Below are 144,179 nucleotides of genomic sequence, written 5' to 3'. Positions count from 1 at the left end.
AGTCACTGGTACTACCAGTAAACCTGATGAGTCACTGATACTACCAGCAAACCTGATGAGTCACTGGTACTACCAGTAAACCTGGTGAGTCACTGGTACTACCAGTAAACCTGATGAGTCACTGATACTACCAGCAAACCTGATGAGTCACTGGTACTACCAGTAAACCTGGTGAGTCACTGGTACTACCAGTAAACCTGGTGAGTCACTGGTACTACCAGTAAACCTGGTGAGTCACTGGTACTACCAGTAAACCTGGTGAGTCACTGGTACTACCAGTAAACCTGATGAGTCACTGGTACTACCAGTAAACCTGATGAGTCACTGGTACTACCAGTAAACCTGATGAGTCACTGGTACTACCAGTAAACCTGGTGAGTCACTGGTACTACCAGTAAACCTGGTGAGTCACTGGTACTACCAGTAAACCTGGTGAGTCACTGGGACTACCAGAAAACCTGGTGAGTCACTGGTACTACCAGTAAACCTGATGAGTCACTGGTACCAGTAAACCTGGTGAGTCACTGGTACTACCAGTAAACCTGGTGAGTCACTGGTACTACCAGTAAACCTGGTGAGTCACTGGTACTACCAGTAAACCTGGTGAGTCACTGGTACTACCAGTAAACCTGGTGAGTCACTGGTACTACCAGTAAACCTGGTGAGTCACTGGTACTACCAGTAAACCTGGTGAGTCACTGGTACTACCAGTAAACCTGATTAGTCACTGATACTACCAGCAAACCTGATGAGTCACTGGTACTACCAGTAAACCTGGTGAGTCACTGGTACTACCAGTAAACCTGATGAGTCACTGGTACTACCAGTAAACCTGATGAGTCACTGGAACTACCAGTAAACCTGATGAGTCACTGCTACTACCAGTAAACCTGATGAGTCACTGGTAGTACCAGTAAACCTGGTGAGTCACTGGTACTACCATTAAACCTGATGAGTCACTGGTACTACCAGTAAACCTGATGAGTCACTGGTACTACCAGTAAACCTGATGAGTCACTGGTACTACCAGTAAACCTGATGAGTCACTGGTACTACCAGTAAACCTGGTGAGTCACTGGTAGTACCAGTAAACCTGATGAGTCACTGGTAGTACCAGTAAACCTGGTGAGTCACTGGTACTACCATTAAACCTGGTGAGTCACTGATACTACCAGTAAACCTGATGAGTCACTGGTACTACCAGTAAACCTGGTGAGTCACTGGTACTACCAGTAAACCTGATGAGTCACTGGTACTACCAGTGAGCCAGGTGAGTCACTGGTACTACCAATGAACCAGGTGAGTCACTGGTTCTACCAATGTACCAGGTGAGTCACTGGTACTACCAGTACACCTGGTGAGTCACTGGTACTACCAATGTACCAGGTGAGTCACTGGTACAAGTAAACCTGGTGAGTTACTGGTACTACCAGTGAGCCAGGTGAGTCACTGGTACTACCAGTGAACCAGGTGAGTCACTGGTACTACCAGTAAACCTGGTGAGTCACTGGTGCTACCAGTGAGCCAGGTGAGTCACTGGTACTGCCAGCGAACCAGGTGAGTCACTGGTACTACCAGTAAACCTGGTGAATCACTGGTACTACCAGTGAGCCAGGTGAGTCACTGGTGCTACCAGTGAACCAGGTGAGTCACTGGTACTACCAGTAAACCTGGTTAGTCACTGGTACTACCACTGAGCCAGGTGAGTCACTGGTACTACCAGTGAACGAGGTGAGTCACTGGTACTACCAGTGAACAAGGTGAGTCACTGGTACTACCAGTAAACCAGGTGAGTCACTGGTACTACCAGTAAACCTGGTTAGTCACTGGTACTACCAGTGAGCCAGGTGAGTCACTGGTACTACCAGTGAGCCAGGTGAGTCACTGGTACTACCAGTGAACTAGGTGAGCCACTTGTACTACCAGTAAACCAGGTGAGTCACTGGTACTACAAGTAAACCTGGTGAGTCACTGGTACTACCAATGAACCAGGCGAATCACTGGTACTATCAGTGTGCCAGGTGAGTCACTGGTACTACCAATGAACCAGGTGAGTCACTGGTACTACCAGTAAACCTGGTGAGTCACTGGTACTACCAGTAAAAATGGTGAGTCACTGGTGCTACCAGTAAACCTGGTAAGTCACTGGTACTACCAGTAAACCTGGTGAGTCACTGGTACTACCAATGAACCAGGTGAGTCACTGGTACTACCAATGAACCAGGTGAGTCACTGGTACTACCAATGTACCAGGTGAGTCACTGGCACTACCAGTAAACCTGGTGAGTCACTGGTACTACCAACGAACCAGGTGAGCCACTGGCACTACCAGTGAGCCAGGTGAGTCACTGGTACTACCAGTGAGCCAAGTGAGTCACTGGTACTACCAGTAAACCTGGTGAGTCACTGGTACTACCAGTGAGCCAGGTGAGTCACTGGTGCTACCAGTGAACCAGGTGAGTCGCTGGTACTACCAGCGAACCAGGTGAGTCACTGGTACTACCAGTAAACCTGGTGAGTAAATGGTACTACCAGTGAGCCAGGTGAGTCACTGGTACTAGCAATGAACCAGGTGACTCACTGATACTACCAATGAACCAGGTGAGTCACTGGTACTATCAGTAAACCTGGAGAGTCACTGGTACTACCAGTGAGCCAGGTGAGTCACTGGTACTACCAATGAACCAGGAAGTCACTGGTACTACAAGTGAACCAGGTGAGTCACTGGTACTACCAATGAACCAGGTGAGTCACTGGTACTACCAGTGAACCAGGTGAGTCACTGGTACTACCAATGAACCAGGTGAGTCACTGGTACTACCAGTGAGACAGGTGAGTCACTGGTACTACCAGTGAACCAGGTGAGTCACTGGTACTACCAGTGAACCAGGTGAGTCACTGGTACTACCAATGAACCAGGTGAGTCACTGATACTACCAATGAACCAGGTGAGTCACTGGTACTACCAGTGGTCCAGATGAGTCACTGGTACTACTAGTGGTCCAGATGAGTCACTGGTACTACCAGTGGTCCAGATGAGTCACTGGTACTACCAGTGGTCCAGATGAGTCACTGGTACTACCAGTGGTCCACATGAGTCACTGGTACTACCAGTGGTCCAGATGAGTCACTGGTACTACCAGTGGTCCAGATGAGTCACTGGTACTACCAGTGGTCCAGATGAGTGCAAAATATGTGGATTCTGGAGTCATTTTTCTGAGGACGGTAGTACCAGGTGTACACACGGTAGTACCAGGTGTACACACGGTAGTACCAGGTGTACACACGGTAGTACCAGGTGTACACACGGTAGCACCAGGTGTACACACGGTAGTACCAGGTGTACACACGGTAGCACCAGGTGTACACACGGTAGTCCCTGGTGTACACACGGGAGTGCCAGGTGTACACACGGTAGCACCAGGTGTACACACGGTAGTACCAGGTGTACACACGGTAGTACCAGGTGTACACACGGTAGTACCAGGTGTACACACGGTAGTACCAGGTGTACACACGGTAGCACCAGGTGTACACACGGTAGTACCAGGTGTACACACGGTAGCACCAGGTGTACACACGGTAGTACCAGGTGTACACACGGTAGCACCAGGTGTACACACGGTAGTACCAGGTGTACACACGGTAGCACCAGGTGTACACACGGTAGTACCAGGTGTACACACGGTAGTACCAGGTGTACACACGGTAGTACCAGGTGTACACACGGTAGTACCAGGTGTACACACGGTAGTACCAGGTGTACACACGGTAGTACCAGGTGTACACACGGTAGTACCAGGTGTACACACGGTAGTACCAGGTGTACACACGGTAGTACCAGGTGTACACACGGCAGTACCAGGTCTACACACGGTAGTACCAGATTTACACACGGTAGTACCAGGTGTGCACACGGTAGTACCAGGTGTACACACGATAGCACCAGGTGTACACACGGTAGAACCAGGTGTACACACGGTAGTACCAGGTGTACACACGGTAGCACCACGTGTACACACGGTAGTACCAGGTGTACACACGGTAGCACCACGTGTACACACGGTAGCACCAGGTGTACACACGGTAGTACCAGGTGTACACACGGTAGTACCATGTGTACACACGGTAGTACCAGGTGTACACACGGTAGTACCAGGTGTACAGACGGTAGTACCAGGTGTACACACGGTAGTACCAGGTGTACACACGGTAGCACCAGGTGTACACACGGTAGCACCAGGTGTACACACGGTAGTACCAGGTGTACACACGGTAGTACCAGGTGTACACACGGTAGTACCAGGTGTACACACGGTAGTACCAGGTGTACACACGGTAGTACCAGGTGTACACACGGTAGCACCAGGTGTACAGACGGTAGTACCAGGTGTACACACGGTAGTACCAGGTGTACACACGGTAGCACCAGGTGTACACACGGTAGTACCAGGTGTACACACGGTAGAACCAGGTGTACACACGGTAGTACCAGGTGTACACACGGTAGCACCAGGTGTACACACGGTAGCACCAGGTGTACACACGGTAGCACCAGGTGTACACACGGTAGTACCAGGTGTACACACGGTAGCACCAGGTGTACACACGGTAGTACCAGGTGTACAGACGGTAGTACCAGGTGTACACACGGTAGTACCAGGTGTACACACGGTAGTACCAGGTGTACACACGGTAGTACCAGGTGTACACACAATAGTACCAGGTGTACACACGGTAGCACCAGGTGTACACACGGTAGCACCAGGTGTACACACGGTAGTACCAGGTGTACACACAATAGTACCAGGTGTACACACGGTAGCACCAGGTGTACACACGGTAGCACCAGGTGTACACACGGTAGTACCAGGTGTACACACGGTAGCACCAGGTGTACAGACGGTAGTACCAGGTGTACACACGGTAGTACCAGGTGTACACACGGTAGTACCAGGTGTACACACAGTAGTACCAGGTGTACACACGGTAGTACCAGGTGTACACACGGTAGTACCAGGTGTACACGGTAGTACCAGGTGTACACACGGTAGTACCAGGTGTACACACGGTAGTACCAGGTGTACACACGGTAGTACCAGGTGTACACACGGTAGTACCAGGTGTACACACGGCAGTACCAGGTCTACACACGGTAGTACCAGATTTACACACGGTAGTACCAGGTGTGCACACGGTAGTACCAGGTGTACACACGATAGTACCAGGTGTACACACGGTAGTACCAGGTGTACACACGGTAGTACCAGTGTGTACAGGTGTACACACGGTAGTACCAGGTGTACACACAGTAGTACCAGGTGTACACACGGTAGTACCATTTGTACACACGGTAGTACCAGGTGTACACACGGTAGTAGCAAGTGTACACACGGTAGTACCAGGTGTACACACGATAGTACCAGGTGTACACACGGTAGTACCAGGTGTACACACGGTAGTACCAGGTGTACACACGGTAGTACCATTTGTACACACGGTAGTACCAGGTGTACACACGATAGTACCAGGTGTACACACGGTAGTACCAGGTGTACACACGGTAGTACCAGGTGTACACACGGTAGTACCAGGTGTGCACACGGTAGTACCACGTGTACACACGGTAGTACCAGGTGTACACACGATAGTACCAGGTGTACACACGGTAGTACCAGGTGTACACACGGTAGTACCAGGTGTACACACGGTAGTACCAGGTGTGCACACGGTAGTACCACGTGTACACACGGTAGTACCAGGTGTACACACGGTAGTACCAGGTGTACACACAATAGTACCAGGTGTACACACGGTAGTACCAGGTGTACACACGGTAGTACCAGGTGTACACACGGTAGTACTAGGTGTGCACACGGTAGTACCAGGTGCACACACGGTAGCACCACGTGTACACACGGTAGTACCAGGTGCACACACGGTAGCACCACGTGTACACACGGTAGTACCAGGTGTACACACGGTAGTACCAGGTGTACACACGGTAGCACCAGGTGTACACACGGTAGTACCAGGTGTACACACGGTAGCACCAGGTGTACACACGGTAGTACCAGGTGTGCACACGGTAGTACCAGGTGCACACACGGTAGCACCACGTGTACACACGGTAGTACCAGGTGTACACACGGTAGTACCAGGTGCACACACGGTAGCACCACGTGTACACACGGTAGTACCAGGTGTACACACGGTAGTACCAGGTGTACACACGGTAGTACCAGGTGTACACACGGTAGTACCAGGTGCACACACGGTAGCACCACGTGTACACACGGTAGTACCAGGTGTACACACGGTAGTACCAGGTGTGTACACGGTAGCACCAGGTGTGTACACGGTAGCACCAGGTGTACACAGTCACACCACGTATACACACACAGTCACACCACGTATACACACACGGTCACACCACGTATACACACACAGTCACACCACGTATACACACACGGTCACACCACGTGTGTAAGCGACCTAGATATTACCACATGTAGTTGTGACATTTATTGCGTGTGCCGTGGTAGCGGTGACACAGTCTTCAGCCAGCTTGCAAGAAGTCAACACCACAGCTTGCATGGCACCTGTTACATACAAGTCTTACCAACATCAAATCTACATTTCCTTCTTGATCTCCTGACAGATAAACCACAGTAGCTTTCACCTTATCTACCATATCAATTATACTATCAGTTTTGAGGTTTCCAGCCTTGACCGCAAGGTGCAGACCACCGTATTAACGGTCACTACACAAGATAACGAGTGGACAGCATTCCTACTAGCTCAGCCAGGAACCCGTCCAGGAAAACCTCGTCCAGGAAATCAATAGAGATGTTTTAAAAGTGCGTTGGTGGTGAGGACGCTGCATCAGTGGTACAAGTAACATATTACTAATGATCAAGGTCCCAGCATGACGCTGCATCAGTGGTACAAGTAACATATCACTAATGATCAAGGTCCCAGCATGACGCTGCATCAGTGGTACAAGTAACATATTACTAATGATCAAGGTCCCAGCATGACGCTGCATCAGTGGTACAAGTAACATATTACTAATGATCAAGGTCCCAGCATGACGCTGCATCAGTGGTACAAGTAACATATTACTAATGATCAAGGTCCCAGCATGACGCTGCATCAGTGGTACAAGTAACATATTACTAATGATCAAGGTCCCAGCATGACGCTGCATCAGTGGTACAAGTAACATATCACTAATGATCAAGGTCCCAGCATGACGCTGCATCAGTGGTACAAGTAACATATTACTAATGATCAAGGTCCCAGCATGACGCTGCATCAGTGGTACAAGTAACATATTACTAATGATCAAGGTCCCAGCATGACGCTACATCAGTGGTACAAGTAGTGGTACAATATTACTAATGATCAAGGTCCCAGCATGACGCTTCATCAGTGGTTCAAGTAACATATCACTAATGATCAAGGTCCCAGCATGACGCTGCATCAGTGGTACAAGTAACATATCACTAATGATCAAGGTCCCAGCATGACGCTACATCAGTGGTACAAGTAACATATTACTAATGATCAAGGTCCCAGCATGACGCTGCATCAGTGGTACAAGTAACATATTACTAATGATCAAGGTCCCAGCATGACGCTGCATCAGTGGTACAAGTAACATATTACTAATGATCAAGGTCCCAGCATGACGCTGCATCAGTGGTACAAGTAACATATTACTAATGATCAAGGTCCCAGCATGACGCTGCATCAGTGGTACAAGTAACATATCACTAATGATCAAGGTCCCAGCATGACGCTACATCAGTGGTACAAGTAACATATTACTAATGATCAAGGTCCCAGCATGACGCTACATCAGTGGTACAAGTAACATATCACTAATGATCAAGGTCCCAGCATGACGCTGCATCAGTGGTACAAGTAACATATTACTAATGATCAAGGTCCCAGCATGACGCTTTATCAGTGGTACAAGTAACATATCACTAATGATCAAGGTCCCAGCATGACGCTGCATCAGTGGTACAAGTAACATATCACTAATGATCAAGGTCCCAGCATGACGCTGCATCAGTGGTACAAGTAACATATTACTAATGATCAAGGTCCCAGCATGACGCTGCATCAGTGGTACAAGTAACATATTACTAATGATCAAGGTCCCAGCATGACGCTGCATCAGTGGTACAAGTAACATATTACTAATGATCAAGGTCCCAGCATGACGCTACATCAGTGGTACAAGTAACATATTACTAATGATCAAGGTCCCAGCATGACGCTGCATCAGTGGTACAAGTAACATATTACTAATGATCAAGGTCCCAGCATGACGCTGCATCAGTGGTACAAGTAACATATCACGCTGTACAAGGTCAAGGTCCCAGCATGACGCTGCATCAGTGGTACAAGTAACATATCACTAATGATCAAGGTCCCAGCATGACGCTGCATCAGTGGTACAAGTAACATATTACTAATGATCAAGGTCCCAGCATGACGCTGCATCAGTGGTACAAGTAACATATTACTAATGATCAAGGTCCCAGCATGACGCTGCATCAGTGGTACAAGTAACATATCACTAATGATCAAGGTCCCAGCATGACGCTGCATCAGTGGTACAAGTAACATATTACTAATGATCAAGGTCCCAGCATGACGCTGCATCAGTGGTACAAGTAACATATTACTAATGATCAAGGTCCCAGCATGACGCTACATCAGTGGTACAAGTAACATATTACTAATGATCAAGGTCCCAGCATGACGCTGCATCAGTGGTACAAGTAACATATTACTAATGATCAAGGTCCCAGCATGACGCTACATCAGTGGTACAAGTAACATATTACTAATGATCAAGGTCCCAGCATGACGCTGCATCAGTGGTACAAGTAACATATTACTAATGATCAAGGTCTCAGCATGACGCTACATCAGTGGTACAAGTAACATATCACTAATGATCAAGGTCCCAGCATGACGCTACATCAGTGGTACAAGTAACATATTACTAATGATCAAGGTCCCAGCATGACGCTGCATCAGTGGTACAAGTAACATATTACTAATGATCAAGGTCCCAGCATGACGCTGCATCAGTGGTACAAGTAACATATTACTAATGATCAAGGTCCCAGCATGACGCTACATCAGTGGTACAAGTAAAATATTACTAATGATCAAGGTCCCAGCATGACGCTACATCAGTGGCACAAAACATCATTAATGATCAAGGTCCCAGTATATATCAGTCCTGGGACCTTGATCACTGCTGATATCAGGTTCCAGGAACAATATGTGTTCAATAAATTATAAAATACAATATAATCTTCCACTGTATTTTCTCCATGTTTCAGTGTCACATTTATGGGAAATTTATTTCTCACTGAGTTTAAGGTAGTAATTGAGAGTGTCTTTCCTGAGTGTATACATGCGGGTTTATTGGTCTCTATTATACTGTTATATTGGTCTGGGACCTGCCCGCGGGGACAGTCATCCCTGATAGATCATTCAAGTCTCCCTATTACCACTTAGTGCCCCCCGCCCGCACACACAGGCTAAGGAAGGAAGGAAGAGAGATCACAAGAAACGACCGAGAAGTATGCGAGGAACTCAACATGAGATTCAAAAAAGTGTTCACAGAGGAGACAGAAGGGACTCCAACAAGACAGACAGGTGGAGTGCACCATCAAGTGTTGGACACAATACATACAACTGAGGAAGAAGTGAAGACGCTGCTGAGTGAGCTAGATATTCAAAGGCGATGGGGCCAGATAACATCTCTCCATGGGTCCTGAGAGAGGGAGTAGAGGCACTATGTGTACCACTAACAACAATATTCAATACATCCATCGAAACAGGGCGACTCCCTGAGGTATAGGAGACGGCAAATGTAGTCCCAATTTTTAAAAACATGAGACAGACATGAAGCACTAAACTACAGACCAGTGTCACTGACTTGTATAGTATGCAGAGTCATGGAGAAGATTATCAGAAGAGTGGTGGAACATCTAGAAAGGAATGAGTTTATCAATGACAGCCAGCACGGTTTCAGGGACGGGAAATCCTGTGTCACAAACCTACTGGAGTTCTATGACATGGTGACAGCAGTAAGACAAGAGAGAGAGAGAGGGGTGGGTAGATGGCATTTTCTTGGACTGTAAGAAGGCGTTTGACACAGTTACACACAAGAGATTAGTGCAAAAGCTGGAGGACCAAGCAGGGATAACAGGGAAGGCACTACAATGAATCAGGAAATACTTGTCAGGAAGACAGCAGAGAGTCGTGGTACGTGGCGAGGTGTCAGAGTGGGCACCTGTGACAAGTGGGGTTCCACAGGGGTCAGTTCTAGGACCAGTGCTGTTTCTGGTATTTGTGAACGACATAACGGAAGGAATAGAATCCGAAGTGTCCCTGTTTGCAGATAATGTGAAGTTGAGGAGAAGAATTCAATCGGACGAGGACCAGGCAGAACTACATAGAAATTTGGAAAGGTTGCAGGCCTGGTCCAGCAAATGGCTCCTGGAGTTCAACCCCACTAAGTGCAAAGTCATGAAGATTGGAGAAGGGCAAAGAAGACCGCAGACGGAGTACAGTCTAGGGGCCAGGGACTACAAACCTCACTCGAGGAAAAAGATCTTGGGGTGAGTATAACACCAGGCACATCTCCTGAGGCACACATCAACCAAATAAGTGCTGCAGCATATGGGCGCCAGGCAAACCTCAGAACAGCATTCCGACATCTTAATAATGAATCGTTCAGGATCCTGTACACCGTGTACGTTAGGCCCATATTGGAGTATGCGGCACCAGTTTGGAGCCCCACACCTAGCCAAGCACGTAAAGAAACTAGAGAAAGTGCAAAGGTTTGCAACAAGACTAGTCCCAGAGCTAAGAGGTATGTCCTACGAGGAGAGGTTAAGGGAAATCAACCTGACGACACTGGAAAACAGAAGAGATAGGGGGGACATGATAACGACATATAAAATGCTGAGAGGAATCGACAAGGTGGACAGACAGAATATTCCAGAGATGGGACACAGCAACAAGGGGTCACAGTTGGGAGTTGAAGACTCAGATGAATCAGGGATATTCGGAAGTATTTCTTCAGTCACAGGGTAGTCAGGAAGTGGAATAGTTTGGGAAGCGATGTAATGGAGGCAGGATCCATACATAGCTTTAAGAAGAGGTATGATTAAGCTCATGGAGCAGGAAGAGTGACTGAGTAGCGGCCAGTGAAGAGGCAGGGCCAGGAGATGTGACTCAACCCAAAAATCACAACTAGGTGAGCACACACATAGATAAGGAGGGAGGCCCAGCGACAGTACGAAAACAACACAGCATCGAAAGTCAAGTCTGACCCGAAACTACTCTACAGCCACACTAGGAGGAAGACAACAGTCAAGGACCAGGTAATCAGGCTGAGGAAAGAAGGTGGGGCGTTCACAAGAAAGGATCAAGAAGTATGTGAGGAGCTCAACATGAGATTTAAGGACGTATTTACAGTGGAGACAGGATGGACTCTGGGAAGACAGAATAGATGGGGGCATCAACAAGGAATATACTGTACCAACATGTGTTGGATGAAATACACGTAACTGTGGAGGTAAAAAAGCTGCTAAGTGACCTTGATGCCTCAAAGGTGGTGTGACTGGACATCTCTCCGTGGGTCCTTAGAGAGGGAGCAGAGACGCTATGTGTGCCACTGACCACAATTTTCAACACATCCCTAGAAACTGGACAACTACCTGAGGTATGGAAGATGGCATATGTGGTCCCCATTTTTAAGAAAGGAGACAGAAAAGAGGCACTAAACTATAGACCAGTGTCTCTGACGTGTATAGTATCCAAAGTCATGGAGAAGATTATCAGGAGGAGAGTGGTGGAGCACCTGGTACAGAGCAAGATTATAAACGACAACCAGCATGGATTCATGGAAGGCAAACCCTGTGTCACAAACCTTCTGGAGTTCTATGACAAGGTAACAGAAGTAAGACACGAGAGGGAGGGGTGGGTTGATTGAATTTTCTTGGACTGCAAGAAGGCCTTCGACAAAGTTCCTCACAAAGAGATTAGTGCAGAAGCTAGAGAATCAGGCGTGTATAATAGGAAGGGCACTGCAATGGATCAGAGAATACCTGACAGGGAGGCAACAACGAGTCATGGTACGTGATGAGGTATGACAGTGGGCGCCTGTGACGAGCGGGGTCCCACAGGGGTCAGTCCTAGGACCAGTGCTATTTTTGGTAAATTTGAATGACATGATGGAAGGGATAGACTCAGAAGTGTCTCTGTTTGCAGATGATGTGAAGTTAATGAGGAGAATTAAATCAGAAGAGGATCAGGCAGGACTACAAAGAGACCTGGACAGGTTGGACACCTGGTCCAGCAACTGGCTTCTCGAATTTAACCCTGCCAAATTCAAAGTCATGAAGATCGGGGAAGGACAAAGAAGACCGCAGACAGAGTATAGGCTAGGTGGCCAAAGACTGCAAACCTCGCTCAAGGAGAAAGATCTTGGCATGAGTATAACACCGAGCATGTCTCCGGAAGCACACATCAAGCAGATAACTGCTGCAACATATGGGCGCCTGGCAAACCTGAGAATAGTGTTCCGATACCTCAGTAAGGAATCGTTCAAGACACTGTACACCGTGTACGTCAGGCCCATACTGGAGTATGCAGCACCGGTTTGGAACCCACACATGGTCAAACACGTCAAGAAATTACAGAAAGTGCAAAGGTTTGCAACAAGGATAATTCTAGAGCTAAGGGGAATGTCATATGAAGAAAGGTTAATGGAAATCGGCCTGGCGACACTGGAGGACAGGAGGTTTAGAGGAGACATGATAACGACATACAAAATACTGCGTGGAATAGATAAAGTGGACAGAAACAGGATGTTCCAGAGATGGGACACAGAAACAAGGGGTCACAATTGGAAGTTGAAGACTCAGATGAGTCACAGGGATGTTAGAAAGTATTTCTTCAGTCATAGAGTTGATAAAGCTCATGGAGCAGGGAGAGAGAGGACCTAGTAGCGATCAGTGAAGAGGCGGGGCCAGGAGCTGAGTATCGACCCCTGCATCCACAAATAGGTGAGTACACACACACACACACACACACACATACACACACACACACACACACACACACACACACACACACACACACACACACACACACACACATTCACACACACATTCACACACGCACAATAGTGAAATAGAGTGATGTAGTGGAGGCAGGAATCATACATAGCTTTAAGAAGAGGTACGACAAAGCTCATGGAGCAGGGAGAGAGTGGACCTATTAGAGACGAGCAAAGAGGAGGGGCCAGCAGCTATGACTCAACCCCTGCAACTACAATTAGAAGAGTATAATTAGGTGAGTACACACACGCGAAATGATGGAATACGTGACCACAAAATGCAAGGAGGCAAAGGTTGGTATCCAAGGGCAAGAGAAACAAGTCCTTGGTTTACCCAAAGGTGTAAAGAGGCCAAAACTAAGTGCGCTAGAGGATGGAAAAAATACAGAAGACAAATAACTCAGGAAAACAGAAGAGCCAGCAATGAATATAAATGGATAAGGAGAGAGAGGCCCAACAGTAATACAAGAATGACATAACATCGAAAGCCAGATGTGATCCAACGCTGTTATACAGCCACATCAGGAGGAAAACAACAGTCAAGGGCCAGGTAATCAGGCTAAGGAAGGAAGGAGGGGAGATCACAAGAAATGACAAAGAAGTGTGTGAAGAGCTAAGCACGAGATTTAAAGAAAAGTTTTCAGTAGAGAGAGTAAGGACTCCAGCAAACCTGGAGGGAAGGGTATACCAGCAAGTGCTGGACACACTACACACAACGAAGGTAAAGAGGCTGCTAAGTGGGCTAGATACCTTAAAGGCGGTTGGACAAGGCAACATCCCTCCGTGAGTCCTGAGAGAACAACACAGCTTTGTGTGCCACTAACAACAATCTTCACACATCTGTCGAAACATGGCAACTACCTGAGGTGTGGAAGATAGCAACTGTAGTACCAGTCTTTAAGAAAGGAGACAGGCAGGTAGCATTAAACTACAGATCAGTGTCACTGACATGTATAGTATGCAAAGTCGTGGAGAAGATTATCAGGAGAAGAGCGGTGAAGCACCTAGAAAGGAATAAGATTATACACGTTAACCAGCACGGTTTCAGGGAGGAGGGAATCCTGTGTCACAAACCTACTGGCGTTACTTGACTCAAGAAATCGTAATGACACGATTGCAAATAAACCATACCCCCGGCCGGGATTGAACCCGCGGTCATAGAGTCTCAAAACTCCAGCCCGTCGTCGTTAGCTGGTCCAGTGGCTAACGCGACGGGCTGGAGTTTTGAGACTCTATGACCGCGGGTTCAATCCCGGCCGGGGGTATGGTTTTTCTACTGGCGTTTTACGACAAGACGACAGAAGTAAGGTAAGGGAAAGAGAGGGGTGGGTAAACTGCATTTTCTTGGACAATAAGCAGGTTATCGACAGATTACCGCACAATAGATTTATGCAAGAGCTAGAGGAGCAGGCAGGGATAACAGGAAAGGCATTACAGTGGATCAGAGAATACCTGACAGGAAGGAAACAGTGAGTGATGACACGTGACGAGGTGTCAGAGTGGGCGCCTGTGACGAGCGGGGTTCCACAAGGGTCAGTCCTAGGGCCGGTGCTGTTTTTGGTAAATGTGAACATGACGGAAGGAAAAGACTCAGAGGTGTCCCTGTTTTCAGATGATATGAAGCTAATCAGGAGAATTCAAGTGATGAGAATCAGGTAGGACTAGAAAAGGATCTGGATAGGCTGTAAGCCTGGTCCAACAACTGGCTCCTGGAGTTTAATCTCACCAAGTGTAAAGTCATAAAGATTGGGGAAGGTTAAATTAGATTGCAGACAGAGTATAGACTGCAAACCTCACTCAAGGAAAAAGATATTGGGGTGAGTATCGTACCGAGCACATCTCATGAGGCGCACATCAATCAAATAACTCTTACAGAATGTGGACGCCTGTGGCTCGTACGTTGGTTTGCGTGCAGCCAGCAGTAACAGCCTGGTTGATCAGGCTCTGATCCACCAGGAGGCCTGGTCACAGACCGGGCCGCTGGGGCGTTGACCCCCGGAACTCTCTCCAGGTAAACTCCAGGTAAGGAATCATTCATGACTGTACACTGTGTACGTCAGGCCCGGTGGCCTGGTGGCTAAAGCTCCCGCTTCACACACGGAGGGCCCGGGTTCGATTCCCAGCGGGTGGAAACATTTCGACACGTTTCCTTACACCTGTTGTCCTGTTCACCTAGCAGCAAATAGGTACCTGGGTGTTAGTCGACTGGTGTGGGTCGCATCCTGGGGGACAAGATTAAGGACCCCAATGGAAATAAGTTAGACAGTCCTCGATGACGCACTGACTTTCTTGGGTTATCCTGGGTGGCTAACCCTCCGGGGTTAAAAATCTGAACGAAATCTTATCTTATCTTACTGGAGTATGCAGCACCAGTATGGAACTCACACCTGATCAAGTCAAGAAATTTGAGAAAGTGCAAATGTTTGCAACAAGATTAGTCCAGGAGCTATGGGGAAAGTCCTACGAGGAAAGGTTAAGGGAAATCAACCTGACAACACTGGAGGACAAGAGAGATAAGGACGACATGATAACGACATACATATAAAATACTGAGAGGAACTGACAAGGTGGACAGAGACAGGATGTTCCAGAGATGGGACACAACAACAAGGGGACACAACTGGAAGTTGAAGACACAGATGAATCAAAGGGATGTTAGGAAGTATTTCTTCAGTCACAGAGTAGTCAGGAAGTGGAACAATCTGGGGAGTGATGTAGTGGAGGCAGGATCCATACATAGCTGTAAGAATAGGAACGATAAGGCTCTTGGAGAAGGAAGAGAGTGGACCTAGTAGCGACCAGTGAAGAGGCGGGGCCAGGAGCTGTGACTTAGCCCCTGCAACCACAAATAGGTGAGCACACACACACACACACACACACACACACACAGCATATGGGCGCCTGGCAAACCTCAGAACAGCATTCCGACATCTTAAGAAGGAATCGTTCAGGACCCTGTACACCGTGTACGTTAGGCCCATATTGGAGTATGCGGCACCAGTTTGGAACCCACACCTAGCCAAGCACGTGAAGAAACTAGAGAAAGTGCAAAGGTTTGCAACAAGACTAGTCCCAGAGCTAAGAGGTATGTCCTATGAGGAGAGGTTAAGGGAAATCAACCTGACGACACTGGAGGACAGGAGAGATAGGGGGGACATGATAACGACTTACAAAATACTGAGAGGAATTGACAAGGAGGACAAAGACAGGATGTTCCAGAGATGGGACACAGTAACAAGGGGACACAGTTGGAAGTTGAAGACACAGATGAATCAAAGGGATGTTAGGAAGTATTTCTTCAGCCACAGAGTAGTCAGGGAGTGGAATAGTTTGGGAAGCGATGTAGTGGAGTCAGGATCCATACATAGCTTTAAGCAGAGGTATGATAAAGCTCACGGCTCAGGGAGAGTGACCTAGTAGCGACCAGTGAAGAGGCGGGGCCAGGAGCTCGGACTCGACCCCCGCAACCTCAACTAGGTGAGTACAACTAGGTGAGTACACACACACACACACACACACACACACACACACATACACATACACACACACACACACACACACACACACACACACACACACAGTCTGCTCATCCCTCACTCACAATAACCGGTTTGACTGATCTCTGCAATACCAGTACAAATTAGTCTCAGAATTTTATAAAACCGGTTTCATCTCAGGACTGGTACTGAAAAATTACTAGTTGAAGAATTGAGACACTTATGCAACACATGGGAATCTTTATTGAGGAAACGTTTCGCCACACAGTGGCTTCATCAGTCCAATACAAAGTAGAAATTGGTAAGTATAGTAGAAGTTCGAGGTAATCAGTCCCTCAACCTGGAATCGATGTGTTCAGTCCATCACTCTTGTAGTAAGTGCAGCATAGGGCCAGAGAGGTGGCTTATATACTGCGGTGAGATGAGGCGAAGCAGGAGGAGGCGGGATCACAGTGGGACCTGCCACTAGTGTAAGTAGGTCGTCGTCCAAAGGTTGGGCAAGCATTGAAGTCTTTGTACCAAGATCCCATGATGTTGCCCAACCTTTGGACGACGACCTACTTACACTAGTGGCAGGTCCCACTGTGATCCCGCCTCCTCCTGCTTCGCCTCATCTCACTGCAGTATATAAGCCACCTCTCTGGCCCTATGCTGCACTTCCTACAAGAGTGATGGACTGAACACATCGATTCCAGGTTGAGGGACTGATTACCTCAAACTTTTCCTCTCCTTACCCATTTCTACTTTGTATTGGACTGATGAAGCCACTGTGTGGCGAAACGTTTCTTCAATAAAGATTCCCATGTGTTGCATAAGTGTCTCAATTCTTCAACTTGTCGGTTTTCAAAACCATTCACCACAAAAATTACCAGCCTTACGTACACACCAAATTTATTTAACGACTGCTAGAGCCTCGTCCGTGAAAATGGACATGACTCACGAAACCGTAAAAACACGATTGTAAACAAACCAGGGAACATGTGGGGTTAGAACCCATGGCGAGTGAGTGGTAAAACTCCAGGCCAGTGAGTAAACCACTGGACCAGCTGGCTACAATAAAATTCATCCAAATAGATATATTTTAAAAATGAACCATCCCCTCACCCCAGTATGTAAAAGCCTCCCGCCTTTGGGTTTCCCTTTTCTTTGTGACGGGGGTGATACTGCTGATATAAGACACATCCCTGCCTTTTAACAGGAGCCTGTTGGTAAATGGAAATCCCAAACAGGCCATCTCTAGATGGGGGCCCGACACAACAGAAAATGAGGGGTTTCCAAAACCTGGTGGTTTTTGTCCCGGGACCAACGAGGGTTTTTCACCTATTTAAAAATTCCCCCTTCAAATGAACAGGATGGGGGCCTCCTGCTGGTTTAACATTTTGCTGTCAAGGGAAAAGTTTTTTAATCAACGGGGGAAACCCTTTTTAAAAAAGAACTTTTAAAAATTCAGTGACATTTAAAACACATAGTATAAATGAAAGGCAGATGAAGTGTTTAAAACCCCGGGCCCAAAAGAACCACATAAATCCCCGGGCCAAGAAGAATGTATAAATCCCGGACCAAGACGAAGTGTATAATCCCGACCAAGACAGAAGTTATAAATCCTTGGGCCAAGAAAAACATAAATCCTGGAAAGACAAGTGTATAAATCCCCGGGCCAAAGCAAATTATAAATCCCCGGACCAAGCAAGTGTAAAATCCGACCAAAACAATGTATAAATCCCGGGCCCAAAACGAATTTAAAAACCCCGGACCCAAAACAAATGAAATCCTGGACCAAGAAGGAATAAATCCCCGGACCAAGACGAAGTTATTCCTGGACCAAGACAAATTATAAATCCCCGGGCCAAAACAAATTATAAATCCCCTTTGGGCCAAGAAGGGAAAAATAAAACCCCGGGCCAAGACAAGTGTAAAATCCCTGGAAAGAACAAGTTTAAATCCGCCCAGCAAGTTATAAACCCCCTGGAAAAACCAAGTGTATAAATCCTGGCCCAAGACAGTGTATAAATCCGGCCCAAAGGGAAAAAGTGTATAAATCCCGGACCAAGACAATTAATAAATCCCGGGCCCAAGACAAATGTATAAATCCCTGAACCAAGCAGTGTTTCCCCTGGCCCAAGGCAAAAAAGTAAAATCCCTGGACAAGGGCCAATAAATCCCTGGGGGGACAAAAGTGTAAAATCCCGGACCAAGACAGGTATAAACCCCTGGCCCGGGAAGTAAATCCCGGACCGGGGGCAAGTGTATAAACCCCGGCCCAAGCGGGTGTATAAATCCCTGGACCAAGACAGGTGTATAAATCCCTGGCCCAAGAAAGGATAAATCCTTGGCCCAAAGGGCTTTAAACCCGGGCCCAAGGGAAATAAACCCCTGGAAAAAGGAAAAATAAATCCCTGGCCCAAGGGAAGCACAAAATCCTGGCCCAAGAAAAGGCTGACCCCAAAGTGAGCACAAGATTGCTAAATAGCTGCACGGGGAGCAGCCCCCTTTTTCCCGGGTTCAACTCCCCTGCACCTTTAAAATGGTCTGTTGTTTTGTTTTTTTACAATAATTTGGTAAAATTCCGACAATTTGTAAATAAAAGGACCAAATCAATAATGGACATTTTTTTGGAAACTTTGCTCTCGGGCTTTTAAAACCGATCTTATCGGCGACAAAACTTCTCCAAATAAAATGTAAACCTACGTTATTACAGTCCACAAGCACTACCTTCTTTTGGTTATTATTATTTTTTATTATTTTTTATTATTATTCAATCACAAATAGGTAAATGTTCCATTTTTGGAAAAAAAAACAATAGCCAAAAATTCCGAACTACAGACCAGTGTCCTCATGTCTACTGGCATGCCCAAATTCCCCTCATGTCATCACTGGCATGACCAGTGTCCCCATGTCAGTCCTGGCATGCCAGTGTCCTCATGTCAGTCCTGGCATGACCAGTGTCCTCATGTCAGTCACTGGCATACCGTTAAAAATAAAACACACACACACACACACACACACACACACCAACACAACACACAAAGGCAGGCCTTCAAAGTGACCCTGGGGCGGCGGGAAAACGTGGTCCAGCAATTTTTTTCTCGTTTTGCCCGCCTCAAAGTTATGAAGATCGGAGAAGGGCAAAAGACCGCAGCGAGTATAGACTGGTCCCCAAGGGGGCCCCTCTGCTCAGGGAAAGATCTTGGGTGACCAAACACCGGCATGCCCCGGGGCCCCATCCGTAACTGCGGCTAGGGGCCCCTGGCAAACCTAAAAAAGCGTTCATCCTTAGTAAGAATCTTAAAGAACTTACAATGTGTACATCAGGCCCATCTGGGTATCGCCCTGGTCAAAACGTCAAATTGAAAGTGAAAAAGGTTCACGGAAAGGTTAGTCCCAGAGCTAGAAATGTCCTTGAAAAAAGGTTAAGGAAATCGGCCTGAACACTGGGGGAAGGAGGGTAGGGAAAAATATAACGCATACAAAATGCTGTGTAAAATAGAAAAGGTGGACAGAGAAGATTTTTAGGATGGGACACGAAAAAAGGGCCTTTTGGGGAATTGAATCTCAGACAGTAAATGGAGTTGAAGTATTTCTTGTCAAGTGGTCAGGAAATGGAACAGTGTGGCAGTGATGTAGTGGGGCAGGCCTAATAACTTTAAGATGAGGTTGTAAGCTCATGGAGCGGGGAGGGCCCTTGCGTTCGTGAAGAGGGGGCCAGGGCTGAGTCTCGACTACAATTATTTAGTACAAAATTTGGGGAGTCCACACCGGATGTGGCTGTGGTTTTTTTGTGTTTTTCCTTTTTTATACCCAATCTGCGTTTAACATTCCCGTTTTTGTATTCTTTCCCCCGGCCCCAGATCCCGTAAGGTGTCCGAAAAAGGGATCCTGTATCCCCCCAAAAATCCTGTACCAGTGATCCCCAAAGGGATCCCCCTTTTCCCACAACCCCCCCGATCCCGTACCCGGATCCTGGGGATCCCCTTTCCCCAACCCCCGATCCTGCCAGTGTCCCCGAAAAAAATATCCCCCGTCCCCAACCCCCGATCCCGTAAAAGATCCTGAAAGGGATCCTTATCCTACCCCGATCCCGTACCCAGTGATCCGAAAAATATCCCATCCACAACCCCAGTCCCGTACCACATGTCCCCGAAATTCCCTGTATCCTAAAAAATCCCGTACCGTGATCCCCGAAGGTACCCCGTATCCTCAACCCCAATCCTTCCCCGTGATCCTGAAAAATATCCCTGTATCCTCAACCCCAGATCCTGTAAGTCCCGAAATATCCTGATCCAAACCCCGATCCCGAAAAGTGATCCCCGAAAGGCCCTGTATCCCACAACCCCAGATCCTGTACCACAGGATCCCCGAAAATATCCCCCAACCCCAACCCCGGGGGCCCGTAAAATATCCCCGAAAGATTCTTTCCTAAAAATCCTGTACCACATGATCCTTGAAATTTTTCTGTTCACAACCCCAGATCCCCCAGTGATCCTGAAAATATCTGTTTCCCACAACCCCAGATCTGCCATGATCCCCGAAAATATCCCAAAACCCACAACCCCCGATCCTGTACACAGTATCCCCGAAAAGTATCCTGTCCACAACCCAGATCCCGTACGTGATCCTGAAAAAATTTTGTATCCACCCCAAAAACCAGATCCTTCCACAGTGATCCTGAAAAAAATATCCCTTTTCCACAACCCCAGATCTGTACACAATGCCCCCGAAGGTATCCTGTAACCACAACCCCAGATCATTACAAACCCAGAAAGGATCCCCGTATCCTACAACCCCAGATCCTTACCACAAGTCTGAAAGGGATCCCTTTTTTCCCCCCCTGTCTGTAAAAAGTGTCTGAAATATCTGATCCCACAACCCCCAAAAATTTTACCTATCCCGAAAATTCCTGTTCCTCCCGGGTCTGACCCCAGATCCCGAAAGGTATCCCTGTTCCTAAAAGATCTTACCACAATATCCCCAAATTCCCCGTTCCCACAACCCCAGATCCTGTACACGTGATCCCCAAAGTATCTGTATCCACAACCCAGATCCTGTACCAGTGATCCCCGAAAGGTATCCCCGTTCCACATCCTACAACCCCAGATCATGTACCACCGTGATCCCTGAAAGGTATCCCTGTATCCTACAACCCCAGATCATGTACCACAGTGATCCCTGAAAGGTATCCCTGTATCCTACAACCCCAGATCCTGTACCACAGTGATCCCTGAAAGGTATCCCTGTATCCTACAATCCCAGATCCTGTACCACAGTGATCCCTGAAAGGTATCCCTGTATCCTACAACCCCAGATCCTGTACCACAGTGATCCCTGAAAGGTATCAATGTATCCTACAACCCCAGATCCTGTACCACAGTGATCCCTGAAAGGTATCCCTGTATCCTACAACCCCAGATCCTGTACCACAATGATCCCTGAAAGGTATCCCTGTATCCTACAACCCCAGATCCTGTACCACAGTGATCCCTGAAAGGTATCCCTGTATCCTACAATCCCAGATCCTGTACCACAGCCCTGCAACCACAAATAGGTGAGTACACACACACACCAATAACAGGGAATAACACAGACCTTCATTTTCCCACTCCTGCAGATAATAATTACTAGATATAACTTTAGTCATGTCATTGTTATACTGGTATAATCTAAAGTGATATTTTTTGTATATGCCAGTCCATCCTTTCTTACGGTTGAACGACTGGAAGCAAGTGAAAAAACTACCATGGTGGGCAGTTATCCTTGTTGGCAGCGGTACTGAAGGTTGTCGACCACCCCACCACACCTGACTGCCCTGCCCTTCCTCCCGATACCTGTTGTGCTGTCTCACTGCCTCTCCCCCACACCTGTTGTGTTAAGTCATCCCCACACCTATACCTGGAGTATACCTGGAGAGGGTTTCGGGGATCAACGCCCCCGCGGCCAGGTCTGTGATCAAGCCTCGTCGTGGATCAGGGTCTGATCAACCAGGCTGTTACTGCTGGGTGCATGTAAACCGACGTACGAACCACAGCCTGGCTGGTCAGGTACTGACTTTAGGTGCCTGTCCAGTGCCTTATTGAAGACAGTCAGGGGTCTACTGGTAATCCCCCTTATGTATGCTGGGAGGCAGTTGAACAGTCTTGGGCCCGTGGCACTTGTTGTGTCTCTTAGTGTACTCGTGGCACCCCTGCTTTTCATTGGGGGGATGTTGCATCTCCTGCCGTGTCCTTTGCTTTTATAGGAAGTGATTTTCGTGTGCAAGTTTGGTACTAATCCACCTAGGACTTTCCAAGTGTATATTATCATGTATCTTTCTCGCCTGCGTTCCAGGAAATACAAATCAAGAGACTTCAACCGTTCCCAGTAATTTAGGTGCTTTATCGTACTTACATGTGCTGTGGAAGTTCTCTGTACATTCTTCAGGTCAGCAATTTTGCCTGCTTTGAAAGGGGCTGTTGGTATACAGCAGTATTTCAGCCTACAGAGAACAAGCTACTTGAAGAGAATCATGGGCTTGGCATCCCTAGTGCTGAAGGTTCTCATCCATCTTATTTTCCTAACGGATGTGGTATATACATTGTTGTCATCTTTGAAAGTGAGATCCTCTGACATTATCACTCCCAAGTCCTTCACAATACTTTTTTGGCTCTGTGTGATTGGAATTTGTTTCATACTCAGATACACTTTTAATTTCCTCTGGTTTTCCATATCGGAGTTATTGAAATTTCTCTTTATTAAACTTCACATTGTTTTCTGCAGCCCATGTGAAGATTTGGTTGATGTCTGCGTGGAGTGTTTCCGTGTCATCGATGGAGGACACTGTCAAGCAAATTCGGGTGTCATCCACAAAGGAAGACACGGTGCTGTGGCTTACATCCCTGTCTGTGTGAGATATGAAGACAAGGAACAAGATGGGAGCGAGTACTGTGCCTTTAGGAACAAAACTTTTCACTGTGGCTGCCTCAGACTTTACTGTTTACTATTACGTTTTGTGTTCTGTTTGTTAGGAAGTTATAAACCCATCTACCAACTTTTCCTGTTATTCCTTTATCACAGATTTTGTGCGCTATTACGCCATGGTCGAACTTATCGAAAGCTTTTGCAAAGTCTGTGTATACTACATTTCCATTTTGTTTGTCCTTCAGTGCATCTAAGACCTTGTCATTGTGGCCCGGTGGCCTGGTGGCTAAAGCTCCCGCTTCACACACGGAGGGCCCGGGTTCGATTCCCGGCGGGTGGAAACATTTCGACACGTTTCCTTACACCTGTTGTCCTGTTCACCTAGCAGCAAATAGGTACCTGGGTGTTAGCCGACTGGTGTGGGTCGCATCCTGGGGGACAAGATTAAGGACCCCAATGGAAATAAGTTACAGTCCTTGACGCACTGACTTTCTTGGGTTATCCTGGGTGGCTAACCCTCCGGGGTTAAAAATCCGAACGAAATCTTATCTTATCTTATCTGTCCAGTAGCTGGGACAGGCAGGAGCGACCTGCTCTAAACCCGTGTTGCCCTGGGTTGTGTAACTGATGGGTATCTTGCTTCTTGGAATGCTTCCAAAGATTTTGATATGCGATGTTAGTGCTATCTAGGCTGGAATATTGCTGCACACTAACAGCACCTTTCAAGGCAGGTGAAATTGCTGACCTAGAAAATGTACATTATTATTATAATCAAGGGGGAAGCGCTAAACCCGGAGGATTATACAGCGCCTGGGGGGGGGATGTGGAAGGCATTCAGGCTTAATTCGGGGAACTGGAGCACAGATCCAATTCCCTAAATCAAGAGCCCCTCACCAACATCAAGGAACCTTCCTTGAGGGGTCCTAGAAAATGTACAGAGAACCTTCACGGCACGCATAACGGAGATAAAACACCTCAATTACTGGGAGCGCTTGAGGTTCCTGAACCTGTATTCCCTGGAATGCAGGCGGGAGAGATACATGATTATATACACCTGGAAAATCCTAGAGGGACTAGTACCGAACTTGCACACGAAAATCACTCACTACGAAAGCAAAAGACTTGGCAGACGATGCAACATCCCCCCAATGAAAAGCAGGGGTGTCACTAGCACGTTAAGAGACAATACAATAAGTGTCAGGGGCCCGAGACTGTTCAACTGCCTCCTAGCATACATAAGGGGGATTACCAACAGACCCCTGGCAGTCTTCAAGCAGGCACTGGACAAGCACCTAAAGTCGGTTCCTGACCAGCCGGGCTGTGGCTCGTACGTTGGTTTGCGTGCAGCCAGCAGTAACAGCCTGGCTGATCAGGCTCTGATCCACCAGGAGGCCTGGTCACAGACCGGGCCGCGGGGGCGTTGACCCCCGGAACTCTCTCCAGGTAAACTCCAGGTCTCCAGGTATCGGTCGGTAATTCTTTGCAATTGTTTTACTGCCACCTCTGTTGTTTTTAGTGAGTCTGGGATGACCCCTGTGTCCATGCTCCCTCTCCATATTATTTTTATTATTATAATCAAGGGGGAAGCGCTAAACCCGTAGGATTATACAGCTCCTTCTCCATAGAATGCTGAAAGCACGCGAGAGGTTTCTTGCAGTTTTTGATGAACACGAAATTCCATGAATCTGGGCCTGGGGCCGTGTGAATGGGCATGTCAGACCCTGCATGTTTGCGAAGATGTCATCATATTGATGGTATGTAGGAGGCTTTGTTCACTGACATTAATATCTGTTTTTCTGAAGTGTAGGCTAGTGACTGCGCCTCCTCTCCAGAAGTGTTTTGAGTTTGTGTATTATTATTATTACAATCAAGGGGGAAGCGCTAAACCCGGAGGATTATACAGTGCCTGGGGGGAAGGGATGTGGAAGGCATTCAGGCTTAATTTGGGGAACTGGAGCACAGATCCAATTCCCTAAATCAAGAGCCCCTCACCAACATCAAGGAACCTTCCTTGAGGGGTGAGTTTGTGTAGTATTTGTCATTTCTTGCCAATTTTTTTTTTCCTGGCGCTAAAAAACCTCCATCTCTGGAGTGGATATGGCTTCCCTGGTTTGTTTCCCATAGTCAGGGTGATCTGTATCTTCTTGTTCCCTTTAGTGGTGAGCCTGACAATATAGGATGTAGTATTGTCTTTCCTGGACTGAAGAGCGATACATTTCGAGGTGAAAAAAATTACAGGAAGAGGAGTTGCATTCTCCTGTTGTCATGCGGATGTGCCATTTTTGGGGACGTTCAAAATTACATGTCCCACCTATTTTTCCAGATATTCCATGCCTGCAGATATCCAAGGCATAGAATTTACATAGATTTGATTTCTGTTTGTTGGTTTTTTGTGGCTGCATTCCCTACAGGTGCATTGTTTTCTGTCTCCCCAGTACCTACAGCCACTGTACTAACATCAGTGCTTCCACCAGTTTTTTTCTGGCAATGTATCAACACTGCTCCTCGAAGCACCATCCCTTTTATTCAATCTTTATTCAATCTTTTTATTCAATTTGTGTAGCATTGTCTTTACTTGTTTTATCACCAGGGCCACTATCACCATCTGGTACACTGTCCTCCAGGACAGCACCAGCACCATCTGATGCACTGACTTTCATGTCTGTATTCTTACAAGTACTATCCTCCAAGACAGCACCTGCCCCAGGGTGACAGCCCCATCTTCACTCCTTTTATTTTCCCACTGGTGATGACATCGGAGGCCAATTTTGCAATCTGCATGTTCATTGATAGACCAGACAGTCCATCAGAATATGGCTAACCGAAACTGGAACCTGACAATTCTCATAGTGGAACAGGGCACCTCTCCACGAGATACCCTTGAGTAAGACGAGTGTGCCCAATGCAAAGGCACAGTCTCCTAACCTCAGCATCGATGACAAGACGACCAGAAACCTAAACTTGGCTTGACAGAATGTAATTTATGTATCATATCAGACCAATGTTGTTGCCAACTATTATGAAGGTGGTTAGAAATTACAGAAAAATAGTCTGTCAATGGAACACCTTTATATGAAACTGGGAGGTCATGTACTGCTGACCACACAGCAGTGTTTGCCTGTCCAGTGCTATGTACATCAACATGACCGGGGACCCAACAGAAAATAATATCTTTGTTTTTGCTAGAGATGCGGCGTGACCAAAGTTGTATACGAAGAACCAGCTGAGATGAATCAAATTTTTTTATAGCTTGCAAAGCACTAAGGGAGTCTGAGACCACCACAAATGGCAACACAGGCACAGATGCGATATGGATACTTGCTACGAGAATTGCATACAATTCAGCTGTAAAAATGTTAGCCATGTCTAATAAATACCCTCATACTATGCTGTCAGGGAACACTGCTGCACTGTCAGAGATTTAGAAACATCAGTGTACAATATGACGGCATGAGAATGAGACCAGAAGTGATTAAGAAAAAGAGAGCGGAACAACTGTACGTATTTGGGGTTTCATGCATAGCAGTGGGGAAGAACAGCCATGAACTATCAGAACCTCCTAAGGGAAGGGAAAAATTAGATTCTACATGAACATATAAAGGAGGCAACTGAAGAGAAGAGGGAATGTAGATGAAGGGAAAAGGGATGGAGTAAACAGGGACAACGAACAATGAGCCTCTACTAACATCTGTAACTATCCTATATATGGAAGGTTTGCGAAGGTCATGACAGCGAAAATAGCGGAGGCAATAAGCATCACGGCGATCACTCAAAGATGGAATATTCACCTCTGCATATAGGCTCTCAACAGGTGAAGAGTGGAGAGGCTGCTGAATATAACTGGTCGCCATAATCTAATTTAGATAAAATTAGGGCTGAGTGCAGTCAGAGGAGAGTTCGACGATCAGCCTCCCATGAAAGATGAGCGACGGTTTTAAGAAAGTTCAGTCGGTTTTGACAAGTTGTCTGTAAGGCCAAGAAACCTGACAGTATCACGTTCAGGGATACTTGAGCCATACAGGTACAATACAGGGACGATAGAACGTCTAGTGAAAGTAATATGGCGAGTTTTAGTACCAGAAAATTTAAACCCATGAATAGTGCCCCAATTGGAAACACAGATAACAGCATTCTGGAAACTGCAATGAAGCGACAGTCAGCATCTGCACAAGCTATAGCAAAGTCATCAACATAGAGTGATGACCAAATATTAGATGGAGTGATGACCAAATATTAGATGCCAGATCATTTATAACAAGGAGAAAAAGTGTGGTGCTGAGGACACATCCCTGGGGGACACCTTCAGCTTGGACAAAGTCCAGGGAAAGCATATTGTTAACCTGAACACAGAAATGTCTCTCAGATAAGAAGTTCTTAAGGAAAAATGGCAGGCCTAAGGAGTAAACTTGGGCCAAAATGTTATGTCTCCAAGTTGTGTCATATGCCTTCTCAAGATCAAAAAAGATGGCGATAACTGAGTGGTTATTGGTAAAGGCATTACAAACATAAGTATCTAAATGGAGCAAGGGGTCAATAACAGAACGGCCTTTACAAAAGCCATATTGACTAGTGGAGAGACTATGGTGTGTCTCTAAACACCACATCAAAAATCTATTTACCAGACATTCCATTACCTTGCAAACTGCACTGGTAAGAGCAATGGGACAATATTGGGAGGCATCATGTCCCAAGGCACATTATAAGACTCTTCTTTGCTAGAAGAAAAGTCTAAGGGCTCTAACTCTCTGGCAGACTTGGAGGAAAGAAACGAGCAGGGCATTGATGGAGCCCCTGGGACATATGGACAAGATGATTACCATTTTCAGTGGCAACTTCAAGAGGGTTTGCTACAGTGACACCAGCAACCCCAACAACAGGAGCCGAGTCTGGAGAGTATTTGCCACTCAGTTTTTATACTTTTTTCCAGATTGCACTCAGAGGAAGCCGAAGTGATGGTAGAAACATCACACCAACAACTGCATTTAGCTTCACGGATAACACAGCGGGCGACCGCTCTCGTCCACTTAAAATCAATGAGTCACTCTGTGGTCCTACTGTAACGATATCTGCCCCATGTAGCCCATTTCAAATGTACCGCACAAGCAGACCACCAAAACACGCACTTCTGAGTGTGTGTGCCCGAGGTTTAGGTTACAGAATGTGAAACCTGTGTACCCACTACTAATTTCCAAATAAAGTAAGAAGCCTCAGGAAGACGTATCATTCACACATCCCGCTTGCAGAAATACCAATAAACCCATTTACATTGGTAGCAGCGGTGGTCGCAGCATTTGAGTTTGCATGGAGAGAGGAAGAGGTATGAAGTCATCTTCACTTCATCACCCTATACAAGAAGCATCCATCTCTCAACGAGTTATCCTGATGTGTCTGCATGTTTGAGCATCCAGACACAGGTACAAGCAGGATCTAGCTGAAATTTGCCGAATTTCTTCGAGAATTGTAAGTGGCATCCCAGTGACCCCACGCTACAGCATCCCACACTGTTTCTCAAGTCACGTGTTCAGCGTCACTTGTATGTTCTGCTGTTGTTCAGCTCAGCACAGCTATTTCAGCAAGCCAGAGGTGAGTTTTGTGGTGATTTCTGTGTCCAGTGTGTCTCCCTGTGTTTGTGGGTGGGAGAGGAGGAGGAAGTGGCCATTCCTTGCCTCGCCCATGCTCGCCCTACTCACACTCACCAGCCTACCATACACTCACCACTGCCCACTCCCTCTGCTGTGTTTTCTGCTGCTTTTCGTGTGATTCATTGCCAGAGCTGTGTATCCGAGTGCCCGAGGCCACTCGAAGCTACATGGATCAGCATGCCACGTAGATCAGCAAGCCACGTGCATCAGCAAGCCATGCAGATCAGCATGCCACATAGATCACCAAGCCACATAAATCAGCAAGCCACGCGGATCAGCATGCCATGTAGATCAGCAAGCCACGTGGATCAGCATGCCACATGGATCAGCAAGCCATGTGGATCAGCAAGCCACATGGATCAGCAAACCATGTGGATCAGCAAGCCACGTGGATCAGCAAGCCACATGGATCAGCAAGCCATGTGGATCAGCATGCCACGTAGATCATGACGCTACGTGGATCCCAACTCCACGTGGGGTGTGGGCTATGTCACGTGGATATACAAGCCACATGGGTTACCAAGCCAGATGTCCAGGCCACATGCTGTGGTCTGTTGCCCACATCACATTGACGTCACCGATGCTGCTGCCCGACTTCATGACTTCACGATGTCTGCCTGACATCACCTCGAGATGTCTGCTGATGTCACAATGCTGCTGACATCACCTCGCAACGTCACGCCTGACATCACATGATGTCACATCGAGTATTTCAGTAAATATTTCAGTATTGTCAAGAAGATTGAGAGAAGATATATGTCGTGTGTTAATTCCTCTCAGTGTTCTCACATGTTAGTGTATAGCTTAGTGTCAGTTTTGTGCACAGAAAAGCATCATTTGCTAGTTTAAGCCATGTTGTACCGCATGTACTGCGGGTGTGTGTAAAGTTTTCCGTGTGTCCAGTGGTCTTGAGCCAGACCTGAGTAGCACCACTGTGTTAAGTCACCTGATGTGACCAGTGCATCTGACAGCTGATATCAGTCAGCTCTGAGCCTGAGCCCCCTTGTACAGAAAGCTCTTATGCTCGTCGCTCGTGATGTTCTGCAGAATCGTACCTGCTATGATTCCCATCGAGATTTGTTTCACTTCACCTCCAGACCTTCAGAGTGCAGTTATATGTAGAGAAACAAGTCTGGGGATGCTTAGACTAACCTCTGCTATAACTCCAACTGCCGAGAGAATGACACTCATCAAGCCGCAGTTAGCCCTGTCGGCAGGCGCTGTGTCAGCCTCATGTCACAAGCTTCAGTGTGCAGCTTGCACAAAGAAGATGTCACTTTGACTGCTAGCTCGCTCACTGCAGTCTGGTGTATGATGTTACGACTCCCAGATGTTTCGCCCAGTTGTCTCTGTCATGACTCGCTCCACGCTCGTTGGCAGTGACAGCCCAGCGACAGTACCAGTTGAGAAGTGTCCTCCTGAGTCTCTTGCCAGAAGTCCTGCCCAGTTGCCGAGTTTTGACGACGCCTCACTCGAGGGCACAAGCATGTCGTGCCCCAGGTTGAGTGAAAACCTGCAGCAACTCCTACGATGACTGCTTCACCGTTCTAGAGGAGACCGTACCGTTACGTCACAGCTCAGCCGCAGCGATGTCTCCTGTGTTGCAGTATCTGTCCAGACGCAGGAAGGCGTGCAGTGATGCCCTTCGACGCTCACTACCTTTGACCATGATGTTTAGCACACCCACATGTTTTTTTCTTCCCTCCCTGTAGGAAGTTTCTTTTTCCATGTCCATATGTATATATATGTTTTTTATTTTGTGTTCTGTGCCCTGTTCCTACGAGAGAGAGACGGAGTTTTTTTTACCGCCAGACATGGTCGGGACGACCATGTGGTAGGTGGCCGAGTGTATGTAGACAGCCTGTACTGTCTGCACAGACAGCCTATGCTGTCTGCCAGCTTAGTTCATATTTCGTGCTACTAAGGTGCTGCCCTCTGGACCTGCTCCAGGTCTGTGGGATGCTGGTCCCACATGCTCTCACTCTCTCAGCAGCCAGGCAGCAAGACACAAGGCTACAAGTTCTCTCCCTCATGGGATGGCCCTACCCGGGCCATGGGCACAACACACAAGCCTGTGTACCCACCACGGCATTACAAATAAAGTAAAGAAGCCTCCGAAGACGTATCATTGAACCCCACTTCCAGAATCACCAATTAATCTGTTTCACAGTTGGTAGGAAGTGGAGTAGTCTGGAAGTGATGTAGTGGAGACAGGAACCATACATAGTTTTAAGACAAGGTATGATAAAGCTCATGGAGCAGGGAGAGGTAGGACCCAGTAGTGGTCAGTGAAGAGGTGTGGCCAGCAGCTGAGTCTCAACCCCTGCAACCACAAACAGGTGAGTACAAGTAGGTGAGTACTCTCTCTCACACTCTCTCTCTCACTCTCTCTCTCTCTGTGTCTTTTACACCGCAACCAACCCAACAGAAGTCTTACTCATCAACAACACCCTTAAAAACAAGGCAGGAGACATAAATAACTTATCACCTTTTATGTACAAAAAAGCATCACAAGTACTGTCACCAATTATTGCAATTATTGCGGACATCAACCAAATCTTTCAGTGGGCTGCAGAAAACAATATGAAGTTCAACGATGAGAAATTTCAATTACTCAGATATGGTAAACATGAGGAAATTAAATCTTCATCAGAGTACAAAACAAATTCTGGCCACAAAATAGAGCGAAACACCAACGTCGAAGACCTGGGAGTGATCATGTCGGAGGATCTCACCTTCAAGGACCATAACATTGTATCAATCGCATCTGCTAGAAAAATGACAGGATGGATAATGAGAACCTTCAAAACTAGGGAGGGCAAGCCCATGATGACACTCTTCAGGTCACTTGTTCTATCTAGGCTGGAATATTGCTGCACACTAACAGCATCTTTCAAGGCAGGTGAAATTGCCGACCTAGAAAATGTACAGAGAACTTTCACGGCGCGCATAACGGAGATAAAACACCTCAATTACTGGGAGCGCTTGAGGTTCCTAAACCTGTATTCCCTGGAACGCAGGAGGGAGAGATACACGATTATATACACCTGGAAAATCCTAGAGGGACTAGTACTGAACTTGCACACGAAAATCACTCACTACGAAAGCAAAAGACTTGGCAGACGATGCACCATCCCCCCAATGAAAAGCAGGGGTGTCACTAGCACGTTAAGAGACCATACAATAAATGTCAGGGGCCCGAGACTGTTCAACTGCCTCCCAGCACACATAAGGGGGATTACCAACAGACCCCTGGCAGTCTTCAAGCTGGCACTGGACAAGCACCTAAAGTCAGTTTCTGATCAGCCGGGCTGTGGCTCGTACGTTGGTTTGTATGCAGCCAGCAGTAACAGCCTGGTTGATCAGGCTCTGATCCACCAGGAGGCCTGGTCACAGACCGGGCCACGGGGGGGCGTTGACCCCCGGAACTCTCTCCAGGTAAACACTCTTTAACAAATCCATCGAATCCTCCACCTTCCCAGCAATTCTCAAAACAGCGAGGGTCACTCCGATCCACAAAGGTGGTGATAAAACTGACTTGAATAACTGTAGACCAATATCTAACCTACCTCGTCTCACACAACATACTAAACCCTTGTCAGTTTGGATTTAGGACTAATAAAAGCACAAATGATGCTATTATACACATGCTAGAACTAATATACACTGCTCTTGAGAAGAAAGAAGTCCTGCTGGGAATCTTCATTGATTTACATAAAGCTTTTGATACAGCTGACCGTGATTTGCTACACATTAAATTAACACACTATGGTATAAAAGGGCACACTCTCAACTACCTAAAGTCATACCTTAGTAACAGAAGCCAATATGTGTACACAAATAGAGCAAACTCTTCCACTCAACCAATCAGTGTCACAAAAGGAAGTGTCCTTGGACCACTCCTCTTTATCATTTACATCAATGACCTACTGAATGCACCACAGCTACTCAAACCCATATTATTTGCAGATGACACAACATACATCTTCACTCACCCAAACCCAGTCATACTGGCTAACACTGTTAATGCCGAATTGCAGAGAATAACTACCTGCATGATGACAAATAAGCTTACACTCAATACTGACAAAACCCATTTCATTCAGTTTGAAAACAGAGCTGCAAATGTTCCACTTAACATAACACTAAATGGATCACCTATCACAAGACTCACAGAGGGAAAATTCTTAGGAATCCAACTTGACAGTAGCCTCAAATTCCAGACACACATACAACAAATTTCTAAGAAAATCTCTTAGACAGTAGGCATACTATCAAAGATATGGTACTATGTATATTTCACAATCAGCTCTCCTGGCACTGTATCATTCACTCATCTACCCTTATCTCACATATGGAATCTGTGCACGGGGATCAACAACATTAAATCACCTAAGACCACTAATAACCCAGCAAAAGGCTGCAGTCAGAATGATAACAAATTTCCAATCCCAACAGCATACTCCACCAATATTCAAAAGTCTAAAACTGCTCACCGTTAAGAACATCCACCTATTCACCCTAAATTAAATACTCAATACTCAACATTTAACTTTACCAAAAAATCTCCCAATTACCTAAATCTTAAAACTTCAAATCTAGATGCCCAAAGTTCATACATTATTAATACTACATTGTAGTATAAATACTTACCCAAAACAATACTGCCTTACACCCAATGGTAGCATTCTCATACTATAAACTACTTTCAACAACTCACAATGTTATATTCCCATAATATAATTTCAATATTTATTATTGAAACTATTGTAACTAGAGTAAAATTACTGTCTACTATAAATAAAATAGATGTACAACTTAAACTATGATCAATTTCTTTAGTATTAAGTAGTCTGTAAGCCATTAATTAAGTCTGGCCATAATGTCTAGGGATGAAAGTGGCTCTTTGTACTGCAATTCATTATTGTAATTTCATAATCTCAATGTAATCTTGCAAAGAAATAAATTTTGTTTGTTTGTTTTGTTTACACAGGGTTTTACAAGGTTAGGTTAAGGATTCCTAACTTTATTTACAAGCTAAGGGCTGTGTAAAGTAAAAGGACACAAGTGCAACTAATGTGACATTTTATTGTGGCAACGTTTCACTCTCCAGGAGCTTTATCAAGCCATTACAAACAATACATGGACACAGAGGGTATATAAAGGCTCAGAGTGAGGTGCAGTATTAGTGAGGTACCATTTAGATGTTCACTAGTGGTAGTAGTAGTAGTAGTGACAAAAGTAGTAGTAGTAATACTACTACTACTACTACCACTAGTGAACATCTAAATGGTACCTCACTAATACTGCACCTCACTCTGAGCCTTTATATACCCTCTGTGTCCATGTATTGTTTGTAATGGCTTGATAAAGCTCCTGGAGAGTGAAACGTTGCCACAATAAAATGTCACATTAGTTGCACTTGTGTCCTTTTACTTTACATATTGTCGGTAATTCTACCAACTTTATTACAAGCTAAGGGCTGTTACCTACATCAGCTCATTTAAAAGCCTTTTTACTGTTATGAGACATACAAGTAGGGAACAGGATGGAGTTGGAGCCATTTGTGGGCCAGCAACTTCATTTGATCAACTGACTTTATCTCACTGATATCAATATGCTTTATGAACACGTTCCAGACTCGAGTCATCTTGTGAATAAATGATCTCAGTTGAAGTGATGTTCTGGAGAAGGTTACAGTCAGAGTGAAGTTGCTGCTTGCTGCCCACCTTGGTGTGTAGAAGCTCACTTCTCTCTGTCCTCGGAGTGGGGCCAAGTGTGGTACTTCGACAATACTGGCCTTGTACATAACAGTATGACTGCCTACATCCCTCCTGTATTGAAGGCTCTGCTGAAATGACAGATCTATCCAGGCTGGGTCCAGGTGAGAGATGAGGCATCTTGCTCTGTTCTCTACTCTATCAAGATACATCTAAGTGCTGTAAGCTTCCTTGCTGCCTTGTTTGCAACATTTATGTGGTCTTAATGATCAGTTTGGAGTCAGATTTCCTTACAAGGATATCAACCTCGTCCCCAGGTACCAACACTCTCCCATTCATACTTACTACTACTCCGGCATTACCATCATGGTGCCTAGAGACCATCATCATTTGTGTTTTCTCAGGAGCAAATGTTACCTGCCATCATTTACCCCAGGCTGATATAGTTTTTAAATGGTGATTGATGTAGCTTAGAGCAGCTGGCATTTCCTCTCTTGGATAAGTAAATGTCAGAGTACAGTCATCTGCATATGCATGGGATTCTGGGATGAGATGAAGGCCACTGAAGTAGACATTCCATACCACTTCCCTGTGGAACACTTACCCAATAGGATGTCTTGCTGACTCTGTCCCACTGAAAACTACACTTACCTTGAAGGTAATCCTCATGTCCATCTCTCCCTATGCAAAAATGCTATGCACATAAAGGGCCCAAAGATTTGGAATTCACTGCCAGAGAACACTAAAGGATCCCTGTCTGCAAATCAGTTCAAGACTCTTCTTAGAAATCATTTAGTCACCCAGAACTAAACAGCTTCCAAGCTGCTTTCGAATTCACCTCCAATACTACATACTGTACTGAGGATCACAGTGTCACTCACCTATATCTCAAAACTTCACAAAATATATGCTCAAAGTTCATTAAATTACTTAATACTACATTGTAGAAAATCAATACCTGCTCTAGTTGCACTGCAAATCATTATTGTAATTACACACTGTAAACTATCTATGTAAATACAACTCCCTACAACATGTCAATCTCGTTGTAAACTTGCAAAGAAATAAAAAAATTTGAATTTGAATCCCTGAGGAGACATAGTGTAAAGCCTGCAATTCCCAGTGCTTTCAGTTTTGCCAAGTCCCTGGTGGCATACTTGGTCAAAAACACCAGCAGTGACTGGTGTCACTTAGTGGAGAGGTTTAGCAGCAGATCAGCAGCAGAGTAACCTTTTCTGAAGCCATACTGACGATCACAAAGAAGTGAGTGTTAGTCGAAAAATATTGTCATTTGCGTGAGATTATTGTCTCAAGGATCTTGCCAATGACTGACAGGATTAACATTGGTCTGTACTTGCTGTTTTCTACTCTGCTCTTTTCATGAACAGGGACTACATTTGCCTCTTTCCACACAGAAGGCCATTTACACTGTGCAAGGCACTGCTGAAAGATGTGACTTAGAAGTATGGCTAGCTGGTCTGCACTTCTACTCAGCAATCTTGGACTCAACTTGTTTGGGTCCACAGCCTTTTCCTGGTCCAGCAACTTAAGAAGAAAATGCACCTCCTCCTGCCTTACTGTCACTACTGATGGCTTTGACAGTTCTTTGCAGCTAGCCAAGGAGGGTCCCATACCAGATCAGGAACCTGCATCTTGGCAGCAAAGTGTTCGGCAAAGAAGTCAGCTCTCTCCTGACTACTAGTAGTGGCCGTCCCATCCTGTTGATTTAGAGGTGGAATACGCTCATCAGACAAATAACCTTGTCTGTCCTTGACCAAGGACCACCAGGTTTTGGAGTCCACTCTACTTGATGCCAGTTTTCTTTTTGTGTCTGCCTCCCATTTAGAAATAGCTTACTTTCAAACTTCACCCAAATGCCTACAGGCCTAGCTGTGCAGGTTCCTGTTATAGGTAGTGGGATGTCTCTTATACCTTCACCAAGCCTCATACTTAGCAGTAGCAGCCTCTCTATAACGAAAGCCAAACCAAGGTTGATCTGTAGGCCTCATCACATATTGGCAGTGAGGGATGTGTTCTTGTTGAAGATTAAGGATGTGTCCAGTGAAGACACTTGCTTGGTTGTCAGCATCACCATATAGAAGAGCATTCCAATCAGAGGCTGTGAGCTCAGAGCAAAGTGCTGGCCAGTTTCCCCTGTCCCACAGCCAGGTTGTACGTGAGGATTCCTCACCTCATTCTGTTGGGATCTTCAGTGTCGTAAAAACAGCTTTGTGGTCAGATGATCCAACATAGCTGAGGAGTTGACAAGTAACTATACCTTCTGCCAGATCAATCACTACTGGGTTGAGGGAGGAGCCAGAGATGTGAGTAGGGAAATCAGCAAAGTTTCTCATGTCAAACACTGCAAGAGGGTCATCAAAGTCCCTCTGTATAAGATGTCATCTGTATAAGATGACATCTGAATTGTGATGTCAGCATGCTTCTGGCAAGACAGTAACTAAATGAATTATGGTGAGGGCATTTCATCTTTTTTGGGTCATTTTAGCTCAGTGGGAGACAGTGTGTCATAAAAAATAAACATTGCTCAAGACAAAATACATGCCAATTCCAAATCATTTTTTATAAGAGCATCTAAAATACTGGACCACAAGAAACCTCTTAAAAACATAAATTAAAAACAGTTCTGAAAACTGCCAATTAAGGGGTTGTAAAGATAAAAATTTATAACATGTATAAGTGAACTATCATTGAGATAAATATATAAAAATACTGTAATGAAAAGACATGTTGACACAGTGCTGGAGTGTGAGCAATGTAACATTTACAAAAGGATTCAGTGAAATCAGTTAACTGAACTAGTCCTCCCAGCCAGCTGAAGGAGAGGTGGGGATGCTGCAGTTCAGATGGTCATTTGAACTACATTGTCCACAAAAAAACAACCATTGAAGGAATGATGGTGAATATGTTTGCTTCTTTTGGTCATACAATCATGGTGGGAAACAGATGATATGGTTAAAAAATTAAGAAAATTAGCACTAATTTTCTGGGGCAGAAATTTTAACTGAGACTATGTAGCACATCATGTGATAACCAGCCTCATTTTTCACCGCTGGTTGCTTTTCTTAAACCAATAAAAATGTTTCATAAATCGCAGAATGAGGGGGCGCTTAAACAGGCCAGTGCATTTTAGGATTCACCATGGGTTCAACCCCCCCCCACCAGTTCCTTGACTTGTATGCAATCATGTTATTTTGATTTTGTGAGTCAATATGTTTACTGAAAATAAAATAACAAATAAAATAACAAGTGTGTTCACATTTGGCAGTGGGTAGTCTCTGTGAATATACACAGAGTTCCTATGAGCACACACATCACTTGTGATTCTTACAATTTTCCCAAGTCTGATTTGTGATGTTCTGAAATGTGATGTCAGTACACTTTTGAAAAAAACAGCAGTTAAATGAATGTTTTCCACTCTAGGTCATACTACCTTGGCAGGACATGACCATTGATGTTAGGTTAGGTTAGGTTAGGTTAGTATCCAGGCAATATGTAGCAAATGTGCTGGAGTTCTGTTGTCTCAGTGTCACAATATCTGGCAAAAACAAATGACTCCCTTGTGAAATAAAAAGTTGCTTCATAAAAAGGCCACTATGGGCTACACTGATTTATTAAAACAGGAAACTGCATTTCTTGTTTATACAATCTATGTTTTATGTTAATGAGGTAAATCAATATGTCATGTCTACAAAGGATAACTATTTACATACAGTTTGGACTCACAACTGATATGACCAGGGCTCAATTCTGGATTGGCCAAGATGTATGGGCAAGTCTCCTTAAAACTGCTGCTCTCATTCACTTAGAATAAGTAAGTATATGAATTCACAAATAACCACAATTAGGAGAGAAAACTTCTGATGACATTTCAGTCCATCGTGAAGCACTGTCAGGTTGAAACTTGACGTGACCTAACAGTGGTCCAGGATGAACCAAAGCATTGTTCTAAGTTTTATCTCTTGACTGCAAGTTATCTGTGAATTGTTCCAGCAAAGACCCTGTGACTTATTTTTCTTTAAATATCTGGATGCAGGTCAACCATTTTGAATTGTACAATCCTAAAGAAAATTCCACCAACTACTGTACTACTTAGTGTACCTTCTATAATTCTATCCATTTCTAAATCAGTGAGAGTCTGAGCCACATACCCTAACACAGCTGGTGATACAACTCCACAACTTCTTGAGGCAGGTCTTTACAACAAGCACCATTAATCTGTGGAAAAAGAAATTAAGATATAGTATGGTATATCTTTGATGAGTTCTATGAGTTTTTCTACTCCCAGAACCCAGCCACGGGCCATTGAGGTACCACAGGCCATTGAGATACCAGAAGCAACAGCCTTATCAACCAGGCTGTTGCTGCTGGTACCTCAATGTGTACAACATTAATAGGAATGAGAGGTTGTAAATTTGATAAAAAGACACTATAGAAAAAATGGAAAATGCTACTTAGAAGTTTTACCTGGAAACCAAAGTGATTTTACATCATTAACCCTTTGACTGTCTCAAGCCCCTTTCTGAAACTGCCATTCTATGTCACAAAATTTTTGGAAAAAAAAAAAAAATTCTTATGAAATAACAGAGAATCTTTTCCCGATGGTAATGACACCAAAAGTACGAAATTTGGTCGAAAACTCACGGAATTACGCTCCCGCAAAGTTAGCAGTCTTGGCGACATAAATGGATCAGCCCTATTTTTGACCAATTCCATTGTTTCAGTTGACCAAACTCATAGCTATTTTTTTAGAACTCCATTTTTTCTATCAATTGAGTACAAGAAACCACCCATTTACCGATTTGAACTACCCAATATAGTGGTCAGAAATTGGCAATTTGGCCAATTTCACGCAAATTAAAAAAGATGCCAATTTCAAAATAGGGTCCAGAATAAACAATGTAGACATTCTTGGCACTAAAATAACATATCCTCTGTTTATTAGTCATGTCTCTAGGCCCCTCTTATATTACTATTGCTTTCTATTTTGATTTTTTATTCATACAAAACATACAAAATTTACTGTTATGCAGACTACTGCATTATTATAAAAATGGTATAAATGATATCAGTGCACTAGAGAAAGAATATCAGACTCCCCAGTTGACATGTATTGGACGTGTGGTGCGATTTGCTTACACTCGAACATTTCCACTACTTTGAGCTCAATTTCAAGGTCATTTTCATCATGAAACTAATCAAAATCATCTTTATTTCTGCAACATGTTTTCCATTTTATCATGTGAGACCATGAAAACGAGAATACAATGATAAATACTATACGAAAATACACCTCAAAGTCGGCGTTTCAATCCAAAAAAACGATCAGAGTTTTTTTTCTCATTATGCACTGCCTGCTGCAGGATTTTTTTCATGTGGTGCACACTAACCACACAGACCTATTCTCTCACATGTGGGTCTACCAGCTTTCTCCTGCTTGATTTGAAGCCGCTAGAATTATTGAGTATACAGCGATATTTTTTCACTCCAGAAGTATGTTCAGGTGCCAGTACTGACCGAATTTGTTCCCATAAGAAATATTGTGAAGTAGATTAGTCCATTTCAGACCCCCAAACATACACGTACGCACTTACATAAATACACTTACATAATTGGTCGCATTCGGAGGTAATCGTCCACTGTATATACATCCGAAACACTGGCTCCTAAAACGTATATATACGACCAAAACAGTCAAAGGGTTAATGTTTATTAAAAAGACAAAATCTTCAGTATACCATGAAGTCTTGCCTACTGAAACAAGAGCGGACATGCATAACCTCTAAATCTCATTCTTTAACCCTTTCAGGGTCCCCAGGCCCTCTCCCTGACTTGTTCTCAGGGTCCCCAAATTTAAAAAAAAATATTTTTTTTTTCTTATGAAAAGATAGAGAATCTTTTCCCGATCATAATGACACCAAAAGGATGAAATTTGATGGAAAACTTACAGAATTATGCTCTCGCAAAGTTAGCGGTCTCGACGATGTTTACGCATCCGCGATTTTGCCCACTTTGAGCCCTATTTTCGGCCAATTCCAGTGTACTAGTCGACAAAAATCGTAACTATTTCGCTAGAACTCCATTTTTTATATCGAATGAGTACAAGAAACCACCCATTTACTGATTTCAACTATCCAATAAAGTGGTCAGAATTTAGCAATTTTGCCAATTTCACACAAATTTCAAAAGATGCCAATTTCCGAATAGGGTCCAGAATAAACAAGAAAGACATTCCTGGCACTAAAATAACAAGTTCTCTGTTCGTTAGTCGCATCCCCAGGCCCCTCTTATATTTCTTTGGCCTTCCACTTTGAATTTTTATTCTTACAAAAAATAGATTTACTGTTATGCAGACTACTGCATTAGTGTAGAAATGGTATAAATAATATCAGCACACTTGTGAAAGAATATTAGACTCACCAGTTGATGTGTATTGGATGCTTGGCATGATTTGTTTACTTTTGAACTTTGGTAAAAATCGAACATTTCTGCTACTTTGAGCACAATTTCAAGGTACTTTTCATTGTAAAACCAGTCAAAGTCATCTCAATTTCTGTAATATGTCTTCCATTCTATAAAATGAGACCAGGAAAACTAGAATACAACAATAAATACCATACGAAAATACAGTGCAAAGTCGCTGTTTTAATCGAAAAACACGGTCAAAGTTTTTTTTTCGCATTACGCACTGTGTGCTGCAGGATTTTTTTTATACTGCGCACACTGACCACATAGACCCATTCTTTCATATGTAGGCCTACCAGCTTTCTCTCACTAGATTTGAGGGAGCTAGAATTTAGGCGTACTAGTACGTCAAAAACCCTGGGGCGTAACCCGTACTAGTACGGCTGAAACCCTGAAAGGGTTAAAGCCCCTCAAAATATTTATATGCTGAATATTTTACATATATAGTAACTGAAAAGATACACTAATACTTAAAAACACTTATGCTAAAAATTCATTATGCAATTTGCAAAAATATACTCATTACTGCAAACAAACATTTAACAAGCTTCTATTCTGTTCATATGATAAACCTCAAGTACTTCCCTACATAGTCTCTATCTACCAACCTACTACCCTGGCACCAGTTTTTTCTCTAATTTTATTTTTTGACACTTTCTCTTTCTGCTTTTACAACCTCTGAATTTCACTTTGGATCCAAAGTGTAAACCTGAAACACTGTACTCTCTTTAACTTAAAATGTTTAAGCTTAACCAATTTTTGTCACCACAAATAAAGTAACAGGTATATCTCGCTAGTTCTACATACACTTTAGGTCACACTACACATGCATGTACATGCATATATCTTTACACACCCATCTGCATTTTCTTCTATTTTCTGAACAGTTCTTCAGGACTTTTCATTTCACATAGAACATTAGGATTTTATTCAACTGTCCCCCTTCAAATGCAGTTTAAAGAATAAGTTTGATCTCTTGTTTGAAGAAATTAGAGGGTGCCTGCAACTCCTTGAATCAAGAGCTTGTGACCAGTATTAAAGCACCCTCTGAATAAGCCACACAAAGACTCACCTTAACTGATGATAAATTTGGTGATGGTGGGATAATCCTTATAGGTGATTGTTGATGAGCTAATGCCAGCCATACATGATGTGGGTGAGTGTGTGCCACCTGCTTCACCAAATGAATCCCAGCATTACATAGATCAACTGGTTGACGAGTCTTCAAGTATATCATCAGTACATTTACTAACTCTGACATTTGAACAACATCCAACGTTAATGATGTAACAAGACTTGGCAGTGTTTGTAATAATGTCATTTGGGCTCGATAAGCAGGAGTCATGTAATAGCCACTTCTTCTGCTCTTCCCTAGGCTCGTGTGACCTTGATTTCTGAGAAACAATAGGAGAGGTGGGAACACTTCTTTCAAAGTGCGCTGTCGGAGGAAGTCCCCGCTGGTGACAACCATTGCTGCTAATACCTCGAGAGCAAGTACCATTACTACAAAATCATAGTCTTTTAACCTGAGCACTAATGGTTTCCATAACTTGTGGACGACTGGCAATCTTTGGTCTTCCCAGGAAGCTAAAGCTGAACAGCCAGCCTTAATTACTTTCAATACAACAAGCTTCAGTTTTCTGTCCTGGGTATATAACAAGTGAGAACATCTTTCCAAAATAACAACAACAAGCTCAATATATTTTGGCACCACTTTCTTTTTGTCTTCCTCAAGAACGTTCTCTGCTACTCCATCTTCATAATCCTGTTGACTTTCAGGTCTGTTACCATTTTCTCTATCACTGTCCACCGCATGTTCTGTTACATCTGCAATATCACTGTCTTCAATACCTTCTTTAACAGTCATTTGATCTTTGTGATACTGCTCTAAAAATCGAGCAATAGGTCCACGATTATCATGTGAGACAGAGTGTTGAAAAGTACCTTCCTGTTTCACTTCAGATTCTCCTTTACCAAAACTGTTATTTATACCACAACTAATATTGCTAGAATTAAAATCATTACAAATAGCCTGAGTTTTAGATTCATATTTAACAACCGCAGTAACATAGACGTGCAAAACTCTCACAAGAGGTAAAGCTTGCTCATTATGATACGTGTCAAGGCAGGTGAGCACATCTTCCACTAATTCTTCTATGAAAGCAATGACATCAATGTTAGCATATTCCAGAGAGACCTGAAGAACAAGTGGTGCTGTGGGATGCTGCCGCAACTTTTTAAGCTTCATGGAGAGTGCGTACCAAAACTGAGGGACACTTTTTTCAATTAATTCAGCAACATTTTTGTACCCACATGACTGTGCAATTTCTTGGAGAGTGTTGATAGCAGTGTGGCCAACCAATACATTAGGTTCACCAGCTTTCTCCATTACAGAGCACAGAACTTGGCTTAGAAACACATCAAAATTCCTGCCCATCATACGAGCACACGCACTTATTAAATTCAGAGTAATTGCAACAAGTACTACATTACTCTTAACTAAATCAATGGAAAGATTCTTCTGTTGGTTCACTGGAATTAAAGAGGCACCTAGGTCTTCCACATTGTTGTCGTCCACATTGTACCGCTCACTGACGCAGAGCGGTGCATTGAAAATTTCCTGACACATGATGAGCTCTAACACATTCTTCACTACCTGCTCACTCTCTTCTTGTGGGATGCTCTGCTGCTCCTTCTCTCTCAACTTCCGTTCATCTCTTCCTACAAGATGATAAATTGTTACCGTTACAATTATGTAATATCTTGATAGGTAAATTTCTAGTTTAAGTCTGCCCAAAACACTGTACATATTCATGGCTTTTTTTAATTTGTACATTAAGTGCAAACCCACTCACTATAATCTCATTGTAATATATATGTTCGTTTTTAAAAGGAAAATTATTATTATTATTATTATTATTATTATTATTATTATTATTATTATTACAGCCTCTCCTCACTTAATGAGAGTTCTGTCCCTAAACACCACACTGGTAAACAAATTCATCACTAAGTGAGGAGCTTACTATAATGGTAGTGGGTTTGTGTCAACTATCCTTGATATTGTTTTTATGTCACCTCAGCACCATTTATAACATTTCTGGTATATTTTTAAATGGTTATACAGTAGTGTACTGTATACTGTAATAAACAGAATAGAGAAAATCAACTCTAATATACGTTATTTAGGTACATATACTGGTCAGAAAGTCCGTCATATGTCCAAATCGTCAGTAAACAAGTACTACATCGCTAAGTGAGGAGAGGCTGTATTAATTTAAAAACAACAGCAATTATGAAAATAACAAAATATTTTCAATTTAACAATAGCTTGTATAATTTAGAGATGTAGAAATACACCATAAAATCACAATTATTAATTTTTTTTATTAACACACTGGCCAATTCCCACCAAGGCAGGGTGGCCCGAAAAAGAAAAACTTTCACCATCATTCACTCCATCACTGTCTTGCCAGAAGGGTGCTTTACACTACAGTTTTTAAACTGCAACATTAACACCCCTCCTTCAGAGTGCAGATACTGTACTTCCCATCTCCAGGACTCAAGTCCGGCCTGCCGGTTTCCCTGAATCCCTTCATAAATGTTACTTTGCTCACACTCCAACAGCACGTCAAGTATTAAAAACCATTTGTCTCCATTCACTCCTATCAAACACGCTCATGCATGCCCGCTGGAAGTCCAAGCCCCTCGCACACAAAACCTCCTTTACCCCCTCCCTCCAACCTTTCCTAGGCCGACCCCTACCACGCCTTCCTTCCACTACAGACTGATACACTCTTGAAGTCATTCTGTTTTGTTCCATTCTCTCTACATGTCCAAACCACCTCAACAACCCTTCCTCAGCCCTCTGGACAACAGTTTTGGTAATCCCGCACCTCCTCCTAACTTCCAAACTACGAATTCTCTGCATTATATTCACACCACACATTGCCCTCAGACATGACATCTCCACTGCCTCCAGCCTTCTCCTCACTGCAACATTCATCACCCATGCTTCACACCCATATAAGGGCGTTGGTAAAACTATTCTCTCATACATTCCCCTCTTTGCCTCCAAGGACAAAGTTCTTTGTCTCCACAGACTCCAAAGTGCACCGCTCACCCTTTTCCCCTCATCAATTCTATGATTCACCTCATCTTTCATAGACCCATCCGCTGACACGTCCACTCCCAAATATCTGAATACATTCACCTCCTCCATACTCTCTCCCTCCAATCTGATATCCAATCTTTCATCACCTAATCTTTTTGTTATCCTCATAACCTTACTCTTTCCTGTATTCACTTTCAATTTTCTTCTTTTGCATACCCTACCAAATTCATCCACCAACCTCTGCAACTTCTCTTCAGAATCTCCCAAGAGCACAGTGTCATCAGCAAAGAGCAACTGTGACAACTCCCACTTCATGTGTGATTCTTTATCTTTTAACTCCATGCCTCTTGCCAGGACCCTCGCATTTACTTCTCTTACAACCCCATCTATAAATATATTAAACAACCACGGTGACATCACACATCCCTGTCTAAGGCATACTTTTACTGGGAAATAATCTCCCTCTTTCCTACATACTCTAACTTGAGCCTCACTATCCTCGTAAAAACTCTTCACTGCTTTCAGTAACCTACCTCCTACACCATACACCTGCAACATCTGCCACATTTCCCCCCCATCCACCCTGTCATACGCCTTTTCCAAATCCATAAATGCCACAAAAACCTTTTTAGCCTTATCTAAATACTGTTCACTTATGTTTCACTGTAAACACCTGGTCCACACACCCCCTACCTTTCCTAAAGCCTCCTTGTTCATCTGCTATCCTATTCTCCGTCTTACTCTTAATTCTTTCAATAATAACTCTACCATACACTTTACCAGGTACAGTGGAACCTCAAAAATCGACCGTATCACATATCGAACGTTTCGAAAATAAGACCATTTTTTCGGACAAACTGTGTCCCTATTATCGAACACGCCCCTATTTTCGGACCGCCGGGTACGGGACCTGTCCACTGGCCCGCTCTGTCCGCGTCCCCGCGCAGGCGCCGTGAGCAGTCTACCTTTGTTTATGCTTGAGTGAACACTAACCTGCGATCTCACTCACACATTTTACAATTATTTAATTGTGTTTAGTGCTTGTGGGGCTGTGAAATAAGCTGCCATGGGCCCAAAGAAACTTGCTAGCAGTACCCCTGTGGTAAAGAAAGTGAGAAACACCATAGATGTGAAGAAGGAAATAATACAGAAGTATGAGATTGGAGTGAGACTTGTTGAGCTTGCCAGGATGTACAGAGGACTGTGGACAGTTATTTTGTGAGACAGAAACAGACAACTGTGGAGTTATTTTGTGAGACAGAAACAGACGACTGTGGAGTTATTTTGTGAGACAAACAGACGATTGTGAACAGTTATTTTGTGAGACAGAAACAGACGACTGTGGAGTTATTTTGTGAGACAGAAACAGAGGACTGTAGACAGTTATTTTGTGAGACTGGGGTCCAATGACTCTCAAGCTGGTCCTAGTGGCATTAAAATACAGAGAAGGGAAGCAACCCCAGAGAGGGCTTTGATACCAGAAGTCCTCATGGAGGGGGATTCTCCTTCCAAACAATAACCCCAACTCCCTCTCTCCTCCTCCCTATCTTCCAGATGCCATCGCCAATCTTCAATAAAGGTAAAAAAATGTTATTTTATATTACTATACATAATTAAAGACTATAGCATTTGTTGTGTGTATGTAAAACTGTAATTAATCTCTATAAAATGTATTTTTTTTGTGTGAATATTTTTGGGTTTCTGGAACGGATTAATTGTATTTCCATTATTTCTTATGGGAAACACTGCTTCGAATTTCAGACTTTTCGAATTTAGAACTAGCTCCTGGAGCGGATTAAGTTCGAAATTTGAGGTTCCACTGTATACTCAACAGACTTATCCCCCTATAATTTTTGCACTCTCTTTTGTCCCCTTTGCCTTGATACAAAGGAACTATGCATGCTCTCTGCCAATCCCTAGGTACCTTACCCTCTTCCATTATTTTTCTTTTTTTTTATTATTAACACACTGGCCGATTCCCACCAAGGCAGGGTGGCCTGAAAAAGAAAAACTTTCACCATCATTCACTCCATCACTGTCTTGCCAGAAGGGTGCTTTACACTACAGTTTTTAAACTGCAACATTAACACCCCTCCATACATTTATTAAATAATTGCACCAACCACTCCAAAACTATATCCCCACCTGCTTTTAACATTTCTATCTTTATCCCATCAATCCCAGCTGGCTTACCCCCTTTCATTTTACCTACTGCCTCACAAACTTCCCCCACACTCACAACTGGCTCTTCCTCACTCCTACAAGATATTATTCTTCCTTGCCCTATACACAAAATCACAATTACATGGCATTAGAAAATCATTGTGTAAAATTTTAATGCCTGAAAGTATTTAAAGTAAAAATTACAATACAGTTATTATTCTAAATTCTCTGACTTCAAGTTTTCAACATTTATAACTGAGGGACATCCCAAAATTAATTCTGAAAATTCTCTTTATTGGCTATGATCTTTTAATTCCAGCTTGATGGCTCATGGCTAAGGTAACTCAAAGCTCAGTTGTAGTATCCTCAGCTCATAACCAAAGGGCCAGGGTTCAATCTCAGTGTGGGTGGAGAAGCTGGTGTATGTTTTACTACACCTGTTTCCACTGTTCACCTAGCACTGTACAGGTAACTAGTTGTTAGTCAGTGGTTGTGGTTGTATATGGGGAAAGAGGACTGGTTAGTGGTTGTGGCTGCATATAGGGAAATAATACTGGTTGTTAGTGGTTGTGGCTGCATACAGGGCAAGGATACTGGTTGTCAAGTAAAAGGACACAAGTGCAACTAATGTGACATTTTTATTGTGGCAACGCTTCACTCTCCAGGAGCTTTGTCAAGCCGTTATAGCTTAACACTTACCTTTACTGAAGACTTATTGATGAGTGATGAGATGGGAGGAGGGGAGAGGATGGAGGTGTACTATTGTTTGGAAGGGCAATCCCCCTCCATAAGGACTTCAGGTACCAAGTCGTTTTCTGGGGTTACTTCCCTTCTTTGTTTTTTAATGCCACTAGAACCAGCATAAGGGTCACTGGACCCCTGTCGCTCAAAAAAAGTGTTCCAGAGAGGTCTGTATCTGGCATTTCTTTAAAACTTCCCTAAAATGGGACACAACACTATCACTGTACATGTTGCCAACACGACCTGCAACAGCTTTGTCAGGGTGAAGTTCATCCATAAATGTTTGCACCTTTGTCCATATTGCACAAATCTCCTTAATCTTTGAAGAAGGCACCTTCCTCCATCTCTCTTCCTCCTCCTCTGAAGCAATTTCCTGAGCTGTGGTCTGTTGATGTTGCAGATGAAGCTCTTGCAGCTCTGTAGTGGTTAGCTCTTCATTATGGTCCTCCACCAACTCTTCCACATCCTCAAAACTCACATCCAACCCCATGGAATTCCCCAATGCCACAATACTTTCCACAACTGACATAGGTTCCTCAGGGTCAGCCCCAAACCCTTCAAAATCTCTCTCGTACACATTGTGGCCACAATTTTCTCCAAGCAGATTTCAAAGTCCTGGAAGTCACTCCCTCCCAAGCTTTACCTATAAGGTTTATGCAATAGACGATATTGAAGTGATCTTTCCAGAACTCTCTTAAGGTCAATTCAGTGTCTGAGGTCACTTCAAAGAACTTTTGAAACACTGCTTTGGTGTACAGTTTTTTGAAGTTTGAAATGACCTTCTGGTCCATGGGCTGGAGGAGAGGAGTGGTATTAGGGGGCAAGAACTTCACTTTGATGAAACGAAACTCCTGCACCATTTGCTCTTCAAGTCAAGTCAGGAGCAGATGAGCAGAGATTGTCCATTACCAGGAGGCACTTGAGTTCCAATTTATTTTCCAGGAAGTATTTCTTCACACTGGGGCCAAACACTTCATTGAACCAATCGAGGAAAATGTCCCACGTGACCCATACCTTACTGTTTGCTCTCCACATCACACACAATTTACTCTTGGCAACACTTTTTTTTGAACACTCTGGGATTTTCAGAGTGATACACCAGTAAAAGCTTCACTTTGAAATCAACACTAGCATTACTACAAAACATGAGATTTAGCCTGTCTTTCATAGCCTTGTGTCCTGTGAGTGCCTTTTCCTCCTGAGTAATGTAGGTCCTGTTTGGAATTTTCTTCCAAAACAGTCCTGTTTTGTCACAATTGGGGTTTGAATTGTTCAGCCTCTATGTATCCTATCAATTCCTGAATATATTTTTCAGTCACATTTTTGTCAGAACTGGCAGCCTCACCATGCCTTATCACACTGTGTATGCCACTACGTTTCTTAAATCTCTCAAAACAGCCTTTACTGGCCTTAAATTCACCAATATCAGCACTAGTTCCAGGCATTTTCTTTACGAGATCATCATGCAACTGCATATTGACTGTATAACACTATCTCCTGATAATTGTTTCTCGTTGATCCACACCAACAACAAAGTCTCCACATCTTCCAATATTTGCAATCTCTGTTTTGTAAGCATATTTGTGCCTTTCACAACAACAGCTTCCTTGATTTCCTTTCTCTTGGCCATGATAGAAGCGATGGTTGTATGGGGTTTGTTATATAACCTGGCCAACTCGGCAACACGCACTCCATTTTCATATTTTGCAATATCTTTCTTGAATTCTATAGTGTTTCTCACCTTCTTTATCAAAGGGCTGGCACTAGAAGCTTTCTTTGGGCCCGTGGCGGCTTATTTAGCAGATACAAGCACTAAAAAGAATGGAATAATACAAAATGTATTGTATGAATGTGTGGGATCGTCCTCACTGGTATTTGGGACCTGATGAGCTGTTGGAGTGCGAGCATGGTAATATTTAGTGAAGGGATTCAGGGAAACCGGTTATTTTTATTCTGCTGGACTTGAGTCCTGGAAATGGGAAGTACAATGCCTGCACTTTAAAGAAGGGGTTTGGGATACTGGCAGTTTGGAGGGATATGTTGTGTATCTTTATACGTATATGCTTCTAAACTGTTGTATTCTGGGCACCTCTGCAAAAACAGTGATTATGTGTGAGTGATGTGAAAGTGTTGAATGATGATGAAAGTATTTTCTTTTTGGGGATTTTCTTTCTTTTTGGGTCACCCTGCCTCGGTGGGAGACGGCCAAATTGTTAAAAAAAAAAAAAGTTATATTACATGTAGGGTGTGCCAAAACATCAGTATTGGTGGGTATTGGATAATTTTGATGTTATTGGTATTGGCCTGAAATTGAGTATCAGTATTGGCAAAAATTTTGGTATTATCCTATAACTAACTACATGGATATTAATACATAGCAACCATCTATAACACTCTACTTGTGAATAAGTAACACTGCAACCATCTGCAACACTGTATTTATGAGTAACACTACAACCATCTATAAAACACTACTTGTGAATAAGTAACATTGCAACCATCTGTAACACTCTACTTATGAATAAGTAACACTGCAACCATCTGTAACACTGTATTTATGAGTAACACTGCAACCATCTGCAACACTGTATTTATGAGTAACACTGCAACCATCTGTAACACTCTACTTATGAATAAGTAACACTGCAACCATCTGTACCACTCTACTTATGAATAAGTAACACTGCAACCATCTGTACCACTCTACTTATGAATAAGTAACACTGCAACCATCTGCAACACTGTATTTATGAGTAACACTGCAACCATCTGTAACACTCTACTTATGAATAAGTAACACTGCAACCATCTGTAACACTCTACTTATGAATAAGTAACACTGCAACCATCTGTACCACTCTACTTATGAATAAGTAACACTGCAACCATCTGCAACACTGTATTTATGAGTAACACTGCAACCATCTGTAACACTCTACTTATGAATAAGTAACACTGCAACCATCTGTAACACTCTACTTATGAATAAGTAACACTGCAACCATCTGTACCACTCTACTTATGAATAAGTAACACTGCAACCATCTGTACCACTCTACTTATGAATAAGTAACACTGCAACCATCTGTAACACTACCTATGAATAAGTAACACTGCAACCATCTGTACCACAACTTGTGAGTTGCCTTGCCAGTGTTTCAGCTTATAAATGAGTAACACTGTTAGTAACAGAAGTTAATGTGGGTCATAATGAACTAATTCATAATAAGGAAACCTGAAGCACAGTATATACCTACTCACATACTTTTTTTACCTCAATAGCCATCTTCCACCAAGGAAGGTGATCCAACAAAAAGGAAATATATTCACCATCACTTATTCAACCACTTTCTTGCCAGAAGTGCACAGACATCATAATTCAGATTACTCTCAGACTATAACATCTCCACCCCTCCTTCAGAGTACAGGTACTGTACTTCCCACCTCCATGACTCAAATCTGGCTAACCAGTTTCCCTGAATCCCTTCATCATTACCTTGATCACACTCCAACAGCACATCCATGACTCACGAAATTGTAATAACACGATTGCAAACAGACCAAAGAGTTTTAGGACACACTTGCAATGGGTTCAAACCCCACCTGTTCTGTGTTTTTTTTAATTATCACATCCATTAAAAACCACTTATCTCCATTCAGTGCTATCAACCACTCTATGAATATTTTTTAAGTTACACTGAACCCACCTTGTAAAATGAGGGTCAGCATAAGAAGTGATTCCTTTTGATGATAAGTTGACTGTTGTAGGCAGTCTAAACACAGATCCACCACTAGTGTTAAGTTACTGTGGTAGCCTATGAGGTGACAAGTGGTGCCAAGAGCTTCGCTGATTCTCACATCTTGGAAATGCTTGAAGCACTTCCCTAATGAAGGCTTTATGCTTAACAGTTCAAACGGATCTGAAAGGTATCAATAAAGAACATTCGATTTTATAATTAAATTACTTATGTTGGGATATTCTGAAGATAAATTGTAAATATCGGTGGATTAAAGAATAAAAAGTCACAATACCGTGACTGGAACAATACATAAATAACCCACACATAGGAGAAAGAAGCCTATGATCACGTTTTGGCCTAACTTGCAAGCAATAACACACCCCTTCCTCTCCTCCCCCACCTGCTTCCACTATGCCATTATCTCTCCTCTGACAGGTAAGGGCACATTTAATTTTCATTTACTGTACAATATTTCAGCTAAATTTTCATTCAGTATTCATTTCTACAGTTTCCCTGTGATGTATAATTTTATACATACTTTTATGTAGTAGTACTACATTATTAATATTTGTTATCTGCAACACATCAATTCTATTTACATTATGGGAAAACTTGCTTTTCTTATCATCAATTTTGGTTGTCATCTAGTTTGGTTGTCGTCGATTTTGGCTGTCGAATCGACATCTGGAACGAATTAAATATGAAAACCGAGGTTCCACTGTAATGAAAAATACATTATTATTACGTAGAATGAAAGGGGGTAAAGCAGCTGGAACTGATGGGATCATGACAGAAATGTTAAAAGCAGGGGGGGATATAGTGTTGGAGTGGTTGGTACTTTTGTTTAATAAAAGTATGAAAGAGGGGAAGGTACCTAGGGATTGGACGGAGAGCATGTATAGTCCCTTTATATAAAGGGAAAGGGGTCAAAAGAGATTGTAAAAATTATAGAGGAATAAGTTTACTGAGTATACCAGGAAAAGTATACAGTAGGGTTATAATTGAAAGAATTAGAGGTAAGACAGAATGTAGGATTGCGGATGAGCAGGGAGGTTTCAGAGTGGGTAGGGGATGTGTAGATCAAGTGTTTACATTGAAGCATATATGTGAACAGTATTTAGATAAAGGTAGGGAAGTTTTTATTGCATTTATGGATTTAGAAAAGGCATATGATAGAGTGGATAGAGGAGCAATGTGGCAGATGTTGCAAGTATATGGAATAGGTGGTAAGTTACTAAATGCTGTAAAGAGCTTTTATGAGGATAGTGAGGCTCAGGTTAGGGTGTGTAGAAGAGAGGGAGAATACTTTCCGGTAAAAGTAGGTCTTAGACAGGGATGTGTAATGTCACCATGGTTGTTTAATATATTTATAGATGGGGTTGTAAAAGAAGTAAATGCTAGGGTGTTCGGGAGAGGGGTGGGATTAAATTATGGGGAATCAAATTCAAAATGGGAATTGACACAGTTACTTTTTGCTGATGATACTGTGCTTATGGGAGATTCTAAAGAAAAATTGCAAAGGCTAGTGGATGAGTTTGAGAATGTGTGTAAAGGTAGAAAGTTGAAAGTGAACATAGAAAAGAGTAAGGTGATGAGGGTATCAAATGATTTAGATAAAGAAAAATTGGATATCAAATTGGGGAGGAGGAGTATGGAAGAAGTGAATGTTTTCAGATACTTGGGAGTTGGCGTGTCGGCGGATAGATTTATGAAGGATGAGGTTAATCATAGAATTGATGAGGGAAAAAAGGTGAGTGGTGCGTTGAGGTATATGTGGAGTCAAAAAACGTTATCTATGGAGGCAAAGAAGGGAATGTATGAAAGTATAGTAGTACCAACACTCTTATATGGATGTGAAGCTTGGGTGGTAAATGCAGCAGCGAGGAGACGGTTGGAGGCAGTGGAGATGTCCTGTCTAAGGGCAATGTGTGGTGTAAATATTATGCAGAAAATTCGGAGTGTGGAAATTAGGAGAAGGTGTGGAGTTAATAAAAGCATTAGTCAGAGGGCAGAAGAGGGGTTGTTGAGGTGGTTTGGTCATTTAGAGAGAATGGATCAAAGTAGAATGACATGGAAAGCACATAAATCTATAGGGGAAGGAAAGAGGGGTAGGGGTCATCCTCGAAAGGGTTGGAAAGAGGGGGTAAAGGAGGTTTTGTGGGCGAGGGGCTTGGACTTCCAGCAAGCGTGCATGAGCGTGTTAGATAGGAGTGAATGGAGACAAATGATACTTGGGACCTGACGATCTGTTGGAGTGTGAGCAGGGTAATATTTAGTGAAGGGATTCAGGGAAACCGGTTATTTTCATATAATCGGACTTGAGTCCTGGAAATGGGAAGTACAATGCCTGCACTTTAAAGGAGGGGTTTGGGATATTGGCAGTTTGGAGGGATATGTTGTTTATCTTTATACGTATATGCTTCTAAACTGTTGTATTCTTAGCACCTCTGCAAAAGCAGTGATAATATGTGAGTGTGGTGAAAGTGTTGAATGATGATGAAAGTATTTTCTTTTTGGGGATTTTCTTTCTTTTTTGGGTCACCCTGCCTCGGTGGGAGACGGCCGACTTGTTGAAAAAAAAAAAAAAAATTATTTTTATTATTATTATTATTATTATTATTATTATTATTATTATTATTATTAATTTGGGGGAGTGCTCACCCTATCAGGATTTATTTATTTATTTATTTATTATACAACACTGCTTACACTATACTATTCACTGATCTACCACTACCTCACCTATGCTATTTATGCCTGGGGTTCCACAACAAAAAGCCACCTAAAATCAATAACACAACAAAAACCCGCAGTGTGAACGATCACACAATCCACTGTTAGACAACCCCCCCCCCCCCCCCAATCTTCTTTGGGGGCTGGAACGGATTAATGGCATTTCAATTAATTTCAACGAGGAAAATTGATTTGATATACACACAGTGGTACCTCGGTATACGTCCTTAATCCATTCCAGGACCTTGGACTTATATCAAACAGGATGTATACCAAACAAATTTTACCATAAGAAATGTAGGGAAAACAATTGATCCGTTCCCATGAAAAAATCCTATTGTTATTGGCATATTATATATTGATGGGGTTGTATAAAATAATTTAAAGACTGCTTAATACAGTGGACCCCTGGTTTACGATATTATTTTATTTCAGAAGTATGTTCAGGTGCCAGTACTGACCGAATTTGTTCCCATAAGGAATATTGTGAATTAGATTAGTCCATTTCAGATTTCAGATCCCTTACATAAAACATACACATACAAACGCACTTACATAAATACACAAAAGTATTAGATTACATAATTGGTCGCCTACTAGGATAGTGCTGAGAAGGGAGGAGGAAATGTTATTGTTTGGAAGGAGATTCCTTTTCTCTTTTAAGTCTCTTTTTCCTATCTGGACCTGGTTGAAGCTCACCAGGTTTGACTTTTACTAAAAATCTGTCCAAAGAACTTTGCTTCTGCCTTCTCCTCAGAATATTTCAGAAATATGACATTGTCTGGTCATTCCAGACTATGCTATTACAGCTTGTTTGGGCTTTGTTGGGGGTGGTACTTCTCTGCAAAGTTTTTGATGTCCATCCATTTGGCAAAGATTTCCTTGATTAAGTAGGGGCTTCCTCTGTCTCCTCTTCTGAGCCTGAAGAGAGTGCATCCATCTTAGTCTTGTGCTCCTCCTTCTCAAGTTCCTGCAGCTCCTCAGTGGTCAGCTCTTCCTTATGCCCCTCCACTAACTCCTCCACATCACCATCACTCACATCCAGACCCATGGACCTGCCCAGAGAGACAATATCCTCCACTATAGACACAGCCTCAAAGTCCCTTTCAGCCACTGCTTCTGGCCACAAATTCCTCCAAGCAGAGTTCAATGTTCTGTATGAACTTCCTGCTAGGCTTTGTCAGTGAGAGTTACACAATGGGCGATAGTAAAGCAATCTTTCCAAAACTCTCTCAGGGTTAGCTCTGTGTTATAGGTCACTTCCAAGCACCTCTGGAATAGTGCTTTAGTGTAAAGTTTCTTGAAATTACTGATGACCTGCTGATCCATGGTTAAATGAGAGGAGTCATGTTAGGGGGGAGAAACTTTACAGCGATGAAGTCAAACTCTGGCAGCACATAGTCTTGCAAGCTTGGAGTTTGAGCTGGAGCATTGTCCATTATGAGGAGGGCCATCAGAGGAAGATTTTTCTCCTCTAAATATCATTTTACACTTGGCCCAAACACAACATTAAACCATTTGCTGAAATATTCTCTGGTTACCCAAGCCTTGCTGTTCAACCTCCACATCACAGGTAACTGAGTTTTCTAGCACACGAGTCATATTCCAAACAAAGGTCATATACCACGCAAACATTTTTGCGTCCAAACAGAACGTATATCAAGTTGAATTTATTTCAAAGCAGACGTATACTGAGGTACCACTGTACAAGCAAACTGAGTTACGAGCTTGGTCACAGAACGAATTAAACTTGTAATTCAAGGTACCAGTGTATTTGACTGACAACAACACCCCCCCCACCCCCACCCCACCACCACTACTACTACTACTACTACTACTACTACTACTACTACTGTCCCATCTCTATCTGCTGGCCTACATATACTCCCTCCTCTCCTTTTTGCTAGTGACTTTGTAAATGGTCTAAGTCAAATCGAAACGTCGTCGTAAGCTCCTCTTTCTTGTGTGCGGGTTATTTGTGTATGGTACAACTAGTACCATAAGTATCACAATTAGTACTACAAGTATCACAACTAGTGCTACAAGTATCACAACTAGTACTACAAGTATCACAACTAGTACTACAAGTACCACAACTAGTACTACAAGTACCACAACTAGTACTACATGTATTATCACAACTAGTACAAGTATCATGACTAGTACTACAAGTATCAACTAGTACTACATGTATCAGAACTAGTACTACAAGTATCACAACTAGTACTACATGCATCACAACTAGTACTACATGTATCAGAACTAGTACTACAAGTATCACAACTAGTACTACATGTATCACAACTAGTACTACTACATACAAGTATCACAACTAGTACTACATGTATCACAACTAGTACTACATGTATACTAGTACTACATGTATCACAACTAGTACTACAAGTATCACAACTAGTACTACAAGTATCACAACTAGTACTACATGTATCAGAACTAGTACTAGTACTACAAGTATCACAACTAGTACTACAAGTATCACAACTAGTACTACAAGTATCACAACTAGTACTACATGTATCACAACTAGTACTACATGTATCACAACTAGTACTACAAGTATCACAACTAGTACTACAAGTATCACAACTAGTAGTACATGTATCAGAACTAGTACTACATGTATCACAACTAGTACTACAAGTATCACAACTAGTACTACAAGTATCACAACTAGTACTACAAGTATCACAACTAGTACTACATGTATCACAACTAGTACTACATGTATCACAACTAGTACTACAAGTATCACAACTAGTACTACAAGTATCACAACTAGTACTACAAGTATCACAACTAGTACTACATGTATCACAACTAGTACTACAAGTATCACAACTAGTACTACAAGTATCACAACTAGTACTACATGATTGGAGAATACACTGGACCTCATCTTCACTAACAATGATGATCTGATATGAAATGTCACCATATCAAAAACAATATACTCAGATATCAACATAATAGAGGTTCAGACATGTATGCGCGGAGACCCAGACCAACAAAATGTGATCAGTCACGAGGGATCCTTCACCAAATTCAACTTCAATAACAAAAACATAAGGAGGGACCAAGTAAACCAAGTCCTAAATGATATAAACTGAGAAGAGGGACTAGTACCGAACTTGCACACGAAAATCACCCACTACGAAAGCAAAAGACTTGGCAGACGATGCACCATCCCCCCAATGAAAAGCAGGGGTGTCACTAGCACGTTAAGAGACCATACAATAAGTGTCAGGGGCCCAAGACTGTTCAACTGCCTCCCAGCACACATAAGGGGGATTACCAACAGACCCCTGGCAGTCTTCAAGCTGGCACTGGACAAGCACCTAAAGTCAGTTCCGGATCAGCCGGGCTGTGGCTCGTATGTTGGTTTGCGTGCAGCCAGCAGCAACAGCCTGGTTGATCAGGCTCTGATCCACCAGGAGGCCTGGTCTCAGACCGGGCCGCGGGGGCGTTGACCCCCGGAACTCTCTCCAGGTAAACTCCAGGTAAGCAACACGAATTCAAACCTATGTCTAGAATAAATTAACTCTGTGGCACTCGAGGTATGCTCAAGGCATATTCCTTTGAGGAAAAGATGATGATGTAAACTAGAAAGAAAAAGGCACTCCCTATACAGACGAAGGCAAAGAATAACACAGCGGCTAAAAGAGGCCAATATATCTGTAATACGTAGGGAGAAATAGCAAACATCGAACTAAAGCTAAAGGAATCTTACAGGAGTCAAGAAACGCAGGAAGAACTAAAAGCCATAAATGAAATTGAAAGAAACCCAATGTATTTATTTTCTTATGCCAAATTAAAGTCGAGAACAACATCCAGTATTGGGCCCCTACTTAAACAAGATGGGTCCTACACAGATGACAGCAAGAAAATGAGTGAGCTACTCAAGTCCCAATATGACTGTTTTTAGCAAGCCACTAACCAGAGTCAAACACCTAAAGGAATTTTTTATGAGAGACAGAATTTGGTAGACACAAACCTATCTGATATTGTCCTGATGCCAAATGACTTCATGCACTATGCCCCAGGCCCAGGCCGCTCATCAAGAACTGGAAGAAGCCCCTATCATGTGCTTTTAACATCCTATGGAGAGGGAGCATGGACACAGGGGTCATCCCACAGTTGCTAAAAACAGACATAGCCCCACTCCACAAAGAGAGCAGTAAGACAATAGCAAATAGCTAAAGACAAACAGCGCTAACATCCCATATCATAAAAATCTTTGAAAGGGTTCTAAGAAGCAAGATCGCCACCCACCTAGATACCCATCAGTTACACAACCCAGGGCAGCATGGGTTTAAAGCAGGTCGCCCCTGTCTGTCCCAACTACTGGACCACTATGACAAGGTCCTGGATGCTCTAGAAGACAGAATGCAGATGTAATATACACAGACTTTGCAAAAGCCTTTGACAAGTGTGACCATGGTGTAATAGCACACAAAATGCGTGATAAAGGAATAACAGGAAAAGTTGGTAGATGGATCTTTAATTTCCTAACAAATAGAACACAAAGAGTAGCAGTAAACAGAGTAAAGTCTGAGGCGGTTATGGTGAAAAGCTCTGTTCCACAAGGCACAGTACTCGCTCCCATCTTGTTCCTCATCCTCATATCTGACATAAACAGGGATATAAGCCACAGTGCTGTGTCCTTTGCAGATGACACCCGAATGTGCATGACAGTGTCCTCCACTGAAGACACCGCAAGACTCCAAGCAAACATCAACCAAATCTTTAAATGGGCCACAGAAAACATTATGCAGTTCAAAGATGAGAAATTTTAATTACTCCATTATGGAAAATGTGAGGAAATTAAAACTACATCAGAGTATAAAACAAATTCCAACCACACAATAGAGCGAGAAACTAATGTAAAAGACCTGGAAGTGATCATGTCAGAAGATCTCACCTTCAAAGACCATAACATTGTATCAATCGCATCTGCTGGAAAAATAACAGGATGGATAATGAGAATCTTCAAAACTAGGGATGCCGAGCCCATGATGACACTCTTCAGGTCACTTGTTCTATCTAGGCTGGAATATTGCTGCACACTAACAGCACCTTTCAAGGCAGGTGAAATTGCTGACCCAGAAAATGTAGAGAACCTTCATGTCACACATAACTGCGATAAAACACCTCAGTTACTGGGAACGCTTGAAGTTCCTCAACCTGTACTCCCTAGAATGCAGGCGGGAGAGATACATGATTATATTGTATACACTTGGAAAATCCTAGAGGGATTAGTACCAAACTTGCACACGAAAATCACTCCATGTGAAAGCAAAAGACTCTGCAGGAGATGCAACATTCCCCCAATGAAAAGCAGGGGTGCCACAAGTACACTGAGAGACAACACAATAAGTATCAGGGGCCCCAAGACTGTTCAACTGCCTCCCAGCATACATAAGTGAGATTACCAACAGACCTCCGAAACCCTCTCCAGGTATACTCCAGGTCTCCAGGCAAGGCAGGGTGATCCAAAAAAGAACAAACACTTCCATCATCACTCACTCCATCACTGTCTTACCAGAGGAATCCCAATACTACAGCTCAAAAACTGCAATACTAACCTTGAGCATCGGTCCTTTCCAGCAAGAGGTCAGAGTCAGTTGTGTCAAGGGTAAGAGCGAAGGAGAGAGCGTGCAACAAGCGGTGAGAATGACTGGGCCCTGACAACACCTGTGTCAGTCTCTCTCCTAAAACTTCGAGGCATCCCAGAAGCTGTCGAACACACGTCAAAGTCTTGGCACCATCTGCCAAGAGAATAAAACAGATGGTGTAACATTTAGCAACACTCCAGTCTGATGCACTTTCAAGAGAAGTGCCTTGATGCTGTGAAGGGTTCTTGATCCAAGGAATTACAGCTACCCTTCTCTTCCTTGGGCTAAACCTCATTAATCTTCCATTTCCACAGGAGCTGTATGGCCCCCTACAAGTTTAACATTCCCCATGAATATAAAAATAATAATAAGTTTTATGTATAGAAAAAAGTTTAGTCTGTAATCAACTTTTTTTTTTTTTTAGCACACCAGCTATCTCCCACTGAAGTAGGGAGACCAAAAAAACAAAAGCTAACACATTCACCATCATTATAATAATAATAATAATAATAATAATAATAATAATAATAATAATAATAATAATAGCAATCATCTTTATAGTGGAACCTCGGCACTAGAACTAAATTGGTTCCAGAAGGCTGTTCGAGTGCCGATCTGTTTGAGTACAGAACAAATTTTTCACAATCAATTTTCTCTTTGGTTGGTGCTATCACTAACCCTCTTAGGCCCGATGGTGATTTACTTATACAAATAATATAAAAAAAAACACCAAAAAATAAAAAGAAACACAAAATAGTTTACAGCGAAGTCCTGGCAGGTCATGCTTGTTTGGTCTAGTGCCAAGCAAACAATCAACTACCAAACAATTTGTTTACCAAACAAAGCGCTCAATTACCAAATTGTTCAGGTAATTGAGTACCAAGGTTCCACTGTGCTACAGGCGGGCCCCACTTATACAGAAGGTTAGGTTCTGGACTACTGCTGTAAAGTGAAATATGGCCTTTTTACACTTTCAAATACAGTGGACCCCCGGTTAACGATTTTAATCCGTGCAAGAGGGGTAATTGTTATGCGAAATAATCGTTATGTGAATGAATTTTCCCCATAAGAAATAATGGAAATAAAATTAATCCGTGCAAGACACCCAAAAGTATGAAAAAAAAAATTTTACCACATGAAATATACATTTTCCCACACACAAAGAGAAGGATACATGCACAATAGTAGAGTAGTACATGCACAGTATATATTGTGCATGTACTAGTCTACTAAATGAAGAATAAATGACACTTACCTTTATTGAAGATGCAGCAATGACTGATGAGACACTGTGTCCTGGGAGTGCCTTTTCCTCCTGAGTACTGTAAGTCCTGTTTGGCATTTTCTTCCAGAACAGGCCTTATCACACTGTGTATGCCACTACGATTCTTAAATCTCTCAAACCAACCTTTGCTGGCTTTAAATTCACCAATATGAGCACTAGTTCCAGGCATTTTTCCCTGTTCACCTGGGTGTTAGTCGACTTGTGTGGGTTGCATCCTGGGAGACAAGATTAAGGACCCCAATGGAAATAAGTTAGACAGTCTTCGATGACACTGACTTTTCTGGGTTATCCTGGGTGGCAAATCCTCTGGGGTTAATTGTTTCTTGGTATTCTCAATAAGCCACACCAACAACGGTGCTACAGCAGCAGCAGCAGCTGACAGTGCAGCAGCAGCAGCAGCTGTACCACCAATAGTAGCGATGGTTGATTGGGGTTTATTATACAACCTGGCCAGCTCGGAGACATGCACTCCACTTTCATACTTATCAATGATCTTTTTCTTCATCTCTATTGTAATTCTCACCCTTATTGCTGTAGGGTTGGCACTAGAAGCTTTCTTGGGGCCCATGGTCACTTATTTTCCAGAAAAAGCACCGAAAACACTGTAATAATACGAAATATTCCGATTGTATGCTTGGATGTTACCGCGGAGGCTGGCTGGTAAACAATGCCACCGGCGGAACATGTGAGCGTGGCTCAGGCCGCACATTGGACGCGTCTCGGACAAAAATCGGTAAGCGGGTTTTTAAGCGGTATGTGAGGCAAAATTTTTGCAATTAAATTAAGCGGTATGCGAAATAATCGCTATGTGATGCCATCGTTATGCGGGGGTCCACTGTACATATAAAAGCCTGATAACATGCTTACACTATTATATATTTAGTGAGCAATGGAGCTAGGCCTAAAAAATACATACACAGTTGTTATGCGCCCTTCGTTCACACTCCATTATATACAAAAATAAGAGGCCTGATTAAAATAAGTTCTGTAGTAATATATCGCGAACCACTTTATTACTAGCTAGATAAAGCAGGTTCACCTATATATTATTATCGGGTACGGTATAAATCATCAAAGGTGCTCTCAAGCAAGGTTGTATTCAATAAGATGTTATTCGTTAGGCATTATTATAATATTATATTATATTGTATTATATTATTATTGTATTATAGTAGGTTGATTACTGTGTTCTGTTATGCAAGTGGAAAACCACTGCTTTAGAGTCCGGTTGATGGTTCCAGAATTGGCGCCTGGCGCTACCTCCTGATCGACCTGACGTCAGACCACTGAGCATTTGAACAGTCAGTCAGATTATAGCATTGACTCTGATCGGGTCTTCAACCCAGAGATCTTAACTTAGTCAATAATTCTAGATCGTGTCTATTGTCTTAACTTTGCTGTTAATTCCAAGAGTCTGATAACCCTTCTCTTTAAGAAGGATAACTGATTGACTTCCATAAAGTTCCCATAATAGTTCTTATTTGGACTCTTCATTGTAATTATTGTATAATACTTGATTCATGAGGGATTTGAACATAGAATTACGTTCCTCATTGTACAGTCTCATTTCACTGATAATAGTGAATTGTCATTTTAATTCACTAACTGGATACCAATAAAGGTTCATAATTGGTAGTAAATAAAACTAACCAAAAGCAAAACTAAGTACTCATTCCCCTATTGTTGCGACATAAAGCAAGTCGTAACAACATTACATACATTACTTACCTTAAAAGGCTTTCGTCTTTAGCTCATAGTAAGTGGTGAATATATTCATTGTAGGTTGTTTAATGAAAGAAGAATGGGTGTAACAACAAACTGCTGTATTAGTGAAACACTGCGTGCTGTAAAGCGGGGCCTCCTGTACATAGAAAGCCTGGTTATGCAGAGCATTTTGGTTCATTCTATAGTCTATGTGTATCATAAATTAAGTTTTCCCATTTGTTTTTCAGATGTGTAAAGCAATATAGAAAATTAGATAACTGTGGCCCTAAACCCTTTACAAAAAAATGATAAACTTTTAACTTAAAAAAAAAAGGCAACAATTAGTGATAATAACAGTGGGAAAATTAAAATGTCTACTACCCTGTATTTCTCATTACAGAACAGTACAGTACTATATTTTAAATAAACAATGACAACACGTATTTCAGAATAACACAAAAACTGTATAATATGAAAACTATCCTTGTAATTACAACAACAACAATAATAATAATAATAAAAGAGTACTTTATTTCCACATGATACATCACTTACGAAACTGGGTGACATTTAATGGTAAAGTACACATGGACAGCTCCTAAGGACAATAATGTATTTTTCTCTATGCAAACCTTTTTTGCTCATTTTTCCTTCTGTTTAACTGTCTTAAAACATATAAGGCACCTTCTTGGAAACGTTGAATAAATATCTAAGAGGAAATATTTCCCACTCAGAGAGTGTAGCATCTGTTAAGAGACAGTAAACTCTTATTTTAACCCCATGAGGGCCCAGACCCCCAATCTGAAAATTCCCCACAGGGTCCAAGAATTTTCAAACAAAAAAAATTATTATTTTTTATTGTGAAATGGTAGAGAATCTTTCTGATGGTAGTAATACAAAAAGTATGAAATTTGATAAAAATTTGATGAAATTAAGCTCTAGCAAATTTTGCTGTGTCAGTGATATTTACACATCAGCCATTTTGCCCACTTTGAGTCCTATTTTCAGCCAATTACACTGTTCCATTAGACCTAATTCTTAGCTATTTCACTAGTATGTGTTTCATTTTATATACTGATCACAAGAAATCACTCAATCAACTATTTCAACCACCCAATAAAGTGATCAGAAACTGGTAATTTGGCCAGTTTCACACAAAGTTCAAAATATTCCAATTTCAAAATAGGGTCAAGAATAAACTATGCAGGTATTCCTGGCACTAAAATAACATTTCCTCTGTTTATTAGTAATGTTTCCAGGCTTTACAGATGAATTCAATTTTTATTTTTTATTCACATAAAGAATTTTTATTCACACCAAAAAATAGAAGATTTACTGTTATGCAATACATGTATTGTAATAATTGTATAAATAATATCAGCACATACGTGAGTGCACATTAGATCCACCAGCTGACATGTACTGGACGCGAGATGTGATTTGTTTACTCTTGAACATCAGCATTTCCACTACTTTGAGCTCAATTTCAACTATTTTCAGCACTTAACTAATCTCTATTTCTGTAATAAATTTTCCATTCTATCAAATGAGACCAAGAAATCATGAATGCATTTATCATATCTAGGCCCAAATTTACCACTCAGCTTATGTGAGTGATGTAATACTACGGCACTGACCCTGGCTTCAAAGCCATAGAACTATGGCAAAAACCCCTGCGGGTATGTGCCATAGTTGTTTAAGAAACAACAAACAAATATTTAACACTCTCTATCTGTCTAGTCTTAAGTAGTGTGTAAGCATTAGGATTAGTCTGCCCAAAATGCCTCAGCATGTTAGTGACCTTCTTTGTACCTAACAACACACACAAATTGTAAACACACATTGTAACCTTTGCAAAGAAATAAATTTTGTCTTTGTCTACGTTAACTAAAGAATGGTCAGCTTATATGACAACTACAACAAAACAGATTCAGAAACAACAGACAAATACGTAAATTACAGAATGGTCCATTAATGTTACAACTATGGCAAAACAGATTCTGAAACAACAGACAAATCTGTTAATTACAGAGTTAACCATTATTAATACAATCATCCTCTGTATGTATGTTCAAATTATTAAATAAATAAATAAATAAATAAATCATGGAAAAACAATTTCACTTCCACCACAATCACCATTACCAGCCACCTGCTACCCTCTATTATTCCATTCAATCAAAGGTGTACATGTAAATCCAAATTAAAAATACCAAAACAATAATGAGACAGCAAAATTGCACCTTCAAAGAGGAAGACTTCAAATTTTGCAGTCTGTTCAATTTTCATTCTAATAAGAAATTGTGGAGGCTAGTGCTCTATAGAATTTAACATGTTAAAAATATACATTTTAAAGCTGAAGCACCTAGTTTACTTTGTGCCCTTATGGTAATCCTGAAGACAGTGGTGAAAAAGTAAAAATATACACAAAAAAGGCCTAGGAACTAGGCCCTAAAAGAATGAATAAATTAACTGGGGCATACTGTAACATATCCATGGGGAAGTGGAATAAGAATCTTTCCTCCGTAAGCCATGCGTGTTGTAAAAGTCAGCTAAAATGCCAGGAACAATGGGCTAGTAACCCCTTTTTCTGTAATAAATTACTAAAAAGAATAAGAAGAAGAAAATTGTCAAAGTGGGAAGTCTGAATGTGCGTGGATGTTGTGCAAATGATAAGAAAGAGATGATTGTGGATGTTATGAATGAGAAGAAGCTGGATGTCCTGGCTTTAAGTGAAACAAAGCTGAAGCAGGTGGGAGAGTTTCAGTGGAGAGGAATAAATGGGATTAGGTCAGGGGTTTCAAATAGAGTTAGAACTAAAGAAGGAGTAGCAGTAATGTTGAAGGATAAGTTATGGCAGGAAAAGAAAGACTACAAATGTATTAATTCAAGGATTATGTGGAGTAAAATAAAGGTTGGATGTGAAATGTGGGTTATAGTAAGCGTATATGCACCTGGGGAAGAGAGAAGTGTAGAGGAGAGAGAGAGATTTTGGGAAATGTTGAGTGAATTCGTGGGGAGTTTTGAACCAAGTGTGAGAGTAATGGTGGTTGGGGATTTCAATGCTAAAGTGGACAAAAATGTTGTGGAGGGAGTATTAGGTAAATCTGGGGTGCCAGGAGTAAATGAAAATGGGGAGCCTTTAATTGAGCTATGTGTAGAAAGAGGTTTGGTAATAAGTAATACATATTTTATGAAGAAGAGGATAAATAAATATACAAGGTATGATATAGCACATAATGAAAGTAGTTTGTTAGATTATGTATTGGTGGATAAAAGGTTGATGGGTAGGCTCCAGGATGTACACGTTTATAGAGGGAAACTGATATATCGGATCATTATTTAGTTGTAGCTACAGTTAGAGTAAGAGGTAGATGGGTAAAAAAGGAAATGGCAACAACAAGCAAGAGGGAGGTGAAAGTGTATAAACTAAGGGAGGAGGAAGTTCGGGTGAGATATCAGCAACTATTGGCAGAAAGGTGGGCTGGTGCAAGTATGAGTAGTGGGGGGGGGGGGGGGGTTGAAGAGGGTTGGTATAATTTTAAAAATGCAGTATTAGAATGATGGGCAGAAGTTTGTGGTTATAGGAGAGTGGATGCAGGAGGAATGAGGAGTGATTGGTGGAATGATGAAGTAAAGGGTGTGATAAAAGAGAAAAAGTTAGCTTATGAGAGTTTTTTACAAAGCAGAAGTGTTATAAGAAGAGTAGAGTATATGGAGAGTAAAAGAAAGGTGAAGAGAGTGGTGAGGGAGTGCAAAAGGAGAGCAGATGATAGAGTGGGAGAGGCACTGCTAAGAAATTTTAATGAAAATAAGAAAAAATTTTGGAGTGAGTTAAACAAGTTAAGAAAGCCTAGAGAACAAATGGATTTCTCAGTTAAAAACAGAGTGGGGGAGTTAGTAGATGGGGAGATGGAGGTTTTGGGTAGATGGCGAGAATATTTTGAGGAACTTTTAAATGTCGACGAAGAAAGGGAAGCGGTAATTTCATGCACTGGCCAGGGAGGTATACCATCTTTTAGGAGTGAAGAAGAACAGGATGTGAGTGTAGGGGAGTTGCGTGAGGCATTACGTAGAATGAAAGGGGGTAAAGCAGCTGGAACTGATGGAATCATGACAGAAATGTTAAATGCAGGGGAGGATATAGTGTTGGAGTGGTTGGTACTTTTGTTTAATAAATGTATGGAAGAGGGGAAGGTACCTAGGGATTGGCAGAGAGCACGTATAGTCCCTTTATATAAAGGGAAGGGGGACAAGAGAGATTGTAAAAATTATAGAGGAATAAGTTTACTGAGTATACCAGGAAAAGTGTATGGTAGGGTTATAATTGAAAGAATTAGAGGTAAGACAGAATGTAGGATTGCGGATGAGCAGGGAGGCTTCAGAGTGGGTAGGGGATGTGTAGATCAAGTGTTTACATTGAGGCATATATGTGAACAGTATTTAGATAAAGGTAGGGAAGTTTTTATTGCATTTATGGATTTAGAAAAGGCATATGATAGAGTGGATAGGGAAGCAATGTGGCAGATGTTGCAAGTATATGGAATAGGTGGTAAGTTACTAAATGCTGTAAAGAGCTTTTATGAGGATAGTGAGGCTCAGGTTAGGGTGTGTAGAAGAGAGGGAGAATACTTCCCAGTAAAAGTAGGTCTTAGGCAGGGATGTGTAATGTCACCATAGTTGTTTAATATATTTATAGATGGGGTTGTAAAAGAAGTAAATGCTAGGGTGTTCGGGAGAGGGGTGGGATTAAATTATGGGGAATCAAATGCAAAATGGGAATTGACACAGTTGCTTTTTGCTGATGATACTGTGCTCATGGGAGATTCTAAAGAAAAATTGCAAAGATTAGTGGATGAGTTTGGGAATGTGTGTAAAGGTAGAAAGTTGAAAGTGAACATAGAAAAGAGTAAGGTGATAAGGGTATCAAATGATTTAGATAAAGAAAAATTGGATATCAAATTGGGAATTCATTACCTGTAAATATAAAAGAAACACTACCTGTTTATAAATTCAAGTCTCTTCTCAAAGATCACTTACTCACCCAAAACCAAATAAATACTGAATAACTGAACCTTATAAATTGTATATCTTAAATGTTTCTCACAATTATATCACATAAATGTTAAACCTAAAACCCAATCTAACTTTATTGGATAAGTATGGAAGAAGTGAATGTTTTCAGATACTTGGGAGTTGACGTGTCAGAGGATGGATTTATGAAGGATGAGTTTAGTCATAGAATTGATGAGGGAAAAAAGGTGAGTGGTGTGTTGAGGTATATTTGGAGACAAAAAACGTTATCTATGGAGGTAAAGAAGGGAATGTATATAAGTAAAGTAGTACCAACACTCTTATATGGGTGTGAAGCTTGGGTTGTGAATGCAGCAGCGAGGCGGCGGTTGGAGGCAGTGGAGATGTCCTGTCTAAGGGCAATGTGTGGTGTAAATGTTATGCAGAAAATTTGGAGTGTGGAAATTAGGAGAAGGTGTGGAGTTAATAAAAGTATTAGTCAGAGGGCTGAAGAGGGGTTGTTAAGGTGGTTTGGTCATTTAGAGAGAATGGATCACAGTAGAATGACATGGAGAGCGTATAAATCTGTAGGGGAAGGAAGGCAGGGTAGGGGTCGCCCTCAAAAAGGTTGGAGGGAGGGGGTAAAGGAGGTTTTGTGGGTGAGGGGCTTGGACTTCCAGCAAGTGTGCGTGAGAATGTTAGATAGGAGTGAATGGAGACGAATGGTATTTGGGACCTGACGATCTGATGGAGTGTGAGCAGGGTAATATTTAGTGAAGGGATTCAGAGAAACCGGTTATTTTTATATAGCCGGACTTGAGTTCTGGAAATGGGAAGTACAATGCCTGCACTCTAAAGGAGGGGTTTGGGATATTGGCAGTTTGGAAGGATATGCTGTGTATCTTTATAGGTATATGCTTCTAAGCTGTTGTGTTCTGAGCACCTCTGCAAAAACAGTGATTATGTGTGAGTGAGGTGAAAGTGTTGAATGATGATGAAAATATTTTCTTTTTGGTGATTTTCTTTCTTTTTTTGGGTCACCCTGCCTCGGTGGGAGACGGCCGACTTGTTAAAAAAAAAAAATTGTAATATATATACAGTGGTACCTCGGTACATGTCCGCTTTGGAATAAGTTCAACTTGGTATACATGTCCTGTTTGGACGCGAAAATTATTGCTTGGTATACGACCTTTGTTTGGTATATGACTCGTATGCCTGGGTAACCAGAGAATATTTCAGCAAATGGTTTAATGTTGTGTTTGGGCCAAGTGTAAAAAGATATTTAGAGGAGAAAAACCTTCCTTTAATGGTCCTCCTCATAATGGATAATGCTCCAGCTCACACTCCAAGCTTGCAAGACTATGTGCTGCCAGAGTTTGACTTCATCACTGTAAAATTTCTCCCCCCTAACATGACTCCTCTCATTTAACCATGGATCAGCAAGTCATCAGTAATTTCAAGAAACTTTACACTAAAGCACTATTCCAGAGGTGCTTGGAAGTGACCTATAACACAGAGCTAACCCTGAGAGAGTTTTGGAAAGATCGCTTTACTATCGCCCATTGTGTAACTCTCACTGACAAAGCCTAGCAGGAAGTTCATACAGAACATTGAACTCTGCTTGGAGGAATTTGTGGCCAGAAGCAGTGGCTGAAAGGGACTTCGAGGCTGTGTCTATAGTGGAGGATATTGTCTCTCTGGGCAGGTCCATGGGTCTGGATGTGAGTGATGGTGATGTGGAGGAGTTAGTGGAGGGGCATAAGGAAGAGCTGACCACTGAGGAGCTGCAGGAACTTGAGAAGGAGGAGCACAAGACTAAGATGGATGCACTCTCTTCAGGCTCAGAAGAGGAGACAGAGGAAGCCCCTACTTAATCAAGGAAATCTTTGCCAAATGGATGGACATCAAAAACTTTGCAGAGAAGTACCACCCCAACAAAGCCCAAACAAGCTGTAATAGCATAGTCTGGAATGACCAGACAAAGTCATATTTCTGAAATATTCTGAGGAGAAGGCAGAAGCAAAGTTCTTTGGACAGATTTTTAGTAAAAGTCAAACATGGTGAGCTTCAACCAGGTCCAAATAGGAAAAAGAGACAGAAAAGAGAAGGGGACTCTCCTTCCAAACAATAACATTTCCTCCTCCTCCTCCTCCCTTCTCACCACTATCCTAGTAGGCACTCGACTCTTTTTGGCAAAGTAAAGTGAGGTTAAATTTGCATTTATTTCATCTAATTTTTTTGTATTTATGTATGTATTTTAGTATTAAGCAGTCAAACCATACCACAGGTGGGGTTGGAACCCGCAATCATAGAGTCCCAAAACTCCAGGCTGTCACATTAGCCACTGGACCAGCTAGCTACAATAAGATTCATCCAACTAGGTATATTTCTACACCACAGGAAGGGCTTGGGATATTGGCAGTTTGGAGGGATATGTTGTGTATCTTTATACATATATGCTTCTAAACTGTTGTATTCTGAGCACCTCTGCAAAAACAGTGATTATGTGTGAGTGTGGTGAAAGTGTTGAATGATGATGAAAGCATTTTCTTTTTGGGGAATTTCTTTCTTTTTTGGGTCACCCTGCCTCGGTGGGAGACGGCCGACTTGTTTAAAAAAAAAAAAAAAAAAAAAAAAGGAAGGTTAGCATAGGCACCACTGTGACCACAAATGCAAGTTTGTGGTCACCAATGCTAACCTTCCTATGGTGTAGAAATATACCTAGTTGGATGAATCTTATTGTAATTAGCTGGTCCAGTGGCTAACGCAACGGTCTGGAGTTTTGTGACTCTCTGATCTGGGGTTCTAATCCCATCCGTGGCATGGTTTGTTTGCAATCGTGTCATTACGATTTCGTAAGTCATATTAAGCAGTGTTTAAATTACATATTTTAGTATTAAGCAGTGTTTAAATTATTTTATACAACCCCATCAATGTATAATATGCCAATAACAATAGGATTTTTTTCATGGGAACGAATTAATCGTTTTCCCTACAATTCTTATGGGAAAATTCGTTTGGTATACGTCCTGTTTGGTATAAGTCCAAGGTCCTGGAACGGATTAAGGACGTATACTGAGGTACCATTGTATATACAGTTTCACAATGTTTACAAATTATTTTTACAGTATTTTATGTTATAAGTAAATTTACGTACCAGAACAAAATTTCTAGTATACTGCTAGAATTCTATCTTACTTTCTACAGTTATTATACTGTTTACATATTCCTCAATAAGAAAACAATCAAGTGTATAATGTTTAATTTGATCACTGTGTATATATCAATCTACCAGAAGCATTTGTAACCAAGCCTAAGTCTGACTACATCTGGTATTGAGTGAGAAAGATAATAATCTATGAAAGAGTTCTGGGAAACTGCATAACTGGAATTAAGTTATGAAAGAGAAAAAGTGCTGGTCCCTCACCCTAAAATAAGTGTAGAGATAGGGTCAATGAATAAATACAACAGACATCACAGTAAGTGTTGACCCTATTTCTATTATTTTTTCTATTATCACACTGGCCGATTCCCACCAAGGCAGGGTGGCCCGAAAAAGAAAAACTTTCACCATCATTCACTCCATCACTGCCTTCTGGCAAGACAGTGATGGAGTGAATGATGGTGAAAGTTTTTCTTTTTCGGGCCACCCTGCCTTGGTGGGAATCGGCCAGTGTGATAATAGAAAAAATAATAGAAATAGGGTCAACACTTACTGTGATGTCTGTTGTATTTATTCATGGTTCCTGGTACTGCCAGCCATGTGGCCAGGTTCAAGACTAGGCCTTTTAAATTAGATTGTTGTCTGCTCCAGCTGAAGAGGAAGCTAGAGAGTGACGATGAATATTTGATGCTTTAGGTCAGACAGCCAGAGGTGCCATCACTGATACAATGAGCAATGGCTCCTACCTTGAGAGTGGAGCCTACATACGTAACTGGTCTTCCACCCTCGAAGTTGAACTGTTTGCTATACTCACTGCAGTTTAACATGTACTGTACATGTACATGCTATACTGTACTGCAAATTTTACTGTAAAAAACCTTAAGACTCCTAGAACAATCAGTGCCATTTGCTGGATGCCTCATACAAACATCCCAAATTTCAGCGATAAATTAAAAATACAGTACTAATAACAACCAAATGAACAAGCACCACCTTCTCCTAGCTGGAGACCTCAACATTAACTTTGTGCTAACAGATGACCAGCCAGTAACTGATTTTATCAACAATTTGAACAACACACTATTCATACCAGCTATAACAAAACCAACCAGGCTAACTGAGACAAGTGCAACCATAATTGACCATATATGGACTAATGTACTACCTCCCCTTAAATCAAGGATAATCACAGACAGCACTACTGACCACTACCCCACCTTCCTCTTAACAAACATAAGTAAACAACCACAAGAATACAACAAGGTCTCTTTTAGACTCCATGACGAGGCATCAATAAGTAACTTCCCAACAGAGCTAGGTATGGTTGACTGGCCTACAGAATTCTCCAGTGCCAATGGTATCGATGATTGGATAGACATATTTCTTAACAAACTACTTAGACTATATAACAAACATTGTCCCATAAAAATTAAACACATTATGAATAAACAGCTAGGCTGCCCATGGCTAACAGTATACTAAGATCCATTGATAAGAAACACCAAAATGAAATGCAATATAGACAGGGCTTAATAAACAAAGATATTATTAAACACTATGCATCAGTCCTCACCAAACTAATATGAAAGGCTAAGCAATTGTACTACTCCAATAGATTCACCGAAACAAGAGAAGATATAAAAAAGACCTGGAAGACAATCTTTCAGATTCTGGGCACCCACAAACTAAAAAAACAAGGGATATTGTCCTAACTAAACTGAATGAAACACAACTACAGCCTACTGATACAGTTAACAAGATAAATGACTTTTCTCAACCATAGGATCAAATCTCGCCAGTAAAATCCCAGGTACCAATGCTCGAGCAAGTAATTACTTAGATGGGAATTTCCTAACCTCCTCCTATCTTGCACCAACCAAGCCCGCAGAATTTTTTTTTTTTATTAGCACACTGGCCGATTCCCACCAAGGCTGGGTGGCCCAAAAAAGAAAAACTTTCACCATCATTCACTCCATCACTGTCTTGCCAGAAGGGTGCTTTACACTACAGTTTTTAAACTGCAGCACTAACACCCCTCCTTCAGAGCGCAGGCACTGTACTTCCCATCTCCAGGACTCAAGTCCGGCCTGCCGGTTTCCCTGAACCCCTTCATAAATGTTACTTCGTTCACACTCCAACAGCACGTCAAGTATTAAAAACCATTTGTCTCCATTCACTCCTATCAAACACGCTCACGCATGCCTGCTGGAAGTCCAAGCCCCTCGCACACAAAACCTCCTTTACCCCCTCCCTCCAACCTTTCCTAGGCTGACCCCTACCCCGCCTTCCTTCCACTACAGACTGATACACTCTTGAAGTTATTCTGTTTCGCTCCATTCTCTCTACATGTCCGAACCACCTCAACAACCCTTCCTCAGCCCTCTGGACAACAGTTTTGGTAATCCCGCACCTCCTCCTAACTTCCAAACTACGAATTCTCTGCATTGTATTCACACCACACATTGCCCTCAGACATGACATCTCCACTGCCTCCAGCCTTCTCCTCGCTGCAACATTCATTACCCATGCTTCACACCCATATAAGAGCGTTGGTAAAACTATACTCTCATACATTCCCCTCTTTGTTTCCAAGGACAAAGTTCTTTGTCTCCAAAGACTCCTAAGTGCACCATTCACCCTTTTCCCCTCATCAATTCTATGATTCACCTCATCTTTCATAGACCCATCCGCTGACACGTCCACTCCTAAATATCTGAATACATTCACCTCCTCCATACTCTCTCCCTCCAATCTGATATCCAATCTTTCATCACCTAATCTTTTTGTTATCCTCATAACCTTACTCTTTCCTGTATTCACTTTTAATTTTCTTCTTTTGCATACCCTACCAAATTCATCCACCAATCTCTGCAACTTCTCTTCAGAATCTCCCAAGAGCACAGTGTCATCAGCAAAGAGCAACTGTGACAACTCCCACTTTATGTGTGATTCTTTATCTTTTAACTCCACACCTCTTGCCAAGACCCTCGCATTTACTTCTCTTACAACCCCATCTATAAATATATTAAACAACCATGGTGACATCACACATCCTTGTCTAAGGCCTACTTTTACTGGGAAATAATCTCCCTCTTTCCTACATACTCTAACTTGAGCCTCACTATCCTCGTAAAAATTCTTCACTGCTTTCAGTAACCTACCTCCTATACCATACACCTGCAACATCTGCCACATTGCCCTCCTATCCACCCTGTCATACGCCTTTTCCAAATCCATAAATACCACAAAGACCTCTTTAGCCTTATCTAAATACTGTTCACTTATATGTTTCACTGTAAACACCTGGTCCACACACCCCCTACCTTTCCTAAAGCCTCCTTGTTCATCTGCTATCCTATTCTCCGTCTTACTCTTAATTCTTTCAATAATAACTCTACCATACACTTTACCAGACTTATCCCCCTATAATTTTTGCACTCTCTTTTGTCCCCTTTGCCTTTATACTAAGGAACTATGCATGCTCTCTGCCAATCCCTAGGTACCTTACCCTCTTCCATACATTTATTAAATAATAGCACCAACCACTCCAAAACTATATCCCCACCTGCTTTTAACATTTCTATCTTTATCCCATCAATCCCAGCTGCCTTACCCCCTTTCATTTTACCTACTGCCTCACGAACTTCCCCCACACTCACAACTGGCTCTTCCTCACTCCTACAAGATGTTATTCCTCCTCGCCCTATTCATGAAATCACAGCTTCCCTATCTTCATCAACATTCAACAATTCCTCAAAATATTCCCTTAATTTTCCCAATATCTCTAACTCTCCATTTAATAACTCTCCTCTCCTATTTTTAACTGACAAATCCATTTGTTCTCTAGGCTTCCTTAACTTATTAATCTCACTCCAAAACTTTTTCTTGTTTTCAACAAAATTTGTTGATAACTTCTCACCCAATTTCTCATTTGCTCTCTTTTTACAATGCTTCACCCTAGGCCCTAAGATGTAGAGATTTTAAAATTGAAGTCCAATTTCAAGTGTATCTTTATGCTGTTGTTAAGGAGCAGTTTGCATCCTATACACATTTATATGCATGGACTTCTTGTTGCAAAGTTGCAAGATATTGAAAAACTGTATTTATCATAAATCCTTCTTATTTCTACAAAATTGCTAAGTTGTACAATGTTCTAGTCAACATCAGATGAAAGATAAAGAGTTAGATTATCTAGCCTTCAAACTTTTTTGTGAGAAATGTCAATAGATTGCATTATAAAAAAAAATTGAAATTTGTGTTGTTGTTTTTTAGCATTTTTTGTGAGAATAAGACTCAATAAAAACAAAATGGTACAACATACTGCAAAACAACGTTGCAATTACATAGAACCATCATTCATCAATATTGTCTGAAAAAATCATGACACTCCTATTATTACTCTTTGCAAATCAATTCAACAAATGTCAATAACTTATTCCTGAGTTATTCAAGTTTTTTTTTTTTCTATAAAACTCTATGGAGATGAAACACCAAATCTGAGCGTGTTGCAAACCCCTATCATTGTTGATAACCCAGAGTGAGCGTGTTGCAAACCCCTATCATTGCTGATAACCCAGAGTGAGCGTGTTGCAAACCCCTATCATTGTTGATAACCCAGAGTGAGCGTGTTGCAAACCCCTATCATTGCTGATAACCCAGAGTGAGCGTGTTGCAAACCCCTATCATTGTTGATAACCCAGAGTGAGCGTGTTGCAAACCCCTATCATTGTTGATAACCCAGAGTGAGCGTGTTGCAAACCCCTATCATTGTTGATAACCCAGAGTGAGCGTGTTGCAAACCCCTATCATTGCTGATAACCCAGAGTGAGCGTGTTGCAAACCCCTATCATTGTTGATAACCCAGAGTGAGCGTGTTGCAAACCCCTATCATTGTTGATAACCCAGAGTGAGCGTGTTGCAAACCCCTATCATTGTTGATAACCCAGACTGAGCATGTTGCAAACCCCTATCATTGTTGATAACCCAGACTGAGCATGTTGCAAACCCCTATCATTGTTGATAACCCAGAGTGAGCGTGTTGCAAACCCCTATAATTGTTGATAACCCAGAGGCAACTAAGCAGCAACAACTCTGTGGTCTTCACTTTAGTCGTCACAGAACTTGTTTCGAATGAAATAATCAGTAATTTACAATGAAATAATAGTAATTTCTGGAGTAAAAAAAAAAAAACACTAATTGCCAACATGTCCTCTTGACGAGAGCAAAAACATAAAAATTACATTTTTTAAAAAACATACTTAGAAATATGATAGAAACAAGCTGATTGCATCAACATGTTGCCAGAATTTTTGCACTATTTTCTGGTAAGAAAACCTTAATTTCCAGAATTTTTCAACTCAATTTTAAAATCTCTAAACCTAAGTGCCTATGGCCCTTAACCTCTCTTTTTCTCCATATACTCTTCCCTCCTTGCATCACTTCTACTTTGTAAAAACTTCTCATATGCTAACTTTTTCTCCCTTACTACTCTCTTCACATCATCATTCCACCAATCGCTCCTCTTCCCTCCCGCACCCACTTTCCTGTAACCACAAACTTCTGCTGAACACTCTAACACTACATTTTTAAACCACCCCATACCTCTTCAACCCCATTGCCTATGCTCTCATTAGCCCATCTATCCTCCAATAGTTGTTTATATCTTACCCTAACTGCCTCCTCTTTTAGTTTATAAACCTTCACCTCTCTCTTCCCTGATGCTTCTATTCTCCTTGTATCCCATCTACCTTTTACTCTCAGTGTAGCTACAACTAGAAAGTGATCTGATATATCTGTGGCCCCTCTATAAACATGTACATCCTGAAGTCTACTCAACAGTCTTTTATCTACCAATACATAATCCAACAAACTACTGTCATTTTGCCCTACATATCTTGTATACTTATTTATCCTCTTTTTCTTAAAATATGTATTACCTATAACTAAACCCCTTTCTATACAAATTTCAATCAAAGGGCTCCCATTATCATTTACACCTGGCACCCCAAACTTACCTACCACAATTACTCTCTCACTTGATTCAAAGGTTCCTATACATTCACTTAACATCTCCCAAAATCTCTCTCTCTCCTCTATATTCCTCTCTTCTCCAGGTGCATACACGCTTATTATGACCCACTTTTCGCATCCAACCTTTACTTTAATCCACATAATCCTTGAATTTACACATTTATATTCTCTTTTCTCCTTCCATAACTGATCCTTCAACATTATTGCTACCCCTTCCTTAGCTCTAACTCTCTCAGATACTCCAGATTTAATCCCATTTATTTCCCCCCACCGAAACTCCCCTACCCCCTTCAGCTTTGTTTCGCTTTGGGCCAGGACATCCAACTTCTTTTCGTTCATAACATCAGCAATCATCTGTTTCTTGTCATCCGCACTACATCCACGCACATTCAAGCATCCCAGTTTTATAAAGTTTTTCTTCTTCTCTTTTTTTAGTAAATGTCTACAGGAGAAGGGGTTACTAGCCCATTGCTCCCGGCATTTTAGCCGCCTCAGACAACACGCATGGCTTACGGAGGAAAGATTCTTTTCCACTTCCCCATGGACAATAGAAGAAATAAAGAAGAACGAGTGCTATTTAGAAAAAGGAGAAAAACCTAGATGTATGTATATATATATATATATATATGCATGTGCATGTCTGTGAAGTGTGACCAAAGTGTAAGTAGGAGTAGCAAGATATCCCTGTTATCTAGCGTGTTTATGAGACAGAAAGAGACACCAGCAATCCTACCATCATGTAAAACAGTTACAGGTTTCTGTTTCACAGTCATCTGGCAGGACGGTAGTACTTCCCTGGGTGGTTGCTGTCTACCAACCTACTACCTCAAAAGCCCACAGAAGTCACCACAATTATTAAGTCGCTTAAAAATAAATCAGGAAATCTGGCTCAAGTCCTGCCATTATTGTGCAAACGAGCGGCTCATATTCTCTCACCTGCTATTTCATTACTCTTTAACAAATCACTAGAAACCAACACTTTCTCGATACTACTCAAGATAGCAAGGGTTACACCAATAGACAAAGGTGGTGACCCCACAGATGTAAACACCTGCAGGCCAATATCAAACTTACTGTTGCTATCCAAAATATTTGAGAAACTTGTGCACAAGAGATTATATTCCTTTATAACAGCCCACAACATCCTCAACCCCTGCCAATTTGGCTTCAGGAAAAGCAAAAGCACAAACAATGCAATTGTAAAAATGTTAGACCTGCTTTACACAGCACTTGAAAAAATGAATATCCATTAGGACTCTTTATTGACCTAAGGAAAGCTTTTGATACAGTAGACCACAGCATCCTACTCCACAAACGTGATCATTATGGTATAAGAAGCCACACACTTACATGTTTCAAATCCTACCTTACTAACAGGCATCAATACATCTCTGTTAAGGACACAACCTCATCAACAAGACCACTGGATACTGGAGTGCCGCATGGAAGCATCCTTGGTCCCCTGCTCTTCCTCTTATATATCAATGATCTTCCTAATGTATCAAAACACCTTAAACTTATTCTCTTTGCTGACGATATGACTTATGTCATCTTCCACCCTAATCTTGCCTCACTCAACGCTATTGTTAACCCCTTGACAGTCGCAACCCCCAATCCTGAGGTGTCTCCTGGTGTTGCAAAATTTCAAAAAAAAAAAAAAATAATTTTTTCTTATGAAATGATAGAGAATCTTTTCCCAATTGTAATGACACCAAAAAAAAAAATTGATTGAAAACTGATGGAATTTAGGTCTCGCAAAGTTAGTGACCTCGGCGATATTTACAAATCGGCGATTTTGCCCACTTTGAACCCTATTTTCGGCTAATTCCATTGTTCCAGTCGACCAAATTCATAGCTATTTCTTTAGAATTCCATTTTTTCTATCGATTGAGTACAAGAAACTGCCCATTTACCAATTTCAACTACCCAATAACGTGGTCAGAAATTTCCAATTTGGCCAATTTCACGAAAATTAAAAAATATGATTATTTCAAAATAAGGTCCAGAATGAACAATGCAGACATTCCTGGCTCTAAAATAACATTTTCTTTGTTCATCAGTTATGTCTCCAGGCCCCTCTGATATTACTCTTGCTTTCTATTTTGAATTTATATTCAAACATAAAATAGAAGATTTACTATTGTGCAGACTACTGCAATACTGTAATAATTGTATAGATAACATCAACCTATTCATGATTGCATGTTAGAATGGCTAGTTGGACATTTATTGGACAATGACATCATTTGTTTACTTTTGAACATTGGCAAAAATCAAAGATTTCCCCTATTTGAGCCCCATTTCCAGGTTCTTTTTATAGTAAAATCAATCAAAATCACCTCTATTTCTATGTTTTCCATTCTATCAAATGAGACCAAGAAAACGAGAATACAACCATTAATACTATACGAAAGTAGACCACAAAGTCGGCATTTTAATTAAAAAAAAAACAGTCAGAGTTTTTTTTTTCTCATTATGCACTGCGTGCTCCAGGATTTTTTATATGGATTTTTTTATATGTGGGCCTACCAGCTTTCTCCGTCTTGATTTGAAGCCGCTAGAATTTATGAGTATATATACGTCAAACACGGTACCTCGTAAGAAGTATATATACGGCTGCGACAGTCAAAGGGTTAAAGAAGAGCTAGTAAAAGTATCGACCTGGATGACTGCTAATAAACTTACACTTCATACTGACAAAACCTTCTATATTACATTTCAATTCAATTCAATTCAAAGTTTATTCTCTATAAGGATTACAATGCTGAGTTTACAGAATTTGGTTATTGTGTAGTTTACATGTAGTAAAATAATAATTACAGAGTGTACCACTAGAACACCTAGCATGGCTAGGCATTTCGGGCAGACTTAAATTAAATCTTAAGTTTAAAATATTTGGGAACAGAACAGGTGATGCCCAGCTGAACATTACGATTGATAACATTCTTATTGCTAAGCATAATGAGGGCAAATTCCCGGGTCTGCACCCTGACAGCAACCTGAAATTCAACACCCATATCCAACACATAACAAAAAAAAAGTATCCAAAACAGTTGGAATCCTCGCCAAGATACGTTACTACATACCACAATCAGCCCTACTCACACTATACTATCTCATCTGTCCCTACCTCACCTATGTTATTTGTACCAAGGGATCAACAGCAGCAACCCACCTCAAGCCAATAATAACCCAACAAAAAGCTGCAGTAAGAATTATCACGCAGTCCAATGCTAGACAACACCCCCCCCACCCCACTCTTCAAAGACCTAAACTTACTCACTAAACAAAACACTCACAACCTACATTTACAGAACCATAAATTCTAATATTAACCCTGAACTAAAACACTTTCTTGATAGTTGCAACAGGACCCATAGACACAGTACCAGACACTAAAACCTCTATGACATTCCTCATGTCCGGCTAAATCTCTACAAAAATTTGATGTACATTAAAGGGCCTAAAATCTGGAACTCCCTGCCTGAAAACTTCAGAATGGCACACTCATACACTATTTTCAAAACTACCGTTAAAAAATATCTTATCTCCCCAACACACCCCATCATCAGATAACTATATGAAAACCAACTATTCTCTTATTTGTATCATGAACACATCCAAAAAAAATACTTACTCTCATTATCTGTAATTCCCCCTAATTTACACTTACACTCGCCCAAATGACGGTAAACATAAAATTCCTAATATTAGGAGTTTTATGTTTACAGTCATTTAGGCGAGTGTAAGCTATTGCCTAATAAATCTTAACTTAAGATTTATTAGACTATTGCTTAATAAATCTTAAATTAGTCCTAAGTTTGCCTAAGATACTCTCCCAATATAGGAGCTTTAATAGAAACAGTGTATCATGCCAAGACAAAACCGTTCCCATTACTAAATTTACTAACCGTAATATTGCTATATTTTCTGTACTACCTCACTATTATAAATCTAATTAATCACTTCAGTTCCCTAACTTTTATATCAATATGCAATATGGTATATTAAAATGTACTGCTCCAAAACCTATGTCAATAAAGAGTAAGAATTAGGATTATTCTGCCTGAAATGCCTAGGCATGCTAGTGGTCCTCATTGTAATTAATATTTTATATGTAAACCATACACTGTAAGCTTTGCAAGGAAATAAACGTTTTCATTTTCATTTTCATTTTCATCCAGTATTGACGCCTTAATTGTATGTGAATCTATCATCCCTAAATATTTTAAACTCCTTAAAATATACTACCTGTGCCTGGAGCCAGGTACACACACTGTAAAATAAAACAATAAATAAAGAGAAGAATAAAAATCACACTGTGGCTGCAACAAATCACATATTACCCACACCTTGGAGTGACAACTGTGGACAATGATTTAGTATCTTAAGTGAATTCCTTATCTCACTGATCTTCAACTGCAATGATAGATCTGATGAGTTTGCTTAAGCATATACACTGAAAGCAGTCAATCACTGGACAGTCTACAAGCAGCATGAGGGCATTAATACCCAAAGATATCCAACAAAATTTTGTAGATCTGAGCTAGAGTAAGATTGACACCCGACAATCCTATTTTTTTTAACATATTAGCCATCTCCCACCGAGGCAGGGTGACCAAAAAAAAAGGAAAAAAGTTAATCGTCTTTTTTACATTTAGTAATTTATACAGAAGGGGTTACTAGCCCCTTGATCCCGGCATTTTAGCTGTCTCTTATGACATACATGGCTTATGGAGGAAGAATTCTTCAACACTTCCCCATGGAGTAATCCATTTAACATCACAGAGTACTGTATGGTAAATAATAGACAGTACAGACAAGTTCAAGAGTAAGACACATACACAACACTAGGAATCTCTACCGATTAATGTTTTGCCTGCACTGCAGTCTTTGTCAGTGGAATACAGAGAAGGATCACACTTCTGGAGACATCAGTCTCTACTTCCTCTTCCGCCAAGGCCGATGCCTCCAGGAGTGTAAATAAAATCAAATAAACAAAATTTAATTTCTTTGCTAAGGTTATAATGTGCGTTTACATTTCATAATTTGATTGGAATAAAGAAAGCCACTATCATGCCGAGGCATTTTGGGCAAACTTAATCTAATACTCATAGACTTCTTAAGTCTAGACAGGTGAATACAAATATTCAATATTTTACTGTATTATTAATATGAGGTAGTACAATTTATTATGGGGCAAGGGGCTAGTAATCCCTTCTCTTGTATAAATTACTATATTTAAAATGAGAAACTTTCGTTTTTCTTTTTGGGCCACCTTGCCTTGGTGGGATACAGCTGGTTTGTTGAAAAAAAAAAAAATTATTATACATATGTACATACATTTTTAAGTTTGTAATTAAGTTTGTTTACTCTTAATATGAGGTAGCACATGTGTGTTACTCATCATACAGTATTATCAAGCAAGAAAAGCCACATCTCTATATAGATACAACAAAATCAGCTGATCTTAGATGATACTAATGTTTGGCTTTCGTCTAGGCCACAAATATCTCTGAAATTTTACATCACTAGTTATTGTAGACATGGGTACCCACTGGAAGCTGCATGAAGAAACATTATCCCCTTTCTTACTATTCACAACAGCTCAGTAAAAATAAATAAATTATTGTCTGTGATTAAACAAATATATGTTAAGTAAAAGGTCACAAATGCAACTAATGTGACATTTTACTGTGGCAATGTTTCACTTTCCAGGAGAGAAATGCTTTAATAAACAATAACCAGCATGGATTTAAGGAAGGATGGTAAATCTGAGAATGTGAGAATCAACCCTTGCAATCACAGGGGTGTCACTAGCACGTTAAGAGACCATACAATATGTGTCAGGGGCCCGAGACTGTTCAACTGCCTCCCAGCATACATAAGGGGGATTACCAACAGACCCCTGGCAGTCTTCAAGCTGGCACTGGACAAGCACCTAAAGTCGGTTCCTGACCAGCTGGGCTGTGGCTCATACGTTGGTTTGCGTGCAGCCAGCAGTAACAGCCTGGTTGATCAGGGTCTGATCCACCAGGAGGCCTGGTCACAGACCGGGCCGCGGGGACGTTGACCCCCGGAACTCTCTCCAGGTAAACTCCAGGTGAACACAACAGTGATACCATCCACATAAAAGAAAGAGCACATCCTGTGAGCAAGAACTGAGGCAAGTTCATTAACCCTTAAATGGTCCAAACGTATATATACGTCCACGCGCGTAGCGCCCCAAACGTATATATACGTTTTCTTTGTCATTCATTCAATATTGCCACATTAAGCCTGAGTCACCTAGACATGAGAGAATGGGTGTGCGCACTCACTGTGTGTCATATTAAAATAATTGGGGATGCCTGGGTACCATATGCTCTTTTTTCCTTTTAAAAGAAAAGATTTTTTTTTTCCTCAAAAAAGTTGGGGCGCTACGCGAGTGAACGTATATATACGTTTGGACCGTTTAAGGGTTAATGGAGATTAGTAAGAATGCTGAGTATACAAATAAGTTGATAATTATTATTACAGTCACAGGAGCACTATATCCATAGGAGTCATACAGCACCTGGGAGAATGGGAGGCACTCAGGTCTGATCAAAGGAAAGGAGCATACATCCAAAAGAAGTTGATGAAGAAGCTGTTATTGGCCTGAATACAAAAATAGTCTATTATCCCTGTGAGGGTCCAAGCCATAGTTCTATGCCTTGTCCGCAGAGTCCAAGCTATATATCTATGCCTTGTCCAAAAGGTCCAAGCTGTAGCTCTATACCTTGTCCACAGGGTACAAGCTGTATATCTATGCCTTGTCCACAAGGTCCCAGCTGTAGAGCTATGCCTTGTCCACAGGGTACAAGCTGTAGATATATGCCTTGACCACAGGGTCCAAGCTCTATATCAATGCCTAGCCCACAGGGTCCAAGCTGTAGATCTATGCCTTGTCCACAGGGTCCAAGCTGTAGATCTATGCCTTGTCCACAGGGTCCAAGCTGTAGATCTATGCCTTGTCCACAGGGTCCAAGCTGTAGATCTATGCCTTGTCCACAGGGTCCAAGCTGTAGTTCTATGCCTTGTCCACAAGGACCAAGCTGTAGATCTATGCCTTGTCCACAGGGTCCAAGCTGTAAATCTATGCCTTGTCCACAGGGTCCAAGCTGTAGTTCTATGCCTTGTCCACAGGGTCCAAGCTGTAGTTCTATGCCTTGTCCACAAGGACCAAGCTGTAGATCTATGCCTTGTCCACAGGGTCTAAGCTGTAGTACTATGTCCTGAGCTCAGCTCACTCAGATAAGCTGTGAGTGGTATATTTGGGCCTAGATATGAGAGACTGGATCTGTGTGGTAAGTGTGCTCCATATAAAACAAATCCTGCAGCACACAGTGCATAATGAGGAAAAAATACTCTGACTTTTTGGATTAAAACAGAGACTTTGCTGTGTATTTTTGTATGGTTTTAACGTTTGTATTCATGGTTTCTTGGTCTCATTTGATAGAATGGAAGATATATTACAGAAATAGAGATGATTTCGATTGGTTTTAGTATTGAAAATAGCTTGAAATTGAGCTTAAAGTAGCGGAAATGTTTGATTTTTGCCGATGTTCAAGAGTAAACAAATGACATCACGTGTGCAACACACGTCAACTGGGTTGTCTAATATGCGTCCACAAATGCACTGACATTATTTATACAATTATTACAATATTACATAACAGTAAATCTTCTATTCTTTGGTGTGAATAAAAATCTTCATGTGAATAAAAAATCAAAACGGAATTCATCTGTAAAGCCTGGAAACATAACAAATAAACAGAAGAAATGTTATTTTAGTGCCAGGAATGTCTGCATTGTTTATTCTTGACCCTATTTTGAAATTGGAATATTTTGAACTTTGTGTGAAACTGACCAAATTACCAATTTCTGTTCACTTTATTGGGTGGTTTAAACAGTCAATTGGGCAGTTTCTTGTGCTCAGTCGATAAAGTAGAAGTAATACTAGCAAAACCACTAAGAATTTGGTCAACTGGAATAATGTAATTGGCCTAAAATAGTTATCAAAGTGGGCAAAATTGCCGATGTGTAAATATCACTGGCATAGTAAAATTCGCAATAGTGTAATTTCATCAGTTTTCCATCAAATTTCATACTTTTTGTTTTATTACCATCAGAAGAAAATTCTCTACCATTTCATAAGAAAAAATAACAACAAAAATTTTCTGAAAATTCTTGGACTCTGTGTACAAGGTGTAGAACTATGGGTTGGACCCTCAAAGAGCTAAAAAAAATTATAGAAAAAGTTATAGTAGAGCAAAATACTTAACCTTCAAACTGTCCAAACATAGATCTACATTCACTCACGTAGCACTCCGAACGTAGATCTACGTTCAATTTTACATGCTTTCTTATGTAAAAAATGTAGATCTACATTCGGAGCACTACGCGAGTGAACATAGATCTATATTTGGACAGTTTAAGGGTTAAGACATGTCACCAGATTGTGTTCAGACTTTCTCTAAGTAAAAAAATTAACATAAGTTAGCATTCAGCAAAAAGTATTACAAAAGTACTGCATGTATAAAGATAGAGTAAAGGATCTATGGTGGAATGATCAAATAATTCTGTAAAGTAAAAGGACACAAGTGCAACTAATGTGACATTTATTGTGGCAACGTTTCGCTCTCCAGGAGCTTTATCAAGCCATTAATGGCTTGATAAAGCTCCTGGAGAGCGAAACGTTGCCACAATAAATGTCACATTAGTTGCACTTGTGTCCTTTTACTTTGCATATTGTCAGTAATTCTACCAACTTTATTACAAATAATTCTGGCCCTCTAAATGTTACATAAATACTACATGTACCAAGATGGAGTACAGGGTTTATGGTGGAATGGTCAATTAAGTTTAGGTCTCTTAAGCATCACCTAAGTCTTTTATTAACCAGGGCAAGGAGGAACAACATCTTGTAGGAGTGAGGAAGAGCCAGTTGTGAGTGTGGGGGAAGTTCGTGAGGCAGTAGGTAAAATGAAAGGGGGTAAGGCAGCCGGGATTGATGGGATAAAGATAGAAATGTTAAAAGCAGGTGGGGATATAGTTTTGGAGTGGTTGGTGCAATTATTTAATAAATGTATGGAAGAGGGTAAGGTACCTAGGGATTGGTAGAGAGCATGCATAGTTCCTTTGTATAAAGGAAAAGGGGATAAAAGAGTGCAAAAATTATAGGGGGAGAAGTCTGTTGAGTATACCTGGCAAAGTGTATGGTAGAGTTATTATTGAAAGAATTAAGAGTAAGATGGAGAATAGGATAGCAGATGAACAAGGAGGCTTTAGGAAAGGTAGGGGGTGTGTGGACCAGGTGTTTACAGTGAAACATATAAGTGAACAGTATTTAGATAAGGCTAAAGAGGTCTTTGTGGCATTTATGGATTTGGAAAAGGCGTATGACAGGGTGGATAGGGGGGCAATGTGGCAGATGTTGCAGGTGTATGGTGTAGGAGGTAGGTTACTGAAAGCAGTGAAGAGTTTTTACGAGGATAGTGAGGCTCAAGTTAGAGTATGTAGGAAAGAGGGAAATTATTTCCCAGTAAAAGTAGGCCTTAGACAAGGATGTGTGATGTCACCGTGGTTGTTTAATATATTTATAGATGGGGTTGTAAGAGAAGTAAATGCGAGGGTCTTGGCAAGAGGCGTGGAGTTAAAAGATAAAGAATCACACATAAAGTGGGAGTTGTCACAGTTGCTCTTTGCTGATGACACTGTGCTCTTGGGAGATTCTGAAGAGAAGTTGCAGAGATTGGTGGATGAATTTGGTAGGGTGTGCAAAAGAAGAAAATTGAAAGTGAATACAGGAAAGAGTAAGGTTATGAGGATAACAAAAAGATTAGGTGATGAAAAATTGGATATCAGATTGGAGGGAGAGTATGGAGGAGGTGAATGTATTCAGATATTTGGGAGTGGACGTGTCAGCGGATGGGTCTATGAAAGATGAGGTGAATCATAGAATTGATGAGGGGAAAAGGGTGAGTGGTGCACTTAGGAGTCTGTGGAGACAAAGAACTTTGTCCATGGAGGCAAAGAGGGGAATGTATGAGAGTATAGTTTTACCAACGCTCTTATATGGGTGTGAAGCATGGGTGATGAATGTTGCAGCGAGGAGAAGGCTGGAGGCAGTGGAGATGTCATGTCTGAGAGCAATGTGTGGTGTGAATATAATGCAGAGAATTCGTAGTTTGGAAGTTAGGAGGAGGTGCGGGATTACCAAAACTGTTGTCCAGAGGGCTGAGGAAGGGTTGTTGAGGTGGTTCGGACATGTGGAGAGAATGGAGCGAAACAGAATAACTTCAAGAGTGTATCAGTCTGTAGTGGAAGGAAGGCGGGGTAGGGGTCGGCCTAGGAAAGGTTGGAGGGAGGGGGTAAAGGAGGTTTTATGTGTGAGGGGCTTGGACTTCCAGCAGGCATGCGTGAGCGTGTTTGATAGGAGTGAATGGAGACAAATGGTTTTTAATACTTGACGTGCTGTTGGAGTGTGAGCAAAGTAACATTTATGAAGGGGTTCAGGGAAACCGGCAGGCCGGACTTGAGTCCTGGAGATGGGAAGTACAGTGCCTGCACTCTGAAGGAGGGGTGTTAATGTTGCAGTTTAAAAACTGTAGTGTAAAGCACCCTTCTGGCAAGACAGTGATGGAGTGAATGATGGTGAAAGTTTTTCTTTTTCGGGCCACCCTGCCTTGGTGGGAATCGGCCAGTGTGATAATAAAAAAAAAAAAAAAAAATTTTGCTACTGAGTGAATGATGGAGAATGTTTCCTTCTTTGGGTCACCCTACCTTGGTAGGAAATGGCTGATGGGGCAAATAATTGCAGCAACTTGCAAGATGTTTACAGTGATGGACACATAATGGAACAGGTTGCACCATAATGTATTTAGTTTCTGAAATAGGAAGACTATTGCAGAAATTCCCATGAAGAGGTATATTACCTCAAATAAGATATAACTGAGTAGTTGTAATAGAAAGGCGAGTTTAGAAAGGTTTGAACACTGACACACTGGATTTTGTTTATTGGCCCAGTCAGTATAGGCTGACATTCTGACAATGCCAATGTAAGATCAAGTCCTGTATAAATATCACATTATAGGGGTCATCAGCAGGTGAAGTAAAATCAAGTGAAGTGGATTTCCAAACAGGCTAGAAGTGAAGAAAATCAACTGAGGACGAGTAACTCCTGAAACATCCAAGAATCGTGATGCCTTGTTGTTGTTGCTACATCAGTGGAGTTGGCTAATTTCAAACCAGCAATATTAACCCTAGAGAGGTCTTTTTTTTTAACCAGCTAAGAGCTACTATCCTACCTCATCTCATTTCAAAGTCCAGCCCCCCCCCCCCAGGATGCAATCCACAACAGTTGGCTAACACCCTTACTGCTAGGTGAACAAGGACAGCAGGTGTAAGGAAACTGAACAGTGGTGCACCTTACACTCACTTCAATGACTGTTGCTTTATATCAACAATATCAGCAACAAATTTTCACTAGAACGATTATACATGTATATTTTAATATTTGTCCTCGCCAAATACAGCATACATAGGTATACAAGACGAAGACTATTCCCAGAGATCTACCTTCCTGGAGTCTACCTGGAGGTATTCCGGGGATCAACGCCCCCATGGCCCAGTCCATGACCAGGCCTCCCAGTGGCTCAGGGCCTGATCAACCAGGCTGTTACTGCTGGCGGCACATAGTCCAACATACGAACCACAGCCCGGCTGACCTGACACCGACTTTAAGTATCTGTCCAGCTCCCTCTTGAAGGCAGCCAGGAGTCTATTGGTAATTCCCCTTATGCATGGTGGGAGGCTGTTGATCAGTCTTGGGCCCCAGACACTTGTGTTTTCTCTTAGTGTACCATTGGGGGTATTTCACACCTCCTGCCCAGTCTTTTACTTTCATAGGGAGTTATTTCTGTGTGCAGATTCAGGACTATTCCTTCTAGGATTTTCCAAGTGCAGATTATGATATACGTATCCCTCTCATCCACATTCCAGAGAGTATAAGTCAAGTGCTTCCAAGCATTCCCAGTAGTTAAGGTGTTTGATGGAGCTTACATGTGCAGTAAAGGTTCTCTGCACATTCTCTAGATCTGCAATTTCACCTGCTTTGAATGGAGATGTTAATGTACAGCAATATTCCAGCCAAGAGAGAACAAGTAATTTGTAAAGGATCATCAATGGCTCGGCATCTCTTGTTTTGAACGTTCTCATTATCCATCCTATCATTTTCTTGCAATTGTGAGTGTGGCACTGTTGAGGTACAGTGTATCTCTCAAGGGTTAAGATATGGGAAATGAATTAGGCGAGTACCTGACAGCTAATTTCCACATTTTTTTCCATACTACCCCCCATAGAGGATGTGGCACTAAGAGTATTTGTATGACAGAAGTCAATAATGACATAACAGGAGGGTGCTACTTCCCTGGTCTACCGACCTGCTACCTGCTTTATACTATACGGTGGTACCCAGAGTTTCATACACCTCCCAACTCAAACAATTATGTAAGTGTACTATTGTACAGTGGAACCTCAAATATAGAACTTTCTTCGGTCCAGAAGGCTGTTCAAGTGTCGCTTCCGAACGAATTTATTCCCATCAGGAATAATATAAATTAGATTAGTCCATTTCAGACCCTCAAAAATACACTTATAAAAGCACTTACAAAAATACACTTACATAATTGGTCGAGTTGGAAGCAGTTCGATTTTTGAGGTTCCACTGTAAGTGCTTTTCCAAGTGTATTTTTGGGGGCCTGAAATGGACTAACCTAATTTACATTATTCCTTTCGGGAACAAATTCATTTGGTAACGGCACTCGAACAGCCTTCTGGAACAAATTATGGCCGAAACTCGGGGTACCACTGTATGTGGAATTTGACTCTAGAAAAGCAAATTCTTTACCTTGCTGCCTGCAGATTGTTGGTAGTTGTGTTGAGAGAGCATATACACGTTCTTCCAGCAGTTCCAGCAAGCCTTGTTGTGAGTGTGTGTGTTGACTCCTCACCTCCAGTGCTTCAGTAACTGCCAGCAATGCATCTTGTGCTGCCGTTCCCACATCTACAATATCATCACTGCGTAATCCCACTATTACTTCAACTGCCAAAATTACACCTCCTGATAAAGATCTGTTGAAAAAAAAGATACATGTTTTTTACTTACCACACTCACTTACAAGTGTTTTACTTACCACACTCACTTACAAGTATTTTACTTACCACACTCACTTATAAGTATTTTATTTACCACACTCACTTACAAGTATTTTACTTACCACACTCACTTACAAGTAGTGTTAAGAGATAAAAGTTGGAGATATAACTTGACCTTTGCATACATAGTTAGGTGAGCACACTGAAGAAGGTATTAATTTTATCTAATAAATCTGATCAGATGTTAACTTCATTTCTATATTAGATCTAGTTCATGAAAATGTGTGAAAAACTTGGAAATATTAACATTAATCAAAGCAAAATAAATCTTAAATACATTTTATTCTAAAATCAAAGTCAAGATTCACAACTTACTTACCATGGGTTCAAACTCCACCCATAATGTGGTTATTTTTCAAAGTTAAGTTTGGGAACAAAAACCTATTAAAATTCAAACTTAAAATGTGAAAACTCCCTTTATTTTAAAAATACAGTGGTACCCCGAGTTTCGAACTTATTTCATTCCAGAAGACTGTTCGAGTGCCAATACTGAACAAATCTGTTCCCATAAGGAATACTGTAAATTAGATCAGTCCGTTTCAGACCTCCAAAAATACACTTACAAAAGCACTTACACAAATACACTTACATAATTGTACAAGTTGGGAGCAGTTTGAAACTTGGGGTATCACTGTGTTACAAAGGTAATTTACAACAAAAAATATTAAAAAGAAAGTATTTTGGGAGAGACTTAACATTTGATTTAATAATGAATTCTGTGAAGTGGTCACATTATTCAAATTCACACTATTCGAATTACAGTAGTATATCTAATTTTTGTGCACAATTTAAAGAGTTTGGGTAAAAAGCTAGCATTAATTAACCCTGTCACTGTCGGTCCTGTAATATTATAGCTCTTGCAAGCCAGTGTCGGTCCCGTAATAGTACACCAAAATTCTAGCGGCTTCCAATCTTGTGGGAGAAAGCTGGTACCTATATATGAGAGAATGGGTCTAAGTGGTCAGGGCGTACAGCATAAAAAAAATCCTGCAGCACGCAGTGCTGCAGGATCTATGTCCAAACATAGATCTATGTTTTTTCAACATTTGAAAGTATGTAAAAAACTTTGATCTACTTTTTTTTTTATATTTGAAAATATTTTAGGTAGTAGGTTGGTAAACAGCAACCGCTGCCCAGGGAGGTACTACCGTTCTGCCAAGTGAGTGTAAAACGAAAGCCTGTAATTGTTTTACATGATGGCAGGATTGCTGGTGTCTTTTCTTCTGTCTCATAAACATGCAAGATTTCAGGTACGTCTTGCTACTTCTACTTACACTCAGGTCACACTACGCATACATATACAAGCATATACAGTGGACCCCCGGTTTACGATCAGCTCCCAATGCGACCAATTATGTAAGTGTATTTATGTAAGTGCGTTTGTATGTGTATGTTTGGGGGTCTGAAATGGACTAATCTAATTCACAATATTCCTTATGGGAACAAATTCGGTCAGTACTGGCACCTGAACATACTTCTGGAATGAAATAATATCGTAAACCGGGGGTCCACTGTATATACACACCCCTCTGGGTTTTCTGTTATTTTCTTTCTAGTTCTTGTTCTTGTTTATTTCCTCTTATCTCCATGGGGAAGTGGAACAGAATTCTTCCTCCGTAAGCCATGCGTGTTGTAAAAGGCAACTAAACTGCCAGGAGCAAGGGGATAGTAACCCCTTCTCTTGTATAAATTACTAAATTTAAAAAGAGAAACTTTAGGTTTCCTTTTTGGGCCGCCCTGCCTTGCCGGGATACGACCGGTTTGTTGAAAAAAAAAAATTAAAATATGTAAAAAAACGTAGACCTACTTTTGGAGCACTACACGCGTGAATGCAGATCTATGTTTGGACAGTTTAAAGGTTAAAATAGCGAATTTGTGGTGTATTGTTGTATGGTAGTTATAGTTATATTCTTGTTTTCTTGGTGTCATTTGATTGAACGGAAGACATATTACAAAACTGGACATGATTTTGAATGGTTTACGGACTAAAAGTACCTTGAAATTGAGATCAAATTAGCAGAAATATTTGATTTTTGCCAGTGTTCAAGAATAAACAAATCATGTCACACATCCAATACTTGTCAACTAGTGGATCTAATATACTTTCACAAATGCACTGATATTGTTTATATCATATTTACAATAATGCAGTAGTCTGCATAACAGTAAATCTTCTATTTTTTGTGCGAATAAAAATTCAAAATGGAAAGCAAGCGGGCCTGGAGATGTGACTAATGAACAGAGAAAATGTTATTTTAGTGCCAGGAATGTCTGTATTGTTAATTCTTGACCCTATTTTAAAACTGGCCTTCCTTGAATTGTCTATGAAATTGGCCAAATTACCAATTTCTGATCACTTTATTGAGTAGTTGAAATCGGTAAATGGGCAGTTTCTTGTACCCAATTGATAGAACAAAAGGAGTTCTTGTGAAACAGCTATGAGTTTGGTGGCCTAGAACAATGGAATTTGGCCAAAAATAGGGCTTAAAGTGGGCAAAATTGCCGTTGCCTAAATATCGCCAAGACCGATAACTTCGCGAAGGCATAATTCCATAAGTTTTCCATCAAATTTCGTACTTTTGGTGTCATTACCATAGGGAAAAGATTCTCTATCATTTCAAAAGACAAAAATCATCTTTTTAAAAATTCTTCGACACTGAGAGCAAGTTTGTGAGCAGGGCTCTCGACAGTGAAAGAGTTAATTTTGTACTAAATTGTAATTTGCACAAATCAAACTCATGCTAATCAATACTTTGTTGTAAATGTAATCCAAGATTTTTTTATCACATTTTCCACCAACATAAGGTGACCCAAAGATGGAAACATATCCACCATCGTTCATTTAACTGTCGTTCTGCCAGAAGTGAACAGATATCAACCAGGTTGTTACTGCTGGCAGCATGTAAACTGACATACAAACCACAGCCCAGCTGGTCTGGTACTGACTTTAGGTGTCTGTCAAGCACCTTCTGGAAGACAGCCAGGGGTCTACTGGTAACCCCCCATATGTATGCTGGGAGGCAGTTGAACAGTCTTGGGCCCCTGACACTTACTGCGTTGTCTCTTAGTGCATTCATGTGTGTCAAAGTACAGTGGACCCCAGGTTAACGATATTTTTTCATTCTAGAAGTATGTTCAGGTGCCAGTACTGACCGAATTTGTTCCCATAAGGAATATTGTGAAGTAGATTAGTCCATTTCAGACCCCCAAACATACACGTACAAACGCACTTACATAAATACACTTACATAATTGGTTGCATTGGGAGGTGATCATTAAGCGGGGGTCCACTGTATTGGTAACAGTATTGGTACAAGTATAGGTGGTTATCAGCAAATTTTGATGCTACTGGTATCAGCCTTAACCGAATATAAATAGTGGTATCAGCAAAAAATTGGTACCATCTCATGCCTATGTAAGTCCAAAATACTTGAATGGGTTAGTGAGCTAGACATAAATTCTAGGTACATATACAAGTAAGAGAAAACAAAAAAAACTCATCAAATCATCTGTTAACAGACAAGAACAGTATGTGCAAAGTGATCGTTGTAAATGATTATTATAATATTTGTTGATTAATGCAAACTACAAAGTTAATTATTGCAAGCTATAATGTTTGCTCATTATTGCAAGATTTAATGTTTGCTAATTATTGCAAGCTATGTTTATTAATTATTGCAAGCTATAATGTTTGCTAATTGTTGCAAGCTATAATGTTTATTAATTATTGCAAGCTATAATGTTTATTAATTATTGCAAGATATGTTTATTAATTATTGTAAGCTATGTTTATTAATTATTGCAAGCTATAATGCTTATTAATTATTGCAAGCTATGTTTATTAATTATTGCAAGCTATAATGTTTATTAATTATTGCAAGCTATAATGTTTAATAATTATTGCAAGCTATAATGTTTATTATTGCAAGCTGTAATGTTTATTAATAATTGCAAGATATGTTTATTAATTACTGCAAGCTATAATGTTCATTAATTATTGCAAGCTGTAATGTTTATTAATTATTGCAAGGTATAATGTTTAATAATTATTGCAAGCTATAATGTTTAATAATTATTGCAAGCTATAATGTTTAATAATTATTGCAAGCTATAATGTTTAATAATTATTGCAAGCTATAATGTTTAATAATTATTGCAAGCTATGTTTATTAATTATTGCAAGATATGTTTATTAATTACTGCAAGCTATAATGTTTATTAATTATTGCAAGCTATAATGTTTATTAATTATTGCAAGCTATAATGTTTGCTAATTATTGCAAGCCACAGCGGAACCTTGGTTTTCATCATTAATTCGTTCCAGAAAGTCTGACAAAAACCGAATTCGGTGAAAACTGAAGCAATATTTCCCATAAGAAATAATGTAAATCCAATCAATCTGTTCCGGATACCCAAAAGTATTAACCAAAAATACATTTTATAGAGAATAACTATAGTTTTACATACAGAAAACTATGAGGAAATAAATATAAATGACTAATGAAATGGATAAATGAACATTTAACATCACTTTTACCTTTATTGAAGACTCTTGTTGGTGTATGGAAGACGGCAAGGAGGGGAGAGGGAGGAGAGGTTATCTCTACCACCATCACTACCACCATCACTACCATCATCACTACCACCCTCTACCACAATCACTACCACCCTCTACCACCATCACAACCACTACCACCCTCTACCACCATCACTACCACCTCTACCATCATCACTACCACCCTCTACCACCATCACTACCACCCTCTACCACCATCACTACCACCCTCCACCACCATCACTACCATCATCACTACTACCCTCTACCACAATCACTACCACCCTCTACCACCATCACAACCACCATCACTACCACCATCACTACTACCCTCTACCACCATCACTACCACTCTCTACCACCATCACTACCACTCTCTACCACCATCACTACCATCCTCTACCACAGTCACTACCACCCTCTACCACAGTCACTACCACCCTCTACCACCATCATAACCACTACCATCCTCTACCACCATCACTACCACCCTCTACCACTATCACTACCACTACCACCCTGTACCACCATCACTACCACTACCACCCTCTACCACCATCACTACCACCCTCTACCACCATCACTACCACCCTCTACCACCACCACTACCACCTTCTACCACCATCACTACTACCCTCTACCACCATCACTACCACTCTCTACCACAATCACTACCACCCTCTACCACCATCACAACCACCACCACCCTCTACCGAGGAGAAACAAAGCCAAACTGACTCAGAACGCATGGGATACTTTGTGTTGGAGTGGGCGGGCACGTTCAGTACAACGGACCACTGTCAACTCAACGAAAACTGAGGTGATGAACAAAAACTGGGACAAAATTTTGACAAAAAAAAAAAGGTGTTGAAAACAGAATTTGACGAAAACCAGGGTAAACGAAAACCGAGGTTCCATTGTATAATTTTTGTTAATTATTTTGTTAATTACTGTTAATTATATGTTTACCTGGAGTTTACCTGGAAAGGGTTTCAGGGGTCAACGCCCCAGCGGCCCGGTCTGAGACCAGGCCTCATGGTGGATCAGGATTTGATCAACCAGGCTGTTACTGCTGGCCGCACACAAGTTGATGTACGAACCACAGCCCAGTTGGTCAGGTACTGACTTTAGGTGCCTGTCCAGTGCCTTCTTGAAGACAATCAGGGGTCTATTGGTAATCCCCCTTATGTATGCTGGGAGGCAGTTGAACAGTCTTGGGCCCCTGACACTTATTTTGTTGTCTCTCAAATTACTCATGGCGCCCCTGCTTTTCATCGGGGGAATGTTGCATCTCCTGCCGAGTCTTTTGCTTTCATAGGGAGTGATTTTCATGTGCAGGTTTGGTACCACTCCCTCCAGGACCTTCCAAGTGTATACATATTATCATGTATCTCTCTCACCTGCATTCCAGGGAATACAAATCAAGGACCTTCAACTGTTCCCAGTAATTTAGGTGCCTTATGGTACTTATGTGTGCTGTGAAAGTTCTTTGTACTCTCCCCAGGTCTGCAATGTTGCCAGCCTTGATGGGGGCCATTAGTGTACAGTGTTTAGTTATTGCAAGCTATAATGCTTGTTAATTATTGCAAGCTATAATGTTTGTTAATTATTGCAAGCTATAGTGTTTGTTAATTATTGCAAGCTATAATGTTTGCTATTATTGCCTGCTATAATGTTTGTTAATTATTACAAACTATAATGCTTGTTGAGTATTGCAAGGTATAATGCTTGTTAATTATTGAAAGCTATAATGTTTGTTAATTAATGCAAGCAATAATGTTTTTTTTAAATTATGTATTGCAAGCTATAATATTTGTTAATTATTGCAAGCTATAATGCTTGATGATTATTGCAAGCTATAATGCTTCTTAATTATTGCAAGTTATAATGCTTGTTAACCCCTTTAGGGTCCAGACCCCAATCTGAAAATTCCCCACAGGGTCCAAGAATTAAAAAAAAAAAATTATTATTTTTTCTTATGAAATGGTAGAGAATCTTTCTGCGAAGGTAATAAAACAAAAAAAAGTCCGAAATCTGTTCAAAAAATTAACACAATTATGCTCTCTCAGTGATATTTATGCACTGGCGATTTTGCCCACTTTGAGTCCTATTTTCTGCCAATTACATTGTTCCCTTAGACAAAATTCTTAGCTATTTCACTAGTATGTGTTCCATTTTATCTACTGAGCACAAGAAATCACCCAATCAACTATTTCAACCATCCAATAAAGTGATCAGAAATTGGTAATTTGGCTAATTTCACACAAAGTTCAAAATATTCCAATTTCAAAATAGGGTCCAGAATAAACAATGCAGACATTCTTGGCACTAAAATAACATTTCCTCTGTTTATTAGATACATTTCCAGGTGTTACAGATGCATTCCATTTTGATTTTTTATTCACATAACTTTTATTCACACAAAAAAATAGAAGGTTTACTGTTATGCAATACATATTGTAATAAATGTATAAATAATATCAGCACATTCGTGAATGCACATTAGGCTGGCCAGTTGACGTGTATTGGATACGTGATGTGATTTGTTTACTCTTGAACATCGGCAAAAATCGAACATTTCCACTAATTTGAGCTCAGTTTAAAGCAATTTTCAGTACTAAAACCAATCACAATCATCTCTATTTCTATAATATATCTTCTATTTTATCGAGTGAGACCAAGAAACTGCAAATACAACTATAAAAACCATATGAAAATACACCACAAAGTTGCTGCTTTAATCCAAAAACAGTCTCAGTTTTTTCTCATTATGCACTACGTGCTGCAGGATTTGTCTTATATGGTGCACACTTACCACAAAGACCCATTCTCTAATATCTAGGCCCAAATTTACCACTCACAGCTTATCTGAGTGAGCTGAGCTCATGACATAGTACTATGGCCTGGACCTTGGCTTCAAAGCCATAGAACTACAGCACAGACCCTCAAAGGGTTAATTTTTGCAAGCTATAATGGTTGTTAATTATTGCAAGTTATAATGCTTGCTAATTATTGCAAACTACAATAAATCTTGTACACTACAAACTATCAGTAAAGCATTTATCAATTATATATATCACACAATGTTTAATACAGTGGACCCCCGGTTATCGGCCGATCAGTTATTGGCCGATCAGTTATCGGCCAACTCGGTTATTGGCTGGTTTTTCGGCGCCCAGTTATTGGCCATTAATTCGGGTATCAGCCATTTGGGAGGCATCCACCCGCCGGCTGGGGCTGCTTGCAAGTCAGTTTGGCTTTGTCTCTGGGCAAGTGAGGAGGCTTCTGCTCATTCATCCAAACATTTTGCTATAATCCATTGTTTTTTGCGGTTACTGATCGAGTACAACTGCAAAATAAGTAACCACGGGCCCAAAGAAACCAATGAAACCCATGTTACATAGTATATGAAAACATGCAATGACTACCTCACTGGCAACTACCCGAACACACTGTTCCTAGCTCCGACTAACCCATACGAAGTCTCCCTTATTATCAACACGCTTATATGCGATGTATATTTAATAATAATCACTGGTACATTAAATGTCTTTTTTTTTTTTTCAACAAGTCGGCTGTCTCCCACCGAGGTAGGATCACTTACTCACCCAAAACCAAATAAATACTGAATAACTGAACCTTATAAATTGTATATCTTAAATGTTTCTCACAATCTAACTTTATTATTTTTTAAATACACTACCTAACAGACCCATGTAAAACCGAGGCAGGGTGACCAAAAAAGAAAGAAAATCCCCAAAAAGAAAATACTTTCATCATCATTCAACACTTTCATCACACTCACACATTATCACTCTTTTTGCAGAGGTGCTCAGAATACAACAGTATTAATATATTAATACATTAATATAGACATTTTCATTAATCCATCTATTATATCTTCAAAATTATGTAAGAAACATGTTACATAGCATATAAACATGCAATGTTTATTATATGTGATGTATATTTAATAATCACTCTTTGACACATTAAATATCTTATTTTACGTTATTATAGACTTTTCATTAATCCATTTATGATATTGTCTTCAAAATTATATAAGAAACACGTTACATATCGTGTAGCATATAAACATGGTGTATAAACATGCAATGTTTATATGTTATCGAGTGGAGAGTGGGATGGAGAGTAAACATTTCGTTTTCTCTGATGCAGTGTTAGAGAAAACCGTGAATCTGGCGACTGGTGCAGTAACCGCCTTTCATATGCATTTGTTTACAATTCTTGGCATGAATTATTCATTACCTCTCCCTTTATTTATTATGGCATCTAAAGGTAGTTGTTAGAAACGATTAAACTCGGTGAACATGGTAATAATATGGCTCAAAAGTGTGATAATATGGCTGTGTATTGTAATATAGCTGTGTAGTGTAGATGGGGGGGGGGCTACATACATGTACTGTACCTACATCTACTGCTACCTACACTGACTTCCTACAAATAAATACTGCTCACCTCTTGCCCTACAAATATTTTAAGGTTAGTAATGAATGTACTGTAGCAGTAAGTGACATTAAAGAGGTGTGTGCAATGTGGACAAGGGTGCAAGCTTTTGTAGAGAAACACCACCCTGACCAAGCTGAAACAAGCCATATCTGCAACATGTTCAGACAAAACCCTGTCCCACTTCAGGGAAATCTTAGAGAGATGCCAGAAACAGACCTCTATGGACAGATTTGTTTTGAGACAGGGGTCCAGTGACTCTCAAGCTGGTCACTGTAGCATTAAAAGACAAAGAAGGGAAGTAACCCCAGAGAAGGCTTTGCTGCCTAAAGTGTTTATGGAGGGGGATTCCATTTCCAAACACTAACTCCTCCCTCTTACCTCTTCCCTATCTTCCAAAAGCCAGCATTAGCCTTCAATAAAGGTATGTAAACTTACATAATTGTTAAAAGAATTATTTTTTTGTGAGTATTTTCGTCTGGAACGGATTAAATGTATTTGCATTAATTCTTATGGGAAATATTAATTCAGTTTTCGGCCATTTCGGTTATCGGCCGACCTTCTGGAACAGATTACGACCGATAACCGAGGGTCCACTGCACTAATGTTACTTTATCCTTAGATTACACTTTAGGGTTGTGTAGTAACTAAATTGTATAAAGGTCATGTAATATGAGGGTTTACTGTACACTTAGGTAATACAGTATACTTTTTTATAACTAGTGTACTGTACGTTTAATCTTAAGGTTGCCCAAAATACATTGCATAACAATGGACTTTTCCATGTCCCCCCACCTTGCCAAAGGTATGAGGTAAAATTTATGTAATGCCATGGAAAATCAACATAACTTTACTTGGAAAAATAGACACCACATTTCACCCAGACAGTGGGTCAAACATCTATCATCCCATCTAGTCGATATTTTATACCACTTATCTCCATAACTTTACTTACAAAATATACTGACTATTCTCCATGAAGAAGTGAAACAGAATTCTTCCTCTGTAAGCCATGCATGTCATAAGAGATGATTAAAATGTCAGGAGCAATGGGCTAGTAACCTGTATAAATTACTAAATTTAAAAAGAAAAACTTTGTTTTTCTTTTTGGGTCACCTTGCCTCAGTGGAATATGACCGGTTTGTTGAAAAGAAAAATGAAAAAGAAAAACTTTGTTTTTCTTTTTGGGTCACCCTGCCTTAATGGGATATGACCGGCTTGTTGAAAAGAAAGAAAGAAAAAATAATGATTATCCAATGATGTATTACAGTGTTTCCAAAAAGATATAAATGAATTCTAAGAGACATAGCAAGTGTGGAGGAATTAAGTAGAAAATAACAAAAGAAGATCTACTGAAAATCAATATGGTAAAGACTTCAAAATAGTCATGACAAAATAATCCAATGACCATCCTACCAAATTAGATTAATGCTTAAGATGCTAAACACTGTACCTGCAACAGTTGCAGATGAGCTGTTGAGCCCAGTGCACCAGACTAAGTCGTACTCTCCAGTGAGAGTACGTCACCAGTTTTGCCAGTGATTGTACCAGCAGGGACACCCTCTCAGCAGTCTTGTCAACCCACTCACTAGTAATCTCTATGTTTATAGTTTTTGAAGACAGATTCTGAAAATATTACAAACTGTGGAACAAATTACAAGGAACTAGTGATATCAGAATATGAATATAGGTACAGAAGGTGGGAAAATCAGTGCCTGTACTTTAAGGAGGGGTAGAGATGTTGCAGTCAGAGGGTAATCTGAATGGTGATACTGATACACCTCTGGAAGGACAGTGATAGAATGAATGATGGTGAGTGTGTTTCTTATTTGGATCACCTTGCTTTGATGGGATGCAGCCATTAAGGTGAAAAAACTACAAGATGGCTAATGAATGAATGATGGTAAAGACACAAATGCAGTATAATGTGATCCTTTATATACTATGTTTCACCCACACAGTGGGCTTTAAGTCACAAACAGATCTACCTGAGTAGAGAGTACATGAGTATATATATAAGGTGCATAATGATGTGAAGTGTCAGTATTTAATACTATCTATCTACAATAAATAATGGTGAATGTGTCTTTTTTTTTTTTTTTTTTTTTGTCACCATATCTTTTTGAAGTTAAAAAACTTCAAAAACAAAGAAAATAAATTCAAAGCACTTCTGTTATCTCTCATTACATTATTAAGAAACATCATAAAAGTGCTCTGATTTTATTTCCCTTACACTCTGGTTATACTGCTGACAAAATCTGTTTCAACCTTTTAACTTCATCATTACATTTTTTATCACAACTGTTTCTCACCCAGCTAAGGTGTCCCAAAAAAGGAAATATGTATCAATATCAAATCTTTGTGTAGTATACAAACTGTAGTTTACATGTAATAAAGTATTGTTAAGCACAAAGAAAGCTACTAATGTGCACGAGTATTTCGGGCAGACTAATCCTAATGCTTACGCACTATTTAAAACAAGACATAGGTTACGGAGTGGTAAATTTTAATTATGCATTATTACATAAAAAATAGGTAGAGAGGTAGTAAAAAATATTACAATTTTTACAATAGTATAATAGTACAACTGAAATACACTGTTTTGACAAGAGTGTGTGGATATCGTGCAGCAATTTAAATGACCTATGAACCAGAGAATCCCCACCCTTGCTTCAGACTGTATGCACTGTACATCCCAACTCCAGGACCGAACTCTGTCTAAATCCTGAATCCCTTCATAAATACCTTTCTCACACTCCAATAGTGGGTCAAATCCTAAAAATTCATTTTCTTTATTCACTCGGATCAAATATCTTTACAAATGCCTGCCAGATACTCAAGCTCCTACTTCTCAAAACCTTCATCTACCTCACTGTAGTACAGTGGACCCCGGTTTACAATATTATTTCATTCCAGAAGTATGTTCAGGTGCCATTACTGAACGAATTTGTTCCCATAAGGAATATTGTAAATTAGATTAGTCCATTTCAGACCCCCAAACATACATGTACAACCGCACTTACATAAATACACTTATATAATTGGTCGCATTGGGAGCTGATCGTAAACCGGGGGTCCACTGTAATAAGGTAAAATAATTAAAATTCACCACTCTTTAACCTGTCTAGTTTTAAGTAGTCTGTAAACATTAGGGTTAGTCTGCCCAAAATGCCCCAGCATGTTAGAGGTTTTCTTTGCACTTAACAACAATATAAAATGTAATCACACACTGTAACCTTTGCAAAGAAATAAAATTTGTTTGTTTGTTTGTTTCTTCAAGCCTTCCTGGGATGTTCCCTGTCCTTCCTTGCATCCATCACACTTATACACCATCTTGGTGAACCTATTCTGCTCCATCTTTTCTTTATGAACAAACCAGTTTAACAACACCTCCAGAAGTCAAGTACAAGGATGTGACTCCCACATCATCACTTGTTATTTCTCAGTTAAGCTCTCAGTTAAACACCATAAATTGCCCTAAAAAACTTATAAAGTTACAGAATGGCCCCGTTTATACAGAGCCTATTTTTGGTGTTCACATTTTTGTTGTTGGCTTTCAACTGAGTCATTGTTCCATGGCTGAACAATGGCTCAATTTGAAGCCAACAAAAACGTAAACAAAAAAGAGGTTGGTCTATAGGTGAGGCTCTTCTGTACATGTATTCAGTGCCTCTGATTTACATGCTATCATTAACTCTTTCAGGGTCCCCAGGCCCTCTCCCAGACTTGTTCTCAGGGTCGCCTAAATTTAAAAAAAAAAAAAATTATTTCTTATGAAAAGATAGGGAATCTTTTCCCAATCATAATGACACCAAAAGTATGAAATTTGATGGAAAACTTACAGAATTATGCTTTCGCAAAGTTAGCAGTCTCGACGATGTTTATGTATCGGTGATTTTGCCCACTTTGAGTCCTATTTTCGGCCAATTCCAGTTTACTAGTTGACAAAAATCATAACTATTTCGCTAGAACTCCATTTTTTATATCGAATGAGTACAAGAAACCACCCATTTACCGATTTCAACTATCTAATACAGTGGTCAGAATTTAGCAATTTTGCCAATTTCACACAAATTTCAAAAGATGTCAATTTCCAAATAGGGTCCAGAATAAACAAGAAAGACATTCCTGGCACTAAAATAACATTTCCTCTGTTCATTAGTCATGTCCCCACGCCCCTCTTACATTCTTTTGCTTTCCACTTCGAATTTTTATTCTCACAAAAAATAGAAGATTTACTGTTATGCAGACTACTGCATTAGTGTAAAAATGGTATAAATAATATTGGCGCACTTGTGAAAGAATATTAGACTCACCAGTTGACGTGTATTGGACGCTTGGCATGATTTGTTTACTTTTGAACTTTGGTAAAAATTTAACATTTCTGCTACTTTGAGCTCAATTTCAAGGTACTTTTCATTGTAAAATCAGTCAAAATCATCTCAATTTCTGTAATATATCTTCCATTCTATAAAATGAGACCAAGAAAACTAGAATACAACAATAAATGCCATACAAAAATACAGTGCAAAGTCGCTGTTTTAATCCAAAAACACGGTCAAAGTTTTTTTTTTTTCTCATTACACACTGTGTGCTGCAGGATTTTTTTATACTGTGCACACTGACCACATAGACCCATTCTTTCATATGTAGGCCTACCAGCTTTCTCTCACTAGATTTGAGGGTGCTAGAATTTAGGCGTACTAGTACGTCAAAAACCCTGAAAGGGTTAATGAAATCAATCCATTATTTGAGAAAATTAGGGTCAATTTTGTATTGACAACAAAATAATTCTAGATCCATTAAAACAGACACAGAAATTTTTTATAAATTGGTGAATGCAGACTAATACATTATTATTTGTTAATCCATTGATCACCTTCCACCGAGATATAGTGACCCGAAAAAAGAAGAAACACTTTCACCATCATTCATTCAATCACTATCTTCTCAGAAATGTGATAACATAACAGTCCAGGTGACCTAAACTTCAGTATCTCTCCTTTAGAGTGAAAACACTGCACTTCCCACCTTCAGGTTTCAAGTCCAGTGAAGACAACACTTCCCATCTTCTGGACTCAAGTCTGGCTAACTGGTTTCCCTGAATCCCTTCATAAATGTTACATTGCTCGCACTCCAACAGCACATCAAGTTCCAAAAACAAACATTTTCCTCTGCTCACTCCTAATACACTCACACATGGCTGGTAGATGTTCAAGCCAATCACACACAAAGCCTCCTTCATCCTCTCCCTTCAACCTTTCCTAAGATGAACCCCTACCCATCCTTCCCTCCACTACAGATTTATACGCCCTCCATCCTCCCTAAATGTCCAAACTATCTATACAACCCCTCCTCAGCCCTCTGGATAATACTTTTAATAACCCCACAACTTAGAATCTTCAAGCTATAAATCCTCTGCATAAGCTACACATTGCCCTCATGTCATTTCCACTCCCTACAGCCTCTTCCTTGCTACAACACTGCACACCCATATAAGTGTGTTGGTATCACAATACTCTCAAATATTCCCCTTTTCACCTCCACACACTCATCAGTGCACCATCCACCTTTTTCCCTTCATCAGTTCTATGGTTTACCTCGTCTTTCATAGACCCATCTGCCGACAAGTCCACTCCCAAATATATGAACGCATTCACTTCCAATCTGACATCCAATGTTTCATTACTTAAACTGATTGTTATCCTCATCACCTTGCTCTTTCCTATATTCACTTTTAATTTCCTTCCTTTACATATCCTCTCAAATACGTCCACTAACCCTTGCAACTTCTCTTCAGAATCTTCCAAAAGCACAGAGTCATCAAGAAAAAGCAACTGTGGCAACTCCCATTTTGAGTTAGATTCTGCATACAGGTGGCCCTTCACATACACAAGTTCCACTTTCGCAAGCTTCAAACATTCGCGAATGCCCAGCCGCCCAATCGTATTTATGCTTCCTTACCCTTGAAAAACTAGAGTAAGCAATGAGAATGACAGCACAGCTCAAACAATTTTTTAATGACATAGACCCATCGATGTTGAGGGCTTTGAAGGTGATGAATGACACTGATGGGAGGATAATTCCCTACAAAACTCTGTTTGTAGACATAAAGTGGAAACGGTCTCAGTTGCCCATCACAATGTTCTTCACAAGGAAGCCTGCCACTACTCCCGTTGCTAACTCTGACTCTAGCGATGTTGATGATCCATGCCTATTACCAGCAGTGACGCTGGCAGTGAAGAGTTAGAATCCACACACTAGACTCATCATGCCATGCAGTTCCACTGCATGTAATCACCTCCATTCAACTGTCATCAGTAACTGCATGGCTATCATCACCATCATCATCGTCATTGTCATCATCATCATCATAAGTCATCAGAATTCGTCTGCCTAACCTTACGAGTGGCGAGTGTTTTGTTTGTTCATTATTTGTTATTAAACTATAACATGTATGTATATACAATACATGTATGTATTTTACCATGTTTTCATGTGTTTTATGATTGTTCATGGTTCAATAGGTTAAGGAAGAAGTATTGTTAGGCTAAGTAAATGCTATTATTATATTTCCCTACAATATATTTGTGCACCAAACATTCGCAAATTTTCAACATTCACGAGGCTCTTGATCCCCTAACCCTCGCGAATGTGGGGGGGCTACCTATATTTTAATCCCACACCTCTCCCAACACCTGAGCATTCACTTCTCTTACAACCACATCTATAAATATGATAACCATAGAGACATTACACATCCCTGTCTAAGGCCTACTTTTACTGGAAAACAATGTCCTTCTCTCATACATACCCTAACATGAGCTCACTATCCTCATTAAAACTCTTAACTGCTTTAAGTAACTACCACCTATTCCGTACACTTGCAATATCTGATACATTTCTTCCCTATCCACTCTATCATATGCCTTTTCTAAATCCATGAATACAACAAAAACTTCCTTATATGCTTCAATTTGAACACTTGGTTTTTCACAGTTTATCTGAATGATGGATACATGTGTATCCATCCTTCAGAGTGCAGGCACTGTACAGTAGTCCCCAGTGGTGGGCACAGTTCCGCTAATCTTCTAACGCTAATTAGCAGGACTAACTTTTTGTTTAGCGGATTAGCATTTCCGCTAACTTCAGAAACCATTAGCGGACCAGTTAGTTTCCGTTAAATAAAGTTCCGCTAACTCTGAGTCCGCTAAGAAAAAAATTCACACGTTGTTGGTAGTAGGAAAGCAATGCTAGCACTAGCATCCATCAGTCTGTGTTGGACACAAAGATTGTGGACCTATTCATCTGCAACATGCTGCCGCTGCATGTAGTGGAATCCCCCACCTTTGTCAAGCTGATCATGACGCTGAACCCCAGCAAGATGTTGATGTCCCGCCACACCCTGGCCAGAAGGATTTTGGTCAGCCATAAACAGCTGGAGGAGTATCTTATAAAGTATTTATGAGTTATAAGCACTTATTAAACTACTACTATAGCTTTTCAAAAATTACTGATGTAACGAGTAACGTATTGTTATCAGACTGTAGTGAAGTAAAAGTTATAACAGACTCCAGTACTACTTAAGTAAAAGTAGTGAGTAATTTCAGTACTTTTTAGGAAGTAAATACCAAAAAAAGTTACACAAGTACAGTACTCAAGTAGTTTTACTTCATTACTTTACAACAATGGTACTAATTCTCAAGTATTCAAGATGAGTACTATTTCCAACACTGTCCTTTCTATTAGTCTAAAAAATTAACAAAATTTCACTTTTTATCAAAGTTTTCTTTACTTTGGGGCAATCTTGCCTCATTAAAACCTTTATGTTTACAATTTCTGTGGTGGTACTGAGTGAGTTTTCAGTTTTTTCAATCTTAGCTCTCAAGGTCTGTTCTAAAAGTCTGTAAAGTACTTAAAACTACTCCTGAATCATGTTTTATAAAAAGCATTTTTGAATACATGAATATATCCTTTTGTTTGTGTAAATTAGATTCACTTATTATTAATAGAACTACTGTACAACTATGATAATTTCTTTAGTGATAAGTAGTCAGTAAGTCATTGAATTAAGTCAGCCCATAATGCCAAGGCATAATAGAGCCTCTCTCTGCACTGCAACCCATCATTGTAAAAATATAATCTCAATGTACTACTTGCAAAGAAACAAATGAATCTGAATCTGAAAAAAAAGTAAAAAAACAAAAAACTAAACCAAATCTGAATTCATGTGAAAAAGTTAGTGGTTAGCGTTAGCTTCCGCTAATTTTTTCAACCGTTTAGCAGTTTAGCATTAGCGGAGCTATTTTTTTAGCGGATTAGCAGACAGCAAAGCTAACTTTGCGGTTAGCTGTGCCCACCACTGGCAGTTCCCCCCATATCAGCAGGGAATACATTCCAAGACCTACCGTGGTTACCCGAAATAGTGGATAGTAGTGAACCCCTATACGTACATACATGTCATTTTTCGTTTACATACATACCTATGATAAGGCTTAATTGATAAATTATGCAAAGTCTAGAATTAGCACTTTTTCACTGATGGGAAGCATTTCATGGCTTCTCTTACGTTCTAAAGAACTGCCAACATCACAACTTTTTCACTTTCAGGCCATTATTCAGCAAAATTAAGGGTTATTTTTGGGCCACAAACCGTAGATAACTGAAACCACAGACACCAAATCCATGGATATGGGGTTTCTGTTGTACTTCCAACCCTGAGAACTCAAGTCCCAGAGTATAAAAAAGCAGTCAAAATTCAAATTAAGCATTAAGGTACATGAGAATAATTAGAAAAAACAAACGGATACATTGCATCTGTACCTCTTGTGGTTGGAGAAGCATAAACTTGTTGTCTTTCGATGGCAACTGTGTTTTCTTATTGCTGTCTTGATCCTTTTCACCAAAGAGCTGTTTGTGGAGTCTGGCAACAGTGGCTCCCTCCCCCAGAGCAGTTACATGTTTGCTGAGGAAGTTATCTCTCATCACCAGCATGACGAAGTAGCTCCAAGCATCAAGAGCAAGCTGTAATATCAAATAAATAATAAGAATAAACAACAGTAGAGGGGTTAATAACCCCTTCTACTATATAAATTACTAAATGTAAAAAGATGAAAAACCTTGTAGTTTTCTTCTTTATCAGGTCACCCTGCCTTGGTGGGTGACAGCTGGTATGTTAAAAACAACAGCAGAGAGTGATGGCAAAAGTGAAGAATTTCCTTCTTTGGGAATGCAAAATATATTATTGGTACAGGAGGGCCCTGCTAATACAGCAGGTTAGGTTCTGGGCTACCACTGTCTAGCAAAAAATCGCTGTAAAGTGAAACATAGTCTATTTGCACTTTCAAATGAATCTAAAAGCCTGATAACATATGTACACTATCATATATTAAGTGAGCAATAGAGCTAGGCCTAAAAAATGCATATACAGTACACACATTACTTACCTTAAAATATTTTCATCCCTAGCTTATAGTGAGTGGTGAATATATATTGTAGGAAGTCTGAATAAATGAAGAATGGGTAAAATTGAAAACCACTACATTAGTGAAACACTGTAAAGCAGGACCCTCCTGTATATGATAATTATACTTTATATGAAGAGCTAAACCCATTTAAGTTATTCAGCACAAGAAGCAGTGAAGGCTCAATCCTCCATCTTTTAACTTACAGAAAAATTAGCTATACCAGGCAAGGGAGATCTATAATAGTGGTGAACAATACTGTAGTACATGTAGATTTCTTCAGTTGAATACAGAGGTCTGAGGCCAGGCTTCTCTGCTGGTTGCCTGTAAACCTACGCTCAATTACCAGAGTAGAGCAATTTTGCAAATGCAATTGAAATAATGCATCCAGAAATAAATAGCATGTATAATGATGGTCTTTTCACATGCTCTTCAATTCCAGATGTACTTTTTCACAGACACAAAAAAAATCACTCTATGAAGAGAAGCATTATAAGAAAGTTCACTGTACATCATTAATGCAAAACTCTTACTGAGGTAACAAATACAGTACTTACTGCTGTAACCTTGTGACCTTGCTTTTCATCAGCAGTGGCAACTCTAGTTAAAGCCATGAGAATGCCAGGTAGGAAATTAGCATATGTAGTGCTCAAGACATCCTGCTGTTGCTTGGGGAGTGACTCGAAGGATTTCTTCTGACCCAGGGATAACAGAGTTTCTATAGCTTGTAATCTGGTACAATAAAGACAAATGAAAACATTTCAAGAGCGATTAAGTGCTTACTTTTTATAATTAGTAGAAGCATACCTTACTAATACAGCAGTTAGGTTCCAGACAACAGCCGTAGAGTGAATATCATCTTAGAAGCATATCACAGCCCTTTTCTCACTTGCCAATGCATATAAAACATTATGTTATAAAATGTTAATTTCAACATGTTTCGGTGGGGAGAAATAAATGGGATTAAATCTGGAGTATCTGAGAGAATTAGAACTAAGGAAGGGGTAGGAATAATGTTGAAGGATCAGTTATGGAAGGAGAAAAGAGAATATGAATGTGTAAATTCAAGGATTATGTGGATTAAAGTAAAGGTTGGATGCGAAAAGTGGGTCATAATAAGCGTGTATGCACCTGGAGAAGAAAGGAATGTAGAGGAGAGAGAGAGATTTTTGGAGATGTTAAGTGAATGTATAGGAACCTTTGAACCAAGTGAGAGAGTAATTGTGGTAGGGGACTTGAATGCTAAAGTAGGAGAAACTTTTAGAGAGGGTGTGGTAGGTAAGTTTGGGGTACCAGGTGTAAATGATAATGGGAGCCCTTTGATTGAACTTTGCATAGAAAGGGGTTTAGTTATAGGCAATACATATTTTAAGAAAAAGAGGATAAATAAGTATACAAGATATGATGTAGGGCGAAATGACAGTACGTAGTTTCTTGGATTAAGTATTGGTAAGATAAGATAAGATAAGATAAGATTTTGTTCGGATTTTTAACCCCGGAGGGTTAGCCACCCAGGATAACCCAAGAAAGTCAGTGCGTCATCGAGGACTGTCTAACTTATTTCCATTGGGGTCCTTAATCTTGTCCCCCAGGATGCGACCCACACCAGTCGACTAACACCCAGGTACCTATTTGCTGCTAGGTGAACAGGACAATAGGTGTAAGGAAACGTGTCGGAATTTCCACCCGCCGGGAATCGAACCCGGGCCCTCCGTGTGTGAAGCGGGAGCTTTAGCCACCAGACCACCGGGTTGAGTAGACTTCAGGATGTACATGTTTATAGAGGGGCCACAGATATATCAGATCACTTTCTAGTTGTAGCTACACTGAGAGTAAAAGGTAGATGGGATACAAGGAGAATAGAAGCATCAGGTAAGAGAGAGGTGAAGGTTTATGAACTAAAAGAGGAGGCAGTTAGGGTAAGATATAAACAACTATTGGAGGATAGATGGGCTAATGAGAGCACAGGCAATGGGGTCGAAGAGGTATGGGGTAGGTTTAAAAATGTAGTATTAAAGTGTTCAGCAGAAGTTTGTGGTTACAGGAAAGTGGGTGCGGGAGGGAAGAGGAGCAATTGGTGGAATGATGATGTAAAGAGAGTAGTAAGGGAGAAAAAGTTAGCATATGAGAAGTTTTTACAAAGTAGAAGTGATGCAAGAAGGGAAGAGTATATGGAGAAAAAAAGAGAGGTTAAGAGAGCGGTAAAGCAATGTAAAAAGAGAGCAAATGAGAGAGTGGGTGAGATGTTATCAACAAATTTTGTTGAAAATAAGAAAGTTTTGGAGTGAGATTAACAAGTTAAGGTAGCCTAGAGAACAAATGGATTTGTCAGTTAAAAATAGGAGAGGAGAGTTATTAAATGGAGAGTTAGAGGTATTGGGAAGATGGAGGGAATATTTTGAGGAATTGTTGAATGTTGATGAAGATAGGGAAGCTGTGATTTCATGTATAGGGCAAGGAGGAATAACACCTTGTAGGAGTGAGGAAGAGCCAGTTGTGAGTGTGGGGGAAGTTCGTGAGACAGTAGGTAAAATGAAAGAGGGTAAGGCAGCTGGGATTGATGGGATAAAGATAGAAATGTTAAAAGCAGGTGGGGATATAGTTTTGGAGTGGTTGGTGCTATTATTTAATAAATGTATGGAAGAGGGTAAGGTACCTAGGGATTGGCAGAGAGTATGCATAGTTCCTTTGTATAAAGGCAAAGGGGACAAAAGAGAGTGCAAAAATTATAGGGGGATAAGTCTGTATGCACCTGGAGAAGAGAGGATTTTGGGAAATGTTAAGTGAATGTATAGGAGCCTTTGAACCAAGTGAGAGAGTAATTGTGGTAGGGGACCTGAATGCTAAAGTAGGAGAAACTTTTAGAGAGGGTGTGGTAGGTAAGTTTGGGGTGCCAGGTGTAAATGATAATGGGAGCCCTTTGATTGAACTTTGTATAGAAAGGGGTTTAGTTATAGGTAATACATATTTTAAGAAAAAGAGGATAAATAAGTATACAAGATACGATGTAGGGCGAAATGACAGTAGTTTGTTGGATTATGTATTGGTAGATAAAAGACTGTTGAGTAGACTTCAGGATGTACATGTTTATAGAGGGGCCACAGATATATCAGATCACTTTCTAGTTGTAGCTACACTGAGAGTAAAAGGTAGATGGGATACAAGGAGAATAGAAGCATCAGGGAAGAGAGAGGTGAAGGTTTATAAACTAAAAGAGGAGGCAGTTAGGGTAAGATATAAACAGCTATTGGAGGATAGATGGGCTAATGAGAGCATAGGCAATGGGGTTGAAGAGGTATGGGGTAGGTTTAAAAATGTAGTGTTAGAGTGTTCAGCAGAAGTTTGTGGTTACAGGAAAGTGGGTGCGGGAGGGAAGAGGAGCGATTGGTGGAATGATGATGTAAAGAGAGTAGTAAGGGAGAAAAAGTTAGCATATGAGAAGTTTTTACAAAGTAGAAGTGATGCAAGGAGGGAAGAGTATATGGAGAAAAAGAGAGAGGTTAAGAGAGTGGTGAAGCAATGTAAAAAGAGAGCAAATGAGAGAGTGGGTGAGATGTTATCAACAAATTTTGTTGAAAATAAGAAAAAGTTTTGGAGTGAGATTAACAAGTTAAGAAAGCCTAGAGAACAAATGGATTTGTCAGTTAAAAATAGGAGAGGAGAGTTATTAAATGGAGAGTTAGAGGTATTGGGAAGATGGAGGCAATATTTTGAGGAATTGTTAAATGTTGATGAAGATAGGGAAGCTGTGATTTCGTGTATAGGGCAAGGAGGAATAACATCTTGTAGGAGTGAGGAAGAGCCAGTTGTGAGTGTGGGGGAAGTTCGTGAGGCAGTAGGTAAAATGAAAGGGGGTAAGGCAGCCGGGATTGATGGGATAAAGATAGAAATGTTAAAAGCAGGTGGGGATATAGTTTTGGAGTGGTTGGTGCAATTATTTAATAAATGTATGGAAGAGGGTAAGGTACCTAGGGATTGGCAGAGAGCATGCATAGTTCCTTTGTATAAAGGCAAAGGGGATAAAAGAGAGTGCAAAAATTATAGGGGGATAAGTCTGCTGAGTATACCTGGTAAAGTGTATGGTAGAGTTATTATTGAAAGAATTAAGAGTAAGACGGAGAATAGGATAGCAGATGAACAAGGAGGCTTTAGGAAAGGTAGGGGGTGTGTGGACCAGGTGTTTACAGTGAAACATATAAGTGAACAGTATTTAGATAAGGCTAAAGAGGTCTTTGTGGCATTTATGGATTTGGAAAAGGCGTATGACAGGGTGGATAGGGGGGCAATGTGGCAGATGTTGCAAGTGTATGGTGTAGGAGGTAGGTTACTGAAAGCAGTGAAGAGTTTTTACGAGGATAGTGAGGCTCAAGTTAGAGTATGTAGGAAAGAGGGAAATTATTTCCCAGTAAAAGTAGGCCTTAGACAAGGATGTGTGATGTCACCGTGGTTGTTTAATATATTTATAGATGGGGTTGTAAGAGAAGTAAATGCGAGGGTCTTGACAAGAGGCGTGGAGTTAAAAGATAAAGAATCACACACAAAGTGGGAGTTGTCACAGCTGCTCTTTGCTGATGACACTGTGCTCTTGGGAGATTCTGAAGAGAAGTTGCAGAGATTGGTGGATGAATTTGGTAGGGTGTGCAAAAGAAGAAAATTAAAGGTGAATACAGGAAAGAGTAAGGTTATGAGGATAACAAAAAGATTAGGTGATGAAAGATTGAATATCAGATTGGAGGGAGAGAGTATGGAGGAGGTGAATGTATTCAGATATTTGGGAGTGGACGTGTCAGCGGATGGGTCTATGAAAGATGAGGTGAATCATAGAATTGATGAGGGAAAAAGAGTGAGTGGTGCACTTAGGAGTCTGTGGAGACAAAGAACTTTGTCCTTGGAGGCAAAGAGGGGAATGTATGAGAGTATAGTTTTACCAACGCTCTTATATGGGTGTGAAGCATGGGTGATGAATGTTGCAGCGAGGAGAAGGCTGGAGGCAGTGGAGATGTCATGTCTGAGGGCAATGTGTGGTGTGAATATAATGCAGAGAATTCGTAGTTTGGAAGTTAGGAGGAGGTGCGGGATTACCAAAACTGTTGTCCAGAGGGCTGAGGAAGGGTTGTTGAGGTGGTTCGGACATGTAGAGAGAATGGAGCGAAACAGAATGACTTCAAGAGTGTATCAGTCTGTAGTGGAAGGAAGGCGGGGTAGGGGTCGGCCTAGGAAAGGTTGGAGAGAGGGGGTAAAGGAGGTTTTGTGTGCGAGGGGCTCGGACTTCCAGCAGGTATGCATGAGCATGTTTGATAGGAGTGAATGGAGACAAATGGTTTTTAATACTTGACGTGCTGTTGGAGTGTGAGCAAAGTAACATTTATGAAGGGGTTCAGGGAAACCGGCAGGCCGGACTTGAATCCTGGAGATGGGAAGTACAGTGCCTGCACTCTGAAGGAGGGGTGTTAATGTTGCAGTTTAAAAACTGTAGTGTAAAGCACCCTTCTGGCAAGACAGTGATGGAGTGAATGATGGTGAAAGTTTTTCTTTTTCGGGCCACCCTGCCTTGGTGGGAATCGGCCAGTGTGATAATAATGATAATAATAAAAAAGTCTGTTGAGTATACCTGGTAAAGTGTATGGTAGAGTTATTATTGAAAGAATTAAGAGTAAGACAGAGAATAGGATAGCAGATGAACAAGGAGGCTTTAGGAAAGGTAGGGGGTGTGTGGACCAGGTGTTTACAGTGAAACATAAAAGTGAACAGTATTTAGATAAGGCTAAAGAGGTTTTTGTGGCATTTATGGATTTGGAAAAGGCGTATGACAGGGTGGATAGGGGGCAATGTGGCAGATGTTGCAGATGTATGGTATAGGAGGTAGGTTACTTAAAGCAGTGAAGAGTTTTCACGAGGATAGTGAGGCTCAAGTTAGGGTATGTAAGAAAGAGGGAGATTATTTCCCAGTAAAAGTAGGCCTAAGACAAGGATGTGTGATGTCACCGTGGTTGTTCAATATATTTATAGATGGGGTTGTAAGAGAAGTAAATGCGAGGGTCTTGGCAAGAGGTGCGGAGTTAAAAGATAAAGAATCACACAAAGTGACAGTGTCACAGTTGCTCTTTGCTGATGACATTGTGCTCTTGGGTGATTCTGAAGAGAAGTTGCAGAGGTTGGTGGATGAATTTGGTAGGGTAAGTAAAAGAAGAAAATTAAAAGTGAATACAGGAAAGAGTAAGGTTATGAGGATAACAAAAAGATTAGGTGATGAAAGATTGGATATCAGATTGGAGGGAGAGAGTATGGAGGAGGTGAATGTATTCAGATATTTGGGAGTGGACATGTCAGCGGATGGGTCTATGAAAGATGAGGTGAATCATAGAATTTTTGAGGGGAAAAGGGTGAGCAGTGCACTTAGGAGTCTGTGGAGGCAAAGAACCTTGTCCTTGGAAGCAAAGAGGGGAATGTATGAGAGTATAGTTTTACCAATGCTCCTGTATGGGTGTGAAGCATGGATGATGAATGTTGCAGCGAGGAGAAGGCTGAAGGCAGTAGAGATGTCATGTCTGAGGGCAATGTGTGGTGTGAATATAATGCAGAGAATTCGTAGTTTGGAAGTTAGGAGGAGGTGCGGGATTGCCAAAACTGTTGTCCAGAGGGCTGAGGAAGGGTTGTTGAGGTGGTTCGGACATGTAGAGAGAATGGAGCAAAACAGAATGACTTCAAGAGTGTATCAGTCTGTAGTGGAAGGAAGGCGGGGTAGGGATTGGCCTAGGAAAGGTTGGAGGGAGGGGGTAAAGGAGGTTTTGTGTGCGAGGGGCTTGGACTTCCAGCGGGCATGCGTAAGCGTGTTTGATAGGAGTGAATGGAGACAAATGGTTTTTAATACTTGACATGCTGTTGGAGTGTGAGCAAAGTAACATTTATGAAGGGATTCAGGGAAACCGGCAGGCCGGACTTGAATCCTGGAGATGGGAAGTACAGTGTCTGCACTCTGAAGGAGGGGGTTTAATGTTGCAGTTTAAAAACAGTAGTGTAAAGCACCCTTCTGGCAAGACAGTGATGGAGTGAATGATGGTGAAAAGTTTTTCTTTTTTGGGCCACCCTGCCTTGGTGGAAATCAGCCAGTGTGTTAATAAAAAATAATAATTCAACATACTCTGTTAAAACTTGTATAGTGTATCCACTGTACTCTGGAACTCACTTTAGAACCCTTTGCTAATACAACGCTTTTCAATTATATTCGTGTTTATTATTTTCAGCACTTGCCTTGCTCTTAAGATGGTTTTTGGCAATTTTCAAGTTTTTTTATTTATTATTTTTACTTTTGCATTATTTTTAGGCCTACTTCTATTGTGCACTTAATAAATGACAGTACATATTTAGCCACAGTATATTTCAGCCACAGTAAACTGTGAATAACTGAAACTGCAGATACCAAATCAGTGAATCAGGGGTTCTACTGTATATGCTATTCAATTTTCAATGCACTTTTTCAACTACATTTATAAGAAAATGCATTGTATAGAAAATCTTTATAAAAGAGCTGACTTCATATACATATACGTATATATAATACATATACAGCCTCTCCTCACTTAGCAACGTACTTGTTTACTGATGACTTGAACTTACGATAGGCTCTCTGACCAGTTTGCATACCTACATAATGCATATTAGAGCTGATTTCCTCTATTATGTTCATTACATTATACAGTGCACTACTGTATAAACACTTAAAAATATACTAAAAATGTTATAAATGGTGCAGAGGTGACACTAAAACAATATCAAAGAAGGTTGACACAAACTCACTACCATTATAGTATGCTCCTTGCTTACCAATGAATTTGTTTACCGACGTGGTCTTAGGAACGGAACTCCATCATTAAGTGAGGAGAGGCTGTATATATAATACAGGTCTCCCTCAACATTCACATTTTCAACTTTCGCGGGCTTCACACATTCGTGAATTCCCAACCGCCAAATCATATTTAAGTTCCCGCCACCTGTGAGTCCCTACTACCCTCCCTTCGACCCCACAACTGGCAGCCATCCCTCCCACCACTCAGTGTGGTGAGTGTTTTGTTTGTTCATTATTTGCTATTAAACTACAGTATAAATAATGTCAACCCATTCATGACTGAATATTGGAATGGCTATTCAGACAGGTATTGGACGGTGACATCATATGTTTACTCTTGAACACAGCAAAGAATCAAACATTTCTGTTTCTGCTAATAATAATAATAATAACAATAATAATAATAATAATACGATAAAACTGAAGGAAATTGTACAAAAATACGAGGGTTGAAGTAGTGGTGGAAGAAGTGGTTGAAGCATCGTCAGTCAGTGTGACTTTGTTGACGCTGGAGTGAGCATTAGCCTTCCAAACATTTCACAATAATTCTTTGTATTTGGTGCTTGTAGACTGAGTGCGACTGGAGTGGTATAGGCAGCGGTTGAGGCAGTGGTTGAGGCAGCAATTGAGGCAGCAATTGAGGCAGCAGTTGAGGCAGCAGTTGAGGCAGCAGTTGAGGCAGCAGTTGAGGCAGCAGTTGAGGCAGCAGTTGAGGCAGCGGTTGAGGCAGCGGTTGAGGCAGTGGTATTTAATAAGATATATGTTATTAATAATAATAATACATATTATTAATAACATTATTATTATTATTATTATTCTTTCTTTCTTTCAACACACCGGCCGTATCCCACCGAGGCAGGGTGGCCCAAAAGGAAAAACGAAAGTTTCTCCTTTTACATTTAGTAATATATACAGGAGAAGAGGTTACTAGCCCCTTGCTCCCGGCATTTTAGTCGCCTCTTACAACACGCATGGCTTACGGAGGAAGAATTCTGTTCCACTTCCCCATGGAGATAAGAGGAAATAAACAAGAATAAGAACTAGAAAGAAAATAGAAGAAAACCCAGAGGGGTGTGTATATATGTGCTTGTACATGTATGTGTAGTGTGACCTAAGTGTAAGTAGAAGTAGCAAGACGTACCTGAAATCTTGCATGTTCATGAGACAGAAAAAAGGACACCAGCAATCCTACCATCATGTAAAACAATTACAGGCTTTCGTTTTACACTCACTTGGCAGGACAGTAGTACCTCCCTGGGCGGTTGCTGTCTACCAACCTACTACCTATATTATTATTATTATTATTATTATTATTATTATTATTATTATTATTATTATTATTATTACTATTAATAACATGTTATTAAAAACCACTACCTCAACCAATGCCTCTACCACTCCAGTCGCACTCAATCTACAAGCACCAAACAATGAATTATTGTAAAAAGTTTTGAAGTGTGTGGAGACTAATGCTCACTCCAGCATAAACAAAGCCACACTGACTGACGATGCTTCAACCCTGGTATTTTTGTACTATTTCCTTCCTCAATTCTGTCGTATTAATAATAATAATACGATAGAATTGAAGAAGGAAATTGTACAAATATACGAGGGTTGAAGCAGTGGTGGAGGAAGGGGTTGAGGCATCATCAGTGTGGCTTTGTTTATGCTGGAGTGGGCATTAGTCTCCGTGCTCTTCCATACATTTCACAATAATTCATTGTGTTTGGTGCTTGTAGATTGAGTGCGACTGCCACATAATTAACCATAGGCCCAAAGAAACTTGCTAGTGCCAGCCCTTTGGTAAAGAAATTGAGAAACACGATAGAATTGAGAAAGAAATTGTACCAAAATACGAGCAGTGCGCTGCACTGGTTGAGGCACTGGTGGAGGCAGTGATAATTAATAACATACATGTTATTAAACCATAACATGTATGTATTTAGTACAATATTTTATGACATTTTCATATATTTTATGACTGTTCATGGTTCAACAAGTTAAGGAAGCAGTATTGTATTATATTTCCCTACAATATATTGGGGCACCAAACATTCGCGATTTTTCAACATTCATGAGGCTCTTGATCCCCTAACCCTCACGAATGTTGAGGGAGACCTGTACTAATTTTTTTTTATCAAACCATCGAGGCAGGGTGGCCTAAAAAGAAAAACAAAAGTTTCTCTTTTTAACTTTAGTAATGTATACAGGAGACAGGGTTACTAGCCCCTTGCTCCTGGCATTTTAGTTGCCTCTTACAACACACATGACTTACAGAGGAAGAATTCTGTTCCACTTTCCCATGGAGATAAGAGGAAATAAACAAGAACAAGTAAGAAAATAGAAGAAAACCCAGAGGGGTGTGTATATATGCTTGCATATACAAGTGGAGTGTGACCTAAGTGTAAGTAGAAGTAGCAAAGATGTATCTGAAATCTTGTATGTTTATGAGACAGAAAAAAGACACCAGCAATCCTACCATCGTGTAAAACAATTACAGGCTTCTGTTTTACACTCACTTAGCAGGACGGTAGTACCTCCCTGGGCGGTGTACTATAAATATCACCAGCATATATGTTCATGCTTAGAGTCAAAAACCATTAGTTGATTGTGTTTTTTAATAAAAATAAAACTTTTTATTGCCAACAAAAGCATTTATGATAAAAATTTACATATACTGTAGTGTATGTCAGTTTCAAATTATTATTATTATGATTATTATTATTATTATTATTATTATTATTATTATTATTATTATTTTCATTATTGTTTTCATTATTATTATTATTATTATTATTATTATTATTATTATTATTATTATTATTATTATTATTATTATTCATCTTCTTTATACTGATCTGATGATATGACCTCAATATGATTCAGAAAGAACTAAAATTTGCTTGAAAAAATTTTATGTAGACCTTCATTGTTGAGGAAGGAATTAAGGTTTTTATAATTTATAGACCTAAAAAGAATAACAATGAACAATACCATGAGTTGAACAATACAAAAACAATCCACACATAAGAGAATGAAACTTATGACGACATTTTGGTCCAACGTGGACTAGCTGATGGTCCAAGTTGGACCCAAACATCGTTTCATTCTCCTATGTGCAGGTTATTTGTGTATAATTTATTGACTTATTTCACTGAAAATTTCATAATTTAACAGTGGCATGTGATGCAAGAATACAAGTAAAAATACAGTGCCATGTGATACAAGAATACAAGTAAAAATACAGTGCCATGTCATGCAAGAATACAAGTAAAAATACAGTGCCATGTCATGCAAGAATACAAGTAAAAATACAGTGCCATGTCATGCAAGAATACAAGTAAAAATACAGTGCCATGTCATGCAAGAATACAAGTAAAAATACAGTGCCATGTGATACAAGAATACAAGTAAAAATACAGTGCCATGTCATGCAAGAATACAAGTAAAAATACAGTGCCATGTCATGCAAGAATACAAGTAAAAATACAGTGCCATGTGATACAAGAATACAAGTAAAAATACAGTGCCATGTCATGCAAGAATACAAGTAAAAATACAGTGCCATGTCATGCAAGAATACAAGTAAAAATACAGTGCCATGTGATACAAGAATACAAGTAAAAATACAGTGCCATGTCATGCAAGAATACAAGTAAAAATACAGTGCCATGTCATGCAAGAATACAAGCTATAATTATAATCAAGGAGTAGTGTGGCAGAAAAGAGTAAGCACTAAATTCACACAATGAAGAAAAACATAGGTGAGGAAGAGATCTGAGCAATGAATCTTAAGTTACCATAACCTACAGATGCACAAGACAATACAGTATGACCCTCATTTCCACAGTTTCAGTTATCTACAGTTTACCATGGCCTGAAAATAATCTCTAATTTTGCTTAATAATGGCCTCAAAGTGCACAACTAGTGATGGTGAAAGTTTTTCAAAACCTAAGAGAAGCTGTGATGTGCTTCCCATCTGTGAAAAAGTGATACTTCTCCACTTATTGTGTGTAATTTATCAATTAAACTTTGTTAAATTAGACACATGTGCAACTCTTGGGTATCTTTATTGAGGAAACGTTTTGCCACACAGTGGCTTCATCAGTCCATACAAAGGATAAACTTGAAGAACAGGAGGAGAATGAGGTAATCAGTCCCTCAACCTTGAGTCAATGTGGTCAGTCCATCAATCTTGAATAGAATACGGCATATGAGCAGAGAAGCAGCTTATAAACCGTATGGCAGGAGAGGTGCAGCAGTTGTAGGTGGTGTCACATTTGTTCAATGTGGAAGTAGGTCGTGCCCAAGGGTTAGGCAAGCGAAGAATTCCCAAGTATTAAGATCCCAAGAAGTTGCAGTGTCTGACAGGTTTGTAGATGAATGGTTCAAAGAACCGACAAGTTGTTAAATTAGACACATGTGCAACTCTTGGGTATCTTTATTGAGGAAACGTTTCGCCACACAGTGGCTTCATCAGTCCATATAAAGGATAAACTTGTGTCTAATTTAACAACCTGTCGGTTCTTTGAACCATTCATCTACAATCATACAAAATACAACCATCTACAAAATAACATAGACACAAGCACAAGGAAATCTGCAGCATAAATTCAATATTTAAATATTGTTAGGCACAAAAAAGTCACTAGCATGTGGGGTATGTCAGGCAAAGTAATCCTAATATTTAGAGATTACTTAAGAACTAGACATAGATTATTAAGTAGGAGTTAATAAATGTACAACAAAGAGAGGTAGCTAAACGAACAAGAGAACAATTTTAAAAGTATGCATTAATACTTCACTGATTCAGTGATCTTCAGTTAAGTAAGATTTCTTAAGTAGTTAACAACTACTGTATTCACAATAATAAAAGGTAGTGAATGCATGACAGGCACAATTTTAACCCTTTCACTGTCGGTCCCATAATATTACGGCTTGCAAGCCAGTGTCAGTTCAGTAATAGTACGCCAAAATTCTAGCAGCTTCCAATATTGCGGGAGAAAGCTGATAGGCCTACATATGAGAGAATGGGTCTTAGTGGTCAGTGTGCACAGTATAAAAAAATCCTGCAGCGTGCAGTGCATAACGAGAAAAAAAAACTGACCACGTTTGTCGTTGAAAACAGCAACTTTGCAGTGAACAGTGGACCCCCGCTTAACGATCACCTCCAAATGTGACCAATTATGTAAGTGTATTTATGTAAGTGAGTTTGTACGTGTATGTTTGGGGGTCTGAAATGGACTAACGTACTTCACAATATTCTTTATGGGAAAAAATTCGGTCAGTACTGGCACCTGAACATACTTCTGGAATGAAAAAATATCGTTAACCGGGGGTCCACTGTATTCTTGTATGGTATTTATGGTTGTATTCTCATTTTCTTGGTCTCATTTGATAGAAGGGAAGATATATTACAGAAATAGAGATGATTTTGAATGGTTTATGGACTAAAAGTACCTTGAAATTGAGCTCAAAGTAGCAGAAATGTTCGATTTTTGCCGATGTTCAAGAGTAAACAAATCACGTCACACATCCAATATACATCAACTGGTGGGTCTAATAAGCTTTCACAAATGCGCTGATATTATTTATACCATTTTTACAATAATACAGTAGTCTGCATAACAGTAAGTCTTCTGTTTTTTGTGTGAATAAAAAATCAAAATGGACAGCAAGTGTAATATAAGAGGGGCCTGGAGACGTGACTAATGAACAGAGAAAATGTTATTTTAGTGCTAGGAATGTTTGCATTGTTAATTCTGGACCCTATTTTGAAATTGGCCTTCCTTGAATTGTGAATGAAATTGGTCAAAATTACCAATTTCTGATCACTTTATTGGATAGTTGAAATTAGTAAATGGGCGGTTTCTTGTACTCAATCAATAGAACGAAAGGAGTTCTAGTAAAATAGCTGAGTTTGGTTGACTGGAACAATGCAATTGGCCTAAAATAGAGCCGAAAGTGGGCAAAATCACCAATGTGTAAATATCGCCGAGACCACTAATTTCACGAGAGCACAAATCCATAAGTTTTCCATCATATTTCGTACTTTTGGTGTCATTACCATCAGGAAAAGATTCTCTATCATGAGTTTTTTTTTTTTTTTTTAAATTCTTCAACACTGAGAGCAAGTTTGTGAGCAGGGGCCTCAACAGTGAAAGGGTTAATCTATGATTTGTTGCAAACTGATTCAATGTCTCTAGTTTTATGGAATGAGTGAAAAACATGGTAAAGATACAGGAAGTTTCTTAGTTTCTTTATTGTTTTTTTTTTTTCAACAAATCAGTAGTAACCCACCGAGGCAGGGTGACCTAAAAAAGAAAAACTAAAGTTTTTCTTTTTAGGTCAAAAACTAAAGGTTTTCTTTTTAAATTTAGTAATTTATACAAGAAAAGGGGTTACTAGCCCCTTTGCTCCCAGCATTTTAGTCGCCTCATATGACATGCATGGCTTACGGAGGATGATTTCTGTTCCACTTCTCCATGGAGATAAGAGGAAATAAATAAGAACATTAATTAGGAAGAAAATAGAAGAAACCCAGAGGGATGTGTAAATATACATGTATGTACATGCATGTGTAATATGACCTAAGTGCAAGCAGAAGTGGCAAGATATACCTGTTATCCTGCATGTTTTTGAGACATGCAGGATAACAGCAATCCTTTCTTCTTCTTCTTTAAACAAACCAGCTGCATCCCACCGAGGCAGGGTGGCCGAAAAAGAAAAACGAAAGTACAGTGGACCCCCGACATTCGATGGCATCGACATTCGATAAATCCGACATTCGATGCATTTTAACGCAAAAATTTCGCCTCGACATTCAATCGAAAAATCACTATTCGATGCGATTCGTACGAGACGTGTCCAGTGTTTACAAGCCAGCCAGTGTGCGCGCATCTAAGGATACATTTGGCACATTCCTATTATCTACATTATCACTGTTTTTGGTGCTTGTTTCTGCAAAATAAGTAACCATGGGCCCCAAGAAAGCTTCTAGTGCCAACCCTTCGAGAAAAAAGGTGCTAATGACTATTGAAATGAAGAAAGAGATAATTGCAAAGTACGAAAGTGGAGTGCGTGTGTCGGAGCTGGCCAGGTTGTATAGTAAACCCCAATCAACCATCTCTACTATAGTGAGCAGGAAAACGGCAATCAAGGAAGCTGTTCTTGCAAAAGGTGCAACTTTGTTTTCGAAACAGAGATATGTAAATGAAAAACAGATAGCAGGAGATCGCATCTCGCAAGTGATCATTTGTGAAAAGGCTAGGCAGTTGCATGATGATTTGGTAAAGAAATTGCCTGCAACTAGTGGTGATGCGAGTGAATTTAAGGCCAGCAAAGGTTGGTTTGAAAGATTTAAGAATCGTAGTGGCATACACAGTGTGGTAAGGCATGGTGAGGCTGCCAGTTCGGACCACAAAGCGGCTGAAAAATATGTGCATGAATTCAAGGAGTATATAGAGGCTGAAGGATTGAAACCTGAATAAGTGTTTAATTGTGACAAAACAGGCCTGTTTCAGAAGAAATCGCCAAGCAGGACCTACATTACATAACACCATCCACACTCTCCCCTCCTCCCATCCCATCAATCATCACCAGATCTTCATTAAAGGTAAGTGTCAATTATTCTATTGTTATTAATCTATTGTTATTGTTATTGTAATTATTCTATTGCATTAAACTTTTTTTCATACTTTTGGGTGTCTTGCACGGATTAATTTGATTTCCATTATTTCTTATGGAGAAAATTAATTCGACTTTCGATATTTTTGGCATTCGATGAGCTCTCAGGAACGGATTAATATCGAATGTCGGGGGTCCACTGTATCTCTTATTAAATTTAGTAATATATGCAGGAAAAGGGGTTACTAACTCCTTGCTCCCAGCATTTTAGTTGTCTCTTAAAACACACATGGCTTACGGAGGAAGCGTTCTGTTCCACTTCCCCATGGAGATAAGCAGAAATAAACAAGAACTAGTAAGAAAAGAGAAAAAACCCATAGGGGTGTGTATATAGCCTCACCTCACTTAGCGACTTACTCATTTACCAATGACTTGGACTTACATCGGGCTCTCTGACCAGTGTGAATACCTAAATAATGTACAGTAATACCCCGGTTTTCGTCCTTACTCCGTTCCAGAAGGTCGGCCAAAGTCCGAAATGGACGAAAACCTCTCATAAGATATAATGTAAATCCAATTAACAAAAAATACATTTTATACAAAATAACTATAGTTTTACATACAGAAAACAATGACAAATAAATAAAAATGACTAATTTTAATGATAAATAAACATTACATACCTTTATTGAATACTCTTGTTGGCATATGGAAGAAGGCAAGGAGGGGAGAGGGAGTTGAGGTTACTGTTTGGAAGGGGAATCCCCCTCCATAAGGACTTGAGGTATCAAAGCCCTATCCAGGGTTACTTCCCTTATTTGTCTTCTACTGGCACTAGGGCCAGCTTGAGAGTCACTGCACCCCTGTCACACAAAAAATCTGTCCAGAGAGACCTGTTTCTGGCATCTCTTTAAGATTTGCCAAAAATGGGACAAGACACTGTCATTGAACATGTTGCAGACACGGCTTGCAACAGTTTTGTTAGGGTGATAATTCTCCGCAAAACTCTACACCTCACTCCACTTCGCACAAATGTCCTTAATCACTGAAGAAGGCACATTCTTCCCTCTCTCTTCCTCCTCCTCTGAAGCAATTTCCTCAGCTGAGATCTGTTGCTGTTCCAGTTAAAGGTCTTGCAGCTCTTCAGTGGCTAGCTCTTCCCTGTGTTCACTTTACTGTCAAATTTTGCTACAAGTTCTTTCTTGAATTCTATCATGTTTCTCACCTTCTTTACCAAAGAGACGGCACTCTGAACTTTCTTTGGCCCATGGTGGCCTATTTCAAAGTATTGCTAACTCAATGAGAGACAGGCAGACTGAGTCTGGCACGCATGAGAAGCAGCATCCCGGGCAGGTGGATGCATCTGATATAGATGATTTCCGGGCAGATGTACGAAACCCAAGGGGAAATTTCACTGAAAAAAGTGCTTGAAATCCGAATTGTATGATTTCCACACTGGATGAAAACCAGGGGTTCACTGTATATTAGAGCTGATTTCCTCTATTCTTTTTATTACAGTATACAGTAAACTAATGTACTATAAACATTTAAAAATATATTGAAAATGTTATAAATGGTGCAAAGGTGACATTAAAACAATATAAGAGATGGCTGAAACAAACCCACTACCATTACTGTATGCTCCTTGCTTAGTGACAAATTCGTTTACCGACATGGTCTTAGAAATGGAACCCTGTCGTTAAGTGAGGAGAGGCTGTATATATGCTTGTACATGCAAGTGTAGTGTGACCTAAGTGTAAGAAGTAGCAAGGCGTACCTGAAACCTTGCATGTTTACGAGACAGAAAAAAAAAGACACCAGCAATCCTTCCATCATGTAAAATAATTATAGGTTTCCATTTTACACTCACATGACAGGATAATAGTACCTCCCTGGGTGGCTGCTGTCTACCAACCTACTACCTAGGTTACTTAGATTCAGTAGAAATTGGAATTTGGAATAAGATAATAAGATTAACTTTGTATGGGAGTTGGAGGGAGGCTGGAAGATGAACAGGGATAGAGTTGGATGAGCTGGTTTTGTCTGATACAGCACGAATAAGTAAACTTAGCGTAGGACTGGTGTATTGTACTTACTTCAAACTACGGTTCTTTTCTTCTTGTATTAGCTTGAGGGTGATGTAGATAGCATGGCCAAGCTGTGGTCTAAAAGCATCAGCATAAACTTCTTCTCTGACAGAATCTGAACTGTTCTGCACGAGTAGAGAGACTGATGCCAAGGCTGTCTTCTTACAATCTTCACTTATATTCCCCACTACAATAAGAAGAGAAACAGTCACAAGAAAATATACTGTGCTAAAATTAGAAATAAAAATAATAAAATATTTAATCAAATTATAGTTAGGGTAGATTTAGACTCGCAAAACTGTAACAACATGATTGTAAACAATCACAGAATGGATGGCGTTTGATCTCTGTGAGTCTTAGGACTCACTTATCAGGGGTTCAAACTCCACTGATTCCATGATTTATTGTAGATGTAGATACAAAGAATAGTAAAACATCAATTGTAAATTATGCAAGTAACCTGCACTTATGAGAGGAACCTTATGATGACATTTTGCTTCATCCTGGACCACTTGTGGCATGACAATGGCTAAGGATGGACCCAAACATCATTGTAAAGTTCCCCTCCTAAGTACAGGCTATCTGTATACAGTATTGTTCCAGCCATGGTATTGTGACTATTTTTTCTTCATCAATCATAAAGCTACTAGGTTCATAGCTTAGTGGTGGTGTCCTTGGCTGACAATCAAATGACCCGAGTTTGATCTGGGGCAGATGGGGATTTTGGATATGTTTCCTTGCCCTGTTGCCCCTACTTAGCATTAAATACAGTAAACCCTCAATATAATAGACTAATAGGGGGTATCCATTACATTAGAACAAAGTTAAAATTGTAATAAAATACACTGTATACTTAATACAGTGCCTAACACAATTTACAGATATACTGCAATAAACACTAAAAATAAATAAGCTCAAAGTACAATTTGCCCAGTGGATTTTGCCCATAATTTTAAAGGGTCATTACAGTATAATCAATACAATATAATTAAAATATAACCTTATTATTGAAGATTGAGACACTTACACAACATATGGGAAACTTTATTGAGGAAACGTTTTGCCACACAGTGGCTTCATCAGTCCAGTACAAAGCAGAAAGATGTAAGGAGAGGAGTAGTTTGAGGTAATCAGTCCCTCAGCCTGGAGTCGATGTGTTCAGTCCATCACTCTTGTAGAATGTACAGCATAGGGCCATAGACATGGCTTATGCATGTATACTGTAGTCAGGTGAGGTGAAGCCTCACAAAGAATTCAACACTTGTTCAACCTTTGGACGTAGACCTACTTAGACTAGTGGATGGTACCACTATGACCCCGCCTTCTCCTGCTTCGCCTCACCTGATTACAGTATATAAGCCACGTCTACGGCCCTATGCTGTACATTCTACAAGAGTGATGGACTGCTTTGTACTGGACTGATGAAGCCACTGTGTGGCAAAACATTTCTTCAATAAAGTTTCCCATATGTTGCACAAGTGTATCAATCTTCAACTTGTCGGTTTTTTAATCATTTATTAAATCTTCTTATTAATATCTGTAATCCTCACAACCATTAAAACACTTAAGGTGTTCACATTATGTAATATGCTATATCTAGTCTTAAGTAGTGTGTCAGCATTAGTATTAGTCTGGGTAAAATGCTAAGGCCTGTTAGTGTCTTGCTTTAAACTTAACAACACACTATAAAATGTAAATCACACAAATGTATGATTTACATGTTGTAACCATAGCAAAGAAACGAAACTGTATAACTGTATAACTGCTTACCATTAAGAACGTCCATACTTATTCATGTGCCTACTACATACACAGAACAATACACGCAAATACAAACCCTCCACTCAAACTTTTCCTCACCAACCTAAACAGGACACATGACCACAACACAAGACACAGATCTCTTTTTGATATACCTCGTGTCCATATCACACTGTGTAAAAACTTTATGCACATAAAGGGCCCCAAAATATGGAATTCATTTCCAGAAGATATTACAGTAACCCAGTCTGAAAATCAATTTAAGACTCTTCTCAAAAGCCACTTAATCACCCTAGACTAAATGCTAAATACTCAGTACACATTTATTCACCTATGTACTCCCACATCATAACTGAAACAATCACATTGAACCTTTTATCCATTGTTGACAGGAATATAATTGAATCATTGTTTTTCACAAAAGCATTTTAGAATATAAATACGTATATCTTTGTATTATACAAATTTTGATTCGTTTATAATTAATATTCTACTGTACAACTATGAAATAATTACTTTCCTACTGTACAACTATGATATACTACTCCTTACTATTAAGTAGAATGTAAGCCAATAATGTTAAGTTGGCCCATAATGACTAGGCATAATAGAGGCTCTCTTTGCAATGCAACCCACTATTTTATATACACTACCTCAATGTACTGTTTGCAAAGACATTAAATAAATAAATAAATAACTGTACATTGGGATCTATTATACTGAGGGTTTATTGTAGATATCTCGATGTTACAGCGGGATAATGCTGGTTTGCTGAAAGAAGACCTTGATGTTAATCAGTTGTTGCGAGTGACATTCTGGGGCTGGTAATATGTATACCTTAGATAGGACTGGGATAACAGCATCCTTGAGCAGTAGTATACCTTAAGATTGGACTGGATTTTGAAATGGGTTTTGAAACGAGGTAGGATAACAGCATCCTGATAGTATACCTTAGATAGGGTTGGGACTGGAAATGAGCTAAGATAACAGCCCTTAACCTGTAAAATATTCAATGATGAAAAAAAAAAAGACGAGCGTGATACAGTACAATATTTTGAGTCTGATGTTTGTAGAAATGTAAATAATACAGATTATATTTTGTGAAAAATATTTTTTTCACCAAACTGGCAGTCTTCCACCAAGACAAGGTGACCAATAAATAGGACACATTCATCATTATTCATTCAACAGCTATCTTGTAGGAAGTGTGCACACATCACAAGTCAAACAACCTTTCAAACAACATCTCCACCCCTCCTTCAGAATGCATGCACTCTACTTCACACCTCCAGTACTCTAAGTCAGCTAACTAATTTCCATGAATCCCTTCATAAATGGTATTTTGCTCACACTCCAATAGCCTTTCAAATCCTTAAAACCAACTTCCTCTTCAATTTAACACACACATATGCACCTGCTGCATACACCTACCTCTTAAACCTCCTTCACCCTCTCCACCAACTCCTCCTTGGGATGGCCCCTACCCTTCCTTCCTTCCACCTAATTTATACAGCCTCTATCATTGTAGATAAATGGTTCAGAGAACCGAAAAGTTAATGAATTAGACATGTTCAACACTTGGGTATCTTTATTGAAGAAACGTTGAACTAATGAAGCCACTGTGTGCCGAAACATTTCTTCAATAAAGATAGCCAGGTGTTGCACATGTGTCTAATTCATCAGCCTCTATCACCATATTCTTCGCCATCCTCTTTAAATACCTAACCCTACTACATAATCCCTCCTCCTCCCACTGAATTATACCTCTTGTAACTCCCACACATTCTTTTAATTTCTACCATCAAAATTTTTTTGCATAACACTCACACCACACACTGCTCTCAAAACGACATCTCCACTGCCTCCAGCCTTCGCTTTACAATAATGTTTAAAGATCATGCCTCACACTCATTGTATCAATATACTCTGATACATTTTCCTTTGTAGCCTCTACAGAAAAATTTTCTTTCCACAGATACTTCAATATCCCGCCTACCTTTTTCCCATCATCTATTCTATGGTTTACCTCATCTTTCAAAAACTCACCTGCCAACATGTCCACTCCCAAATAGACAAAAACAGTAAGCCCCCCTTTTTTGTGAGGGGTTATGATCCAGGAAAAATAGAGCTATAAGAGAAAATGCAATGGGCAGAGTGAACAACTTATGGGACAAAAGGGTTACATTCCAGGACACCTCAAAACAAGCCAAACAAGTTTTTTAAATTTTTCATTTATCAATATTGATAAAAAATTTTATAATGAGGAGGTAGCAATTGAATAAATTAGCAGTGTAAGATGTAATTTAATAAACCACCAGTGTAAGATACAACTTAATAAATTAGCAGTGTAAGCCTTCTTAAAAGATTGTATTATGAAAATAGATTACATAACATCAAAGGTAATATGAAAAAAATCTGGAAAACTCTATCTGAAATTCTTGGAACTAAAAAGTTATCCAAAAACAAAGCAATCAAACTAACAAAATCAGATGAACCCCTACTCACACCTACTGAAACAGTGAACAGACTCAATGTTTTCTTCTCCACCATAGGAAGAAATCTAGCGAACAAAATACCAAGCGTAAACACCCGTCCATCAGACTACCTCATAGGTACCTACCCAAATACGCTATTCCTAGCTCCAACCAACCCCACTGAAGTTACGCTCATCATAAACACCCTTAAAAACAAGGCAGGAGACATAAACAACTTGCCTGCTTTTATCTACAAAAAAGCTTCTCAAGTATTGTCACCAATTATTGCAACGCTCTTTAATAAATCCATTGAATCATCTACCTTCCCAACAATCCTCAAAATAGCGAGGGTCACTCCGATCCACAAAGGAGGTGGCCAAGCTAACTTGAACAACTATAGACCAATATCTAACTTACCACTGCTCTCTAAAATCTTTGAAAAATTAATTCATAGACAGATCTATTTCTACCTCGTCTCACACAACATATTAAACCCTTGTCAGTTTGGATTCAGGAATAATAAAAGCACAAATGATGCTATCATACACATGCTAGAACTAATATATACTGCACTCGAAAAGAAAAGTCCTGCAGGGTATTTTCATTGATTTACGTAAAGCTTTCGATACAGTCGACCATGAACTGCTGTACTCCAAATTAATGCAGTATAGTATCAGAGGCCACTCCCTCAACTACCTAAAATCATACCTTAGTAACAGAACTCTATGTGTATGCAAATGATCCAAACTCTTCCACCCAACCAATCACAGTAGGAGTTCCACAAGGAAGCGTCCTTGGACCACTCCTCTTTCTCATCTACATCAATGATCTACCGAATGCATCACAGCTACTTAAACCCATATTACAGTGGACCCTCACCTAACAAACACATCGCATAACGTTAAATCCGCCTAGCGATACATTTTAATGCAAAAATTTTGCCTCGGCTAGCGCTAAAAAAACTCGCTCAATGCGATTCGTTCGAGACGCGTCCACGTGCGGCCTGAGCCCGCCTCACTTGTTTCGTGGGTGCCAGTGTTTACAAGCCAGACACCGCGGTCGCTTCCAAGCATACAATCGGAACATTTCATATTATCACAGCCTTTTTAGTGATTTCACCTGCAAAATAAGTCACCATGGGCCCCAAGAAAGCTTCTAGTGCCAACCCTACAGGAAAAAGGGTGAGAATTACTATGGATATGAAGAAAGAGATCATTGATAAGTATGAAAGTGGAGTGCGTGTCTCCGAGCTGGCCAGGTTGTACACAAAACCCCAATCAACCATCGCTACTATTGTGGCCAAGAAAACAGCAATCAAGGAAGCTGTTCTTGCCAAAAGTGCAACTTTGTTTTCGAAACAGAGATCGCAAGTGATAGAAGATGTTGAGAGACCATTATTGGTGTGGATAAACAAAAAACAGATAGCAGGAGATAGCATCTCTCAAGCGATCATATGTGAAAAGGCTAGGAAGTTGCATGAGGATTTAATTAGAAAAATGCCTGCAACTAGTGGTGATGTGAGTGAATTTAAGGCCAGCAAAGGTTGGTTTGAGAGATTTAAGAATCGTAGTGGCATACATAGTGTGATAAGGCATGGTGAGGCTGCCAGTTCGGACCACAAAGCGGCTGAAAAATATGTGCAGGAATTCAAGGAGTACAAAGACAGTGAAGGACTGAAACCTGAACAAGTGTTTAATTGTGACGAAACAGGCCTGTTTTGGAAGAAAATGCCAAGCAAGACCTACATTACTCAGGAGGAAAAGGCACTCCCAGAACATAAGCCTATGAAAGACAGGCTTACTCTGTTAATGTGTGCTAATGCTAGTGGTGATTGCAAAGTGAAGCCTTTATTGGTGTATCACTCTGAAACTCCCAGAGTGTTCAGGAAAAACAATATACTCAAGGCTAATTTGTGTGTGCTGTGGAGGGCAAACAGTAAGGCATGGGTCACTAGGGACTTTTTCTATGACTGGTTACACACGCATTTGCCCCCACTGTGAAAAAATTAACTCCTGGAAAATAAATTGGACCTTAAGTGCCTCCTGGTATTAGACAATGCTCCTGGTCATCCTTCAGATGTGGCAGAGCGACTTTCTGCGGAAATGAGCTTCATTAAGGTCAAGTTTTTGCCTCCTAATGCCACTCCTCTCCTGCAGCCCATGGACCAGCAGGTCATTGCAAACTTCAAAAAACTCTTCACAAAAGCTATGTTTGAAAGGTGCTTTGTAGTGACCTCAGAAACTCAATTGACTCCAAGAGAGTTTTGGAGAGATCACTTTAGCATCCTCAATTGTTTAAACATTATAGGTAAGGCTTGGGAGGAAGTGACTAAGAGGACCTTGAACTCTGCTTGGAAGAAACTGTGGCCAGAATATGTAGACAAAAGGGATTTTGAAGGGTTTGAGGCTAACCCTGGGAATCCTATTCCAGTTGAGGAATCCATTGTGGCATTGGGGAAGTCCTTGGGGTTGGAGGTTAGTGGGGAGGATGTGGAAGAGTTGGTGGAGGAGGACAATAACGAACTAACCACTGTAATAATGTTGGTACAATTACCGACAATATGTAAAGTAAATAGGACACAAGTGCAACTAATGTGACATTTTATTGTGGCAACGTTTTGCTCTCCAGGAGCTTTGTCAAGCCGATACAAACAGTATATGGACACAGAGGGTATATAAAGGCTCAGAGTGAGGTGCAATACTAGTGAGGTACCATTTCGATGTTCACTAGTGGAGGTAGTAGTAGTAGAAGTAGTAGTGACAAAAGTTGTAGTATTAATACAATATGGTAGAGCAATTAATTCGTACATGAGTGAAAGGATATAAATGCTATTACTTGGGTAACATAAAAATAGGTTGGACAAATATAGACTTAAAAGACGCAGCCTGTTTCAGTATTCACTCTCTGTAATGTGCTTTATGTAGTATAACAGGAGAGACTATGTGATGGCAGGGTTTACTGTTTTCAGGAGGATTCTCGCTAAGACTTCAGAGATGGTGAAGCTGCCGTTGTTTTGTTTAATTGTATTTGAAACAGCGATCAGTGCTGATTCGAGGCACTTGCGTCTGCGGAAATTAGTTTCCTTTATCACTAATTGGGCGTCCCTGAATTTCATGAGATGATTGGTGGAATTTCGGTGTTGTACACAGGCGTTGTTCAAGTTATCATTCCTACATACGTAAATGTGTTCATTGAGGCGAGTGTCGAGGTTTCTTGCTGTTTCACCTACATAAACCTTGTCACAGCCTCCACAGGGTATAGTGTAAACCCCTGCATTGACTGGTTCGTGGTGCTTTGATTTTGTCCTGGTTAGATCCTTTATTGAAGTGCTAGAAGCGATGGTGACTCTGGTGTTAGCTTGTGAAAGGACTTTAGAAACGTTCAGTGCAACCTGGCTGTTGGGAAGAATTATAACTTTGTTGGGAGTGGTGTTGGTGCGTGGAGAATTAATGATCTGAAGAGCTCTTTTCTTGCAGTTTTTGATGAAAAAGGAAGGAAAATGTAACTCAGTGAAGGTTTGGTGAATGTATGTACATTCCTTGTCAAGAAACTCAGGACTACAAATTCGGTATGCTCTTAGGAACAACCCGATGATGATGCCTCTTTTGGTCTTGGTATCTTGACTGGAATAGAAGTGTGTGAGATCATTTTTATTGGTAGGTTTCCGATAAACTTGAAATCCTAGGTTGTTGTCTACTTTGTGAATGAGGACGTCGAGGAAAGGTAACTTGTCATTGGACTCTTCTTCTAGTGTAAACTGGATCGCCGGTTCAACTGCGTTGAGCCTTGCCTGAAGATTCCGTACATCAAAACATTTGGGAGTTATTACGAGGACGTCGTCCACGTAACGTAACCAAGTGACGCTTGAAGGGATGATGTTTGCAAAGTGTTCGGACTCTAGGTGTTCCCTGTACAAGTACGAATTAATTGCTCTACCATATTGTATTACTACTACAACTTTTGTCACTACTACTTCTACTACTGCTACCTCCACTAGTGAACATCGAAATGGTACCTCACTAGTATTGCACCTCACTCTGAGCCTTTATATACCCTCTGTGTCCATATACTGTTTGTATCGGCTTGACAAAGCTCCTGGAGAGCGAAACGTTGCCACAATAAAATGTCACATTAGCTGCACTTGTGTCCTTTTTACTTTACAAACTAACCACTGATGAGTTGCTAGATCATCTCCAACAGTAAGAGGCCAGACCTGAGGAAACTGCTCCAGAGGAGGGGATAGAGAAATTGAGGAAGTTGCCTACTTCAAAGATTAAGGAAATGTGTGCAATGTGGCTTAAAGTGCAAACCTTTTTTGATGAAAATCACCCTCACACAGCTATTGCAAGCCGTGCTGGTGACTATTACACTGACAATGTTGTGAAACACTTTAGGAATGTCATAAAGGAATGGGAGGTACAGGCCTCTATGGACAGATATGTTGTGCGACAGAGGTCCAGTTATTCTCAAGCTGGTCCTAGTGGCATTAAAAGAAGAAGGGAAGTAACCCCGGAAAAGGACTTGCCACCTCAAGTCCTAATGGAAGGGGATTCCCCTTCTAAACATTAACACCATTCACACTCTCCCCTCCTCCCATCCCATCAATCATCACCAGATCTTCAATAAAGGTAAGTGTCATGTAACTGTGCATGTCTTCTTCAGTTTGTGTGTATTAAAATTAATATTTCATGTGGTAATTTTTTTTTTTCATACTTTGGGGTGTCAGGAACGGATTAATTTGATTTCCATTATTTCTTACGGGGAAAATTAATTCAGCTAACGATAATTTCGCCTGACGTTTAGCTCTCAGGAACGGATTAATATCGTTAGGCGAGGGTCCACTGTATTTGCAGATGACACTACATATGAATTTCCCACCCAAACACAGTCATACTAGCAAACACAGTCAATGCCGAATTGCAGAAAATATCTGCCTGGATGATGACTAACAAACTTACCCTGAATACTGATAAAACCTATTTCATTCAGTTTGAAAATAAAGCTGCAAATGATCCAATTAACATAACACTAAATGGATCATCAGTCACAAGACTCACAGAGGGAAAATTCTTAGATATCCACCTTGACAGAAGCCTTAAGTTCCAGACACACATATAACAAATCACCAAGAAAATCTACAAGACTGTAGGTATACTATCAAAGATAAGGTACTACGTTCCACAATCAACTCTCCTGGCACTATATATACCCTTATCTTACATATGGAATTTGTGCATGGGGATCAACAACATCCAATCACTTAAAACCCCTAATAACCCAGCAAAAGGCAGCAGCAATAATGATAACAAATTCCCACTCCCGCCAGCATACTCCGCCAATTTTTCAAAAGTCTGAATCTGCTCACCATTACGAACATCCATATTTATTCATGTGCCTACTACATACACAGAACAATACACGCAAATATAAACCCTCCACTCAAACTTCTCCTCACCAACCTAAACAGGACACATGACCACAACACAAGACACAGATCTCTTTTTGATATACCTCGTGTTCATATCACACTGTGTAAAAACTCTATGCACATAAAGGGCCCCAAAATATGGAATTCATTACCAGAAGATATTAAAGTAACCCAGTCTGAAAATCAATTTAAGACTCTTCTCAAAAGCCACTTAATCACCCTAGACTAAATGCTAAATACTCAGTACACACGGACTCACTTATGTACTCCCACATCATAACTGAAACAATCACTTTGAACCTTTTATCCACTGTTGACAGGATTATAATTGAATCATTGTTTTCACAAAAAGCATTTTTGAATAGATGAATATATCTTTTGTCTTATACAAATTTGGATTCACTTATAATTAATAATCTATTGTTCAACTATAAAATAATTACTATCCTACTGTACAACTATGATATAATCCTTAGTGTTAAGTAGTCTGTAAGCCAATAATGTTAAGTTGGCTCATAATGCCTAGGCATAACAGAGGCTCTCTTTGCACTGCAACCCATTATTGTAAATATAAAATCTCAATGTACTATTTGCAAAGACAAAATAAATAAAATAAATAAAATAAAATAAAATACTAAATGTTTATGATCATTAAACATTTAACATTACATAACTTCAGATGTTTTTTGGCAATTTTTTTTTTTTAAATTATCAGGCAATAAAGATTTTTTATCCTTAAAGAAGGTTGTTCTAAAATTTGGATCCTTTAATTTGAAAAGAGTGCTTACTCAGAGTGAGGTGTATATGTGCAATATCAGAGAGATATTTATTTATAGTATAATACCTGTATGTTCTGTAGCAGCTCTCCAGGAACTGTACTGAGTGTTTGGTTTACCATACTTAAAACATTATATTATTACTTAGAATTACATAGTTAGAGGTATTGGGAAGATGGAAGGAATATTTTGAGGAATTGTTAAATGTTGATGAAGATAGGGAAGCTGTGATTTCGTGTATAGGGCAAGGAGGAATAACATCTTGTAGGAGTGAGGAAGAGCCAGTTGTGAGTGTGGGGGAAGTTCGTGAGGCAGTAGGTAAAATGAAAGGGGGTAAGGCAGCCGGGATTGATGGGATAAAGATAGAAATGTTAAAAGCAGGTGGGGATATAGTTTTGGAGTGGTTGGTGCAATTATTTAATAAATGTATGGAAGAAGGTAAGGTACCTAGGGATTGGCAGAGAGCATGCATAGTTCCTTTGTATAAAGGCAAAGGGGATAAAAGAGAGTGCAAAAATTATAGGGGGATAAGTCTGTTGAGTGTACCTGGTAAAGTGTATGGTAGAGTTAAAATTGAAAGAATTAAGAGTAAGACGGAGAATAGGATAGCAGATGAACAAGGAGGCTTTAGGAAAGGTAGGGGGTGTGTGGACCAGGTGTTTACAGTGAAACATATAAGTGAACAGTATTTAGATAAGGCTAAAGAGGTCTTTGTGGCATTTATGGATTTGGAAAAGGCGTATGACAGGGTGGATAGGGGGGCAATGTGGCAGATGTTGCAAGTGTATGGTGTAGGAGGTAGGTTACTGAAAGCAGCGAAGAGTTTTTACGAGGATAGTGAGGCTCAAGTTAGAGTATGTAGGAAAGAGGGAAATTTTTTCCCAGTAAAAGTAGGCCTTAGACAAGGATGTGTGATGTCACCGTGGTTGTTTAATATATTTATAGATGGGGTTGTAAGAGAAGTAAATGCGAGGGTCTTGGCAAGAGGCGTGGAGTTAAAAGATAAAGAATCACACACAAAGTGGGAGTTGTCACAGCTGCTCTTTGCTGATGACACTGTGCTCTTGGGAGATTCTGAAGAGAAGTTGCAGAGATTGGTGGATGAATTTGGTAGGGTGTGCAAAAGAAGAAAATTAAAGGTGAATACAGGAAAGAGTAAGGTTATGAGGATAACAAAAAGATTAGGTGATGAAAGATTGAATATCAGATTGGAGGGAGAGAGTATGGATGAGGTGAACGTATTCAGATATTTGGGAGTGGACGTGTCAGCAGATGGGTCTATGAAAGATGAGGTGAATCATAGAATTGATGAGGGAAAAAGAGTGAGTGGTGCACTTAGGAGTCTGTGGAGACAAAGAACTTTGTCCTTGGAGGCAAAGAGGGGAATGTATGAGAGTATAGTTTTACCAACGCTCTTATATGGGTGTGAAGCGTGGGTGATGAATGTTGCAGCGAGGAGAAGGCTGGAGGCAGTGGAGATGTCATGTCTGAGGGCAATGTGTGGTGTGAATATAATGCAGAGAATTCGTAGTTTGGAAGTTAGGAGGAGGTGCGGGATTACCAAAACTGTTGTCCAGAGGGCTGAGGAAGGGTTGTTGAGGTGGTTCGGACATGTAGAGAGAATGGAGCGAAACAGAATGACTTCAAGAGTGTATCAGTCTGTAGTGGAAGGAAGGCGGGGTAGGGGTCGGCCTAGGAAGGGTTGGAGGGAGGGGGTAAAGGAGGTTTTGTGTGCGAGGGGCTTGGACTTCCAGCAGGCATGCGTGAGCGTGTTTGATAGGAGTGAATGGAGACAAATGGTTTTTAATACTTGACGTGCTGTTGGAGTGTGAGCAAAGTAACATTTATGAAGGGATTCAGGGAAACCGGCAGGCCGGACTTGAGTCCTGGAGATGGGAAGTACAGTGCCTGCACTCTGAAGGAGGGGTGTTAATGTTGCAGTTTAAAAACTGTAGTGTAAAGCACCCTTCTGGCAAGACAGTGATGGAGTGAATGATGGTGAAAGTTTTTCTTTTTCGGGCCACCCTGCCTTGGTGGGAATCGGCCGGTGTGATAATAAATAATAAAAATAATTACATAGGTACATTTGTATGGATAATGACAATTGATAAGCCCTTGTAAGTATGTGTGGTATTTTGGGTAGTTCAGTTGTGGACTTTAACAAGGATTTGACCTGAATTGTACTTTTGTACAACATAGCAGGACAGAATGCATTACAATAATAAGGATCCTAAGTTATATGGTGATCAGTTCAGCACTTAACATTTTCTAGCAGCATTGTTCAATAAAGCACTTACACAGATAATGCCATAGCTCGATCGCTAGTGCACTCAACTCACACACTGAGGTCCAGAATTCGAATCTCTGGTACTGCTGGAAAATATTAGGACGTATTTCCATAAGACACTTGCTGTCCCTGTTCACCCAATAGTATAAAATGGGTACCTGGGTGTTAGTCGATTGGTGTGGGTCACATCCTGGGACAAAACTAACCTAATTTACCTAAAATGCTCTGCATAACAAGCGGCTTTCTATATAGTGGTATGTCACTGATGTCCGCTAGGCCTTTATACCTTGTACATGTATACTTGTAGAAATAAAGGTATTATTATTATTACAGCCTCTCCTCACTTAGCGACGTACCAGTTTACTGACGACCGGGACTTACAACGGGCTCTCTGACCTGTATGCATACCTAAAAAAATGTATATTAGAGCTGATTTCCTCTATTCTGTTTATTAAAATATACAATACACTACTGTATAAACATTGAAAAATAAGTATACTAAAAATATTATAAATGGTGCAAAAGTGACATTAAAACAATATCAAAGATGGTTGACACAAACTCACTACCATCATAGTATGCTCCTTGCTTAGCAACAAATTCATTTACCAACGTGGTCTTAAGAACGGAACTCCGTCATTAAGTGAGGAGAGGCTGTATCTTTATTAAAATGAAATGTACAACTAAAAGAGCCCATAAAAAGATAATGTGAACATCTGGTGTGACTGAAAATCCAGTGCCCCTTTACCCCCCCCCCCCCCATCTCTGAGGGGACAGGATAAGAAGCAATATCCAAATGGAAGAACCACTAGTGTAAGGGTCCAATAGTATCTTTAGGTATGGGATGTAATTATGTGGAATACTACATAGTTACTATTCAATACACAAATTGTAATTGTTAAGTCATCAAACAACAATATAAATAATCTCTGAAAGAATTCAGTTATCACCTTTCTGAGGATCTGTTTTATCAGTCAAAATAAAGAAGAGTTGTGTGAATATTTCTTGGAAAAATATCAAGTCTTCAATAGTGGAGCGGTAGAGAACTTCATGAATGACTCCAACTATCTCCTCTTGTAACTCCCAGGAACTGCAAAGAAACAAGGAAAATTACCATTTGTGTCAACTAATGCTTATCGAGTTAGAGTAAATTACTGTTATTATTATTATTATTATTATTATTATAACAGAAAAACTTGTTAAATCCATGGATATAGATATGCAAGAATGCATAGCATTTAACAAGCCTGTGTTACACTCGTACAACTGAAGGGTATCAATTTCCTGGATGTTTGTTGCCTACGAACATACTTTTATGACACAATGGTAGTACATACTTCCCCTGATGGTTGATATTTTACATTCTGTTTCATACTAACAAAAGAGGAGGGTAGTGCTTCTCTGGACGACTGCTGTCTAGCAACCTACTACCTATGTCTCATGACAGGAGGATAGTGCCTCTCTGGATGACTGCTGTCTAGCAATCTACTACCTATGTCTCATGACAGGAGTATAGTGCCTCTCTGGATGACTGCTGTTTAGCAACCTACTACTTATAAGAACATAAGGAAGAAGGAACACTGTAGCAGGCCTACTGACCCCTGCGGAGCAGGTCCATGTCCCCCCCCCCCCCCCCCCCCCGGATTAGCCCAATGACCCACCCAGTCTGGTCGCCTCCACTCAAGGAAGGAGCATGGCACCAGACCCAGCAGCACAAGCTAGTCAGGTCCAACTCACACCCACCCACATCAACTCATGTATTTATCTAACCTATTTTTAAAACTACACAACATTTTAGCCTCAATACCTGTACTCGGGAGTTTGTTCCACTCATCCACAACTCTATTACCAAACCAGTGCTTTCCTATATCCTTCCTGAATCTGAATTTTTCCAACTTGAAACCATTGCTGTGAGTCCTGTCTTGGCTGGAAATTTTCAGCACGCTATTTACATCCCCTTTATTTACTCCTATTTTCCATTTATACACCTCAGTCATATCCCCCCTAATTCTATGCCTTTCGAGAGAGTGCAGATTCAGGGTCCTCAGTCTATCCTCATAGGGAAGATTTCTGATACATGGGATCATCTTTGTCATCCTCCTCTGTATGTTTTCCAGAGCATTTATATCCACTTATGTCTTATGACAGGAGGAAGTGCCTCTCTGGATGACTGCTGTCTAGCAACCTACTACCTATGTCTCATGACAGGAGGATAGTGCCTCTCTGGATGACTGCTGTCTTTAAAATACTCTGAAATATTAATCTCATTTATTACAACCTAAGTTTATATACTGATGTTCTTTACAGCATTTAATGTAACTGTTTCACCAAATTTAATCAAAAGCTTCTTAAACTGGTATAGATAAATTTCCCTGGCTCATAAATATAAGTAATATTTCTCCCAATAGTCTTCAGCCTGCTTACTGTGTTCATCATATTTCAAAATAAGAAAATATAATACTGTATACATTGAAAGTTCAGTAATCACCTGGGCTCCTAAGTAAACAAAAATTGTTAGGACTCACACCAAATGCTAACATATGCCTCAAGAAAAATTCAAATTTTCGGTGAGTATGATTAGAAATACAGCAGAAATGACAAAAAAAATCTTACAAGATTATACATTTAAATAAAAATGCAAATTCTTTGACCAATACATCACCGAAAATCTTAACTCTAACACCCTATACTACACTCTAAGCTATCCATATCACAAATATGGGATTTAAGGCTCAACATAAAACACAAATCACATACAAGTCATTACATATAAAAAAAAAAGTGCAATAAAAATTCTAAAACCCTGATATTCAACAATATATTCCTTCATCATTCATATCCCTGAATCTACTTATTATACAACTCATTTATTGACTTGCAAAACAAAGATCCACACTTAATAACCACAAAATGTTTTATGAATGATGATTTGCAATTACAAACATGTGTTAAACATATAATTACCCAAGTTATACTGTAAATCTAAAGAGGCTGTTAAGAGATAATCATTATTATTATTATTATTATTATTATTATTATTATTATTATTATAATCAGAAAGAAGTGCTAAATCACAAGGGCTATACAGCTGTTAAGAGATAAGACAAGATTTTGTTGGGATTTTTAACCCAGAGGGTTAGCCACCAAGGATAAGCCAAGAAAGACAGTGTGTCACTGAGGATCATCTGTCTTATTTCCATTTGTAGTCCCACAGGATGCCACCCACACCAGTTGGTTAACACCCAGGTACCTACTTGCTATGTGAACAGGGACAGCAGGTGTAAGGAAACACCCAACATTTCCATCTGGCCAGGGACTGACGGTAACAATACAATACTAATATGCCACCACTAATAAATAAGAAAGCTGCTTATGTGCTATCATTTACCTATTAAGTTTCATTCTCCTAAGTGAGAATTATTTATGTACTGTGCCTTTTTATTCTTTATGGTTTGTTCAACAAATCAATAGAAACCTTGCATAGTTAAGCTAGCAAGATTATGCCAACACGCAAAATGCGAAGACCAGCAGAAATCAACAATTACAAGCCAATTTCTAACCTACCATTATTAACAACAAAAAATATGTCAACAATTCTAACCATACAACAGAGCAAAAAAGTAATGTGAAGGACCTAGGAGTGATAAGGTCAAAAGATCTCACCTTCGAAGACCACAACAATGTATCTACCACATTTGCTAGGAAAATGACAGGATGGATAATGAGAACTTTCAAAACTAGGGACACCAAGCCCATGATTAATCTCTTCTAATCGGTGAAATTTTCACCTGCCTTCACTCTGAGGGCCATAGCATTACTACTATTGCATATCATGAAATAAAACTTTCCCAAAGTTAGTCTGATGTACATGCCAACCTTCATGTACAATTTTATCAAAATTGGAGAGGGTCAGGTGGAGACCCCTAGTCCACTTCACATGGAATGACTCGTTACCCGCTCCCTCCAACCCTTCTAAGAATGACCCCATATTTTTCCACCCTCTTTGTCATCCTATTTTGATTCAACTTAAGTACCCAAATCACCTCAACCCTTCTTCAGCCCTCTGAAATATATTAGAGCAATTACTTGCCTGACCTGGGTTCAAGCCCCATCCATTCTGTGATTCACTGAGTCATTGCGAGTTTTTTTTCCAGGGACAAAAATCTGTTAATATTTTATATTCTGAATAACAACCATATCATCCATCCCATGGGAAAAATAGTTATTTGTTGTGGAAATTATTTATGTAGGTGATAATAAGCAAAGTAATAATATAATTTATTCTAGTTGATCAGGTCTTGATCCAGCAGGAGGCCTGGTCTAGGACCAGACCACAGGGGGTGATGCCCCCTGAAGCATCCTTCAGTGTTTTCCAATGGACACAGTTATATTGTAAACAAAGAGGAAAAAACTATTTCAATAAGTACATTTAATAAGTAAGTAAATCCAAC

General features: G+C 40.4%; 1 protein-coding gene across 1 annotated transcript; it reads right to left on the bottom strand.

Moving 5' to 3' along the window:
* Positions 1-38,515: 38,515 nt before the first annotated feature.
* LOC128703276 (Telo2 interacting protein 1) lies at positions 38,516-143,130 on the bottom strand. The gene is made up of 11 exons (XM_070103517.1): positions 143,117-143,130; positions 140,679-140,818; positions 127,012-127,189; positions 110,000-110,174; positions 108,802-109,002; positions 101,432-101,604; positions 90,649-90,872; positions 60,493-60,675; positions 52,124-52,336; positions 42,471-44,119; positions 38,516-39,151 (listed from the first exon to the last, which is right to left on the bottom strand). The coding sequence occupies exons 1-11, from the start codon at positions 143,128-143,130 to the stop codon at positions 39,086-39,088; spliced, it is 3,216 nt and encodes a 1,071-aa protein (XP_069959618.1). The 3' UTR covers positions 38,516-39,085.
* Positions 143,131-144,179: the final 1,049 nt, after the last annotated feature.

This window comes from Cherax quadricarinatus, chromosome 85, assembly GCF_038502225.1.
Source record: "Cherax quadricarinatus isolate ZL_2023a chromosome 85, ASM3850222v1, whole genome shotgun sequence".
Taxonomy (NCBI): domain Eukaryota; kingdom Metazoa; phylum Arthropoda; class Malacostraca; order Decapoda; family Parastacidae; genus Cherax; species Cherax quadricarinatus.
The sequence above is the reverse complement of the archived record's forward strand: the minus strand, read 5'-3'. Positions and strand labels throughout refer to the sequence as shown.

What these genes read in the sequence shown, in the direction of transcription:
- LOC128703276 (XM_070103517.1), bottom strand. An exon ending in TGCTTCTCCAACCACAAGAG is followed by an intron (nt 101,605 to 108,801) that starts GTACAGATGCAA and finishes TAATATTTTCAG; the next exon opens with AATCTGTCTTCAAAAACTAT. An exon ending in GCTGACCCTCATTTTACAAG is followed by an intron (nt 44,120 to 52,123) that starts GTGGGTTCAGTG and finishes ATCATCTTGTAG; the next exon opens with GAAGAGATGAACGGAAGTTG.